We start from the raw sequence: 144179 nt of genomic DNA, 5'->3' as shown, positions 1-144179 counted from the left end.
AACAGGACGGCTGCAACAAACTGCGCAGTAGAATTTATTTCGAGAGCGGCGCACCCACACATACACACATACAGAGAATATCTACTCATACTCTGGCTGCCCCGGACCTGTGGGCAGAGGAGAATGAGAAAGACGGCGACCATCATGGAAATAAAACTCAACGAATACTCCCCCCCCTCCCCTCCCCTGAAAAGAGGAAAGCGATCAAAAAGGGAGGATCAAAAACAACAGATAAATCGCCTCTCTGGCTGCCTCGGACCAGAAGGCAGAAGGGAGACGAAAAAAACGAAAGAAACAAAGAAAAATATAGTAAATAATATTAATTTACTATTTATGAATGCAGGCCGCTAAAAGCAGCCAAATATACATATACATATATACATTTACATATAATTATCCATATATTTATAATTACATATATACATTTCTATATAAACATATAATTATATATATACATATAATTACATACATACATGCATATGCATAGTGCATATACACATATATGAATACATATACATAAATACATATATTCACATATATTTACATATATATATACCCCTCCCCCCTCTATGGATAGCGGACGGCTGCCACTGAGGGAAACAAAACAAAACACAAACAAACGCTTCTTTTCTGGCTGCCTCGGACCAGTAGGTAGAGGAAAAGGGAGCAATGACCTAATTATAATGTACCCTATATGAAAACCTAGTAATATGACAATATTTGAATTCCCTAGTGCCTTAATATGGCCAACATTGAAAAATGTATATATAAATTCAGGCTTTTGGCTACTTTGAGCCTCCCACTTCTCTTCCCCCACCCTCAGCCAACATATGGTTGCTGGGAAAGGGAATATTTACATTTTTTCACTGCGCCAGCAGAACTGCCGGCAGAGAAGATTTCATGCTGTTCAAAAGTAGTTTTGTTTGCCGCCTACCACTGTTAATTAACAGTAGGTAGACGGTAGTACATGTAATGTTAAGTTACAGCCCCAATAGATTGTATAAATATGCTATGTAGAGTATAAGTACAATAAAGATTTGTTACGTAGAAAGTGGGCTGCCTCCCCTGAACCTGCTGGTTCAGGCCAAGGTCGGAGATGGCTTGCGCTACGTAATGTTAGTTACGTATAGCCTCCGCGCATACGACACATCAACAAAAAAACAATTAATAAGTGAAAATTATAAAAAAAAAAAAAAAAATTACACAAGTGTATTTACACTGTGTAAAGATTTCCTTTTAATTATTTCGGGCAACACATTGTGTTGTACCGAATTGGTGATTCAAAAACTCAACCTAACCAAAGTGCCCCAAAGAAAAAACGTGGGGTGGCTGCAGCCGCTGCTGCCAATCCCCAACTGCCCCTGAGGGAAGAAATATTTGAAATGGGACGTAAACCGGGCCCTAAATCCAAAACTACGAAGAAAAAAGCAGAGAATGCAACCTCAAGTGCACCCACAACGGACAATGAAGGTACTGAATACCACAAATCAGATTCCTGCCCTTCCCCTAGCTTCCTCATGCCCGCAGAACCTTCTGACCTGCCGACTCAAAATTATTCTAAGGACCCACTAGAAGACTCTTCTTGCGTTTTGAGAAGATCAGCCTCGATGGCCGAACTAATGAGGGACATTGACATGACCGCTGCCAGCAAAAGTGGTTAGCAATGTCATGATCACTGCTGCATCAGTTGCTCCCTCTGGGCCTGCTGTCCCTGCAGCTACTACTAGCACCCAGAATAAAATCTCTGTTGGTGCTGCCTCTAATGCCCCTTCTGGTATCCGAGCTGCTGCTCCAAATGCTGTCCATGCTGCCCGTATTAATGACCCATGCTCTTCCTCTGCTATCACCCGTACCGTCGCTGCTTCAACCAATTCGCTGAGGCAGCAGACCCTCATCGAGCTCCTCAAGGATCAGCAGGCAAAAATGGCAGCTGAAAACAAGTTAAGCGCTAAGCTGAGGGCAGAGTCTGATGCCCGTAACAGGAAAAGGGCAGCTACTTTAGGCTCGCCAATCGCCAAGCCTTCAGCCAAAAAGGCAGCAACAGCAATGACAAAACGGACAAGGACAAGACCCCGCAACATCACAAACTATTTTGAGATTTTGTCTGACGATGACGACTACATGGCCGTGGATGCTGACTGCAGCGAGGGAGAAATGGACATGGACATGCAGCAGCCTGTACCCACAATCAGGCCCCCAGCAGCCCCAGTACTCCCCTGCCTGCCCCTACTCCAGCGCATGCTCTTGCTGCTGCTGCTACTGCTGACGCTCCTACCGAGCGGCCAGCCCCTATTTACATACCTAATGTCAGGGAGATCATCCCACTGATACAGTGTATTGACGCCGCCATTGGCGCTGGTACATATGACACAAAGCCAACTGGCAATGGATGCCTAAAGGTTATGTGTCACACAATTACAGGGCATAGGACCTTAGTGGCTATGCTTAATAATAAGGATTCCGAGGGTCATGGCGTGGAGTATCACACGTTTCGCCTAAGGAGTGACAGGGGTATAAAGGTGGTTATCAGACACCTACATCGTTCCACACCCACAGATTGGGTGCGTGAACAGCTCGGCAAGCTTGGACATAAAGTTAGACATATTGCTGTAATACTAAAGCGATTTACAAAAGAGCCGCTGGACTTATTTGAGGTTGAATTGGAGCCTCAGTCTAATAACAACACCATCTTTGATCTTACTGCAATCTGTAGCCAAAAAATTACAGTTGAGAAGTCAATCCGGTCTCCTGGAGTGCCTCAGTGCCATAAGTGCCAGCAATTTGGGCACACCAAAAATTATTGTAGCCGGGCAATCATCTGCCTCAAATGCGGGGAGAAGCACGACCCCAAAGACTGCCTCAAGAAGCGGGAAGACGTGCCAAAGTGCGCCAATTGCGGGGGCCCACATGTCTCGAACTACCGAGGTTGTCCCAAGTATAAAGAGTACTGCAAAAGAAGAGACAATGGATTAGATAAGACCAACAAAATGTTAAATAGTTTGAGGATGCCTACCTTACCAGCAGCACAAGGCTTGCGTCGTCCCCAGCGGCCACCCGTAATGAGCCAGCAGGGTTTTCCTGATATGCCTCAGCCTAGCCGCCGTGGTGTGCGGTCTGGTGCCAAAACTGCAGGTCCTCCAGCTCAGATGAGCAGCTATGCCAGCGTGCTCAGTACTGGACTCGCTCAGTCGCACTCTCAGCTTGCCCCTCAGAGGCAGGAGTGGAGTCCAGCGCGGGTGACAGCGGCAGCCAGAACTGAGCAGCATATGAGTGTAGGCAATCAGAGGGTCCATAGCGATGAACTTAGTCAAAAGCTGGATTTTCTCATCACATTGCTAACCCAGGAGCGAACTCAGCAAGCGGCCGCCGCTGCTGAATCTACTCAGAGACTGGAAACAAGAATGGATGAATTAATAGTTCAAATGACTCGACTAACAGAGTGTTTATATGCCAGCATGCAGGCCAATAATGTAGGCAGAAATGTCTAATGCTACATATAATAATATTCGTACAGCTAATAATACTAATAGTAATAGTAATAGTCGTAATTATGAACTCGGCCATGGCCAGAGCCCCAAAATGCTTAAAATAGTTTTTTGGAATGCCTCGGGACTCCGAGGAAAGTCAGCCGAGCTAGCGGCGTTCATGGACAGACACAAAGTTGACGTTATGATGGTCTCTGAGTCTCACTTTAAAAACTCAGAGACCATCAGCGTCCACGGATACTGCGCCTACTTTGCCAGCCACCCATCTGGCTCCAGCAGAGGAGGATCCATTCTGCTTGTCAAAAGCTCCTTATCCCACAACGCGCTGCCGAGTATCTGCACCGATAAAGTGCAATGCGCTTCTGCAGCTTTGACCATGCACAATGGCTCCCGGATCCATCTGGCATCTATTTACTGCCCTCCACAACAGGACTGGTTAGAGGAAGATTTTATTGCATTGTTCGGGGAACTTGGGCCAAGATTCATCGCAGCTGGCGACTGGAATGCTAAAAACTCGTGGTGGGGCAATGCTCGTGCATGTAAGAGAGGCGGCACTCTACTTAGATCAGTGCAGAAAAGCAGCTGTAACATTCTGGCTACTGGGTCGCCTACACACTTCCCCTATAACACTCTGCAAACACCGTCGGCTATTGATCTTGCCATATATAAAGGCATACGTGATGAGCTGATGAGTATAAGGGACATGAATGACCTATCTTCTGACCACTTGCCTCTGTTCATCGACCTGCTAGATTCTCCAGCGGAGAATCAGGTGAGAAGGCGCCTCATGCCCTTAGGAGCTAACATAGCTGTTTTCCAAAACAGGCTGGATTCCCATATCCACCTGAATACTGAGCTGAGGTCAGCTGCCGATGTCGATGATGCCGCTGTGATACTGGAACGTAACATTGTGGAGGCAGCAGAGCACGCCGCTAGTGGGATGGACAGGCCCGTCCGACCTGGAGGTAATAGCGATTACCAAATCAGCAAACGGATCCAGCTGATGATTGACACTAAGAGGCGCTTGCGTAGGATTCTGAGGCGTTATCATGACCCTGCAGCGCAACAGCTGCATACCAGACTGGGGAACATGATACACAAGGAGCTTGAAGCTGGCAAGGCCAGAAAAATGGATAGACTTCTGCGACAAATTGACACTGCAGACCGCTACAGTATGCAAAAGCTGTGGAGACTCACTAACGGCCTGAAGAGGCAGCCCCCAGCCAACCTGCCCGTGAGGAAATTTGTCGCGGAAGGGATGCAGGAAGACAGTAATCCCTGGTGTAAGTCCACTGAGGAGAAGGCAGAGTCGTTTGCCCTGCACCTGGAGCAGAGGTTCAAGCCACTGCTTGACAATACGGAAGCGGAGAGACAGGACATTGAGGATGAGCTTAATGAGCAGGTTAGGCCTTCTGAGACAAGCCCCATGTTTCGCCCTGTCACCTTGGCCGAGATACAGGCACTGGTGAAGGAGCTGAAGCTCAAAAAATCCCCTGGAATTGATCGGATAGATAATCGGATGATTAAGTTGCTTCCCAAGACAGCCCTTCTATACTTTGCCCTCATCTGCAACAGCGCGCTTCGCTTCGGTTGCTTTCCCAGCAACTGGAAGCATGCCAAGGTCAGCATGATCCTAAAACCTGGGAAAAAGAGTGACAAACTGGGCTCTTATCGACCCATAAGCCTGCTATCGGGTCTCTCGAAGATGTTTGAAAAGCTGCTTCTAGCTAGGATGACAGAAACTGAGGGATTAGTAGCGTCCATACCTAATCATCAGTTTGGGTTTAGACACGAACATGCTGCCGAACAGCAATTGGGAAGGGTCACAAAATTCATATTAACAGCATATGAACGCTTCATGTACTGCTCGGCCACGTATATGGACATCCAGGAGGCTTTCGATCGGGTCTGGCACTTGGGTTTGAAATACAAGATGAAGCGGCTACTTCCAGCGTCGCTATATTCGGTTCTGGCCAGCTATTTGGATGGGAGGACCTTCGTTGTTGACTGCGCTGGCGGCACAAAATCCAGTATTCGGCCTATATCAGCTGGTGTTCCACAGGGCAGCGTCCTTGGCCCAATACTGTACAACTTGTACACGGCGGATTTGCCGACGCCCATTGAGAAAAGTATAATGTTGGCCACATACGCTGACGACACAGCTATAATGTCCAGTGGCTGCACCCAGCGGGTTGCCATTCTCCAGCTAAACAGGTTCCTAGGGAGGATCACAGTATGGGCAAAGAAATGGGGCATTACGATAAATGCACTCAAGACAGTGCATATCGTACATACTCTTCGTACTGTCCAACAGATGGATGGCGAGTTGCAGGTGGAAATAGCCGGGAGTAGGATTGAAGACGCGACAGTGCATCCGTATCTGGGAGTAAGGCTCGACACCAAACTTCAATTTCATCATCATATCACTTCCCTAATAACCAAAACAAAGGCCAGGGTGAAAAAACTACACTGGTTGCTCAACAGCAATAGCCGGCTAACTCTAGATGCCAGAGTTCTGCTATATAAGCAGCTAATTGCGCCAATATGGCAATATACACTCCCTGTATGGGGCCCCCTTGCTTCGAATTGCGAGATTGGCAGACTGCAGGTAGAGCAAAACAAGGTTCTCCGGATCATCACTGGCGCCCAGTGGTACACTCGAAATGACACTATACACAGGGACTTGGGTGTAGAAACTGTGGAGGCAGTGTATGAGAAGGCCTGCAAGCGGTATGTGGACCGACTTAGGAGCCACCCTAACAAGGAAGCAGAGAAAGTCGTCACGGACCCATACGTGCCACTCAGGCTGGTCAGGCCTCGGTATTCCGAGTATCTACAAAAACACTTACCCAAGGAATTGGCGAAGCAGGAGTGGGATCGAGTAGAAGTGGTTCCAAATCAGCGGCCATACACTGAGAGCGAACAAATATTTTCGGACAGGGTAGATGATTCGAATCGGAGAGCTTTATTACACTTGGGCTATAATTTAGAGCCAGCACCTTACAATTATTACACCGATGTAATTCTGCCAAGAAATAGGCAGCGAGAGGGCATGGTCGAGCCAACGGTCACAATTGACCTGACGCGAGGCAGCAGGCAGCGACGCCTTGCAATGCTAGGTCTTACAATTTCATCAGCGCAAAACACTAACACTATTGACCTGACGCTTGACCCATACACGGAGCAAGGCATAGCCAGCCACACTAACACTAGCGAAACAATGGCTCAGGCAACTACAAGAATGAGGAATGAAAACCAGAATCAGCCACCACTAAATGACCACAATTATGCTCGCCCTGCCCCTTTAGATGTACCATCTATGGCTGCCACGCCAAAACATACACACACATACACACACACACACATAGGCACGGACAGGACGCCGATCGCGAGAGGCCCACTTTAAATGCGATGATTAAGTTCCCTTAGTTAAAGGAACTAATAGTTGGATCACAGATTTGATGCACTATTTGCTTACCCTTTGACACGAAATGATTTTTACCGACGGAACCGAATTAAAACTGGCTAGAATAGCCTTGCACATGATTTGCGACAAACGCGTCTGAATTTGATGCTGGTGAAAAATGAACTGACTGTAGCATTTCGGCTGCTTCTGTTTGTCTGTCTTTCTTTTTTTGTTCTCCTTTAGGTGTGGAGCGAGTCGACACGAATTTATCTGCTGAGATAAAACAGGACGGCTGCAACAAACTGCGCAGTAGAATTTATTTCGAGAGCGGCGCACCCACACATACACACATACAGAGAATATCTACTCATACTCTGGCTGCCCCGGACCTGTGGGCAGAGGAGAATGAGAAAGACGGCGACCATCATGGAAATAAAACTCAACGAATACTAGCCCCCCCTCCCCTCCCCTGAAAAGAGGAAAGCGATCAAAAAGGGAGGATCAAAAACAACAGATAAATCGCCTCTCTGGCTGCCTCGGACCAGAAGGCAGAAGGGAGACGAAAAAAACGAAAGAAACAAAGAAAAATATAGTAAATAATATTAATTTACTATTTATGAATGCAGGCCGCTAAAAGCAGCCAAATATACATATACATATATACATTTACATATAATTATCCATATATTTATAATTACATATATACATTTCTATATAAACATATAATTATATATATACATATAATTACATACATACATGCATATGCATAGTGCATATATACATATATGAATACATATACATAAATACATATATTCACATATATTTACATATATATATACCCCTCCCCCCTCTATGGATAGCGGACGGCTGCCACTGAGGGAAACAAAACAAAACACAAACAAACGCTTCTTTTCTGGCTGACTCGGACCAGTAGGTAGAGGAAAAGGGAGCAATGACCTAATTATAATGTACCCTATATGAAAACCTAGTAATATGACAATATTTGAATTCCCTAGTGCCTTAATATGGCCAACATTGAAAAATGTATATATAAATTCAGGCTTTTGGCTACTTTGAGCCTCCCACTTCTCTTCCCCACCCTCAGCCAACATATGGTTGCTGGGAAAGGGAATATTTACATTTTTTCACTGCGCCAGCAGAACTGCCGGCAGAGAAGATTTCATGCTGTTCAAAAGTAGTTTTGTTTGCCGCCTACCACTGTTAATTAACAGTAGGTAGACAGTAGTACATGTAATGTTAAGTTACAGCCCCAATAGATTGTATAAATATGCTATGTAGAGTATAAGTACAATAAAGATTTGTTACGTAGAAAGTGGGCTGCCTCCCCTGAACCTGCTGGTTCAGGCCAAGGTCGGAGATGGCTTGCGCTACGTAATGTTAGTTACGTATAGCCTCCGCGCATACGACACATCAACAAAAAAACAATTAATAAGTGAAAATTATAAAAAAAAAAAAAAATTACACAAGTGTATTTACACTGTGTAAAGATTTCCTTTTAATTATTTCGGGCAACACATTGTGTTGTACCGAATTGGTGATTCAAAAACTCAACCTAACCAAAGTGCCCCAAAGAAAAAACGTGGGGTGGCTGCAGCCGCTGCTGCCAATCCCCAACTGCCCCTGAGGGAAGAAATATTTGAAATGGGACGTAAACCGGGCCCTAAATCCAAAACTACGAAGAAAAAAGCAGAGAATGCAACCTCAAGTGCACCCACAACGGACAATGAAGGTACTGAATACCACAAATCAGATTCCTGCCCTTCCCCTAGCTTCCTCATGCCCGCAGAACCTTCTGACCTGCCGACTCAAAATTATTCTAAGGACCCACTAGAAGACTCTTCTTGCGTTTTGAGAAGATCAGTTGCTTCCCAAGACAGCCCTTCTATACTTTGCCCTCATCTGCAACAGCGCGCTTCGCTTCGGTTGCTTTCCCAGCAACTGGAAGCATGCCAAGGTCAGCATGATCCTAAAACCTGGGAAAAAGAGTGACAAACTGGGCTCTTATCGACCCATAAGCCTGCTATCGGGTCTCTCGAAGATGTTTGAAAAGCTGCTTCTAGCTAGGATGACAGAAACTGAGGGATTTGTAGCGTCCATACCTAATCATCAGTTTGGGTTTAGACATGAACATGCTGCCGAACAGCAGTTGGGAAGGGTCACAAAATTCATATTAACAGCATATGAACGCTTCATGTACTGCTCGGCCACGTATATGGACATCCAGGAGGCTTTCGATCGGGTCTGGCACTTGGGTTTGAAGTACAAGATGAAGCGACTACTTCCAGCGTCGCTATATTCGGTTTTGGCCAGCTACTTGGATGGGAGGACCTTCGTTGTTGACTGCGCTGGCGGCACAAAATCCAGTATTCGGCCTATATCAGCTGGTGTTCCACAGGGCAGCGTCCTTGGCCCAATACTGTACAACTTGTACACGGCGGATTTGCCGACGCCCATTGAGAAAAGTATAATGTTGGCCACATACGCTGACGACACAGCTATAATGTCCAGTGGCTGCACCCAGCGGGTTGCCATTCTCCAGCTAAACAGGTTCCTAGGGAGGATCACAGTATGGGCAAAGAAATGGGGCATTACGATAAATGCACTCAAGACAGTGCATATCGTACATACTCTTCGTACTGTCCAACAGATGGATGGCGAGTTGCAGGTGGAAATAGCCGGGAGTAGGATTGAAGACGCGACAGTGCATCCGTATCTGGGAGTAAGGCTCGACACCAAACTTCAATTTCATCATCATATCACTTCCCTAATAACCAAAACAAAGGCCAGGGTGAAAAAACTACACTGGTTGCTCAACAGCAATAGCCGGCTAACTCTAGATGCCAGAGTTCTGCTATATAAGCAGCTAATTGCGCCAATATGGCAATATACACTCCCTGTATGGGGCCCCCTTGCTTCGAATTGCGAGATTGGCAGACTGCAGGTAGAGCAAAACAAGGTTCTCCGGATCATCACTGGCGCCCAGTGGTACACTCGAAATGACACTATACACAGGGACTTGGGTGTAGAAACTGTGGAGGCAGTGTATGAGAAGGCCTGCAAGCGGTATGTGGACCGACTTAGGAGCCACCCTAACAAGGAAGCAGAGAAAGTCGTCACGGACCCATACGTGCCACTCAGGCTGGTCAGGCCTCGGTATTCCGATTATCTACAAAAACACTTACCCAAGAAATTGGCGAAGCAGGAGTGGGATCGAGTAGAAGTGGTTCCAAATCAGCGGCCATACACTGAGAGCGAACAAATATTTTCGGACAGGGTAGATGATTCGAATCGGAGAGCTTTATTACACTTGGGCTATAATTTAGAGCCAGCACCTTACAATTATTACACCGATGTAATTCTGCCAAGAAATAGGCAGCGAGAGGGCATGGTCGAGCCAACGGTCACAATTGACCTGACGCGAGGCAGCAGGCAGCGACGCCTTGCAATGCTAGGTCTTACAATTTCATCAGCGCAAAACACTAACACTATTGACCTGACGCTTGACCCATACACGGAGCAAGGCATAGCCAGCCACACTAACACTAGCGAAACAATGGCTCAGGCAACTACAAGAATGAGGAATGAAAACCAGAATCAGCCACCACTAAATGACCACAATTATGCTCGCCCTGCCCCTTTAGATGTACCATCTATGGCTGCCACGCCAAAACATACACACACATACACACACACACACACATAGGCACGGACAGGACGCCGATCGCGAGAGGCCCACTTTAAATGCGATGATTAAGTTCCCTTAGTTAAAGGAACTAATAGTTGGATCACAGATTTGATGCACTATTTGCTTACCCTTTGACACGAAATGATTTTTACCGACGGAACCGAATTAAAACTGGCTAGAATAGCCTTGCACATGATTTGCGACAAACGCGTCTGAATTTGATGCTGGTGAAAAATGAACTGACTGTAGCATTTCGGCTGCTTCTGTTTGTCTGTCTTTCTTTTTTTGTTCTCCTTTAGGTGTGGAGCGAGTCGACACGAATTTATCTGCTGAGATAAAACAGGACGGCTGCAACAAACTGCGCAGTAGAATTTATTTCGAGAGCGGCGCACCCACACATACACACATACAGAGAATATCTACTCATACTCTGGCTGCCCCGGACCTGTGGGCAGAGGAGAATGAGAAAGACGGCGACCATCATGGAAATAAAACTCAACGAATACTCCCCCCCCCCCCCCCCCCCCACCACACCACTGAAAAGAGGAAAGCGATCAAAAAGGGAGGATCAAAAACAACAGATAAATCGCCTCTCTGGCTGCCTCGGACCAGAAGGACCGAAAGAAACAAAGAAAAATATAGTAAATAATATTAATTTACTATTTATGAATGCAGGCCGCTAAAAGCAGCCAAATATACATATACATATATACATTTACATATAATTATCCAAATATTTATAATTACATATATACATTTCTATATAAACATATAATTATATATATACATATAATTACATACATACATGCATATGCATAGTGCATATATACATATATGAATACATATACATAAATACATATATTCACATATATTTACATATATATATACCCCTCCCCCCTCTATGGATAGCGGACGGCTGCCACTGAGGGAAACAAAACAAAACACAAACAAACGCTTCTTTTCTGGCTGCCTCGGACCAGTAGGTAGAGGAAAAGGGAGCAATGACCTAATTATAATGTACCCTATATGAAAACCTAGTAATATGACAATATTTGAATTCCCTAGTGCCTTAATATGGCCAACATTGAAAAATGTATATATAAATTCAGGCTTTTGGCTACTTTGAGCCTCCCACTTCTCTTCCCCCACCCTCAGCCAACATATGGTTGCTGGGAAAGGGAATATTTACATTTTTTCACTGCGCCAGCAGAACTGCCGGCAGAGAAGATTTCATGCTGTTCAAAAGTAGTTTTGTTTGCCGCCTACCACTGTTAATTAACAGTAGGTAGACGGTAGTACATGTAATGTTAAGTTACAGCCCCAATAGATTGTATAAATATGCTATGTAGAGTATAAGTACAATAAAGATTTGTTACGTAGAAAGTGGGCTGCCTCCCCTGAACCTGCTGGTTCAGGCCAAGGTCGGAGATGGCTTGCGCTACGTAATGTTAGTTACGTATAGCCTCCGCGCATACGACACATCAACAAAAAAACAATTAATAAGTGAAAATTATAAAAAAAAAAAAAATTACACAAGTGTATTTACACTGTGTAAAGATTTCCTTTTAATTATTTCGGGCAACACATTGTGTTGTACCGAATTGGTGATTCAAAAACTCAACCTAACCAAAGTGCCCCAAAGAAAAAACGTGGGGTGGCTGCAGCCGCTGCTGCCAATCCCCAACTGCCCCTGAGGGAAGAAATATTTGAAATGGGACGTAAACCGGGCCCTAAATCCAAAACTACGAAGAAAAAAGCAGAGAATGCAACCTCAAGTGCACCCACAACGGACAATGAAGGTACTGAATACCACAAATCAGATTCCTGCCCTTCCCCTAGCTTCCTCATGCCCGCAGAACCTTCTGACCTGCCGACTCAAAATTATTCTAAGGACCCACTAGAAGACTCTTCTTGCGTTTTGAGAAGATCAGCCTCGATGGCCGAACTAATGAGGGACATTGACATGACCGCTGCCAGCAAAAGTGGTTAGCAATGTCATGATCACTGCTGCATCAGTTGCTCCCTCTGGGCCTGCTGTCCCTGCAGCTACTACTAGCACCCAGAATAAAATCTCTGTTGGTGCTGCCTCTAATGCCCCTTCTGGTATCCGAGCTGCTGCTCCAAATGCTGTCCATGCTGCCCGTATTAATGACCCATGCTCTTCCTCTGCTATCACCCGTACCGTCGCTGCTTCAACCAATTCGCTGAGGCAGCAGACCCTCATCGAGCTCCTCAAGGATCAGCAGGCAAAAATGGCAGCTGAAAACAAGTTAAGCGCTAAGCTGAGGGCAGAGTCTGATGCCCGTAACAGGAAAAGGGCAGCTACTTTAGGCTCGCCAATCGCCAAGCCTTCAGCCAAAAAGGCAGCAACAGCAATGACAAAACGGACAAGGACAAGACCCCGCAACATCACAAACTATTTTGAGATTTTGTCTGACGATGACGACTACATGGCCGTGGATGCTGACTGCAGCGAGGGAGAAATGGACATGGACATGCAGCAGCCTGTACCCACAATCAGGCCCCCAGCAGCCACCAGTACTCCCCTGCCTGCCCCTACTCCAGCGCATGCTCTTGCTGCTGCTGCTACTGCTGACGCTCCTACCGAGCGGCCAGCCCCTATTTACATACCTAATGTCAGGGAGATCATCCCACTGATACAGTGTATTGACGCCGCCATTGGCGCTGGTACATATGACACAAAGCCAACTGGCAATGGATGCCTAAAGGTTATGTGTCACACAATTACAGGGCATAGGACCTTAGTGGCTATGCTTAATAATAAGGATTCCGAGGGTCATGGCGTGGAGTATCACACGTTTCGCCTAAGGAGTGACAGGGGTATAAAGGTGGTTATCAGACACCTACATCGTTCCACACCCACAGATTGGGTGCGTGAACAGCTCGGCAAGCTTGGACATAAAGTTAGACATATTGCTGTAATACTAAAGCGATTTACAAAAGAGCCGCTGGACTTATTTGAGGTTGAATTGGAGCCTCAGTCTAATAACAACACCATCTTTGATCTTACTGCAATCTGTAGCCAAAAAATTACAGTTGAGAAGCCAATCCGGTCTCCTGGAGTGCCTCAGTGCCATAAGTGCCAGCAATTTGGGCACACCAAAAATTATTGTAGCCGGGCAATCATCTGCCTCAAATGCGGGGAGAAGCACGACCCCAAAGACTGCCTCAAGAAGCGGGAAGACGTGCCAAAGTGCGCCAATTGCGGGGGCCCACATGTCTCGAACTACCGAGGTTGTCCCAAGTATAAAGAGTACTGCAAAAGAAGAGACAATGGATTAGATAAGACCAACAAAATGTTAAATAGTTTGAGGATGCCTACCTTACCAGCAGCACAAGGCTTGCGTCGTCCCCAGCGGCCACCCGTAATGAGCCAGCAGGGTTTTCCTGATATGCCTCAGCCTAGCCGCCGTGGTGTGCGGTCTGGTGCCAAAACTGCAGGTCCTCCAGCTCAGATGAGCAGCTATGCCAGCGTGCTCAGTACTGGACTCGCTCAGTCGCACTCTCAGCTTGCCCCTCAGAGGCAGGAGTGGAGTCCAGCGCGGGTGACAGCGGCAGCCAGAACTGAGCAGCATATGAGTGTAGGCAATCAGAGGGTCCATAGCGATGAACTTAGTCAAAAGCTGGATTTTCTCATCACATTGCTAACCCAGGAGCGAACTCAGCAAGCGGCCGCCGCTGCTGAATCTACTCAGAGACTGGAAACAAGAATGGATGAATTAATAGTTCAAATGACTCGACTAACAGAGTGTTTATATGCCAGCATGCAGGCCAATAATGTAGGCAGAAATGTCTAATGCTACATATAATAATATTCGTACAGCTAATAATACTAATAGTAATAGTAATAGTCGTAATTATGAACTCGGCCATGGCCAGAGCCCCAAAATGCTTAAAATAGTTTTTTGGAATGCCTCGGGACTCCGAGGAAAGTCAGCCGAGCTAGCGGCGTTCATGGACAGACACAAAGTTGACGTTATGATGGTCTCTGAGTCTCACTTTAAAAACTCAGAGACCATCAGCGTCCACGGATACTGCGCCTACTTTGCCAGCCACCCATCTGGCTCCAGCAGAGGAGGATCCATTCTACTTGTCAAAAGCTCCTTATCCCACAACGCGCTGCCGAGTATCTGCACCGATAAAGTGCAATGCGCTTCTGCAGCTTTGACCATGCACAATGGCTCCCGGATCCATCTGGCATCTATTTACTGCCCTCCACAACAGGACTGGTTAGAGGAAGATTTTATTGCATTGTTCGGGGAACTTGGGCCAAGATTCATCGCAGCTGGCGACTGGAATGCTAAAAACTCGTGGTGGGGCAATGCTCGTGCATGTAAGAGAGGCGGCACTCTACTTAGATCAGTGCAGAAAAGCAGCTGTAACATTCTGGCTACTGGGTCGCCTACACACTTCCCCTATAACACTCTGCAAACACCGTCGGCTATTGATCTTGCCATATATAAGGGCATACGTGATGAGCTGATGAGTATAAGGGACATGAATGACCTATCTTCTGACCACTTGCCTCTGTTCATCGACCTGCTAGATTCTCCAGCGGAGAATCAGGTGAGAAGGCGCCTCATGCCCTTAGGAGCTAACATAGCTGTTTTCCAAAACAGGCTGGATTCCCATATCCACCTGAATACTGAGCTGAGGTCAGCTGCCGATGTCGATGATGCCGCTGTGATACTGGAACGTAACATTGTGGAGGCAGCAGAGCACGCCGCTAGTGGGATGGACAGGCCCGTCCGACCTGGAGGTAATAGCGATTACCAAATCAGCAAACGGATCCAGCTGATGATTGACACTAAGAGGCGCTTGCGTAGGATTCTGAGGCGTTATCATGACCCTGCAGCGCAACAGCTGCATACCAGACTGGGGAACATGATACACAAGGAGCTTGAAGCTGGCAAGGCCAGAAAAATGGATAGACTTCTGCGACAAATTGACCCTGCAGACCGCTACAGTATGCAAAAGCTGTGGAGACTCACTAACGGCCTGAAGAGGCAGCCCCCAGCCAACCTGCCCGTGAGGAAATTTGTCGCGGAAGGGATGCAGGAAGACAGTAATCCCTGGTGTACGTCCACTGAGGAGAAGGCAGAGTCGTTTGCCCTGCACCTGGAGCAGAGGTTCAAGCCACTGCTTGACAATACGGAAGCGGAGAGACAGGACATTGAGGATGAGCTTAATGAGCAGGTTAGGCCTTCTGAGACAAGCCCCATGTTTCGCCCTGTCACCTTGGCCGAGATACAGGCACTGGTGAAGGAGCTGAAGCTCAAAAAATCCCCTGGAATTGATCGGATAGATAATCGGATGATTAAGTTGCTTCCCAAGACAGCCCTTCTATACTTTGCCCTCATCTGCAACAGCGCGCTTCGCTTCGGTTGCTTTCCCAGCAACTGGAAGCATGCCAAGGTCAGCATGATCCTAAAACCTGGGAAAAAGAGTGACAAACTGGGCTCTTATCGACCCATAAGCCTGCTATCGGGTCTCTCGAAGATGTTTGAAAAGCTGCTTCTAGCTAGGATGACAGAAACTGAGGGATTTGTAGCGTCCATACCTAATCATCAGTTTGGGTTTAGACATGAACATGCTGCCGAACAGCAGTTGGGAAGGGTCACAAAATTCATATTAACAGCATATGAACGCTTCATGTACTGCTCGGCCACGTATATGGACATCCAGGAGGCTTTCGATCGGGTCTGGCACTTGGGTTTGAAGTACAAGATGAAGCGACTACTTCCAGCGTCGCTATATTCGGTTTTGGCCAGCTACTTGGATGGGAGGACCTTCGTTGTTGACTGCGCTGGCGGCACAAAATCCAGTATTCGGCCTATATCAGCTGGTGTTCCACAGGGCAGCGTCCTTGGCCCAATACTGTACAACTTGTACACGGCGGATTTGCCGACGCCCATTGAGAAAAGTATAATGTTGGCCACATACGCTGACGACACAGCTATAATGTCCAGTGGCTGCACCCAGCGGGTTGCCATTCTCCAGCTAAACAGGTTCCTAGGGAGGATCACAGTATGGGCAAAGAAATGGGGCATTACGATAAATGCACTCAAGACAGTGCATATCGTACATACTCTTCGTACTGTCCAACAGATGGATGGCGAGTTGCAGGTGGAAATAGCCGGGAGTAGGATTGAAGACGCGACAGTGCATCCGTATCTGGGAGTAAGGCTCGACACCAAACTTCAATTTCATCATCATATCACTTCCCTAATAACCAAAACAAAGGCCAGGGTGAAAAAACTACACTGGTTGCTCAACAGCAATAGCCGGCTAACTCTAGATGCCAGAGTTCTGCTATATAAGCAGCTAATTGCGCCAATATGGCAATATACACTCCCTGTATGGGGCCCCCTTGCTTCGAATTGCGAGATTGACAGACTGCAGGTAGAGCAAAACAAGGTTCTCCGGATCATCACTGGCGCCCAGTGGTACACTCGAAATGACACTATACACAGGGACTTGGGTGTAGAAACTGTGGAGGCAGTGTATGAGAAGGCCTGCAAGCGGTATGTGGACCGACTTAGGAGCCACCCTAACAAGGAAGCAGAGAAAGTCGTCACGGACCCATACGTGCCACTCAGGCTGGTCAGGCCTCGGTATTCCGAGTATCTACAAAAACACTTACCCAAGGAATTGGCGAAGCAGGAGTGGGATCGAGTAGAAGTGGTTCCAAATCAGCGGCCATACACTGAGAGCGAACAAATGTTTTCGGACAGGGTAGATGATTCGAATCGGAGAGCTTTATTACACTTGGGCTATAATTTAGAGCCAGCACCTTACAATTATTACACCGATGTAATTCTGCCAAGAAATAGGCAGCGAGAGGGCATGGTCGAGCCAACGGTCACAATTGACCTGACGCGAGGCAGCAGGCAGCGACGCCTTGCAATGCTAGGTCTTACAATTTCATCAGCGCAAAACACTAACACTATTGACCTGACGCTTGACCCATACACGGAGCAAGGCATAGCCAGCCACACTAACACTAGCGAAACAATGGCTCAGGCAACTACAAGAATGAGGAATGAAAACCAGAATCAGCCACCACTAAATGACCACAATTATGCTCCCCCTTCCCCTTTAGATGTACCATCTATGGCTGCCACGCCAAAACATACACACACATACACACACACACACACATAGGCACGGACAGGACGCCGATCGCGAGAGGCCCACTTTAAATGCGATGATTAAGTTCCCTTAGTTAAAGGAACTAATAGTTGGATCACAGATTTGATGCACTATTTGCTTACCCTTTGACACGAAATGATTTTTACCGACGGAACCGAATTAAAACTGGCTAGAATAGCCTTGCACATGATTTGCGACAAACGCGTCTGAATTTGATGCTGGTGAAAAATGAACTGACTGTAGCATTTCGGCTGCTTCTGTTTGTCTGTCTTTCTTTTTTTGTTCTCCTTTAGGTGTGGAGCGAGTCGACACGAATTTATCTGCTGAGATAAAACAGGACGGCTGCAACAAACTGCGCAGTAGAATTTATTTCGAGAGCGGCGCACCCACACATACACACATGCAGAGAATATCTACTCATACTCTGGCTGCCCCGGACCTGTGGGCAGAGGAGAATGAGAAAGACGGCGACCATCATGGAAATAAAACTCAACAAATACTCCCCCCCCCCCCCCCTGAAAAGAGGAAAGCGATCAAAAAGGGAGGATCAAAAACAACAGATAAATCGCCTCTCTGGCTGCCTCGGACCAGAAGGCAGAAGGGAGACGAAAAAAACGAAAGAAACAAAGAAAAATATAGTAAATAATATTAATTTACTATTTATGAATGCAGGCCGCTAAAAGCAGCCAAATATACATATACATATATACATTTACATATAATTATCCATATATTTATAATTACATATATACATTTCTATATAAACATATAATTACATACATACATGCATATGCATAGTGCATATATACATATATGAATACATATACATAAATACATATATTCACATATATTTACATATATATATACCCCTCCCCCCTCTATGGATAGCGGACGGCTGCCACTGAGGAAACAAAACAAAACACAAACAAACGCTTCTTTTCTGGCTGCCTCGGACCAGTAGGTAGAGGAAAAGGGAGCAATGACCTAATTATAATGTACCCTATATGAAAACCTAGTAATATGACAATATTTGAATTCCCTAGTGCCTTAATATGGCCAACATTGAAAAATGTATATATAAATTCAGGCTTTTGGCTACTTTGAGCCTCCCACTTCTCTTCCCCCACCCTCAGCCAACATATGGTTGCTGGGAAAGGGAATATTTACATTTGTTCACTGCGCCAGCAGAACTGCCGGCAGAGAAGATTTCATGCTGTTCAAAAGTAGTTTTGTTTGCCGCCTACCACTGTTAATTAACAGTAGGTAGACGGTAGTACATGTAATGTTAAGTTACAGCCCCAATAGATTGTATAAATATGCTATGTAGAGTATAAGTACAATAAAGATTTGTTACGTAGAAAGTGGGCTGCCTCCCCTGAACCTGCTGGTTCAGGCCAAGGTCGGAGATGGCTTGCGCTACGTAATGTTAGTTACGTATAGCCTCCGCGCATACGACACATCAACAAGAAACATATAATAATCTCACAAGAAACTATTATGAAAGGCTGCTCCAACATGACAACTACCTGGCAAGGAGACTTGTCATCAACCCCTGCATCCTGCAAAGACTCTCCAGACCACGATACAGCGAGGCGATTGCTAATCATCTGCCCAGGATGATGCGCTTACAGCCGGCCCAACAGACAGGCGAATATGCCTCAGCGAGCGATCTGCTGCAACGACCTACAGCAACAGCACGCCATCCAGACGACGTTGATGACCAGCTCCAGCAGGCCAACCTCCAAGAACTCCAGAATAGCGTCCTCCAGGCATTACACAACTCCAGGCGAAGTCATCCTTTCACCACCGGGAACAGCAGCAATGTCCCAGCGGCACCTGTAAGAGATAATTTTCCACAAGCTTATTCTCTTCCACAGACAACAAATGAAGTAAACTTATCTGAAGCTGAGCGACAGTAGATGGCAGCACGAAAAATCTCCAATCCGACAGCGTCCTCAAACTGCGCAGTCCAACAGTCTTATTGTCACAATTTCCACATACGAGACGCAGCCTGACGCCCTCGCAATAACCTCCGCGAAGCAACTGGATCCTAGGACCTGAAAGAAAAAGAAAATTACTCACATACCTGAAGCCCAGCGACGGGAATGTCAACAGCACGCAACTCCAACAAGAACTCCAAACAGCGGCACAAGCATCGGCACTCTTTCGACAATTATGTTGTCCAAAGTTGTGCGATGCAAGCAAACTGCAGCAGCTGGATGGAGCCCACCACTGCCGCACAGCTGTATTTAGGCAGCAAGGCTATATTTAAGCATCGAGTCCACTGAAATGAAAAGATTATTATTATTAATTAATGTAAACAAAAGAACATCTCACTGCAATGGAGACGCAGAATGTTCGATAACTTTTTTCGATACTATCGTATATTAGTATTATCACTCTTGTATATAATTACCTATGTCCCACTGATCCGTAGTAAGCAACTTTGTAAGCTGTAACGTTAATTAATTTATAAGATGTGCTGTATAAAGTACAAATAAATAGAACGTCAGGTGATGGTATCCTTACTCTCTACTCCAGCCCTGTTGGAGTATCAGAGTTTAGTGTCATACCATTCTGACGCCATACTAGGTTCCGATCTGGAGCTAGAAAGAAAAACAGTAATCCCTGGTGTAAGTCCACTGAGGAGAAGGCAGAGTCGTTTGCCCTGCACCTGGAGCAGAGGTTCAAGCCACTGCTTGACAATACGGAAGCGGAGAGACAGGACATTGAGGATGAGCTTAATGAGCAGGTTAGGCCTTCTGAGACAAGCCCCATGTTTCGCCCTGTCACCTTGGCCGAGATACAGGCACTGGTGGAAGGAGCTGAAGCTCAAAAAATCCCCTGGAATTGATCGGATAGATAATCGGATGATTAAGTTGCTTCCCAAGACAGCCCTTCTATACTTTGCCCTCATCTGCAACAGCGCGCTTCGCTTCGGTTGCTTTCCCAGCAACTGGAAGCATGCCAAGGTCAGCATGATCCTAAAACCTGGGAAAAGAGAGTGACAAACTGGGCTCTTATCGACCCATAAGCCTGCTATCGGGTCTCTCGAAGATGTTTGAAAAGCTGCTTCTAGCTAGGATGACAGAAACTGAGGGATTTGTAGCGTCCATACCTAATCATCAGTTTGGGTTTAGACATGAACATGCTGCCGAACAGCAGTTGGGAAGGGTCACAAAATTCATATTAACAGCATATGAACGCTTCATGTACTGCTCGGCCACGTATATGGACATCCAGGAGGCTTTCGATCGGGTCTGGCACTTGGGTTTGAAGTACAAGATGAAGCGACTACTTCCAGCGTCGCTATATTCGGTTTTGGCCAGCTACTTGGATGGGAGGACCTTCGTTGTTGACTGCGCTGGCGGCACAAAATCCAGTATTCGGCCTATATCAGCTGGTGTTCCACAGGGCAGCGTCCTTGGCCCAATACTGTACAACTTGTACACGGCGGATTTGCCGACGCCCATTGAGAAAAGTATAATGTTGGCCACATACGCTGACGACACAGCTATAATGTCCAGTGGCTGCACCCAGCGGGTTGCCATTCTCCAGCTAAACAGGTTCCTAGGAGGATCACAGTATGGGCAAAGAAATGGGGCATTACGATAAATGCACTCAAGACAGTGCATATCGTACATACTCTTCGTACTGTCCAACAGATGGATGGCGAGTTGCAGGTGGAAATAGCCGGGAGTAGGATTGAAGACGCGACAGTGCATCCGTATCTGGGAGTAAGGCTCGACACCAAACTTCAATTTCATCATCATATCACTTCCCTAATAACCAAAACAAAGGCCAGGGTGAAAAAACTACACTGGTTGCTCAACAGCAATAGCCGGCTAACTCTAGATGCCAGAGTTCTGCTATATAAGCAGCTAATTGCGCCAATATGGCAATATACACTCCCTGTATGGGGCCCCCTTGCTTCGAATTGCGAGATTGGCAGACTGCAGGTAGAGCAAAACAAGGTTCTCCGGATCATCACTGGCGCCCAGTGGTACACTCGAAATGACACTATACACAGGGACTTGGGTGTAGAAACTGTGGAGGCAGTGTATGAGAAGGCCTGCAAGCGGTATGTGGACCGACTTAGGAGCCACCCTAACAAGGAAGCAGAGAAAGTCGTCACGGACCCATACGTGCCACTCAGGCTGGTCAGGCCTCGGTATTCCGAGTATACAAAAACACTTACCCAAGGAATTGGCGAAGCAGGAGTGGGATCGAGTAGAAGTGGTTCCAAATCAGCGGCCATACACTGAGAGCGAACAAATGTTTTCGGACAGGGTAGATGATTCGAATCGGAGAGCTTTATTACACTTGGGCTATAATTTAGAGCCAGCACCTTACAATTATTACACCGATGTAATTCTGCCAAGAAATAGGCAGCGAGAGGGCATGGTCGAGCCAACGGTCACAATTGACCTGACGCGAGGCAGCAGGCAGCGACGCCTTGCAATGCCAGGTCTTACAATTTCATCAGCGCAAAACACTAACACTATTGACCTGACGCTTGACCCATACACGGAGCAAGGCATAGCCAGCCACACTAACACTAGCGAAACAATGGCTCAGGCAACTACAAGAATGAGGAATGAAAACCAGAATCAGCCACCACTAAATGACCACAATTATGCTCGCCCTGCCCCTTTAGATGTACCATCTATGGCTGCCACGCCAAAACATACACACACATACACACACACACACAATAGGCACGGACAGGACGCCGATCGCGAGAGGCCCACTTTAAATGCGATGATTAAGTTCCCTTAGTTAAAGGAACTAATAGTTGGATCACAGATTTGATGCACTATTTGCTTACCCTTTGACACGAAATGATTTTTACCGACGGAACCGAATTAAAACTGGCTAGAATAGCCTTGCACATGATTTGCGACAAACGCGTCTGAATTTGATGCTGGTGAAAAATGAACTGACTGTAGCATTTCGGCTGCTTCTGTTTGTCTGTCTTTCTTTTTTTTTTCTCCTTTAGGTGTGGAGCGAGTCGACACGAATTTATCTGCTGAGATAAAACAGGACGGCTGCAACAAACTGCGCAGTAGAATTTATTTCGAGAGCGGCGCACCCACACATACACACATACAGAGAATATCTACTCATACTCTGGCTGCCCCGGACCTGTGGGCAGAGGAGAATGAGAAAGACGGCGACCATCATGGAAATCAAACTCAACGAATACTCCCCCCCCCCTCCCATCCCCTGAAAAGAGGAAAGCGATCAAAAAGGGAGGATCAAATCGCCTCTCTGGCTGCCTCGGACCAGAAGGCAGAAGGGAGACGAAAAAAACGAAAGAAACAAAGAAAAATATAGTAAATAATATTAATTTACTATTTATGAATGCAGGCCGCTAAAAGCAGCCAAATATACATATACATATATACATTTACATATAATTATCCATATATTTATAATTACATATATACATTTCTATATAAACATATAATTATATATATACATATAATTACATACATACATGCATATGCATAGTGCATATATACATATATGAATACATATACATAAATACATATATTCACATATATTTACATATATATATACCCCTCCCCCCTCTATGGATAGCGGACGGCTGCCACTGAGGGAAACAAAACAAAACACAAACAAACGCTTCTTTTCTGGCTGCCTCGGACCAGTAGGTAGAGGAAAAGGGAGCAATGACCTAATTATAATGTACCCTATATGAAAACCTAGTAATATGACAATATTTGAATTCCCTAGTGCCTTAATATGGCCAACATTGAAAAATGTATATATAAATTCAGGCTTTTGGCTACTTTGAGCCTCCCACTTCTCTTCCCCCACCCTCAGCCAACATATGGTTGCTGGGAAAGGGAATATTTAAATTTTTTCACTGCGCCAGCAGAACTGCCAGGCAGAGAAGATTTCATGCTGTTCAAAAGTAGTTTTGTTTGCCGCCTACCACTGTTAATTAACAGTAGGTAGGCGGTAGTACATGTAATGTTAAGTTACAGCCCCAATAGATTGTATAAATATGCTATGTAGAGTATAAGTACAATAAAGATTTGTACGTAGAAAGTGGGCTGCCTCCCCTGAACCTGCTGGTTCAGGCCAAGGTCGGAGATGGCTTGCGCTACGTAATGTTAGTTACGTATAGCCTCCGCGCATACGACACATCAACAAGAAACATATAATAATCTCACAAGAAACTATTATGAAAGGCTGCTCCAACATGACAACTACCTGGCAAGGAGACTTGTCATCAACCCCTGCATCCTGCAAAGACTCTCCAGACCACGATACAGCGAGGCGATTGCTAATCATCTGCCCAGGATGATGCGCTTACAGCCGGCCCAACAGACAGGCGAATATGCCTCAGCGAGCGATCTGCTGCAACGACCTACAGCAACAGCACGCCATCCAGACGACGTTGATGACCAGCTCCAGCAGGCCAACCTCCAAGAACTCCAGAATAGCGTCCTCCAGGCATTACACAACTCCAGGCGAAGTCATCCTTTCACCACCGGGAACAGCAGCAATGTCCCAGCGGCACCTGTAAGAGATAATTTTCCACAAGCTTATTCTCTTCCACAGACAACAAATGAAGTAAACTTATCTGAAGCTGAGCGACAGTAGATGGCAGCACGAAAAATCTCCAATCCGACAGCGTCCTCAAACTGCGCAGTCCAACAGTCTTATTGTCACAATTTCCACATACGAGACGCAGCCTGACGCCCTCGCAATAACCTCCGCGAAGCAACTGGATCCTAGGACCTGAAAGAAAAAGAAAATTACTCACATACCTGAAGCCCAGCGACGGGAATGTCAACAGCACGCAACTCCAACAAGAACTCCAAACAGCGGCACAAGCATCGGCACTCTTTCGACAATTATGTTGTCCAAAGTTGTGCGATGCAAGCAAACTGCAGCAGCTGGATGGAGCCCACCACTGCCGCACAGCTGTATTTAGGCAGCAAGGCTATATTTAAGCATCGAGTCCACTGAAATGAAAAGATTATTATTATTAATTAATGTAAACAAAAGAACATCTCACTGCAATGGAGACGCAGAATGTTCGATAACTTTTTTCGATACTATCGTATATTAGTATTATCACTCTTGTATATAATTACCTATGTCCCACTGATCCGTAGTAAGCAACTTTGTAAGCTGTAACGTTAATTAATTTATAAGATGTGCTGTATAAAGTACAAATAAATATAACGTCAGGTGATGGTATCCTTACTCTCTACTCCAGCCCTGTTGGAGTATCAGAGTTTAGTGTCATACCATTCTGACGCCATACTAGGTTCCGATCTGGAGCTAGAAAGAAACATATTTATCTGCGACAGCGTCTGATGCAACAGCAGATTTATCACCAACAACAACAGAAGCTGCAGCAACAGCAGAAACAACAACATCAAATGCGGCAATCGACGTCACTGCCTCCCATTATCCTGCCAGTGGTGTCAAATGTCAACTTGATCATCAATAGGCTGCGCATTCATCCTCGTGTTGGCAACTTTACCAGCAAGTCCATCGGCTGTAGCGGTATCAGTATCATTACCTTTGATACTGCCACTCGTAGATCGATCCTCTCCATACTGAATGAAGACCACTGGGAGGAGGTGGACAGTGACGAGGATCTCAACGAAGCTGAATATGACCATGAACGCGAGTGTGGTTACATCTTGCATCATTTTCACTATTACACGCACCAAGTGCCAGAAGAATGCGGCCTGCGTGTCCTCCTGCATTGTTCCGAACCAGCCAATCCCATAAACAACAGCAGCAGCAATAAAACCTACTCCATACATGAGATCAAACAGGAGCTGAACAATAGAGGATACAATGTGGCCTTTAGGAGGCTGACCAATGGGCTGAAAAGGCAGCCCCCTGCTAATCTGCCTGTGAGGCGGTTTGTTGAGGACGGAGAGGAGGAGGATGTCGATGACCCGTGGTGTAAGACCACTGAGGAGAAGGCAGAGTCTTTTGCCCTACACCTTGAGCAGAGGTTCAAGCCGCTGCTCAATAACACGGAAGCGGAGAGACAGGACATTGAGGATGAGCTTAATGAGCAGGTTAGGCCCTCTGAGATGAGCCCCATGTTTCGCCCTGTCACCTTGGCCGAGATACAGGCCCTGGTGAAGGAGCTGAAGCCAAAAAAATCTCCTGGCATTGACCGGATTGACAATCGGACAATTAAGATGCTTCCCAACTCAGCACATCTCTATTTTGCCCTTATTTGCAACAGCGCGCTTCAATTCGGTTGTTTCCCTAGCCTGTGGAAGTGTACAGTAGTCTCAATGATCCCTAAGCCTGGCAAGCCAGTGGATAAATTGGCCGCATCAGCTTGCTGTCTGGGCTGTCAAAGCTGTTTGAGCGGCTTCTGCTGACCAGGATGATGGAAGCGGACGGATTTGAGGAGGCGATTCCCAACCACCAGTTTGGGTTCAGGCATGAGCATGCAGCCGAGCAGCAAATTGGAAGGTTGACCAAGTTTACACTGGAGACGTATGAGAAGTATATGTACTGTTCAGCAGTCTATATGGACATTCAGGAGGCATTCGACAGGGTCTGGCACACAGGCCTGAAGCACAAGATGAGACAGTTGCTTCCGACGGCACTATACAGATGCCTCAGCAGCTACCTCGATGGACGAGAATTTATGGTTGTGTGCCCAGGTGGTGTTAGATCTGGGGAGAAACAGGTGATGGCTGGAGTCCCTCAAGGCAGCGTACTGGGGCCTGTTCTATACAACTTGTGTACGGCTGATATGCCCATCCCACGCGACCCGAATATGTTGCTGGCGACGTATGCTGACGACAGAGCCATTTTATCCAGAGGTTGTACCCAGCGGGTAGCCATCTCGAGTCTGAATTTGTTTCTGTACAGAGTCTCTGACTGGGCCATAAAATGGGGCATCACCATCAACGCCACCACATAACGGCAACTGTCTCTAAAATCAAGGCTAGAGTAAAGAAGCTTCACTGGCTGCTAAACAGCAACAGTAAGCTATGCCTAAATGCAAAGATTATTCTTTATAAGCAGGTCATCGCACCCTGTTTGGGGTCCCCTTGCCTCTAGTCTTGAGTTTTGTCGCCTACAAACTGAGCAAAACAAAGCGCTACGGACTATCACAAATGCCCCATGGTATGTTCGCAACGATACCATCCATCGGGACCTGGGCCTTGAGAAGGTGGATGAGGCTTATGCGAAGGTTTGTAAGAGGTATGTTGACCGAATGAGGACGCACCCTAATCGGGAAGCAGCAGCAGTCATCAATGACCCATATGTGCCCCGGAGATTGGCCAGACCTCGGTATTCCGAGTACTTGAGCACTTATTTGCATAGGGAAGTTGAGAGACAGGACTGGAATCGCAGGGTAGTTATACCCTACCAGCGGCCTGAAATGGATCAGCTTGCGAGCGACAGAATAGATGCGTCGAATAGGAGAATGATGCGAGCCATGGGCTATAGAGGGTATGAGGAGCCCGTACCCACCCCTCAGCAAGCGCCACGAAAAGAACTCGAGGCCTGAAACGCGTCTGTACTTGATGCTGCTGAAAATGAAACTGATCTGAGATGAGCGGCAGCTCACAAACGAAACCGCAAGAGACGCGGGGCCGCAGTTGTAAAAAAGAGACGGCAACAGCAACAACGCCAAATTATCTCATTGAGATAATTGCGCACTCTCCCCCACACACATGCCCATACATACATTCACACATACACACACGATATTCCGTACATACATTTCTCGCTGCCTCGGACCAGAAGGCAGAGAGAATGTAAACAAAGAGCGCAAAAAGCGCAAGAAGGAAGACAAAATATGGAATGACAAAATATGAAAATGGCAAACAACAAATTACTTCTAAATATGCTAATACTTTAAAAATAATTCTTTTCGCTGCTTGGCAGCCAATATTTCTACTTAAATTTAATCAAACTATCTACATATACTACTATTATTAATTCCTATTATTAAGACCTATATTACCCACATATATATATTTCTAAAGTTTTTGAGCCACTTATACTTGATAATGCCCTACTCCCCTCCCCCGATTAGTGGACTGCTGACGGGGCTGAGGGTTTGTTTACACTTGGAATGAATGAGCCGGCTGAGACGCTGGCAGAGGAGATTCCCGCTGCCGAAAGTGGAGTATGCGCTGACTATGGCTGCCAAACTGTGGTCAGCAGGCAGCTGCATACAATAGAGTTAAGTAGAATAGGAGCCCCAATAAATTGTTCATAATGCTGAGCATAGTATTGTATAACAATAAAATCCTTCTTAACGTGACGTAGACTGTCCGCCTCTTTTCGTCTATTGCTATTTGTCATTGTCTTTGTCTTTGTCATTGTATCGTGTCACTCTCTCCCTCCCTCCCTCACGCTTTCTATTTAAATTGATTGTCTCTGCCTGTGCCTTCTTTCTCGCTCTCTGAAGTCAATTCCATAGCCAGCATGGCGCTCCCGCTCTCTCGCTCTCGCTTCGCTCGTGCTCGCTCCCTCCCTCTCGGAGAGAGTGGGCCTATCGTGGCGTCAGAGTGTGGAGTGTGGTGAGTGAAATGTGGAGAGGAACTCCTGGGCCATGGAGCAGAAATTATTATCATCAACAACAACAACAATCAAAAAGCTAATTCAATATGCGAGTGCTAACGCACTCGCAACAAAAACACAAATAATAATTAACCAAATACACCATCAATAACAACTACATTAGGTTATTTGGGAGAAAAGCATAAAGAGGGAGTGTAGTTCAGAGTAGAGTAGGGATTATAGCTATGCATTTAGTGAGATGTAGATATGTAATGGTTTTGACATGATTTGGATATGATTGGCCCCCTTGATCGGAGTTGATTTTCAGCCGTTGCCGTGACTATAGGTGTTTAGCCGGTCGTGTCTGGGCCGTGTGTGTCTGTGTGTGGGCGTGTGTGGGTGTGTGTGTGTGTGTGTGTGTGTGTGTGTGTGTGGTGTGCCGTTTTGCGGAACGGCATCCGCTCGAGGCAGAAGGAATCATCATCATCATCAATCACCACCACCCCCGGTTGGCCCCATGTACATGCCACATGTACATGTGTGAATGTATATTTATATACATACTGAACTCTATAATTGAGGTCTTTGTTTTTGCTCGAGCGCCCGATCGGACGACGATGACGACAGGATGGTGGTGCATTTATTACAGGATGGGGCCAGGGTTGACAGAGCCGTTTTGCCGTTGGTCGGCCCACATCGATCGATCGATCGATCGTTGCTGCCGCCGCCGCCGCCATGCTTTTTTCCCCCTTCACCATTCCATTCCATCCATCCATCCATCGTTTTGATGCGCTGTAAAATGTAAATTCAAAAAGAAAGAAGCACACATGTGTCTAATAAAGGGAGAGCAAAACCAATCCACCACTCAAAAGACAATTATTTCAAACAAATAACATGTAAAACCCTCAATTCGACAAAGAAAAGAGAAGGAAAGAAAGAGCTCATCACAAAATCCAACATCACCACTACGAGACGAATGAAGGAGAAACACGAGAGTCTGCCAACGACTCAGTCAATCTGCGTAAGTACTTTGAGTTGACCGAACCACTTCATTTTCTGTGCGGGTGGGAACAAATTTCCGAACCTGAAAAGAAAAGTAAAATGGAGACGCCAGTATCAGCCCCAGGCCGATCCCGAGCTCCAACTCCAGATCCAGCAGGGGAAACGACGACACCACCTCCAGATGAAAATTCACCGTTGCATCGAGCCCCCATTTTATGGGCCAACCTGCCGACTCAGCATCAGCAGCGGGAGAAGAAAATGCATCAACAGCTCCAACAACTACAGGAGGAGAAACAACAAAAACAGCTACTCCACCAATTTCATCATCAACGGGTACAGTCCCAGCCACATTTACAGGTACAGAGCACTGACGCTGTGTCGCTGACCACAGCTATAGCGGCAGATGCCGCCATTGCCGACGCTTCTATTCCAAACGCTGATGACGCTGATGAGGCCGCCATCATTAATTCCATTCTCGCTCCTCCTCCACCTCCGCAAATTATCGCCCTCTCTTCGGTCCCGTACAGTCGAGAGAGCGGGAGCGAGTTTGAGTCTGAGTCAGAGTTTGAGCGTAAGTACGAGTATGAGAGTGAGAGCGAGGGAGTGAAGGAGAGCCGCTCAGAGAGAGAGTGGCATGGTGAAGAGAGCGATCATGACTCTGACTCTAACATTGAGTCGAATCGGCTTCCCCAACTTTGTCTTCACCTCTACAATGACCACTGCCCGTCCCATCACCGCTGCTGGCAGCTGCGCCAGCGTCGGCAGCAGCAGCAACGGCAGCAGAGTCAGAAATCTCAGCAGCAGCAGCAGCAGCAACATCTTGATGATCATTCTGGCAGAGGTGGGGATGTTCGTGTTCATACAATCATTCCATCGAACACTGTGCAACCAGGTTTGATTGCAACCTCTGCCCCCAATCCAACATCATCATCATCGCCATTGGCTGCAACTGCAGCCTCTACTCCACTTTTAACGTTGACTGCAATTCCAACCAAAATTTCAACTATGGCGCTGCCATTAACGGAGACTTTAGCGATTGCGGCCATGCCGCCGCCTTCACTGTTGTTTTTACCATCATCTTCATCAGTTACAATCGCCACTGATTATTGTATTGGAAATTGCGGAAAAAGCGCCGCCACCGCTACTACCACTACTAATAACGATACTGATGCCATAGCCGCCATTGACCGCTCTCTTGCCGCCACCACCACTACTGCTTTCGCCACTTCTCCTGTCCACACTGTTGCTGAGGACCCAGGAACTGGCATTGATACTGGCAGAGGAAATACCCACGGCGGCATCAGAGACGCTGACTCAGGCATCAGTGCCCCCAATGATGATGCTGCCGTTAAAGTTACTACTACCGTACTAACGACATATTTATCTGCGACAGCGTCTGATGCAACAGCAGATTTATCACCAACAACAACAGAAGCTGCAGCAACAGCAGAAACAACAACATCAAATGCGGCAATCGACGTCACTGCCTCCCATTATCCTGCCAGTGGTGTCAAATGTCAACTTGATCATCAATAGGCTGCGCATTGATCCTCGTGTTGGCAACTTTACCAGCAAGTCCATCGGCTGTAGCGGTATCAGAGGAAGATTTATCACCAACAACAACAGAAGCTGCAGCAACAGCAGAAACAACAACATCAAATGCGGCAATCGACGTCACTGCCTCCCATTATCCTGCCAGTGGTGTCAAATGTCAACTTGATCATCAATAGGCTGCGCATTCATCCTCGTGTTGGCAACTTTACCAGCAAGTCCATCGGCTGTAGCGGTATCAGTATCATTACCTTTGATACTGCCACTCGTAGATCGATCCTCTCCATACTGAATGAAGACCACTGGGAGGAGGTGGACAGTGACGAGGATCTCAACGAAGCTGAATATGACCATGAACGCGAGTGTGGTTCCATCTTGCATCATTTTCACTATTACACGCACCAAGTGCCAGAAGAATGCGGCCTGCGTGTCCTCCTGCATTGTTCCGAACCAGCCAATCCCATAAACAACAGCAGCAGCAATAAAACCTACTCCATACATGAGATCAGGCAGGAGCTGAACAATAGAGGATACAATGTGGCCTTTAGGAGGCTGACCAATGGGCTGAAAAGGCAGCCCCCTGCTAATCTGCCTGTGAGGCGGTTTGTTGAGGACGGAGAGGAGGAGGATGTCGATGACCCGTGGTGTAAGACCACTGAGGAGAAGGCAGAGTCTTTTGCCCTACACCTTGAGCAGAGGTTCAAGCCGCTGCTCAATAACACGGAAGCGGAGAGACAGGACATTGAGGATGAGCTTAATGAGCAGGTTAGGGCCTCTGAGATGAGCCCCATGTTTCGCCCTGTACAGTAGTCTCAATGATCCCTAAGCCTGGCAAGCCAGTGGATAAATTGGCCGCATCAGCTTGCTGTCTGGGCTGTCAAAGCTGTTTGAGCGGCTTCTGCTGACCAGGATGATGGAAGCGGACGGATTTGAGGAGGCGATTCCCAACCACCAGTTTGGGTTCAGGCATGAGCATGCAGCCGAGCAGCAAATTGGAAGGTTGACCAAGTTTACACTGGAGACGTATGAGAAGTATATGTACTGTTCAGCAGTCTATATGGACATTCAGGAGGCATTCGACAGGGTCTGGCACACAGGCCTGAAGCACAAGATGAGACAGTTGCTTCCGACGGCACTATACAGATGCCTCAGCAGCTACCTCGATGGACGAGAATTTATGGTTGTGTGCCCAGGTGGTGTTAGATCTGGAGAGAAACAGGTGATGGCTGGAGTCCCTCAAGGCAGCGTACTGGGGCCTGTTCTATACAACTTGTGTACGGCTGATATGCCCATCCCACGCGACCCGAATATGTTGCTGGCGACGTATGCTGACGACACAGCCATTTTATCCAGAGGTTGTACCCAGCGGGTAGCCATCTCGAGTCTGAATTTGTTTCTGTACAGAGTCTCTGACTGGGCCATAAAATGGGGCATCACCATCAACGCCACCACATAACGGCAACTGTCTCTAAAATCAAGGCTAGAGTAAAGAAGCTTCACTGGCTGCTAAACAGCAACAGTAAGCTATGCCTAAATGCAAAGATTATTCTTTATAAGCAGGTCATCGCACCCTGTTTGGGGTCCCCTTGCCTCTAGTCTTGAGTTTTGTCGCCTACAAACTGAGCAAAACAAAGCGCTACGGACTATCACAAATGCCCCATGGTATGTTCGCAACGATACCATCCATCGGGACCTGGGCCTTGAGAAGGTGGATGAGGCTTATGCGAAGGTTTGTAAGAGGTATGTTGACCGAATGAGGACGCACCCTAATCGGGAAGCAGCAGCAGTCATCAATGACCCATATGTGCCCCGGAGATTGGCCAGACCTCGGTATTCCGAGTACTTGAGCACTTATTTGCATAGGGAAGTTGAGAGACAGGACTGGAATCGCAGGGTAGTTATACCCTACCAGCGGCCTGAAATGGATCAGCTTGCGAGCGACAGAATAGATGCGTCGAATAGGAGAATGATGCGATCCATGGGCTATAGAGGGTATGAGGAGCCCGTACCCACCCCTCAGCAAGCGCCACGAAAAGAACTCGAGGCCTGAAACGCGTCTGTACTTGATGCTGCTGAAAATGAAACTGATCTGAGATGAGCGGCAGCTCACAAACGAAACCGCAAGAGACGCGGGGCCGCAGTTGTAAAAAAGAGACGGCAACAGCAACAACGCCAAATTATCTCATTGAGATAATTGCGCACTCTCCCCCACACACATGCCCATACATACATTCACACATACACACACGATATTCCGTACATACATTTCTCGCTGCCTCGGACCAGAAGGCAGAGAGAATGTAAACAAGAAGGAAGACAAAATATGGAATGACAAAATATGAAAATGGCAAACAACAAATTACTTCTAAATATGCTAATACTTTAAAAATAATTCTTTTCGCTGCTTGGCAGCCAATATTTCTACTTAAATTTAATCAAACTATCTACATATACTACTATTATTAATTCCTATTATTAAGACCTATATTACCCACATATATATATTTCTAAAGTTTTTGAGCCACTTATACTTGATAATGCCCTACTCCCCTCCCCCGATTAGTGGACTGCTGACGGGGCTGAGGGTTTGTTTACACTTGGAATGAATGAGCCGGCTGAGACGCTGGCAGAGGAGATTCCCGCTGCCGAAAGTGGAGTATGCGCTGACTATGGCTGCCAAACTGTGGTCAGCAGGCAGCTGCATACAATAGAGTTAAGTAGAATAGGAGCCCCAATAAATTGTTCATAATGCTGAGCATAGTATTGTATAACAATAAAATCCTTCTTAACGTGACGTAGACTGTCCGCCTCTTTTCGTCTATTGCTATTTGTCATTGTCTTTGTCTTTGTCATTGTATCGTGTCACTCTCTCCCTCCCTCCCTCACGCTTTCTATTTAAATTGATTGTCTCTGCCTGTGCCTTCTTTCTCGCTCTCTGAAGTCAATTCCATAGCCAGCATGGCGCTCCCGCTCTCTCGCTCTCGCTTCGCTCGTGCTCGCTCCCTCCCTCTCGGAGAGAGTGGGCCTATCGTGGCGTCAGAGTGTGGAGTGTGGTGAGTGAAATGTGGAGAGGAACTCCTGGGCCATGGAGCAGAAATTATTATCATCAACAACAACAACAATCAAAAAGCTAATTCAATATGCGAGTGCTAACGCACTCGCAACAAAAACACAAATAATAATTAACCAAATACACCATCAATAACAACTACAGTAGGTTATTTGGGAGAAAGCATAAAGAGGGAGTGTAGTTCAGAGTAGAGTAGGGATTATAGGACAGCGATCAAAAACAACAGATAAATCGCCTCTCTGGCTGCCTCGGACCAGAAGGCAGAAGGGAGACGAGAAAACTAAAGAAACGGAGAGAAAATATAGTAAATAAAATTAATTTACTAGTTATGAATGTAGGCCGCCAAAAGCAGCCAAATATGCATATAATTACATATACATATACTTATAGTTACATATATAATTACATAAATAAATATGCATAATTGCATATGAACATATATGTATACATATATACATATACATAATTACATATATTTACATATATCTATACCCCTCCCCCCCTCTATGGATAACGGACGGCTGACACTGAGGGAAACAAAACAAAACACAAACAAACGCTTCTTTTCTGGCTGCCTCGGACCAGTAGGTAGAGGAAAAGGGAGCAATGACCTAATTATAATGTACCCTATATGAAAACCTAGTAATATGACAATATTTGAATTCCCTAGTGCCTTAATATGGCTAACATTGAAAATTTATAAAAATTCAGGCTTTTGGCTACTTTGAGCCTCCCACTTCTCTTCCCCCACCCTCAGCCAACATATGGTTGCTGGGAAAGGGAATATTTACATTTTTTCACTGCGCCAGCAGAACTGCCGGCAGAGAAGATTTCATGCTGTTCAAAAGTAGTTTTGTTTGCCGCCTACCACTGTTAATTAACAGTAGGTAGACGGTAGTACATGTAATGTTAAGTTACAGCCCCAATAAATTGTATAAATATGCTATGTAGAGTATAAGTACAATAAAGTTATGTTACGTAGAAAGTGGGCTGCCTCCCCTGAACCTGCTGGTTCAGGCCAAGGTCGGAGATGGCTTGCGCTACGTAATGTTAGTTACGTATAGCCTCCGCGCATACGACACATCAAACAACTTGTATACGGCTGATATGCCCATCCCACGCGACCCGAATATGTTGCTGGCGACGTATGCTGACGACACAGCCATTTTAGCCAGAGGATGTACCCAGCGGGTAGCCATCTCGAGTCTGAACTTGTTCCTGTGCAGAGTCTCTGACTGGGCAAAAAAATGGAGCATCACCATCAATGCCTCTAAAACTGTGCATGTTTTCCATACACTCCGAAATACCCTGGAGCCTGGGGTATATTTGTGCCTAACATCGCTGGACAGATACTGGAGACTCCCCTTTCATCCCTATCTTGGAGTTCGCCTTGACTGTAAATTGCAATGTCATCACCACATCACGGCAACTGTCTCTAAAATCAAGGCCAGAGTAAAGAAGCTTCACTGGCTGCTAAACAGCAACAGTAAGCTATGCCTAAATGCAAAGGTTATTCTTTATAAGCAGGTCATCGCACCCATTTGGCAATACACACTGCCTGTTTGGGGTCCCCTTGCCTCTAGTCTTGAGTTTGATCGCCTGCAAGTTGAGCAAAACAAAGCATTGAGGATAATCACTAATGCCCGATGGTATGTTCGCAACGATACCATCCATCGGGACCTGGGCCTTGAGAAGGTGGATGAGGCTTATGCGAAGGTTTGTAAGAGGTATGTTGACCGAATGAGGACGCACCCTAATCGGGAAGCAGCAGCAGTCATCAATGACCCATATGTGCCCCGGAGATTGGCCAGACCTCGGTATTCCGAGTACTTGAGCACTTATTTGCATAGGGAAGTTGAGAGACAGGACTGGAATCGCAGGGTAGTTATACCCTACCAGCGGCCTGAAATGGATCAGCTTGCGAGCGACAGAATAGATGCGTCGAATAGGAGAATGATGCGAGCCATGGGCTATAGAGGGTATGAGGAGCCCGTACCCACCCCTCAGCAAGCGCCACGAAAAGAACTCGAGGCCTGAAACGCGTCTGTACTTGATGCTGCTGAAAATGAAACTGATCTGAGATGAGCGGCAGCTCACAAACGAAACCGCAAGAGACGCGGGGCCGCAGTTGTAAAAAAAAAGACGGCAACAGCAACAACGCCAAATTATCTCATTGAGATAATTGCGCACTCTCCCCCCACACATGCCCATACATACATTCACACATACACACACGATATTCCGTACATACATTTCTCGCTGCCTCGGACCAGAAGGCAGAGAGAATGTAAACAAAGAGCGCAAAAAGCGCAAGAAGGAAGACAAAATATGGAATGACAAAATATGAAAATGGCAAACAACAAATTACTTCTAAATATGCTAATACTTTAAAAATAATTCTTTTCGCTGCTTGGCAGCCAATATTTCTACTTAAATTTAATCAAACTATCTACATATACTACTATTATTAATTCCTATTATTAAGACCTATATTACCCACATATATATATTTCTAAAGTTTTTGAGCCACTTATACTTGATAATGCCCTACTCCCCTCCCCCGATTAGTGGACTGCTGACGGGGCTGAGGGTTTGTTTACACTTGGAATGAATGAGCCGGCTGAGACGCTGGCAGAGGAGATTCCCGCTGCCGAAAGTGGAGTATGCGCTGACTATGGCTGCCAAACTGTGGTCAGCAGGCAGCTGCATACAATAGAGTTAAGTAGAATAGGAGCCCCAATAAATTGTTCATAATGCTGAGCATAGTATTGTATAACAATAAAATCCTTCTTAACGTGACGTAGACTGTCCGCCTCTTTTCGTCTATTGCTATTTGTCATTGTCTTTGTCTTTGTCATTGTATCGTGTCACTCTCTCCCTCCCTCCCTCACGCTTTCTATTTAAATTGATTGTCTCTGCCTGTGCCTTCTTTCTCGCTCTCTGAAGTCAATTCCATAGCCAGCATGGCGCTCCCGCTCTCTCGCTCTCGCTTCGCTCGTGCTCGCTCCCTCCCTCTCGGAGAGAGTGGGCCTATCGTGGCGTCAGAGTGTGGAGTGTGGTGAGTGAAATGTGGAGAGGAACTCCTGGGCCATGGAGCAGAAATTATTATCATCAACAACAACAACAATCAAAAAGCTAATTCAATATGCGAGTGCTAACGCACTCGCAACAAAAACACAAATAATAATTAACCAAATACACCATCAATAACAACTACAGTAGGTTATTTGGGAGAAAGCATAAAGAGGGAGTGTAGTTCAGAGTAGAGTAGGGATTATAGCTATGCATTTAGTGAGATGTAGATATGTAATGGTTTTGACATGATTTGGATATGATTGGCCCCCTTGATCGGAGTTGATTTTCAGCCGTTGCCGTGACTATAGGTGTTTAGCCGGTCGTGTCTGGGCCGTGTGTGTCTGTGTGTGGGCGTGTGTGGGTGTGTGTGTGTGTGTGTGTGTGTGTGTGTGTGTGGTGTGCCGTTTTGCGGAACGGCATCCGCTCGAGGCAGAAGGAATCATCATCATCATCAATCACCACCACCCCCGGTTGGCCCCATGTACATGCCACATGTACATGTGTGAATGTATATTTATATACATACTGAACTCTATAATTGAGGTCTTTGTTTTTGCTCGAGCGCCCGATCGGACGACGATGACGACAGGATGGTGGTGCATTTATTGCAGGATGGGGCCAGGGTTGACAGAGCCGTTTTGCCGTTGGTCGGCCCACATCGATCGATCGATCGATCGTTGCTGCCGCCGCCGCCGCCATGCTTTTTTCCCCTTCACCATTCCATTCCATCCATCCATCCATCGTTTTGATGCGCTGTAAAATGTAAATTCAAAAAGAAAGAAGCACACATGTGTCTAATAAAGGGAGAGCAAAACCAATCCACCACTCAAAAGACAATTATTTCAAACAAATAACATGTAAAACCCTCAATTCGACAAAGAAAAGAGAAGGAAAGAAAGAGCTCATCACAAAATCCAACATCACCACTACGAGACGAATGAAGGAGAAACACGAGAGTCTGCCAACGACTCAGTCAATCTGCGTAAGTACTTTGAGTTGACCGAACCACTTCATTTTCTGTGCGGGTGGGAACAAATTTCCGAACCTGAAAAGAAAAGTAAAATGGAGACGCCAGTATCAGCCCCAGGCCGATCCCGAGCTCCAACTCCAGATCCAGCAGGGGAAACGACGACACCACCTCCAGATGAAAATTCACCGTTGCATCGAGCCCCCATTTTATGGGCCAACCTGCCGACTCAGCATCAGCAGCGGGAGAAGAAAATGCATCAACAGCTCCAACAACTACAGGAGGAGAAACAACAAAAACAGCTACTCCACCAATTTCATCATCAACGGGTACAGTCCCAGCCACATTTACAGGTACAGAGCACTGACGCTGTGTCGCTGACCACAGCTATAGCGGCAGATGCCGCCATTGCCGACGCTTCTATTCCAAACGCTGATGACGCTGATGAGGCCGCCATCATTAATTCCATTCTCGCTCCTCCTCCACCTCCGCAAATTATCGCCCTCTCTTCGGTCCCGTACAGTCGAGAGAGCGGGAGCGAGTTTGAGTCTGAGTCAGAGTTTGAGCGTAAGTACGAGTATGAGAGTGAGAGCGAGGGAGTGAAGGAGAGCCGCTCAGAGAGAGAGTGGCATGGTGAAGAGAGCGATCATGACTCTGACTCTAACATTGAGTCGAATCGGCTTCCCCAACTTTGTCTTCACCTCTACAATGACCACTGCCCGTCCCATCACCGCTGCTGGCAGCTGCGCCAGCGTCGGCAGCAGCAGCAACGGCAGCAGAGTCAGAAATCTCAGCAGCAGCAGCAGCAGCAACATCTTGATGATCATTCTGGCAGAGGTGGGGATGTTCGTGTTCATACAATCATTCCATCGAACACTGTGCAACCAGGTTTGATTGCAACCTCTGCCCCCAATCCAACATCATCATCATCGCCATTGGCTGCAACTGCAGCCTCTACTCCACTTTTAACGTTGACTGCAATTCCAACCAAAATTTCAACTATGGCGCTGCCATTAACGGAGACTTTAGCGATTGCGGCCATGCCGCCGCCTTCACTGTTGTTTTTACCATCATCTTCATCAGTTACAATCGCCACTGATTATTGTATTGGAAATTGCGGAAAAAGCGCCGCCACCGCTACTACCACTACTAATAACGATACTGATGCCATAGCCGCCATTGACCGCTCTCTTGCCGCCACCACCACTACTGCTTTCGCCACTTCTCCTGTCCACACTGTTGCTGAGGACCCAGGAACTGGCATTGATACTGGCAGAGGAAATACCCACGGCGGCATCAGAGACGCTGACTCAGGCATCAGTGCCCCCAATGATGATGCTGCCGTTAAAGTTACTACTACCGTACTAACGACATATTTATCTGCGACAGCGTCTGATGCAACAGCAGATTTATCACCAACAACAACAGAAGCTGCAGCAACAGCAGAAACAACAACATCAAATGCGGCAATCGACGTCACTGCCTCCCATTATCCTGCCAGTGGTGTCAAATGTCAACTTGATCATCAATAGGCTGCGCATTGATCCTCGTGTTGGCAACTTTACCAGCAAGTCCATCGGCTGTAGCGGTATCAGAGGAAGATTTATCACCAACAACAACAGAAGCTGCAGCAACAGCAGAAACAACAACATCAAATGCGGCAATCGACGTCACTGCCTCCCATTATCCTGCCAGTGGTGTCAAATGTCAACTTGATCATCAATAGGCTGCGCATTCATCCTCGTGTTGGCAACTTTACCAGCAAGTCCATCGGCTGTAGCGGTATCAGTATCATTACCTTTGATACTGCCACTCGTAGATCGATCCTCTCCATACTGAATGAAGACCACTGGGAGGAGGTGGACAGTGACGAGGATCTCAACGAAGCTGAATATGACCATGAACGCGAGTGTGGTTCCATCTTGCATCATTTTCACTATTACACGCACCAAGTGCCAGAAGAATGCGGCCTGCGTGTCCTCCTGCATTGTTCCGAACCAGCCAATCCCATAAACAACAGCAGCAGCAATAAAACCTACTCCATACATGAGATCAGGCAGGAGCTGAACAATAGAGGATACAATGTGGCCTTTAGGAGGCTGACCAATGGGCTGAAAAGGCAGCCCCCTGCTAATCTGCCTGTGAGGCGGTTTGTTGAGGACGGAGAGGAGGAGGATGTCGATGACCCGTGGTGTAAGACCACTGAGGAGAAGGCAGAGTCTTTTGCCCTACACCTTGAGCAGAGGTTCAAGCCGCTGCTCAATAACACGGAAGCGGAGAGACAGGACATTGAGGATGAGCTTAATGAGCAGGTTAGGGCCTCTGAGATGAGCCCCATGTTTCGCCCTGTACAGTAGTCTCAATGATCCCTAAGCCTGGCAAGCCAGTGGATAAATTGGCCGCATCAGCTTGCTGTCTGGGCTGTCAAAGCTGTTTGAGCGGCTTCTGCTGACCAGGATGATGGAAGCGGACGGATTTGAGGAGGCGATTCCCAACCACCAGTTTGGGTTCAGGCATGAGCATGCAGCCGAGCAGCAAATTGGAAGGTTGACCAAGTTTACACTGGAGACGTATGAGAAGTATATGTACTGTTCAGCAGTCTATATGGACATTCAGGAGGCATTCGACAGGGTCTGGCACACAGGCCTGAAGCACAAGATGAGACAGTTGCTTCCGACGGCACTATACAGATGCCTCAGCAGCTACCTCGATGGACGAGAATTTATGGTTGTGTGCCCAGGTGGTGTTAGATCTGGAGAGAAACAGGTGATGGCTGGAGTCCCTCAAGGCAGCGTACTGGGGCCTGTTCTATACAACTTGTGTACGGCTGATATGCCCATCCCACGCGACCCGAATATGTTGCTGGCGACGTATGCTGACGACACAGCCATTTTATCCAGAGGTTGTACCCAGCGGGTAGCCATCTCGAGTCTGAATTTGTTTCTGTACAGAGTCTCTGACTGGGCCATAAAATGGGGCATCACCATCAACGCCACCACATAACGGCAACTGTCTCTAAAATCAAGGCTAGAGTAAAGAAGCTTCACTGGCTGCTAAACAGCAACAGTAAGCTATGCCTAAATGCAAAGATTATTCTTTATAAGCAGGTCATCGCACCCTGTTTGGGGTCCCCTTGCCTCTAGTCTTGAGTTTTGTCGCCTACAAACTGAGCAAAACAAAGCGCTACGGACTATCACAAATGCCCCATGGTATGTTCGCAACGATACCATCCATCGGGACCTGGGCCTTGAGAAGGTGGATGAGGCTTATGCGAAGGTTTGTAAGAGGTATGTTGACCGAATGAGGACGCACCCTAATCGGGAAGCAGCAGCAGTCATCAAACCCATATGTGCCCCGGAGATTGGCCAGACCTCGGTATTCCGAGTACTTGAGCACTTATTTGCATAGGGAAGTTGAGAGACAGGAATGGAATCGTAGGATAGTTATACCCTACCAGCGGCCATACACTGAAATGGAGCAGCTTGTGAGCGACAGAATAGATGCGTCGAATAGGAGGGTGATGCGAGCCATGGGCTATAGAGGGTATGAGGAGCCCGTACCCACCCCTCAGCAAGCGCCACGAAAAGAACTCGAGGCCTGAAACGCGTCTGTACTTGATGCTGCTGAAAATGAAACTGATCTGAGATGAGCGGCAGCTACTTGCTTGCGGCTGTTTTTCTTTTTTCTCTTCCTACAGGCACACACAAACGAAACCGCAAGAGACGCGGGGCCGCAGTTGTAAAAAAGAGACGGCAACAGCAACAACGCCAAATTATCTCATTGAGATAATTGCGCACTCTCCCCCACACACATGCCCATACATACATTCACACATACACACACGATATTCCGTACATACATTTCTCGCTGCCTCGGACCAGAAGGCAGAGAGAATGTAACAAAGAGCGCAAAAAGCGCAAGAAGGAAGACAAAATATGGAATGACAAAATATGAAAATGGGAAACAACAAACTACTTCTAAATATGCTAATACTTTAAAAATAATTCTTTTCGCTGCTTGGCAGCCAATATTTCTACTTAAATTTAATCAAACTATCTACATATACTACTATTATTAATTCCTATTATTAAGACCTATATTACCCACATATATATATTTCTAAAGTTTTTGAGCCACTTATACTTGATAATGCCCTACTCCCCTCCCCCGATTAGTGGAATGCTGACGGGGCTGAGGGTTTGTTTATACTTGGAATGAATGAGCCGGCTGAGTATGCGCTGACTATGGCTGCCAAACTGTGGTCAGCAGGCAGCTGCATACAATAGAGTTAAGTAGAATTGCAGCCCCAATAAATTGTTTATAATGCTAAGTACAGTATTACATAACAATAAAATCTTCCTTACCGTGACGTAAACTGACTCCCCTGAACCTGCTGGTTCAGGCCAAGGTCGGAGATGGCTTGCGCTACGTGATGTAAGTTACGTATAGCCACCGCACCGTATAGACACACAAAAAAAATATCGGTCAGCTTTTGTCAGCGAGCAATTGGAATTTTTCGTTTCATATCGGTCGTTTCATTTGGTATTTGTTGGTATTTTTGGTATTTTATAAAAATGTTTTTGGTATTTTTTAGTACACGTGACATGGCTACACTGTTTTTACCCGCCAATTTCAAATTCAAAGTGGCCAGCCCAATGTATACGGCAATTTCTCAAACTAACCTAACTTAGTGCCAGCAGTGGCCGTAGGTTGTCAAGCGGGCGCCCCAGTGCAACCAAATTAAATTGTTTCCACACTGACACCTTCAATACCACCGAAGGGCTTTGCTGGAACTAAAGTATGGTAGTTCCAGAAATCGTCTTTTATACATGGGGGCGTCACTGTGCAAATACAAATGTTTGCATTTCATATCGGTCAGCTTTTTTCAGCCAGCAATTAGAAATTTTCGTTTCATATTCATTGCAGATCCTGAAGAGAGGAGAGAAGTTGAAGAGAAGCTGCTATTGCCCAACATTTCAAGCCAAGATCAACTCAGACCACTCTCTACTAGTGAAGTCCAAGCAGAAATCAAAAAGCTGGAAAATAATAAGGCACCTGATCTTGATCTTGACTGCAATAGGACAATAAAGGCGTTACCAACATCGGCCATTACATACCTTACGATAATCTTCAATTCCTCCCTCCAATTTGCACACTTTCCATCTCCATGGAAATGCGCCAGGTCACGATGATTCCAAAACAAAGAAAGCCTTTTGAACAATTGGAATCCTATCGGTCAAATAGCTTACTCGCAGGATTCTCCAAGCTGCTAGAGCGCCTCATCCTCAGACGACTTTTTGAAGTGGACGCATTTGAAAAAGCAATGCCAAACCATCAATTTGGTTTCAGGAGCGAGCACTTTGCTGAGCAGCAAATTGGACGTGTTACGCAATTCATCCTGGAGAGTCACGAACGCCAGCTGCAAGTGTCAGCGGTGTACATGGACATCCAAGAGGCCTTTGACAGAGTTTGGCATCAGGGTCTCCTCTACAAGCTCAAAAACTTGGTCCCTACACCCCTCTTCCTCTTACTCTCCAGCTACCTCTCAAACAGATCATTCAGAGTGGTCTGCTCTGGAGGCATTTCTTCGGGCGAGAAGAATATCGCTGCCGGAGTCCCGCAGGGCAGTGTCCTGGGCCCTGTGCTGTACAACCTGTACACCTCTGACATACCGCAGCCCCGAGCCAATACCACCAACACCCAGATGATAGCAACATATGCCGATTATGCTGTTTATATGGTTGCTGCTCGTACCCTGTACCAAGCCAAAACTAACATGGAACAGCTCCTAGTTCGCACCCTAGAGTGGTCCAAAAAATGGGGCATAACTACTAACATCAAAAAGACGATTCACGGTACTCCATACGCTCTCTCCACTCCAGAGCGGGACCACTGACATCGTCCTCACAGATGGCTAAGATCCAGGTCATTCAGAACAAGTCGCTGTGCGGCAAAGTTAACGCCCCATGGTATGTTCGCAACAGCGTTATCCACGCAGATCTCCAGATTCCCACTGTGGAAGAAACTTACAATAAACTCTGCGGAAGCTACTACACAAGACTGTCGAGGCATAGCAACCACCTTGCCAGGAACAAGGCACTCCTACCATACGCACCAAGGAGGCTATCCCTGTCTAGGCAAAGATACTCTTCGATGATGGCACGGCACAACGCCAACGACCTCAACAATCTGGCTAGAGTTCAGGCTACAGCGCTGCAAGCTCGCCGTGACAGCTACCTGGCCAATCCATTCCCCACATAAGTTGCGCTTAGCAACACCAACACCACAGCGACGATGATCAGCAGCACCAATCCAGAGATTCCAGCTGCGTCGGCTCCAGCTACTAATCAAAATTTTCCAATTTAATTTTTCAATTCACAGATGGTCGAAGTGTGATCTACGCCAAAACCTACTCCAGCCAGTGGTGCAACGGGCTGTGGACAAATTTCCATACAATTGGAACTGTCTAGCAGCTGCGTAATGTACCAACAGGTGTATGGACTCATTGCTGCAAGCAAGCGTACTATGGCGCCACACTGATGTCTGAGCTGAATGGCAGCGATATGCTGCGAGATCTCTGCAGGGTACTGCCACTAACCATACAGTATATAGATGTGCCAGTTCATACAACGAAAGGGGCGCAGTTGAGTTCGCAGCGTACGTTCCCAGATCTTCGGCTTTGGGAATGGCCGCGTTCGGCTCTGGGAATGGCCGCGTTCGGCTCATGACGTCACACGAGCCGACTGGCAGCAAGCATGCATGTGTTGTGTAATTGTTCACTCCAAAATATATGATTGTATGCATAGAATAATTTTTAGCTGCCGAAACCGACTTTGTTCGAGATTTCAGTTTACGTAAACGTGTGTGTGCCATGTATTCACACATACTGTGTTTGTGTGTGGGCTCTACAATTTTTGGACGCTTGAATTGGTTTTTCGTTTTGTTTTGAGGGCTGATGTGATGTAGCGACCTATTCAGGGCCGGATCAACCCTCAACCGGGCCCTGGGCAACCATCAATCTGGGGGGCCTCCTTTATTTTGTATTTTTCTCAGTGGCTATCATTTTTATATTTTATATATTTTTATTCATTATTTGGAGTTTTGTTTTTTCAACAAAATTTTTCTGTTATCTCTAGGGGGGACCTAGGCAACTGCTAATCCGGCCCTGGACCTATTCCCGTCGTCAGACTTCATATTTTCTTGGTGTATTCTGTCGCTCGACTCGACGCGGGTCCGAAGCCGAAAGCAGAGGCAAAGGCTAACCTAAAAGAGAATGGAAGAAATACCCCCGCGACCGTCGCAGCATCAGCTTTTCAAAACAAAACGAAAAAATATTTTATGAACGCTTTGAATAAAATAAATGTACACATCTAGTAGAACATTTTCCAGAGCTTTAGCGAATCTAATTTTCAAGATAATTTTAGTTTAGGAGATATGAGCAGAGATAACATCCTTTATTTTTATATATTGTATTTATTTCCCACCCCCACCCTCACCCCCACCCACTCTGCACATTCCTCAATTATGTTGCGGCAGGTCAGCTCAGGTCGCTACATCAGCCCTCAAAAGCTTTGAGTCAAAACAAAACGAAAAACCAATTCAAGCGGCCAAAAATTGTAGAACCCACACAAGCACAGAATGTCAGAATACATGGCACACACACATTTACGTAAACTAAAATCTCGAACAAAGTCGGTTTCGGCAGCTAAAAATTATTCTATGCATACAATCATATATTTTGGAGTGAACAAGTACACAACACATGCATGCTTGCTGCCAGTCGGCTCGTGTGACGTCATGAGCCGAACGCGGCCATTCCCAGAGCCGAAAGCGGCCATTCCCAAAGCCCCTTTCTTTTTATGAACTGGCACATCTATATACTGTATGGTTAGTGGTACTGCACAAGCTAATATCAATTAATATTTAAATAATTTAGTATATTGTCACGATTGTTATCGATAATCTTTATTTATTAAGGTATTTAATGTTACCATGTCATTGCTCTGCCCTAACTGCACTATGTAAAGTGCAGTGGCGCCATCTTTTTTGGAAAATATGCAAATGTAAAATGTATAAAACAAAATAAAAAAGCTCTGAAGCTCGAGCTTCCACCAATGCCCAGCGAAAGCGTGGTGTTTTGCTTCGAATTTTTCGAACTTCATTCTGCCATTGAATGTTCCTCTGAAAGGAACCAAATCAAATCGATTTTCGAAAGTTTTAACCGCTAAACTGTAACGCTTGGATCAGTACAATGGAAAAGTCGTAGCGCCACTAGCGGTCATAGTGGTGGAGAGCTACCGCAATAAAAATACCCCGATCTCCGTTAATGTAATAGTATTAATAAGGTGATTATTGTAAAAACGAACTTCCAAATGCAGTCTTGGTCAAAATACCCCGATCCCCGTTAATGTAATAGTATTAATTTAATACCTATAATAAATCCGTATTCGTTTCAGTATATCAGTGTTATGTTTCCAGACTCGTATGATATTACACCGTTACATGTGTATCTAAAAACGTTGCCACGCCCCCTCCACCTTCAAAAGGACGAAAATCTGAACAAAACGTATATATTTAAGTATCATATTCGTAAATCAATATCAATAATAACAAATATACTTCTCAACAAGGTGTCCTAATGTGGGCGTGGTCGGATTGACCTGAAATTTTTCTCACTTACTTTAAGTGCTAATATGATCAATTCCACTAAAAAGCAGCTCTCTAGCTTTATTATTATGCCAAAGAAAAGGGAATCTGCAGATGGCGTCTCGTGGGTTGAGGGATCATTGCGGCTCAGATCTTTCTTCATGATATTGTAGTGGGTAACATCGATTGCCCTGAGCTGCTTAGTAAGATTGGCTTCAGTAAGCCTGCCAGGAGCCTGAGAGCATATGCCCCCTTTATGGTTGATTTTCACCGGAGCAACTCTGGCAATACTGAATAACACTCTTCGCCAGTATAATGCGTGTAAGTTGGGATGATACAGGCGATAACTTATAATCCAGTTCAAAATTTAACCCACCTTAAGCAACTTACTAGATATGATCATTCGGTTGCTCAAGTGCTTTATGGACTATTGAAAGTGGGATTATACGAAATTTAAGATGGTTTATCTATTCAACATTGTTTTGTTTTATTAAGGTGTACTTTTTAATCTAATTTGCATACATACAGTAAACACTAATTTTTATTATATTTACTTAAACGTACAATTCTTATTTATTTATATATATATATATGTTAATTTTTTTTTAACTTAGGAATATTTATAACATTTTTTTATGTATAGATTGTTAGCCCGTACCACTATCTAGACCCCAGGAATGATATATGATAACCAATAATCGAATAAAAATATGAGGAAACATCAAACCTAGGCTGAGATTAACATATGTCCACGCTATTTTTTAAATTATATTTTCAGTTTAAAGAAGTTAATTTTAAAATAAAATGCTTTCAAATGATTTTAAAAGAAGTGAAATGTACAGGGACTATGCCAATACACTAATAAAAGCTTTAACAAATTTAATAAAACATAACTCGTAGTGTTATACACACATATACCAAATATACAATAAAATAGTAAAATGTCTATTGTTTTGCATACAAATCAGAATTAAATTTCAATAAGTTGTCGGTTCTAATTTTGTAAATATTTGTTAAGTCAAAATTGAATGCACATGATCCATACATTTCTGATTGTTTCTTCCTGGTTTTACATTTGTATAAAAAAGAAAGAGTGGTTGTAGAACTAGATATGGTAATTTATCACTATATTCTTAACAGTACCGACTCGAATAAAAACGATATTTAACGCGTAAACTAACAGAAATATACATAGTAACGATATTTTAAAATTATATTAAATAATTAAACTTTAAATATTGCAATATTGTTTCAATGTGGTTACAGTTGTACAAAAAGCAACTCAAAGCAAAACACAGAATATTGGAAGCATTGGATAGAATCAATTTTAATTAGAATTACTTTTAAAATTAACTAAATATCAGTTTATCTGCATCATTCAAAAAAGTATGCCATTACAAATGTATGTAATATACACGATTGCAACTATACAGTGTAAAATAGAAAAATTCTTCCAATGTTATTATAATATATATATATTAGTGTATAAAATATATATAGTATATATATAATATACAACTGTATGTTATGCTTACATTTCTGAAAATGTGAAAAAAACAAAATGTTACAGTTTTGCTCTGCTTGACAAAGTTTTTGTGTTTGGTTCCTTCCAGAGGAACATCAATGACAGTCTAAAGTTCGAAAAATTCCAACCGGAACACCAAGCTTTCGCTGGGCGGTGGTGGAAGTTCGAGCTTCAGAGCTTTTATTTTGCTTTATACATTTACATTTGCATATTTTACAAAATTACATGGCGCCACTGTACTTTACATAGTGCAGTATGGGCAGAGCAATGACATGGTAACATTAAATACCTTAATAGCAAAAGACTATCGATAACAATCGTGGCAGTATACTTAATTATTTATAGGTTAATTGGTATTGGGTTTTTTATATTTTAAGAGATCAGCTGTTCAGAAACTTCAGGAAACAGTTTACGTGAGGGTTTAGCATTCGCGTGTGCAGTTTCGACGATGCAACACCCAGCAGAGGTCATGCAGCATTTCACTGCAATTCAGCTCAGGCATCAGTGTGGCGCCGTCAGCGCGCGCGTTTGCAGAAGTGGGTCCAAACACCTATGGCACATTCCGCGGTTGTATGACAGTTCCAATTAAGTTGGAATATGTCCACAGCCCGTTGCGTCACTGGCTGGGGTAGATTTGGGAATAGTCACTCTTCTCTCATCTGTGAAATGAGATTAAGATTGAGAAAAAGTGGTTAGTAGCCGGAACCGATGCCACTGGAAGACGCCGCAAACATACAGCCAATAATAATCGCCTTCTGGAATGCGGCAGGTCTGAGAAACAGGCTTGCTGAACTTGAGGTGTTCCTGACAAGGCACAACGTAGACATTATACAGATCTCAGAAACTCACCTATCAGACAGAACAAATATACAGTTAGAAGGTTACCACATCTACAACTCAAACCATCCGACAAATATCGCTCGAGGAGGAGCAGCGGTTGCCATAAAGCGTTCCATTCCACACACATCCCTGCCCCCAGTCAGAGAAAGTCACATACAGATGGCCGCAATTGCGGTCTCGCTACCCACTGGTCTACCGGTTGAAATTGCAGCGATCTACTGCCCCACAACCCGGACTCAGTCCTGGACCAAGGGCCAATTCAAGGCAATGTTCGACGGAATGGGCAGTAGAAGCATTGTAGCGGGCGACTGGAACGCTAAGAGTCAATGGTGGGGCAACTCACGATCGTGTGGCAGAGGAAATGAACTGCTAAAATGCGTCCAGGAAGGTGAGCTAAATATTTTAGCCACTGGATCTCCCACCCACTACCCAGCAGCTCGCATGAGCAGACCTTCAGCCATAGACTTCGCTGTATACAAAGGAATACAGCATAATCTCATCTCCATTGAGTCATTTCATGACCTTAACTCGGATCACACCATCCAGACCATACGACTACTAGCCCATCCACTACCAAAAGCGAGGGAAGCTATCCTAACACACACCACCAACATCCGCACTTTCTAAGCTCACCTTGAACAAAATATCCCTCTGGATACGGAACTCAGTAGTAGTGAAGACATCGATGATGCTGTTGCCATCCTAGCTCGCAATATTCTCAATGCAGCTGAAGCCGCCACGCCGTCGATTCAATCCCAGAACACACCGTTTACTCAGAACCGTCTACACCTAGACCGGCATACGCTAATTGCCATAAAAGCGAAGAAGATCCTGAGCAAACTAATCCACAAAAGAGAGTATTATAGCCCGATCCTTAAACTCACATTAAACATGCTGACAAACCGGAAAATGTGAAAAAAAACAAAATGTTACAGTTTTTCTCTGCTTGACAAAGTACATAATATATACGCTTGTTCTGTATGTTATTAAGTTTACATTTCTGAAAATGTGAAAAAAACAAAATGTTACAGTTTTGCTGAGTACATTTTTCCCATTGTCAGAAGTTACAGAATAAATTTGCTGCTTCGAAACTGAAAACTCTTCCAACGAATTTTCAATTTCTATGCTTAAATTGTGTCCAGAGTGCGATTTGTGTAGCTCAATTAGACCGAGCGTCTTAATTTCAATACGCTGATTTCGATAATACTGAGCATTTACTCCCAAAACGCCTTTGTTATGCCTTAAAGCAATATCAATCTTAAGCGATATAATATTAATTTAACACATATTTCTAACTTGGACGACATAAATGCACCTTCGCGAAATTTACTGGATTTCTAAAAAAATCCATTTTATATACTATCTGATATGTTTTATTTCAATATTTCATATTAGTATTTCATATATTCTTTTGTCTTTTAGCGATAATATATTGCCTCTATAATTTGATTTTAGCCGTTTTATCACAATATAAGAACTAAATTTGAATGCGTTTCTATTATTTTTTCCCAAGACAAAAACCATCCTGAAACTAGTGTGACCAAAGTGAAAAGTATTTTTTTTTTTTGTATAAAAAAAACGGTGCTGCAATGACAAAGCGAAATAGGATTTGACAAGTGCTTTTTTTGGTGCAACGGGAACAAGTGTGTCGATTTTGTTTTTCTGAATTTTTCAGAAATTTTCTGAAATATGAAGCATATATACATTCATACGGAGGCGGAGGACGATGAGGGCATGATAATACATGTCATGCCCTCATCGGTGCCCAAGAAGAGGGTGAACCGTATTCTAAGCTTCGAAGTCTACCCTGGATGTAAGACCAAAACTTCCTCAGACATCAAAATTTTCAAGTTCTTCTTGGAAAGGTATGTACCCTTGTATCCAAATTGAACAAATAGACTGGACTGTTAGAATTAGAACCGAGGACCCGAGGACCAACCAACACCACCACCATCTAAATATGTGGTTGTCCAGCAGGAGGCTTGCGTCGACGAGGAGTTAAAAGCACCCACACCACCACCACCGCCGGCCAAGGCTCGTGTGGCACCGGTAAAGCGTGGACCCGAGGACCAACCAACACCACCAGCATCCAAATATGTGGTTGTCCAGCAGGAGGCTTGCGTCGACGAGGAGTTAAAAGCACCCACACCACCACCACCGCCGGCCAAGGCTCGTGTGGCACCGGTAAAGCTTGGACCCGAGGACCAACCAACACCACCAGCATCCAAATATGTGGTTGTCCAGTAGGAGGCTTGCGTCGACGAGGAGTTAAAAGCACCCACACCACCACCACCGCCGGCCAAGGCTCCTGTGGCACCGGTAAAGCGTGGCAGGAAAAATAAGCCAGCTACCATTGCTGCGGAGGCAGCGGCTGCGGTATACAAAGAGCAGCAGCAGCAACAACAACTGCAGCAACAACAACTTCAGCAACAACAACTTCAGCAACAACAAATTCAGCAACAACAACAGACGCGTACAGTGGTAATGACAACTGGTAGGTAGCGATTAAGTTATACAGTTATTTTGTAGATCTAACATCCTTTTGTTGCTTCTCTTCAGCACCTGACGGTCATTTACAGCAGGTGGTTGTCAGTGACGCAAAACAGCCGCAGGTGCTTTGCCTCAGTAAAACAAATTTATGGGCAGTTGAACTCGCAACCTTCCAAAAGGTATTTTTTGTTCCTTTTTTTCCATTAACGAATTTTAGCTCCAAAGTCTCTCCATAGACTTCAATGAGCGATACCTTAAACGACGCCAAATTAATGCACCTATACACAAAAAAATAGAGGACACAGGATATCATTTTTTTTCGACTTTTCCTGAGTTTTTAAAGTCAAAATTTCGTAAAAAATACCGCACAAAAATCATCATTTTTTCATTTCAATGCTTTATATTTCCCGGACGGTAAGCTGTAATCACAAAGTGTTTGAGCTTCTAGCTGTTTTAATTATCTTTTCAAAATAGCAAAGTTCTTTACAACCAGACGTAAGATACTAGAGCTATGTGAAAAAAACAAGCGCTACCTCTGAAAAAAGCTTAAAAAAATACCAGACTTCAAAAATTCTTCAAAAAAAAGTTCTGCCATAGAAAAAAAACCATAATTCTTTAAAAAATTTTAAATCCCCATATCTATCAGAAAAAGTCGGTTTGGATCCTTGAGGAAAAAAAAAGTTCGATTTTGTCGAGTAGTGCAATTTGTGTATCTATAAATATAAATTAATATATTATGAATTTATTTTTCAGGCGGGTTGGATTTGACGGTGGAGCAGTGGATTAGGCCTCTTGGGGACACCAAGATAAATCAAAATAAAATGATATACTTCGTTTCAATTTCATTGTGAAAATATTAGAGTTTTTATCTAATAAGGGATAAAGGGCAGCAATTTCATAAAGTCTGCAGAGACGCAGACGGCTGGTTTTTTGTTGCATGGTGTTGAGCCGATACATCATAAAACTGATCCAATGACCAAATTCAGGTATAACGAGAAGGAACGTATGAGTCGCTTCTGGGGACGCGACTCTACTTACACCCGTACTCAGACAGCATATACATTTTTCAGCATATAATTATTTAATATTAAAAAAAAAAAATTTTACATTTTAAATTTTTTTTTGCTACATCTGTTATCTACATCTACATATACTATGTATATTGTACATCTAACATGTATATTCTACATGTACCATTTAGATTCTACATCTCCTCCGCTAGGGGTTGCTCGCGCACTGAACGCGACAGAGTGTGCGAGCGAGAAGGAAAATGAGTTGCGTTGTCGTTGGATGGAGGGGCAGGGGAAGCAACTGAAAATTAATTTCTTCATTCTGGCTATAATTATGATCCGATCTGATTCAGATTCGGCAGTCTGGTAGATATGGTCATTCTCTACGATACTGCGTTTTTAGTTTTATCGTATCTTTAAAAATGTGCCTGCCACAGATTTTCGTCCTTTGTGGGGGCGGAAGGGGGCGGGGCGAAATTTTGAAATACACTTGTAGCAGTATGATATCACATGAGTCTGAAAACCAAATTTGGTTGCTCTAGCTCTTATAGTCTCTGAGATCTAGGCGCTCAACAAGACGGACAGACAGACAGACAGACGGACAGACAGACAAGGCTATATCGACTCGGCTATTGATGCTGATCAAGAATATATATACTTTATGGGGTCGGAAACGTTTCCTTCTCTGCGTTACACACATCCACTTTTACCACAAATCTAATATACCCCTTAACTCTTTTTTGAGTACGGGTATAAAAACATTGATTGACATCATGCAACCATTTGCTACAGAAAATATGATAGTCTCCCTCGCTTTGCTCCACGTTGCATCTGATGTTTGTCAAACACAAATTTAAGTGCTGGTTAAAATCATCAGAGTAGGACCTGACATATGCATGTGACATATAGTTGAAAAAATATTTTAGAATTTCACTTCCATTCCAAACATTCAACAATGAATACCTTGTCAGTGCAAATTTTTAACAAGCAAGAGGACCAGCTCTTTACAAATGCCAAAAATTCATGCCCGCATGTTTTTGAGGCCGCTTTGTCCCACATAGAGCGGCAGAAGCATTTGGCTAGCCTTTGCCTCTGCTTTCGGCTTCGTCAATGCTTCGGCCCGCGTCGAGTCGAGCGACAGAATACACCAACAAAATATGAAGTCTGACGACGGGAATAGGTCCAGGGCCGGATTAGCAGTTGCCTAAGGCCCCCCTAGGGCTAAAAGGAAAATTTGTTGAAAAAACAAAACTCCAAGTAATGAATAAAAAATATAATAGCCACTGATAAACATACAAATTCATCAAACAAACATAAAATTTATAAGTTTTTATTTCAAATGAAAAAAAAACGAGAAGGAACGTGTGAGTCGCTTCTGGGGACGCGACTCTACTTATACCCGTACTCAGTCAGTATATACATTTTTGAGCTTATGATTTTTAAAAATTTTAGAAAAAAAAAAAGTTTTACATTTTACATTTTTTTGCTACATATGCTATCTACATCTACATATACAATGTATATTCTACATCTAACATGTAGATTGTACATGTTCCAATTAGATTCTACATCTCCTCCGCTAGGGGTTGCTCGCGCACTGAACGCGGCAGAGTGTGCGAGCGAGAAGGAAAATGAGTTGTGTTGTTGTGTCAGGAGGGGGCAGGGGAAGTAACAGAAAATTAATTTCTTCATTCTGGCTATAATTATGATCCGATCTGATTCAGATTTGGCAATCTGGTAGATATGGTCATTCTCTACGATACTGCGTTTTTAGTTTTATCGTATCTTTAAAAATGTGACTGCCACAGGTTTTCGTCCTTTGTGGGGGCGGAAAGAGGCGGGGCGAAATTTTGAAATACACTTGTAGCAGTGTGATATCATATGAGTCTGGAAACCAAATTTGGTTACCCTAACTCTTATAGTCTCTGAGATCCAGGCGCTCAACAAGACGGACGGACGGACGGACGGACAGACAGACATGGCTATATCGACTCGGCTATTGATGCTGATCAAGAATATATATACTTTATGGGGTCGGAAAATTTTCCTTCTCTGCGTTACACACATCCACTTTTACCACAAATCTAATATACCCCTTAACTCTTTTTTGAGTACGGGTATAAAAAAGGAAGCTAGCGAGAAAAAATGGAGGGCCCGGTTGAGGGTTGATCTGGCCCTGAATAGGTCGATTTTGGTTTTAAACTTTAAAATTTAAAGTTGTTATTTGTTTATACTGTGTGTATTTACAGTGGGAAAAAGTGGCAGTGGCAAAATTAAAAAATATTTTATGAACGCTTTGAATAAAATAAAAGTATACATCTACTAGAACATTTTCCAGAGCTTTAACGAATCTAATTTTCAAGATAATTTTAGTTTAGAAGATATGAGCAGAGATAAAATCCTTTATTTTTATATATTGTATTTATTTCCCACCCCCACCCACTCTGCCCATTCCTCATTTATGCTGCGGCAGGTCAGCTCAGATCGCTATCATCAGCCCATCAAAACAAAACGAACGAGAAGGAACGTGTGAGTCGCTTCTGGGGACGCGACTCTACTTATACCCGTACCACTAACCATACAGTATATAGATGTGCCAGTTCAAACACCGAACGTGTCGCAACTGAGTTTTCTGTTCCAGCACCACCAGGCCTTCGGCTGGGGCGAGATACGAAAGCAAGCCGAGAATTGCAAATGTATGTGTGTACACACAGGCACGACAAAATATTTATCAATTCTTATTTTCCAAAAGCGTTTTAAGTTTCGTTTCCAGGTTACACATACTGTGCTTGTGTGTGGGCTCTACAATTTTTTGCCGCTTGAACTGAATTTCGGTTTTTATACCCGTACTCAAAAAAGATTTAAGGGGTATATTAGATTTTTGGTAAAAGTGGATGTGTGCAACGCAGAGAAGGAAACGTTTCCGACCCCATAAAGTATATATATATTCTTCATCATCATCAATAGCCGAGTCGATATAGCTATGTCCGTCTGTCCGTCTCGATGAGCGCCGGGATCTCAGAGACCATAAGAGCTAGAGAAACCAAATTTGGTTTCCAGACTCATTGCTGCAAGCAAGCGTACTATGGCGCCACACTGATGTCTGAGCTGAATGGCGGCGATATGCTGCGAGACCTCTGCAGGGTACTGCACAAGCTAATATCAATTAATATTTAAATAATTTAGTATATTGTCACGATTGTTATCGATAATCTTTATTTATTAAGGTATTTAATGTTACCATGTCATTGCTCTGCCCTAACTGCACTATGTAAAGTGCAGTGGCGCCATCTTTTTTGGAAAATATGCAAATGTAAAATGTATTAAACAAAATAAAAAAGCTCTGAAGCTCGAGCTTCCACCAATGCCCAGCGAAAGCGTGGTGTTTTGCTTCGAATTTTTCGAACTTCATTCTACCATTGAATGTTCCTCTGAAAGGAACCAAATCAAATCGATTTTCGAAAGTTTTAACCGCTAAACTGTAACGCTTGGATCAGTACAATGGAAAAGCCGTAGCGCCACTAGCGGTCATAGTGGTGGAGAGCTACCGCAAATAAAGCGCCATCTAAGTCTTATGGCTGGGGGGAAAAAGAGTGCGTCCTTCTCCAATCCTGTACATCGCCCCTAAGCTGTTACAAAACAATTGCTTGCAAGTCTTAATCTTCTAGCATCCTCCCCCTCGACTCACAGAAGAGTTGCCAACTGTTTACCGCTAAGAAGTATCGTTTGAAAAATATCAAAGAGATAAGAAGCTGTGTCGCTGCGCTGTTTCAATCCCCTGGATGATCAATTTTCGATTGCTTTACATATATTTTTTTTTTATTTCAGTAATCATATTTTGAAAACATCTAAGAGTCATTTTCGAGTCGTTTTCCAATTTTTTTTGAGTCACGCATAAAAATAATATTTTTTCAATCATTTCAACGACTTGAAAAAGATTCGTCAAGGTGATTATATTAAAAACGAACTTCCAAATGCAATCTTGGTCAAAATACCCCGATCTCCGTTAATGTAATAGTATTAATTTAATACCTATAATAAATCCGTATTCGTTTCAGTATATCAGTGTTATGTTTCCAGACTCGTATGATATTACACCGTTACATGTGTATCTAAAAACGTTGCCACGCCCCCTCCACCTTCAAAAGGACGAAAATCTGAACAAAACGTATATATTTAAGTATCATATTCGTAAATCAATATCAATAATAACAAATATACTTCTCAACAAGGTGTCCTAATGTGGGCGTGGTCGGATTGACCTGAAATTTTTCTCACTTACTTTAAGTGCTAATATGATCAATTCCACTAAAAAGCCGCTCTCTAGCTTTATTAAATCTGCAGATGGCGCCTCGTGGGTTGAGGGATCATTGCGGCTCAGATCTTTCTTCATGATATTGTAGTGGGTAACATCGATTGCCCTGAGCTGCTTGGTAAGATTGGCTTCAGTACGCCTGCCAGGAGCCTGAGAGCATATGCCCCCTTTATGGTTGATTTTTACCGGAGCAACTCTGGCAATAAGGAATAACACTCTTCGCCAGTATAATGCATTGCAAGTTGGGATGATACAGGCGATAAATTATAATCCAGTTCAAAATTTAACCCACCTTAAGCAACTTACTAGATATGATCATTCGGTTGCTCAAGTGCTTTATGGGCTATTGAAAGTGGGATTATACGAAATTTAAGACGGTTTATCTGTTCAACATTGCTTTGTTTTATTAAGGTGTACTTTTTAATCTAATTGCATACATACAGTAAACACTAATTTTTATTATATTTACTTAAACGTACAATTCTTATTTATTTATATATATATATATGTTAATTTTTTTTAACTTAGGAATATTTATAACATTTTTTTATGTATACATTGTTAGCCCGTACCACTATCTAGACCCCAGAAATGATATATGATAACCAATAATCGAATAAAAATATGAGGAAACATCAAACCTAGGCTGAGATTAACATATGTCCACGCTATTTTTTAAATTATATTTTCAGTTTAAAGAAGTTAATTTTAAAATAAAATGCTCTCAAATTATTTTAAAAGAAGTGAAATGTACAGAGACTATGCCAACACACTAATAAAAGCTTTAAAAAATTTAATAAAATATAACTCGTAGTGTTATACACACATACACATATACCAAATATACAATAAAATAGTAAAATGTCTATTGTTTTGCATACAAATCAGAATTAAATTTCAATAAGTTGTCGGTTCTAATTTTGTAAATATTTGTTAAGTCAAAATTGAATGCACATGATCCACACATTTGTGATTGTTTCTTCCTGGTTTTACATTTGTATAAAAAAGAAAGAGTGGTTGTAGAACTAGATATGGTAATTTATCACTATATTCTTAACAGTACTGACTCGAATAAAAACGATATTTAACGCGTAAATTTAAACTAACAGAAATATACATAGTAACGATATTTTAAAATTATATTAAATAATTAAACTTTAAATATTGCAATATTGTTTCAATGTGGTTACAGTTGTACAAAAAGCAACTCAAAGTAAAACACAGAATATTGGAAGCATTGGATAGAATCAATTTTGATTAGAATTACTTTTAAAATTAACTAAATATCAGTTTATCTGCATCATTCAAAAAAGTATGCCATTACAAATGTATGTAATATACACGATTGCAACTATACTCGCAAATATAGAAACTGGCTCCTCTGTTTATTTAATATAACTTATTTTACATTTTATCATATATAAATTAAGGACTAACATAGTTCGTTTCAAATCGATTTTTCCCATTTCCCTCTTACTCGCATACAAAAGAATGTATGCATAGTCAAACATATATAATATGTGTTAAACAGTCTTTTTTAATTGGCAATGGCTATACACATTGTTTCGATTAGATAAATAATACCTTATCAAATATATATTTATATGAATATATATATATGCACACATATATGTACATATACAGTAATATAATGGGCACTTTCTGTATTTAAATGCACCTTCACACTATGCTTATACAGAAGCTATACTTTCATCAATTTCGGCATGAATATTTGGATTTGTATTGCCTTTTTTAATATTTTAAATTTGCCCACACACATACATACATATGTATCAATTAGTATTTTAGAGCCACACATGCTTAAATCTTCAGTTTTATTTATCACAGCTCTGTATGTATTTATACTCATAAAATTTGCTGTCCTCCAAATGATATGTTGAGGATAATTTTATACATACAGTGGCCGAACAAAAACAACAACTAATAGTTATATGTGAGGAAAATATGATCTTAGTATAAAACTTTAGTTGAACAACTCTTAAACCATTATTTTAAACAGTACAAATTTTCAAGAAAACGTTTAAATGTTATAATACATAAATAATATTTGTTTGGTAAGTAGTTCCTCAGTTGAACCTTTTTGTCATCTTGCCCAGCATTTCTCAAAGCGGATAATTATATAATATAGCAAAAATAGAAAATAACGGTCGAAAAGCAAGACTTTATGTGGAAAACATTTTCGTTTATAAAGAAATTAATTGAATTCTTCAAAAACTCTAGTTTCCGTACATTAAGAGTCAATTAACATAGCCCAATGGCTTTTTTGATAAATTGTTTGGTTCATACCAGTCAATGGTGGAGTTCGATGGATTTATGTCTACTTTGGATTTATGCAAGGCTCTAGTATGAATATCATACATATGTAGGTATGTTTGTGTGTTTGTTAATATCCATTTGCAACACTGTCGATTGGGACAACAAATATCTTATAGCTACACAAGTGTATGTATGTATGGGAACATAAACAAAATTTGAAAATACTAATAATTGAATTGATATAATAGGCTTCTCTACATCGATATTTGACTATTAAGTACATACAAATATTTATACATACATATGTAGGTTTGTATTTATCAGGGCTCGTAACTTTTACAGCAAATCTCATTAAGTTATCGACACAAATGCTGAACTGATCCAACCTAATACCTAATTGCGTACTGTGAGAAACGATTATTATTGGCACATTGTATAAAATATTAATTTATTAATCACATAAGGTATATATTTATGTATGTCGGTCATTCATGTGCTAAGCACTATTACTAATATATCTATGTATGTAAATGTATGCACTTGGATGTATAAATTACGAGCCCGTTTTTACGTACTTCATAATACAAATTATGTACGTACATACATACATATGCATGTAATCGGAAGATAAGAGTTTGAACTGAATGAAGACTAGTATATATATACTCGTATGTATGTTTAATAACTTGCCAATATGCATTTTTAAATACATGTATATATATATACAGGTAAATGGTATTTATTTCGCCGGCATTTACTCTTTATGGAATAGTAGCTATCAGGTCTTATGGTCAATAAATTCGTAAACATTGTCAGTATTTTTATGTAAGCAATTTAGATATGTACAAACTTGTTCTGTTTTTTCATCTTCTACAAATTTGAGATAAATACATATAAATAAAGAAATGTGGTATTTACCAATAAAAAAAACCCGGTATATGTATATACTGAGTGTATGTTTTATGTTTTTTACATAAACTCATATACTACCAATTGTTGTTGTCAAACTCCAATTTTAATTTAACATTTTAAAGTGCATTTCTCCATAGGTATTTATCTTATGTACATAAACCAAAAACTCCGGGATACTACATTAAAATTTCATCAAATCAATATGTTTTTTTATTCAGCTAATAAATTTTTAATGTTAGTAAAATTTATGTGGTTAACATAATAAATATATAGGGACGATATTTGCATAAACGTTTATGTACACACACACATAGGTGTATATATTGAAACAAAATTACTCACTTGTCGTGCCTTTCATTGAGTCACAAAAAGTTATTTAACAAAAATTATTTTTAAATATAAGCTGTTGTAGTTAAAAAGTAATATGTTAAAACAAATGTGGAGTTTGACAACACTCAAAACATTGAAATTAATTACACGTCAATACTAAAAAAAATCCTCGCCAAAAAAATTTAGAACGTTGTATATTATATTTTAAATGTACATGCCCGTATAAATATTTACATATTTATTTATACGTATGTATATATTAGTTGAATTCAACTTTCTGCGGATGGTAGATGTAACATAAGTAAGTAGCGTAAGATAAGTAAGTATGTACATACATATGTATAAATATACATCCTTACGTACATAAGCACGTTCACTTAATCTATTTGGCGTCCCCTAGCATGAGTTTTGATCCATTTGTGTTGTCTTTAGAGAAATATTTCTGTTTGTCCTCTTCTATTATTAATAGAAAATGACAATATATCAATGATAGCAGATTGTAGTTTCAATTATTACAAATATTCAAATATACATATTTTTATGTACATATGTATATATGAATTATTTAAATTTTGGCACTTGTCTATTTATGGCCACATGTTTCTAAAGATGGCGAATGGCATGGCGATAATAATAGGTATTGCACGTACATTAATTTAAGCTGCTTCTCACACAACACTGAATATTGAGAGAATTGAGAGAAAGCCGGCGATAAATATTTTAATAGACTAGCAGTTTGCTATGATACGCTAATGGCTCCAGTTTCGGAAGCGCCAGCACTTGACGTGGGATTGTTTGCGTTTGTTGGCGGATCTGAAGGAGTATGATGCTTTCCGTTGTTTACGGAATGGGTATCTCCGGACAATAGTGTTGACTCGCTATTGTTGGCTGCCGCTAAATGGTGGGTCAACTGTTGGTGGAAATGTTGGCTGAAACTGCTATTAAAAAGCGAGTGGTGGGGGTGATAGCCCTGTGGAGTTGCATGGTGAACAATGGACGTAGGGGCCAAAGCGGTAATTGCCGGAGAATCAGAGGGTTCAATGGAGCAAACATTTTGATCTTCACGCCGCTTAGTTAACTGATTGATGCTCAGCGGATTATTTATATCGCGTGGATTAGCACCAATGGGGTTTCGGGTTATGTTTGCTGGCGCCGGCGCCTTAGACGGTACAACGGAAACGCTAAAACCATTAAAGCCATTTGCTGAACTCTTATTTTTACTGACTGTAGGATGTGGCTGAAATAACGCATCAGGTTTGCTGCTAACGGAACTACCTATTGGATGACTCAGGCCCATTCCTAGGTGACTGAAACGATTTCCAAGCATCATAGCGCGCTCATGAGCTGAAATTGAAGATGGACCCGTCGTACCTGTTACAGGCGAGACAGTATTTGAGGTATTCGGCGTAGTGCTTATACTACATGTTGACCCACTACTCGATCCTGATGCAGAAATAGATTCCGATCTTGCTTGACTGGCTCCTTGTTCTGAGTGGACAACCATAAGCACATTAGAGCTGACAGCTAATAGAGACGGTGTTGCTGGATTAATATTCATATTAAGTGGGCTCGCCAAGCTTGTTGTTGTAGACGGGCTTTGCAAGCTAGACAAACCACTTAGACAGCCTGGGCTGGATATTGACTGATTCAGAGACTCTGTATCATCATCCGGAATTTTATTACTTTCATCACCGCTGCCACAGCTATCACCTAATTGATCATCATCATCATCATCGTCATCGTCATCACTAAGCTGGCTTCCAATGCCGCTTCCATCTTCAATCGCGCCGGTTCCGTTCATAGCCTCCATGTAGCGAATGCATTTTTTTTTGCGTCTACATGAAAAAAAAAATAATTTTAAATAATATAAGTTACATATTTTAAATATTAGTAATATTTTAGGTGCACATTTGAAATCATTCCAAACAAAATGTACATAACCATTTTAGGATTCATGCAGCAACGGAACCCTATAATTGAAAGCTTAATATAAAATGATGATCTTAATATTACAGCGTGCAAATCGCGTCTCTTGCAAAGTTGGTCGCAAATCAGAAGAAAAAGGTTAGATATTAAAAATGGCAAGTTTAGACTACATTTTTAACATAAATCAGTATATTTTTATACATATTTCTTTCCAATATATTATTGCTCCTAAAAATCCATTGCATTTACAGGAAAAGTGAATCATAATAAAAAAAAAAAAAAACAGTAGCAAAACGCCTTTTTGATTCGCAGTATATTTTTACAGTAACTAAACGTCAATATGTCAATACAACACATGCAAACAAAAATTTTACATAAAAAAATATAGTCGGCGGTTCCGACGATAACTGGAACTACCAAATATTAATCAGAACGTAAATATGTCAATGAGCGAATACATTTAAAATGAATGAGAGTGTTGAAATTCGCATCCAATAATTGTTCATTTGATTGTTCATTTCAATTTCAAGGCACGAATATCAAAGTGAATAGTTTCACTTCTGGACGAAGAACATAAAAAAAATTATATAAGGTAAAAAACCAATTTTCAACTATTTCTGGTCGAAAAATAAATATTTTGAATGAAAAATGTTTTTTTTTTAAATCGTTAAAGACCTAGTTCAGTTAGTTTGTTTGCAATAAAATTTTTATAACATAATAGGGGCAACCCCGGGTTCGCTCGCTTACACAATCCACACAATTCTTCTTCAACTTTGCGTTGATACTGAAATGGATGATAAAATACAAACTGCTTAGGCAACAACAAATTCATACAATTGATGTCATTGATACTGTCATCCGTTTAATGTTATTAGAAGTAGTAGTTATTAGAACAGAAGAACACCCGATATTTTATTTTCTGTGCCTCTTCTTCTTTCTCTAACACACACAAAAGTTTGCTGCTGCGTTGCCGCTCATGTATTGTATTACAGTGGTTGGCGCCAATACAGTGTTCCGTTTTGCATACTGTATACGCACACAAAAACACTGCAAAAATGTGAATGTGTGCGTGCCGACCACAGTAATAGAGAGATGTATGCATGTACCATATAAACAATATCTTCTAAGTTATTTAAAGTTTCAGAAAATAAAATATCGGACGGCGACCCAAAAAAACCAAAGCACAGAAAATAAAATAACGGGCGGTTTTAAAGTTTCGGACCCGAAGCTGGAAAAGAATTTCTTGGATTTATTTGGCTGTCATTATCTGATCATCTCGTGCATACAGAAGTTACATACATAAATACGTTAATTGCAAAAAATTGGGTTGGAAAAATAAGCCAGAAAAATGCTTTAAATCTTTAAATTTAAATCAAATTATTTATAAGCACAAAATCTAGGTTTTTTCTGGATCCTGTGCTTAGTATCTAAGATCCCGGTGCTTAAAAGCTAGACGGACTAATCTGTTGATATTTCCCGAATATCGCCTAGTATCACATAAAAAAAAGAAAAACTGACCTTAGAAGAAACTAAAAATTTAGTTTATATTTTTACAAATATACTTTTGAAACGGAATCCAATCCAAGTAAAGATATTGTTTTTCTTCATTATTGCTGTAATAACCATCCGTACGCGACGATATGGTGGATCGGATAGATAACGTCATATAGATATAATTATAGATTATAGTCTATTAGCCATGATCCGGTTTTCTCAATCTTTTACGATTACCATTTAAACAATTTTCGTACGAATCCGTACCCTCCATTTTTTGCAACTGTTTACTATTGATATTGTTGTATTCCCAAATTGTTTTCAGATATTTATAGGACAAACAAAATCTACAAACAAAAAACAAAAAAAAAAATGTATGACTCTTACGATTTGCGAGAACTCGAGCACGAAATTTTGCAATATGCGATGACCGATGCACGGCACTATATTTACACGCAATTGGCAACTGTGCGAGTTTCACATCTTTAAACTAGTTGGAAACACAGATTTTCAGACTTAAAAACTTAAAAAGAACAGAAAATATTGACGGAAATTTTTCACGAATACATATACCAAACTAGGGTCTTAACTTTAAAGCCTATCAGTACATTTCACAATCACTTTAGTAATGAATCCATATAAGCTGGGAGGCTTGATCATCAAACATGTAATGTAAACCATTCACAGGTGTTGGACTTTTTGTACGACGATATGACAAAGGGAGAGTGACGGTGTTCTGCGAGAAAAATCTAACAGTGAACACCTGCGTATGCCAAAATTTTTATTATTATTATAATTTATATTATATATTATTAATCAAAAACACGTTGGTAAAAATTTACTTGTGGCAAGTAGTTGGTATAACCACCAAAAATTATTATTGAACTTTCGTTCTTCCTTACTAAACGGTGGACGGATGGACGGAGAAGGCCGACTGCAGGCATATTTACAATTAATATTTTCGTTTTCATAATTTCATATCAACTAGTACGCAAAATTAGGCAAAAAAAGCTATTGTGTAAAATTGAGCGTGGTGCACACAAAAATATGAATAATTAAAAGTTTAATCATTTCGATGTTTATGTTTTCATTTTAGCGAGGTATAACGTTTTTTAATAAATATTTTGATAGAGCGAAGAGCGAAAAAATAATAAACACAAAATTAACTTGAAAACTTCACAGAAACAGAATAAATATATCAATATTAAATATCGCTAACAAACAGAAAAACTCAACTTTAACACATAAATAAGTTTAACAACATACAAAATTGTATCATAGGCATATTATAAACATCGAATCGAACGAACAACAAGATACACCTAAAACAAAACGCATATCAGGGTTTGACAAATCCATATCATTTGACATATTAACACATCTAACATGGATATAAAATATAAAATCAATTAAATAATGTAGTTTAGGAACATGTAAATACATACTAATAATGTTACCAATTAAGTAAGAAGAATAAGTCTGATTTGGTAAGCTATCTGACATCAAATTGAACATTAACTTAGCTTGGCTGATTGGTTTTACTATACGACATACACTGACGAGCCAAACTGTAACACAATTTGAGTACTATAAAATTCACGGTCTGTATCTTGTCATCTATTTTATGCATTCTAAAGATTTTAGTCTTGTTTTGTTGGTGAAACCAAAATGTAAAAAAAATTCAAATGTTACAGTTTTGCCCTGCGGTTATATTTTAAAAAAATATTTTTATAAATAATTTTTAAATGTTTCCTTCCATAACCCATTTAGATTTGTTAGTTCTCCTGTAATTTTGTGGGTGTAGCGTTGCACCATTGCAGGATGAATAGCGTACCATACATCCTTTTCCTCTTTCACAACTCCATCATTGCACTTGGAAAGACCGCATATTTCACCAGCTGCGATTTTAGAGGGCTTTATACATTTTTAAATAACATTCATAGATGGAATAGTGTGAAAGGAGCAATATTGAAGCATTATGCAACAGAATCTTCCAGTATATGGGTCTTGCTGCTAAAAAATTCATTTTTAAGCAAGACAATGACCAAAAACACTCGTCCTTTTTGGACGATCATGTCTCCCGATATGAATTTTATTTAAAATCTATGGAGCCATCTAAAATCGCAGCTAGTGAAATATGCGGTCCCTCCAAGTGCAATGATGGAGTTGTGGGATAGGAAGAGGATGTATGTATGGTACGCTTTCCCCATACACCTACAAAATGCCAAATCGCATAGAAGAACTAAAAAAATTAAATGGGCTGTGGAAGGAAACATTATTTATAAAAATATTTGTTTAAAATATATGCGCAGTGAAAAACTGTAACATTTGACTTTTTTACATTTTGGTTTGGCATATTTCGTCCGGCTTATCAAATGGCTTAAAATTTTCAAACACACATAGTTAAATGATTCACCAACAAAACAAGACTAGGATCATTAGCATTCATAAAGACCGATGAAGTGAGACTTCTGAATTCGTGTTACAGTTTTGTTTAGTTTTGTTTTCTTTTGTGTAGTTATCAAATTTCAATCGATATTTGATTATTATTTAAAAACGTATTATTATTTTGATGGCCGAATTATGTTTTTTGACTCGAAGCGACTGACATAAAAGATGCATTCTTTGGAGAATACAAATATATACATTCATTCGATAAAATAAAAAAACTTTCTTAATGACATGCATTTTAGTAAGTATTTAGGAAAATTAAATATGCAAAACACTTACAAATATGCGAACCACTCCCTAGTGATAACATTTACTTCAAACACTCTATCTAATTCGCAAACCCTGATATACATTTGTTTAAAATATTTTCTGTTTTTTTTTATTTACTGGTCTGCGCAGATGTGATTTTATGGTGGCTCATCTGCTGTAAAGGTAAATGTTATCCTGGATTCACTGATGTTTTCAATTCGTCTCAGCATTCAAGTGTGCACTTCTACAAATTAACATATGTTGGTGGTGCCTGCGGGGACAGCTGCTGCGAACCAGCGCTAGTCGCGCCACCCCCACTTCCGGCGCTGGCTGTTATACCATTTAAAGGTGCTAATCCATTTCCATTACTGTTAGCCATCATTTGTGCATGTGTATGAGAAGACGAGGTGGATGATGATGAGGAGGACGAAGATGACGAATTGGGCAGCATTACAGTACCCCCTATGCCACTTACAATTGGTGCCAGCATGCCAACACTTATGCTGCTGACTGCTGCACCACTGCCGATGCCAACGCTGCCGCCACTGTTGCTTACAGTTGGAATGACACCCAAACTGGGACTGAATTATCGGTAAAGTCGAGGTCAATTAAATGTCCAAAATTGATATGAATAACCGTCAGCATTAAGAAGAGAAAAGGGGTAATCAAAAACATCAAAATCATTTTATCATCTGTTATATTTCATTTTATCAGTGTGTATGTGTTGTGTATTTTTTTTCAGATAAAACAACAAAAACGTAAAAACAAAAAGATAAATAAACCGACAAAGCAATTTTCAAAGACTAAAACTTTTATTTTATTTAACAGTTTTTTTTTTAAAAATGTTTTAGTCGATTGAAAAAAATGATTGAACCTAAACGTTGTACCTTTACGGAAAATGAAGTCTTATAACTTAAAATTAATTTTCTTTAGTCTGCGATCAATGCATAAATAAATGAAACAAAATAAAAATAATATTTCATTATTAAATAAATATTTTTAGATTTCCCCAACATAAACGAATATAAATATATTGATCTCAATTGGCCCATCCGTACATAATTTATGTATAAATGAAAGATGAACTCAAGGTCTTGTTAGAGGTGCAGACGAGGGTGGTGTAAGTTTATAGGGGGCGTTCCATGCAATTACATTTGATCTACTGATCGTGTAGGCTTTTTGTTATTAATATTAATAGTGACAGGTGTTATAGTTTTGTGTACCTATTTATTTCATGATTATGGCAGTTTTTAGGAACACTAAATTTAGCATATACATAATGGAATGTGCATTGCTTGTATCTGTTTTCTTTTACATATTCCAACCTATTAAGTCATTATGTGTAAAATTAATATAGATAAAGTATTATCTATTAAATTTACAAAACTTACAAAACTCACGCAAGATTTAAATTTCTCATAAGATTTCTGGTTGTCTTTTACATTTTTGTTAATATATAACCTCTAAATACTGATAAACAAAAATGTATAATATTTTTGTATTTTTGATACAAAAATTTTCTGATTTTTTCCCCCTACTCATATGATATATTTTCTCAAAGACTTCAAAAGAGGACACCTTTTTTTTATTGATTCACTTTACATTCAAACCTAGTCTTTTGATTGATGCATTTGTACTTCTTCTTTGATGATGTCTCTCTTCTTTGCGCATTGGCCAGGTTTAAGCAAGATAGCACATTCAAAAAAGCTTTTCAGCTTTTCGATCGCTTAATGTTATTCCATCGATTTTATCGACTTTTTTTGGCGGTAGTCAAGATCTTGCAGATCGTTCAGCCACGTTTAAATTCATAAACCACTACCACTTCAAGGCCAGTATGTGAATAGTCAAAACAGTCATACATAAAAATCAATTTGAGCTAGTGTTGAAAGCACTAGTCAACGTTATTTTTATACCCGTACTCGAAGAGTTAAGGGTGTATTGCATTTGTGGTAAACGTGGGTGTGTGTAACGCAGAGAAGGAAACGTTTCCGACCCCATAAAGTTAATATATTCTTGATCAGCATCAATAGTCGAGTCGATATAGCCATGTCTGTCTGTCCGTCCTCTGTCTGTTCGTTTTGTTTGACGCCTAGTTCTCAGACACTATAAGAGCTAGGGCATCCAAATTTGGTTTCCAGACTCATGTGATATCACACTGCTACAAGTGTATTTCAAAACAGACAGACGGACAGACAGACATGGCTATATCGACTCGACTATTGATGCTGATCAAGAATATACTTTATGGGGTCGGAAACGTTTCCTTCTCTGCGTTACACACATCCACTTTTACCACAAATCTAATATACCCCTTAACTCTTTTTTGAGTACGGGTATAAAAAAAATAAAAATATTTTAAAATTCTACATAAATCATAAGCTCACATATTTATATACTGACTTGTTACGGGTATAAAAGTAGAATCGCGTCCACAGAAGCGACTCACACGTTCCTTCCCGTTTATATTTAAAATCTAAGAAATGTAATCCTCCTTTGTGAAGTGAAACTTTTTACAGAGCTTTAGATCAAGTTACTTAATTCAGTATGTTGTGTTATTAATCAACTTTTTTTCTTTTGTCGCTTTTTGAGAAAAAAATCAAACACTAGCACGAAATCCCTAAATATACAGCATGGGTGTAACACCTATAAATTTTACTCAAAATTGTGATTCTACAAATATTAATTGTCTTAATTCAGAAAATATCCAAAAATGTCATTTCAAAGAAATAACACCAACCAACACAACACCTTTCCACCTTGTTATCGAAAAATATCCAAAAATATCATTATATCCTTGGGCAGGCAACTTATCTGCATTACATAAGCTTGAAGAAAAGTGTCCAACGCAGCACACAACGGAAATAATACTATTTATCTCAGCAAGGACTATACAATAAATACCAAGATGTTGCATGAGCGATCAAAAATCTGTTCTATGGCGGGGTTTTTTATTATGCCTTACATACAGAGGGAGTGCGCAGGTTTTCAGTCCTCTTTTAGCATATGCCATTCAGAGCATAAAAGAGAATTAAAGAAATAGCACCGCGTGCCCGTACCCTGAAGCGTCAAACCAAAATTGAAAGGCATTTGTTCCTTCTGCAATGTCATTGTAATATGTCATATGTCTTTGATATTTCTAATCGGATTATTTGAACCAAAGAGTTCATATGTATATGACTACAAAACCAGGAGTACTGTATACTTTTTAACCGGTAAGAAAGCTAAATTAAATGAAATATTTAGAATTAAAACTCTTGCGTGAATCTTGAAATGTCTTTTATATACACTTTATATGTCAGTGTTTACCGGAAACAAAAGTAACATTAAACGTACCTGCACGGCTTGCACCATTGATTTTGCTGGTCCAGTCCAAATCGAGCTCGGCACTTTTTCATGTTATTACCTAAGAAAACCATGAAATATTTTTAGATGGACTTCAACAGAAGAATTTTGGATTATTTAATAGAAATAGATGATTTGTTAGTGAGCCATTTATTAGTTTTTAGGTTTAATGAATTATCAAACATATAAAAGAGGATGATTTCAAGGGTCAAAAATTAAAAAAGAAGTAAAGAATAATGAAAGCACGCGGTTGATAGTGAAATTTTTTGAGCATTTGTTTGCCGTTCTAATATAGATCTATAAACACTTACTGATATAAAACATACAATAGATTAAGAATATGTAGCCATTTTAAAGGATTTATAAATACATAACAATCGTATTACATGCATGAATACCTACTATAATACTTGAAATAACAATAAATAAAACTTATGATATGAAAACATAAAATGCATTTCTGTTTTAGACATGCTCAAAGTATAATTATACCTTCATTATACACAAAAGATGAGTATGAAAGCACATTTTGATAATTTTATACAAAAACAACATTAGATACAATACAAGTTTTATAATTGTATTCGTATCTTCAACGACACAATTATGTTCGATTTGTACCGGTAAATATACATATGCATTTGCTGTTGAAATATAAAACCCGGTTTAGATTTAGAACCAGATTTTTATTAAATTTTGGCGTATATTACCACTGCTTGTAGCCAAGACTAAATTTAGTTTCCTGAACATATTTGATTTAAAAGGTTTATTAAAATAGAATCCAATTGCAAAACCTGGCTCTTAATAAAAAAAAAAAAACATGTTAGCATACATATATGTACAAGTAATATTTACATGTACATATACTGTTATTACTAAAGTCATTTTTATTTTTGAACGCATATAAAACTAAAGATTTACATCTAATAGATGTGCTTTCTTTAAGTTGATCTGATCTGGATTTGGTTAAACTGATTTGATATGATGTATATTCGTACAATAGTTTAAGAAAATTTGTCTAACCTCCGTCGTGGGCATCTTGCTTCCGCTTCCGTTTCTTGCCGCGCGAGGCATTCGTACGAGAGCTCCAATCGGGATACATTTGCATGTGCAGTTGACGCTCACGCCGTGCCAACTCGTAATACTTCGCCTGCTCCTCACGCCCCAAGGCATGCCACTGGGTGTGGGATTAAAGCGTTGTTTCACGAAAATAATATTATGTAATAGTTGTATGCAAAAGGTATCGGGATAAGTACTTTTTATGCAATATGTTTAAACCAGTTAATCAATTTACTTCACTTTTCATTATGAGACATACATATACATATATATCAGAATATACATATAGTTTTCGTATGTATAAAATATAAAATATATAAATGGTTATCTTCATCTATATGATAGGTATGTATATGTACTGCAATATGTTTAAACTAATTAATCAATCTTCTTTATATTAAATTATGATATATATATATATGTATACATATGTATTTATATTACTCGCGATTTCCTAACGCAAGAACAACGCCCCATTAATTCACGAAGCAAGGACATGCCCAATACCATATATATGTTATTTTAATATACGATTCGTAGCGCCAGAAATTTAAAAGCTTCGACGGATCGATCTTCAAGACGGTTTCGGGTGCATGCATTCGCCAATTCTGGTCGAGACGTTCAGTTTTTAAGTTCATATGCATGATTCTTATACTAAAGAATCAATAGAAATGAAAGCTTTAAACGAAATGGAATGTTTTTATTGTTCTCTTTTCTCATAATTTTGAATACTTTGCCAATTTATTTGTTTAACTTATGGAGTTTGTGTGTTGTACATGTGTTGCTATGCTAATTTAAAACTTCATCAGAATAACCTGCCCTTTATAAATAAAGTGGTTATTAAATGTATTATATCATTATTTAAATATTCAATAAAATCTAATAAGACAAGAGACAAAGTATTTTTTCTATTGTAGCCATTGTTACAAACATTAAATTCTATAGCTTGACCAATAGAGATTTAATATTGAGCCGATTGGGCACTGCTTAACTAAAACTTGGCTCCACTAAACTGAGTGTAAATAGTGACTCAAATATATTTTTATAAAAAGGATACTTTTGAAAAAAAATGTATTAGCGGTTCTTTAATTTATTGTTTCGATTTTGCAAGGTTAAAACATGTACTATAATTTTTTGTTATCTCTACTAAAAATGGCACTCAGTTTCCATTATCTGTGAAATTCCATTAACAAATGTTTTGTTGTATTGTTCAGGTTTATTTTAACTAACTATACTTGATCTAGGCTCGTCTAAAATTACCTTCAAAGCTACAAAAGCAATGTTGTACATTTGCCAAGTGTTGATTTTTGTTATCATTCTTTACATACTGGTAAGTTACGGAACTTTACGAACGTTAAATATAATCTAAGTATTTACACAAATTACATAGATATAGGTAAATTTTTAAGTTACTGTTATTTCTAATTTGGGTGGGTTAGTTGTTGATGTTAGATGTGTGCTTGAGGTTTTGTGTGAGTGTAAGTGATTTAATGAAATCGAAAAACATAAAAGTGGAATGCAGTTAGAAGGAAACGAGTGTAACAATTTGACAATTTTGTGCAATACCTCCCGAATCCGTTGTCGATCTGTCTTTTTTACGCTTTTTCTTTTTTGACACGTAACCGTAGTTATCTCGTGCGCTCCACCCCGGATACAATTCCATATGTAATTGACGCTCTTGCCGAGCCTTTTCGTAATATTTGCTTTGTTCTTCACGGGAAAGTTCGTGCCACTACAAATGCATTATTAAGGAGGAATCCGTTAGAAATAATTTGTACAAACAGGAATGTTTTTTCGCAAAAATAATAAAAGTAATATAAATTTTAGGTAAAGTTTCATATTTTTCACGAAGATCCGGCGCTTATTTGTGTTAAAAAAATATTTTACGTCAGTGTGTCCCCTGTCAAACATCCCCTTAAAAATTTCAAAGATATATAATTCCTGCGCTGTTGTCAATGGGATCAATTCTTTGGAAAACTATAACTGCATATAAATACGATATGTTTAAAATAGAATGGTGTTAAGTGGCTTACCCGTCGCCCTAAAATTTGATTGATTGCAGCTGATTCTTTCAGCGTACATTCGGCGACTACTTTGGCTCGCATCTCCTTCATGTAAAGCATGAACGCATTCAACGGTTTCTTGATATGTGGTTTCTTTTTATCATTTGAGCTATCTTTACAGTCAATAGATTGCGTATTCGATGAGTTTTTTGAATCCAAGTTTCTGAAAGTCAAACCATGATATTTATTACAAACACTTAAAAAGTGTATAGAGTGTAAAGTAAAATAAGTGTAAAATGTAGATTAGAATAAAGAGTCACATAAGAGTTATTAACGAGTCATTAACGTCTCAAATTGGCTGTTACGTTACACAAATTAGGAAGTAGGTTTTCAAGTTGCGCAACACTTTCGAAAAAGTCTGCAGTTCTGGTTGACTATTTTTAACGAGTACTAAAACATTTTGTAGCTTAAGGATGGAAGTAATAAATTAAACTTTAGTTAGGCCAAAAACTACTTTTTTTTTTTCGTTTTTGACAAGCAACAAGGTGCGGACTGTTGCCTTACATAAAAATACTGTTACGTTACATGTGCGAATTTCGTTTATTAAACTTTACGAAAAATTATTTTTAAACTGAAAAACAAATAAAATTATAGATTTTATGCGTGTTTTGAAGTATTAAAACTCCATTATAAACTTGAAATTGACACTTTTCGCGCTATTAACATCGCAGGTGTGTTCAAAATTTAGTTTATATCAGAATAATCACAATCTGTAACCTCTTCGATGGGGATTTTCGATTCTGAACGATCCTTTTAATAGTTGCGCCAATACCATCGATACAACTTTCCCGTTGGAGGTCGCAAAAAAGTTTCAGTCGATTTTTATAAGTTTTTTTTTCTTTTGAGGATTGTTTATTTTTATTTAAACATGAGAAGTATGTTTGAGTTTAATAAATAAATATAATATCAAAATATTTGATTAATGATGAAAAAGACTGTTACGTTACATATAGAACTCGTCTCAGAACAAAGACAGAAATGAATATAACGCTGATTTAATGTTTTATTGCAAAAGTAGTCTAATAATGCTTAAAAAGTAAGTTTTTTTTTTGTTAATATAATCGATTTTTCATAAAAAAACTATTCATAATCTGTGACTGTTGGGTTACACTAAAAATTGCGGTAGAAATTTTGTTCATTACAAAGGCAGCCAACATTTTTTCTGTCAAATATTTCATTAAGTTAATTTCTAAATAAGCGATTTTGACCATATGCAAAAAAGTTAATTTCATGTGCTCGCTCACACACTCTGCCTTGTGCAGTGTGCGCCCTCTGAGGAGAAGGAGAAGAACTAGCTGGAACGTCTTGGTATGAGAAGAGAAAGGCCGATGTAGCGGAATACAAAAAAATAGCCGAAAAATGGAAACAGATGAAATATTCTTAAATCTGAATGACAGTGTATCCGCGCGTGCCATAAGAATAAGCGCTAAAAAATGTATGAATGATGATGATAAAAATTCCTACTTAAAGGCCTATCTCCAGCACCTCGGAAAATTGCGGCAAGGAATTTTCTAGTTGTAACAGGGTTGATGAATCAGCTGTGTTTTGTAAAGCCTAGTACTCAGATCGAAAAAAACACCTCTCGAACAGAATCAGGGTTGATATTCGTATGAAACCGATAAGAAATGTTTTACGGCAAAAACTGTTTTCTAGGCTCTGTACGGAAGGCAGTACTCAGATCAAAAAACAAAAAGGTCTGTATATACTGGAAAAGTATCCGAAGTATATGCTTGTTTTTTTGGTATGTTTAGACCCACCTCGAAAAAGATATCAATTTGATATAATTTGCCAGCAAACACGATGCAAACATTGCAATAAGAGCGGCCCCAGCCGAAGAAGTGCATTTTATTAACTTTAAACAAAACCAAGCAGCTGTCTGAGCAGAGTAACCGTTCGGAATGCAGTGCACACCTCTGGTCACACACTGGCTGCTCGAAGAATATATGACATTCGTTTGATGGCAAACAGTTTTCGATCTGAGTACTAGGCTTAAACAGAGGCAACTGTAAAATTCTGTTAAAATTAAAAAAGGAACAAAATGCACTCTGATGATGAAGTGATTGTGTTGGTGACGGCATACAGTGGGGAGCAAAAGTGAGTACATACTCATAACCACTGACTTTCGCCTCCCATAACAGCTAAACGAATAAAGCAAAGTAAACCAAATATTTTTCATATATCAATTAATTTATTCTTAGAAAATAGGTAATAACAACAGAAACAGATGGGAAGCTTTCTTAGAGAAAAAAATAGAAAACCAAAACAACTCGCATGTACTCAGTTTTGACCTTTTTACAAACATCTAAGATTAAATTAAAATCAATTAAACTTAATATTTTGTCCATAGACCCTTGTGAGAAATGACATTATTAATACGCTTTGGCATACTCTCTACCAAGTTCTCAATAATGTCTTTCGGAATACGATTCCATTCCATCTGTACACGGACCCAGAGGTCGCCTAAGTTAGATGGGGCTGATTCGTACTTCCCTAGCCGTCGTTTCACGATTGACCATAGGTTTTCAATCGGATTGAGGTCAGGACTTTGAGCCCCAAACCATGATATTGCCGCCACCATGTTTCACGGTTTGCTTAACATGATGTCTTTGCAGTTTTTCTCCGGGCCTACGCCAACAATACTGCTTCCCATCCGATTGATAACGGTTGAATTTTGACTCATCAGACCAGATTACGCGTTTCCAGTCATCCTTCGTCCAATTTTTATGCTCCCTTGCAAATTTCAACCTTGCTTTGACATTTTTTTCCGACAATGCTGGTTTTTTTTTCTTAGCGGCTGCAATGTACCCAATGTTGTGAAGCGCTCTTCTGGCTGTCGAGCGGCTAACATTTTTGTTTATTGCCATAGAAGCATCTTTTGGTGTTAGTAACTTATTTTTCCTCATTTCCGAAATCATAAGTCTAGCTTCTGAGTCTGTTAACTTCTTAGGGCGGCCTTGGACTTGCTGTTTGGGGACAACATTACGCCTCTTTTGCACTCTGATCACCACCGATTGACTAATTCCATGCTTTTTAGCAATAGTACGTGTCGAACACCCACTTTTAGTAAGGCACACAACACTTATTTCAATTTCAAGAGATAGTTTTCTCATTTTCAGGTACAAAGTATAAACAATTTAGTAAATTCAATAAATCTGCACCGACTTGTAAGAAGCACGTCTTAAATTAAAGTATGTTTGACAAGAACACAAAAAGAAGAGATTTAACTCTAAATCTTCAAGCTTTTTGCTGATAAGAAACTTGAGAGCGCGAAAAAAAGTGCAATAGACGAAAAGTTCAAAGCTGAGTACATGCGAGTTGTTTTGGTTTTCTATTTTTCTCTCTATGAAAGCTTCCCATCTGTTTCTGTTGTTATTACCTATTTTCTAAGAAGAAATTAATTGATATATGAAAAATATTTGGATTACTTTGCTTTATTCGTTTAGCTGTTATGGGAGGCGAAATTCAGTGGTTATGAGTATGTACTCACTCACTTTTGCTCCCCACTGTATATTGTTGCAAAACAAAAAAGAATAATTTTCATGTTTCTTTTTGGTTTTGCAGACAGTTTTTGCCTACATCTTGCACACTGAATACACACTCCAGGAATACGTAAACGAAACATTCCTGTCACAGTTTTTTTTATATGGAGTTTGACAGGAATTTTTCAATTCAATTTATGCTTAAAATAAGATTTTTGTCAAATTCGGACACCTATATACATATGTACATATTGGCATTTCTCTGAAGTCGAACGGGACAGTCGTACACATTGCAAGTCGTAGAAAGTTCAAAATAAGACGGATTTTCAAAATGGTTTGTTTTTTGTTTTAGAACATTTTATCTGTTTCCAATTTTTCGGCCCTATGAGTGGTGCTAAGGTCGATTTTGGGCAACTATTCGCTTTTGCGATTTTTTTAAAAAAAACAAAGCCATTCGCAAGGGGAAAAATATGGAAGTGGTTTTCGCGGAGATCAATTCAAACTCAGATTTCAGCGAAAGTTGTGCATTGATATCTCTTTTAAATGGTTCCAATTATACGCAAATATGATTTGTAGGTTTTATACCCGTACTCAAAAAGAGTTAAGGGGTGTATTGTATTTGTGTTAAAAGTGGATGTTTGAAACGCAGAGAAGGAAACGTTTCCGACTCCATAAAGTATGTATATTCTTGATCAGCATCAATAGTCGAGTCGATATAGCCATGTCCGTTTGTCCGTCCGTCTAGATGAGCGCCTAGATCTCAGAAAGTATATGAGCTAGAGCAACCAAATTTTGTTTCCAGACTCATGTGATATCACACTGCTACAAGTGTATTTCAAAATTTCGCCCCGCCCCCTTCCGCCCACACAAAGGACGAAATTCTCTGCCAGGCACAACTTTAAAGATACGATAAAACAAAAAACGCTGTATCATATAGAATGACCATATCTACCAGATTGTTGAATCTGAATCAGATCTGATCATAATTATAGCCAGAATGAAGAAATTTTCGGTTGCTTCTCCCGCCTCCTTCAGCAAGAGACCCGCTACTCGTTCTCTTTCTCGCTCACACACTCTGCCTCGTTATGTACGCGAGCGCCCTCTAGCGGAGATGTAGAATCTACATGTTCGATTTATAATATACATAGTAGATATAGATAACAGATGTAGCAAAAAAAAAATGTAAATGTAAAAAATGTATATGTCAATTGGGTAAATTAGTTGTCGTTCATAAAATTGAGACTGTAATATCGCAACAGAATTATATGGAAATGCGTTTTTATAGACATTTAATTTTTTGGTCACGGTAAGCCTCGTTAGAGAAATGCCCATATGGAAGCATTGGTCGAGTATATAAAACTTCGGCGCGCCGAAACTAGGCTCATTACTGGTTAAATATTCTTTGTCTTTGAAAATAATTTAAAGCTTCGTAGTTCACAGATTAAATTCAAAAACTAATAAAGTTTCATGCTTAAATATTGTTTATCTACATATTGTCTTCAAAGATTTTTAAATTACATGTTTTTAAGCTTGGTTCCAATGCTAAGATCATACGGAGCATCTGGTACGGGTTCACCTTCGCACTTGTCGCTGGTAGTGCATCCACCTCCGTTGTCGATAACTGCAGCTGCTGTCAAAGCGCTCAGTCGTGCTTTGAACATACTAGTTAGGGCACGTTCCTGCAGAGCGGTTACGGCGGCAATAGCCGAAGATGCACCTTGAACAATTGGAGGAGATGGTGTAGATGTCGCTCCTGTTATTGCGGTTGTAATTGATGGTGGTGTGGGTAAGGTTCTATCTATGACGTTATAAATAGTTCCCGTTTGGTGACTGCGAGAATATTCCTTATTGCACCTGCCTTTTAATAAAGTTGTTTTAGGAGAAGACGTTGGCGGAGTTTCGATGCGGCGTGCGTATCGAGATTTTCTTCGACTGTTATTCAACGGACATGAAACAGGAATATTTCCAGTCGAGCAGCTACTATTACTGCTTGTCGGTGGAGTAGAAGGTGCTGCAGGAAACTGGATGTCGGCAAAATAGCCAGATTCGTTGACATTTGGAACAGCTAAACCGTCGCTGCTATTTTTAAGTGGACTCATATTCAATGCACGGTAGCTGTCAACAGAATCTAAAATATTTGCCCGAGCTTTGGCGCCAGCAGTAGTGAAATTATCAGGGATTTGTAGAGCATTTGTTTTAGACGCGTACTCCAAAATAATTTCAGCCGCAGTGCTACAATTTTCGACTTCTTCCTTAAATCGAGTGTCTCGATTTTTCGGATGCCATATGCACGTGGGCGATGGTATTGATTTTTCGCCTTCGCTATTATCACTATCACTGCAACCATTGAGTGTGCTACTGGACAGACTCCCCTGATGTTCAAGAACGGTTGAGGCCTTTTGTAGGATTATGTTCTCTATTTCATGCAGCGTTCTGGGTTTTTCTTTAGTTAATAAAAATTCAGACTCACTTGTGTTCACTTGATGCTTTAAGTCGCTTAAGTCAATTTGAGCATCGTTTTTTTTAAGTTTAAGCTCACTTTCTACGGACAACGCAATCGCAGCCAAAGCCATTATAGTATGTGTTGGCGTAGGACTAAAACCATTACCATCCTCTGAACTGAGTCCCAAACGTTGCAAGCTGCGCAGGTAATAGAGTTCTGCACTGTTCCATTGATGATGAAGTCGCTTTATTTGATCCAAAATGTCTTCAATTGTCTTGCAGTTTCCATTTAATTGGCGTCGTACAGTGGCTTCTAGGGACGAATCGGTAGATTTAGTCGCATTTTGGCGGTGACGTACACTGACGTTATCCCGAAATTGACCAGAAAGTAAGGTGAGTTGTTCTAAGCTTCTTTTCACATCGGCAAGCAGGATTTTATGCTCCCGAAATAAATAACAGGTGGATTTCAGGTGATCCTTTGTGTTTTCACCACGCTTCGAGTAATGTTCTGTGTTATTTGATTTGAAAGTATCTTCTAGTTCTTCAATTTGCTGTCCCAGATTGCTGTGACTTTGTTGAAACTGGGGAAAATCTAATAAGAGTTCTTCTCCAAATCTTAATCCGTTTTCTACGTCATTCAGCATCTCATTGTTGTTGTTATTATCCTGCGAAGATGGGGTTGGTGGCAGATCCTCTTGTCGAATACTTAATTTCTTTGATACCGAAAAATCAATCATATGCGTAGTGCGTTCGGAGACTCTCTCTGATTCTGTTTCCCGTTCCGTTAATTTAGGCTGTACAAATTCAGCAAAATGTCGAGTTAAAAATGGATTTTGGGAGAATTTCTGGTGAGTCAGCAGGTTATTATTGTATACGTAGGATAAGAGTTCTCGATTGCGATTGAACTCTTGCTCGAGCTCTTGATTGCTCCCTGTCTCATCCACTTTTTGCATATTTTGGGTAACGACGTTCGGCTGTCTTAAAAGAACTTCCGCTACAGCCGATGTAGGCGACATTCCAGAATCCAACGTGCTTGTTGGAGCACAAAAAAGATGTTGCAGAAGGTTGAGGCTTGGTTTTTTAACAGTGTTGGAAGTTAATGAACCATATTCGCCATATGTGTTTCGAAAAGTGTCCAAGTAGCTTTTTTTCATAATTTCATTAATATCAGTTATACTTGAATTCGATATCTCTGTTGTTGAGGACGTGGCGGAAGCTGTTTCGATTGATGTGTTTTTCAGATTTGAATATATTTTATTATTTGCATCATAGACCCTGTTAATTTTTTTGTCATTATTATTGTGCAGTGCTCCCTCAGATATATGGTTCATTTTATTGATTGGCTCCGCCAGCTCAGATGACTCAGCTTCAATGGATACTCCAAAATGTGGCACTATATGTATTCGCATAGAGCTACTGTATTGATCCGATGGATTTGGGTGTGCATTGCTTCCGAGCCGGTACGACTGCGGATTTAGAATTTCTGCCACATTTGTTTGCGGCGGATTTGGTACTATAAAGTCTACTTCTGAATTTAAATTTGTTCTAAATTTTGTAGTCAATTTGGAATCAACATCCACGTTCATATGCTTTGTTAACTGATGTGATTGCGATTTTGCCTCAAATGACATTTGAACATTTATAGTTTAGCACACTTTGTTAAATTTAACCAATGATTTATTGCTTTTCAAAGATATGAACTTATATATAATTGTTGTTGACAATCGGTTTTATCCATATTTTTTATTGATCAAAAATGTCAATTTGTTGTTTTAATAAATAAAACAGGATATTCGCTAACTAAAAATCGGACGAAATGTAACATTTTTTTACATTTTTTTTAATAAAATTTTACATGTAGTATTATAATTAATTCAATTGTTTACTTGCACTGATATAAACTCATTCAATTTCTGTGATGTATCTAGAAAGCTCTCACTGTTCTCTTGCACTTGGTAATCGACAGGCGCAATGACCGTAACAAATTAACCAGGTTTCCGCCTGTTGCAAATTCGAATGAAATACACGACGCATATTTGTATATAATTCTACACTACATTTTATTCTGGTACGATTGTTCATAAAATAATCTTTTTTTTTAAACTATGCCCGCAAGCTTTTATGAACTATTCAATTTAAAGATACTATCGTTTCACTTGCACGTATGTATGTATGTTTTTTTAGACTTAGCTCAGGCAGAGATTAATATAGTTTCCATTTGCTCTTGCTTCCGAATGTATTGCTGACATATGGTGGTGTGTGTATGTAATATTTAAACCCGATTATCGCCCGTAAAAATGTATATTGATTTTATCATACGATTTTGTGAAGATTTATAAAGTTTATATGAAAACCGAAAATTTCATTTCGAAAATATGTATTTTATAATATGCACTTTTTGAGGATGTTAACTAATATACAAAGATATATTTGTCAAATATTACACTTTAAAAACTACAAAATTTGTTAAATTTCGCACAAAACTATACAACGGAGGATGTTTAATTATTAAATATTTCTGATAACAGGCCACTGTTATATTGTGTATACAACAGAGATTTAACTTTGTCCTTCTTTCGTCTATGCTACCATTTTTTAATAAGAGTCCAACACAAGCAATCGTTTTTGTGATTCACGATTTCTTATTTAATTGTGGTATAATTCGTCTTTGAGTTTGTTTAAATTAAATTCGGGTGTTTTGTGGTGAAAGGTTTTAAATGCCCTATAGTCTTTTGTTATAAGGATGTTCGAAAATGTGTATATACTGCCAAAACATTTTGACGAATTACACTCGCCTTAAAATTATAAGTTTACGATGACTGCGAACGTCGTTTTATATCGACTCTCCACGTTGGAGAGGCCGAGGCCGATGGGTACATGTGCCATGATAGAAAATGCGCAAGGAATTGTGCGCAGAAGTTTAATGTAAAATTTCTCTGAGAATTTTTATAAGATACATTTTCTCTCTCAGCAAATGAGTATCTATCTATTCGTAAAATAAATATAAAATTTAAGACTCCTTCATCCTTTTCGTATTTTGTTATTTTAAAAAATAAAAGTAGGTTTGGGAGGCAAAACACACTCTAATAAACCTCGATGCCCAAATACTTATAAATGTGTTTATATTTTTGTTTACTAATAAAACAAAAGTCTATCCACAAAAGAGAAATCTTCGTTCGCTTATGGGAACTGTTGAGTAACTGTTGGTATCGGTATCGACATAATGCCGTCGATACCAACACTTGTTGCACGGCGTATTTTATAATGGATGGCTATGAATAGGCACGATAGGTGTGCGTGTATGTGTGTGCTATCGGCGTGAAAATTATATCGACAGTGATACCGATAACGATGCAGTGAAATGTTGGAGCTCTTCCAAATAAAAGAGCACGTATAAAATGACACATTAATATATATATTTATATTAAAATTAAATGTGTACACTACGGTACTAAATGCGTCATAAAAAAAAAAATGAGCTTATGACATGATTATCTTTAAAATTATGGTATGTTTTATTTTACAAAAAGGTTTTAGGGATTAGTATTATTTTTATGCAAATTCGATCGAGTTTAGACGTTGGTATAAAGGTTAGAATTAGCTTTGAATTTAAACGGATTATGGTACCCCTCAAAAGTGTAAAATATTCTTATATACATATATATAATTAGATTGTGCCAAGGCCTTTATCCTTTTCTGAGGAAGTTCGTCAGTACGGTTTTATTATACAAATTATAAGAAAAATTCTGAAATTAGTATAATTTTTTTGCCAACAATGTAGGACAAAATACATATTTTTAATAAAAAACGAGAAAGAACGCGTGAATTGCTTCTGTAGACGCGACTCTACATTTATACCCGTACTCAGTCAGTATATTAATTTAATAGCTTATGATTTATGTAGAATTTTAAAATATGTTACATTTTACATTTTTTTGTTACATTTGTTATCTACATCTACAATGTCGATTAAACATCTAAAATGTAGATTATATATCTACAATGTAGATTCTACAAATTCTCCGTAAAGGTCGCGCATTGCACAGGGCAGAGCAGAGTGTGTGCGAGCGAGAAAGAGAATGAGTAGCGTGGTCTCGTGTTGGAGGAGGTAGGGGAAGCAACAGAAAATTAATTTCTTCATTCTTGCTATAATTATGATCCGATCAGTACCAGACTTGGCAATCTGATAGATATGGTGATTTTCTATGATACTGCGCTTTTTTGTATCTTTAAAATTGTGGCTGCCACAGATTTTCGTCCTTTTTTGGGGGGGAAGGGGGCTTGGTTGCTCTAGCTCGTATAGTCTCCGAGAACTAGGCGCTCATCAGGACGGACGGACGGACAGACAGAAATGGCTATATCGACTCGGCTATTGATGATGATCAAGAATATATATTCTTTATGTGGTCGGAAACATTTCCTTCTCTGCGTTGCACACATCCACTTTTACTACAAATTTAATATACCCCTCTTTTTGAGTACGGGTATAAAAAGTTGTATCACACATGTATAATAATTTCTGACATACTAGAGACATAAGTGAAGGAAACCCCAAAAAGTAAATTCTATATCTGACCAAATAGGGTCGGTTAAAGAATAGTCGTGCTCCAATTATTCTTGAGAAATTTATAGAAGATCTTAATACGAAAAACGCTTCTTAAACATTTTTTTTGCATATTTTTACATACACTCCTCGCCACTTGTATAGGACACCCCATCAGGTCAGTTTTCTATCATCGCCTGCTCCCAAACCAAGCACGTTAGAGACTTAATTTCTGTTTTAACGTTTATTTTATTGTTGTAATATGATAAAAAAAAAGCTTTTTTTATTAAGCTGCAAGTATTTAAAACATTATAAACATTAAATTTAATAGTTTTTTAGCCACCTTTCTTTTCCAAAACTAGACACATCATGTTGGGAAGAGAATAGGGCGCCCAGCTTTATAGCTTCACGTTTTGGCTCTAAATAAAAGCTTTAACAATCCAGGCTGCATGGATAGGCGCATTATCACGTTGATAAGCCAATGAAAGGTTTCTAAAAAGGTTTTCGAAGTGTGGACAAGCCGCTTTCAAAAAGCAAGTGTAAGACAGCGTTTCATTGTGGTTGGCAAAAATTTCATTTTGAAGGTGTCACAATGCGAAATGGCCCCCACACCATCTCACCGCCAACTCTGCTATGGATTCTATCCAAATGATGGGTTTCTTTCCGAAGATCAGGAAAATAATAACTTTATCCAACAGGGCCTTCCAAATGGAATTTTTTTCGTCTGAGAAGACCACGCGTGACACTGCGAAGTCCAACTAACATGTGCGCGGCGATAACTTTGTCTTTTCGAACGGGGCTAAGAGGTGGCTTCTTCTTTATTTTAAGATTTTTTAGATGTTAAGCTTTCAAAATAACGCGCTGCATTGTTGTTAGACTGGCCTTAACACCACATTTTTCTCTAATTTTCTCCAAAGAAACGTGTGAATTTTACGCTTTCCTAAATATAAGTCGCATCTCTGCTGCTGTAGAACTCTGTGTGTGCGACCTTTATTTTTTTTTCCCATATTATGACTCATTAGTTAAAAACTGGAGTACAACATGTCAGCTTCTATCGATATTTATTTTAATATTTTAGCAACAGATAGTCCAGCTACCTTGTATGATTTGATATGTCCTTTTTCCACATCGGTTGACCGCTTTACGCTTTATTAAATTAATAAGTCAAACGTTATCACAAAGTTAAATCAACTAAGTATAGGTGTTCATCTTGCAAAGCTAACGATCAAACTAAACGCATGTCCTATTCAAGTGGCGCAAATTTAAGACCCCGGAATTCACTGTTTTTTTTGATATATTGTTTTTTAAATACTTACAGCTTAATAACTAAATCTTTCTTTTAATCATATTAAAACAATAAAATGCACTTTAATTTAAAATAGAAATTAAGTCTCTAACGTGCTTGGTTTGGGAGCAGGCGATGATAGAAAACTGACCTGATGGGGTGTCATATTCATGTGACGAGCAGTGTATTTTGTTTGCCATATAAATATGTAAATTATTGTAATGTTCAGTTTTCTATAAAAAAAGGACTCCCTTTTAAGTCACATTAATACAAATTATGCATTAAATTTTCAATATTTTCGGTTCGTGAATTCTGAGAAATTGCAAAGAACAAAAAATTTTCAAGCTTGATGCAAAAGGAAGTAGCAGACAAAACTAAACTTAACACGGGAGTATACTTATTAGCGAAATCTTAAAGTCTACATAGTAAGGCTCACAAACGTTTTAGACATCTGCTTTAAAAACCTTGTACATGTGGCACATTTAGGGGATGGAGTCGTATGCGCAGACGCTATATCAATGAGAGGGCCAATGAGAGAGTTCATATATTCAGGATGTCTGTCCATTTGTCTATTTGTATGTGTGTGTGTGTGTCCACTCTATAGTAAGCTATGGCTAAATTAAAGATGGCGTCTGTAAATCGCCCACCCACGCGCAGAAAAAATGTCAATGGCGTGTTGGAAGCATTGATGAACAAATACAAAATACACTAAAAATACAGGGCAATACTAAAAATATTCAACATAGTAATCAAACTTATTTCAGATCGGATAGAAGAATAAATATTTAAAAGTGCTTGCTTGGGCTGTTCTGTTATTGACATATATACTATAAATTTTTAGAAAACAAAATGTGTGCAAGGGTGGCTATCTCCGCAACGCGTGCACCAAATTGCATGCGGTAAATGATAGCCAAAGTATTTGACATTATTTAAAAAAAAATGTTTATTTTCCATAAATAGGTTCCTTAAAAAAAAAATATATTTTGTTTTTATAACTTTTTCTGTGAAAAATTGATTTCTGAACAAATTTCAATTTGTGTAAATATATACATATGTTGCTTTTGATTATCATTGTTTAATTTCGATGAATACCTAAAAATTAAATTAATTTAGTAAGCAGCGAAGCGCGCGGGTCTGCTAGTCCAGTATATGTATACGTATATATACAAATTATATTCATAGATAAATACACACATGTTTTTTTTTACATACATTTGTATGTAAAAATATGTATGTACACATAAAGTTAATAAAAGCTTTTTTAATAGTATATCACAATTGGTTAGTCTATGTCTTACCTTGGATAACGATTATTCGTTGTTGGGTCCGTAGAACCACAGTCTTGTTTGGAACTGGCCCCCACAATGGCAGGATGGGAATTTAAAACATGATGGGATGTAGCGTGTACTGAAGGCAGCAGGCTCGGTGAGAATCGGAATGGAAAATCGCTAAAACATAATTGTATTTGTATTAACCAGTATTATAACAATGTTTATTCTATTCTATTTCACCTTGAAAGCGTAGTGTTAATTGGTATTGATGTGGGATATGGGGTTCTAAAACTAGATGCAGAGTACACAGATGGCGTGTGCCTGTAAAAATAAATACAAAATAAGATATCATAAATCGATTAAATATTACCAAAATGCTATGAAATGCTACCAAATTTAACATTTTCCCATCTGTCGGTTATATTTATTTTGTTTTCTGGTGTATGAACTCCTAAATAAATGGAGACCCATATCCTAGTTACAGACTTGTACATGCGTATGTGTTAATCCTGCGTTACGGACGTCACGAACATTTTTTTGTTAAAATTGACAACTGGTGTTTAAGTTTGTATATTTTCAAGAAATTTTTTCAAAATTCAGTTACTTTGCAGTACTTTTAAACTTATTTTGAAACAAAAGGTTAACTATTTTTGAAAAAAGTTAGGCATGGTTCCGTTGCGGACGTTATAAAAAGGTCAACTTTGAGGCTCATGTGCAGTTTCTCATTTTGTTAAAGTAAATTTTGCATAATGAACAAAAAAGTCTATATAAAAAAAATTAAGTAGAATATATGACCATAAAAATTCATCTTTTAATACAATATTAAGTAGTCCCTTTATACAGAGCATTGCAGACGTGTTTTATTTTTATCTTAAATAAATTAAAATAAAACATTATTTTTAACTTTTCTATGCGCTAAATACTTAAAATACTGGTTTTTTTTTACAAGAATAAATTTCTTCCTTTGGTTTAAAAATTATCGTATATCCCATACGCATGTAACAAAAGACAATTTGATCATGATCATATCGGAGATCAGCATCAGTGACGATGGCAATAAGAATATATAAAATCACTTACATATGTATAGGGCTAATTAAAATTTTGTTTTCAATTTTAGAAACTGATGTTGTTCTTCATAAAGCCAGAAGTCATTTGCTTTAATCGAATTACTGCATCATCAATACAATATACATACAGCTGCGGTCAAAATAATAGTAGTGACAATATGACTTTTCATATATCCTACCTTAATTGCAGATTGTAATAATATAAAACAACTTAAAATAAACCTTCAAAATTTTCAGAAAAACATTAAAATGTTGAAGAACCTCAAAAACGGGGACGCTAAAAATAATTGTCTTGCATTTTTTCTAAGGTCTAAAAAAATTTTCTGAGAGTGTTTATATCTTATATAATAACTGTTTTAAGCGAGTTTTAAAATTTAGTTGGCAGCGAACCACTTTTTGGCAACTTTGCAGGTGTCTTTCGGATCGTCCTCCTGGTATCCGGCGATTTTTTAATTTTGTTGGTCTGTAGTCAGCAAACGCGGCGCCCAGTGGCAGGATAGCTTTTTCATATGCACTCAGTAGTCATCCTTGGGGCATCTGCTAGCTCGCGCCCTACACTTTGCGATCAGTCAACACCATTTCATGTATTTTTTTTTAATTTTCCTGAGTAACCTTTTAGGAGGGCCTGCCACTTCATCGATAGTGGAGTTTCGGCCAAAATTAAATTTTTGAAAGCAATATTTCTCGGTGTGATCTGAAGAAAGCATTAGCCCCATAATATTTATCCAAATTTTCTTTTGTTTCGCCGTTCTGCCTCTTAAATAATAATAAACGAATCACTGTATGGCGCTGAAATTTGAGATGTCTGCCTAAATAAGAATGGACTATAAAGCAACAACAATTTTGTTGCGACAGCAGAGCATTTGGTCAAGGAGGTTACTTTTTACCGCACCATTTTGACCGCAACTGTATGTACTTTTGCACATAGGAATATTGAGCTCCAATCTAACCATCCTTACTTGCTTTTAAATTACATTCATCATTTGAACAACAAGAAAAAATATATTTTTTCTGGCCGAAAAAATTAGCTGCAAACATAGATCAGTGCTCCGCCAACTTTTGTGTTTAAGGTACACCCATAAAATCAATCAAATTTAGAGGTTCACCAAAGTAAAAAGCAATGTTTATTTATAACTAAAATCAATGTACCAATAATAATAATTATCTTCACAAAACCTTGACTGTTTGCCGTGGCACACCAACTGATCACCACGGTACACCAGTGTGCCGCGGCGGTGCTATGAAAGGAATCAAAAGGAATTATATAAAATACATACCAGGAAGCAACCTGAGTCATATCAGGACTAAGCATTGGGTAAGGGTATTGACCTGCTGCAAACGGATATAAAGCGGGACGTGTTAACCCTGAAAATAGAATTAGGGAGATGTCGCAAAAATAAGTTCTATGTACAATTTTTTACCATTTTGCAAAAAATAATATAAATAACATTTTAAATCTTATATTCAATATTTCTCAAAAGATGCGAAAGAAACAACAAGAATATGTGTATGCACATGTACTATACATGTACTATACATGTACTATACATGTACATATATGTACATATGTACATTAATTGAATTTATGCCGCAACGTTTCAGAAGAGTTTCTTATTGTACATATATACATACATAATCCACCAAAATGTTGTATCTTTTTTAATCCGTTAATTTCATTAATTTGTGGTTTAGTTTGTAAGTCCAAACGACGTTTTGGGTCGTGTTAATAAAACCAATCTTCAATCGGATATTTATTGGTCCTCATTCAATATTTTAGAACCTGTGCTTGACGATTTCTTTTAGTTTTTCGCTTCCCTTGCCCTTACCCTTACTTAAGTGTGTGCAGCAGCTACAATAGTCCAATAGAAAACGAGAGGGAACGTTGGAAGTCGTAGTGGCCGCGACTCTACTTTTATACCCGTACTCAGTCAGTATACACTGCCGATCAATGGAACTGACTCAGGAATTTTTTACATGAAATTTCATTTGTTATATTATAACAAAACCATTTGACCGAGAACTCTAATTTTTAATTTTCTTAATAAAGAATAAAGTCCTGAATAATGAAAAAATTAATATTTTCCATATTAATTCGTACTTTTATTTAAAAAATGAAATTTCATAAAGAAAATTCCTTACTCTATTCCATTGATCGTCATTGTATATTAATTTTTATCTGTTTCCATTTTTTTTTGCTACATCTGTTAACTACAATATAGACGTAGCTTTTGAAATACACTTTTAACAGTGAGTCTGAACAAAATTTAGTTGCTCTAGCTCTTATAGTCTCTGAGAGCTAGGTGATAAACGAGACGAACAGGCGGACGGACGGACAGACAGACATGGCTATATCGACTCAGATACACTTTTACAACAAATTTAATATACCACTTATCTCTTCGAGTACGGGTATAAACGAGTCCGGTAGCGGTAGCCGGGCGCAAAGTTTGGCAGTTGAATCTAAACATATTTACATACATATATACATATGTATACATACATACATATATGAAAAAATAAGTATAATAATTATTATGTTTATAATCAACACATATGTTGACATTTGTCTATCTTTAAAATCGTTCGCGTTTCCGAAAGAATATGCTTTAAATGGCTCTAGTCTACACAAATTACATCGTCACATTTAAAAGGTTCTAATGCATTTCAATTGATTACCCCCAAGAAAACCATAAAAATGTACATTGTGTGTACATGTGTATTTATACATACTATATCTATGTAAGGGCGGGAAATGAATTTGCTCGCTTATCGGCAGTAAAGTAGATGTGTAAATATAGGATTATTTAGCATTTTCATTTCTACTTTCAAGCCGTTTTTTTTTTAATTGAAATTTTGTTGTCCTTTCTATTTCATGTCCCGCTGATGTCATTCTTCTTTTAGCCCTTACATTTTATGCCATTGTTGTCATTTTCAAGTTTTTATTGTTATACGATGCGGCAGCATAACAAACTGCCAGAAGGGTGACGGGACCGGGGCGGTCGCTGCAATCACCCGCGGGCGGTAACGTGTGCCGAAGGGGACGAGACATGCCTTTCCAGAATTGAATTGAACTAGCGACAAAAAGATGTCATTATTATGTGGTTGTGCAACATGTTTTTATTCATTAGGTACTCTCTGCCAGATATTCCATCCCATCCCGTTGAATGGGTTGGCTCATATCATATTAGTAATATCTTCCCCCGGCTATTTGTTCCCGTCTGTTGCGCTACCCTTAAACTCGATGCGATTGCTCTGTGAACTACTATCAATTTCAAATAAGGGTAGAACCCATTAAACGATGTGAAGTATTACCGTTGTCCCATAGCGACTACTATTGTGACATCATTAGGTGCATTCAACCTACAACTTGGTTTAAACATTTTTTTTTTAATTTTAAATAAAAAAAATTGCTACGCGTGGTATTGCACAAACATAAATTTGCATAAATCAAGCAATATTATACATATAGGTGTGTATGAATGCATATCTGTATCCATATGATTTTGCACTACAGATAGGGGCGATGGTCGTTCGAGAGTCGAGGGAAAACTAAAAGTATTTTCGATCTCATCAAATTACCAATGATCTAATCTCCGATGTGCCTACTTATGTTGGGCATATCATTACTGGGAGATCTAGAGAGCCATGTGCTGACAGCGATTGCAAACGTGACAAACCACCCGATTTAAAGTTCGAGCTTGAGTGTTGTACCAAGAAAGGACGACGGGGGTTGTTGCCAGCCACAGCCAAAGCCAACACAACACTGCACTGCAGGTCATGAACGACGTTCTTTTAACCACGCCGCGCAGAGGGCGGTCCTCTTTATATCCTTGAAATGGAAAACGCCCCTCTTCATGTTTTACTAATAGTTCAGCAATTAGTCCTTTATACAACATTGAAACTGAAGTTAGTCCAAATATGATTGTAGTTTTAAATTGAAAATATGTATGTACGCGCTATTCGAAATTTTCTTTCTGCTGCCGTTGGTTGCACTTTCTGACGCGTGCAAAGATGTTTCTATGCTTTTATACCAAGCCGTAAAAACATCTTACTAAAATAAAAATGTCGTGCTTTCTGTGTTTTGTACTGTGTTTCTACATGCATACATATGTATGTTGTATATGCATATATGTATGTATTGCCATACTTCCAGGATTATTTGAAGATTTATTTTAAAACTACAAAAGTAATAATATTCACTCGAATTCATAATTATTCAGGGCAAAATAAAATGCGGAGATTACTGTACCCAGACCCTGTCCCACTCGTAACCGCATATCACCCCTGTAGCTTTCCTCTCTTGAAGCTGGTTGAGATTTTATTGTGTTATTCAATTATTAGTACGCCATTGTAAACGTTCATAAAACCGTGTAATCCATTGGACCTCTTAAGTGCATGCCTTTTATTTACGCCGCTGGTACCCATTAGATCGGCAGCCCGTGCTCGATTTCAACCCACCACGAACCCCATAGAAAACAAGCAAACAACGAGGGAAATTTGGCAGAATGGATGGATCAATGCCATATTATAGCATGTATACAAATAAAATCGCATCATGTGCAATTATTATTTCATAATTTGTTTGAATTTCGTCTTTGAGGCCGAGGGTGAGAAAGTCAATAGCTCGCGGTTGGGTTACCCGGTTGCCCCGTACCGAACGAGAGAGAGTATAAGGGTGTACAAGTAGTAGTATAGCCAAACCACAACGATGGTACTTAAATACATATATCAATTGAAAATTATTCTTCTCACATCGTGTTCATATGTATTTACGTATATATGTACACATGTACAATATCCCGATATTGAGTCATCGATTAATACATACTATGTACTATGTACAATGTATATATACATGATGCATACATATGAGATTAATAATCTTATTGATAACCATAAAGAGGGATCAAGCTGCTCATTAAACGTTCGGTTTTTAGTTGATGCCCGACTGATATTTTTGCATTGTACATTTTTAGAACTTTTAATTGAATTCAATTTCAACTACATATAAGTTAATAGTTCATGAAATGAGAATGGAACGCCATGTAACAATATGACATTTGTTTGATCATCTATGATCAACACATGGACATACTGTATCTGTACATCCATACACAGTGTAGTGCGCAACCAAGTATATAATATAGAAAACTGCATTTTAACAAAATCGGATGGTTCCAGATAGTTTTATAAGAGTAATTTTATTTTAAATAATAGGTGTGAAAACATTTGTCCAAAAAATAATGAACAAATACAAATTCTCAAAGAGGTTCTTACCCATAGCCTTGGGATCCAATTGATATGGAGGAATACCACAGTGCGCAGGAGGTGGTGTTGTCAGTGGGTCAGCATTATGGCAGAAGAACGGAGGTAGTCCCATTTTATTCGCCTGAAAATAAAAGTTATAGTACAATATTTGATTAATAAACTAACCAATTTATATATGAAAAAAATATATGAAATTACATATTGCATCACATTCTAACAGTAAGACGTATGTATGTACATATTGGTATGTCGTGATTACTGAAATCAGAATATGCATGCAGGGGCATATGCTTGCTACATTAAAACATACTCCTACGTTTCTGAATAACTGTAAATCCGTATGTCAATGTCTACTTGCAAAAAAATATTTACATAGTATACTTGTATGTATGATATGTACATATATGTATGTTCAATTTATCACTGATGTTGTCGTCATACTTGTTGTGGCTTGATGAATAAAACAGAAAAAAACACCAACACACAAACAGAAATAATAACAAGCGGCAGTTGGCTACAACGGCAAACGAGTCAGCGAAACTGAAAATATGCCTTTGATGTAGCCGCCGCTAAACGAATATAAAACGTGCCGCCAACGCTGCTCTCCCACTGCTTACATATATGTATGTATGTACATATATACCGGTTGCTCCCGACACGACAACACTACAACCCCTTTCGGCTTAGAAGATGTTGCCGGTGTGCCTGTGCGAGTATGTTCAGTTGTATTCATCCTTAGCTCATATTCACAAGATATGTACATATATGTACATATGTACTCATATGCATGTGTATTCATTCTATACGAAACTAATTTTTTTTTAATACATTTTAATACTCATTTTCCGAATATAACGGATATAGTAATTTATATTTTCAGGACTTGTAGACAGAATACAATTGGAATAAAAAAATTCCGTGATGCTGACGTGAAGCTTCAAAGATAGTTAATAATACTCTCAAATGTTAGCTATTTCCGAATGAAGCATTTTAGCATAGCATTGTTTATTTTAGACAAATTCTAAACTTGAGGCTAGACTAGTGTTCAGTGTTCGAAATTTTTAATTTTTATATCCTATTCTCGCAGAGTTTAAGGATATATGTATGTATTAGTTTAGTGGTGGAAGTAGATATGTGTATCAGCCAGAAAGAAGACTTTCCGACCCCAAAAAGTAAATATATTCTTGATCAGCATCAATAGCCGAGTCGATATAACCGCCTGTGCGACTGTTTGTTGCCTGTTTCTGTGTATTTTTCTCAGACACTATAAGAGCTATCGGAACCACATTTTGTGTGTAGACTCCTGTGATATCACATTGAATTAAGTTTGTTTTTATAAAATGTTGCCAAAATTTGTCGAAAATCCACAATTTTTAAGATACTCAAAAACTGAAAACGCAGTATCATTAAAAATTACAATATCTACTAGATTGCTAATTCCTTTTTGAAATAATAACCCGTGCGTTGCCATCGGTTACAAGACTCTTACGACCCCCAAAAGGTTTTTATTACCACAGATAATGTATAGCTCTATTGTGTTAGGCATTAATTTTAAACAGCTGGTTTTTATTCTGTACTGTGCATGTCGTAAGTATCACCAAAAAAAATCCAAAACGATATAACCATATCACGAATTTATCAATTTTATATCTCAATAACTTTTAGCACATACAGGAAGTCCTGTTTTTCACTTTCGCTGTTGAACAATACACAAACAAATGTTTTTATACTACATTTAAAAAAACTGGGGGTACAAGTCCCCTGCGCACTCGTTTGGCTCTAGCGCCAACCCCCACAGACCCATTGTTCTGATCACTGATTATTAACACATCAATATTTTTATACCCGTACTCAAAAAAGAGTTAAGGGGTATATTAGATTTGTGGTAAAAGTGGATGTGTGTAACGCAGAGAAGGAAAATTTTCCGACCCCATAAAGTATATATATTCTTGATCAGCATCAATAGCCGAGTCGATATAGCTATGTCTGTCTGTCCGTCTGTCTGTCTGTCTGTCTGTCTGTCTGTCTGTCTGTCTCGATGAGCGCCTAGATCTCAAGAGACTATAAGAGCTAGGGCAACCAAATTTGGTTTCCAGACTCATGTGATATCCCACTGCTACAAGTGTATTTCAAAATTTCGCCCCGCCCCCTTCCGCCCCCACAAAGAACGAAAATCTGTGGCAGGCACATTTTTAAAGATACGATAAAACTAAAAACGCAGTATCATAGAGAATGACCATATCTACCAGACTGCCGAATCTGAATCAGATCGGATCATAATTATAGCCAGAATGAAGAAATTAATTTTCAGTTGGGAGGGGTCCCCCTCCCGCCCACGACAACGCAACTCATTTTCCTTCTCGCTCGCACACTCTGCCGCGTTCAGTGCGCGAGCAACCCCTAGCGGAGGAGATGTAGAATATGAATGGAACATGTACAATCTACATGTTAGATGTCGAATAGACATTGTATATGTAGATAGCAGATGTAGCAAAAAAAAGTGAAATGTAAAATTTTTTTTTTTCTAAAATTCTAAAAAATCATAAGCTCAATAATGTATATACTGACTGAGTACGGGTATAAGTAGAGTCGTGTCCCCAGAAACGACTCACACGTTCCTTCTCGTTTTTATTGATATTGAAGTGGATGACACAATACAAAAATATTTTTTTAATTTTACATTTTCTTGCTACATCTTTTATCTACATCTACAATGTATATTCTACATCTAACATGTAGATTATACATGTACCATTTAGATTCTACATCTACTCCGGTAGAGAGCGCTCGCGTACATAACGCGGCAGAGTGTTCGAGCGAGAAAGAGAATGAGTATCAAGTCTCTGGCAGGACGAGGAGGGGGAAGCAACTGAAAATTAATTTCTTCATTCTGGCTATAATTATGATCCGATCTGATTCAGATTCGGCAATCTGGTAGATATGAATCATTCTCTACGATACTGCGGTTTTAGTTTTATCGTATCTTTAAAAGTGTGCCTGCCACAGATTTTCGTCCTTTGTGGTGGCGGAAGGGGGCGGGGCGAAATTTTGAAATGCACTTGTAGCAGTGTGATATCACATGAGTCTGGAAACCAAATTTGGTTGCCCTAGCTCTTGTAGTCTCTGAGATCCAGGCGTCGAACAAGACGGTCAGACGGACAGACATACATGGCTCTATCGACTCGGCTATTGATGCTGATCAAGAATATATATATGCTTTATGGGGTCGGAAACGTTTCCTTCTCTGCGTTACACACATCCACTTTTACCACAAATCTAATATACCCCTTAACTCTTTTTTGAGTACGGGTAAAAAAAATGTATTTTCCTACGAATTAAGGTTGAAAAGCAATTTAAAAGAACTTTTCAAAGTACTTTGACCTTTCAAGCACGCTATTTTCTTATTTTCCTGAAATAAAATTTATTTGAAAGAAAAATCTTCAATCTTAGTCTGCATGTGTGCATGATGCTACTGGTGCTACATGGTGCTTATTTACTCGAATAAAATCCCCAATTGTATTTCTTTGCCAATTTTTTTTTTACCTTGGACAGCGCCGTTATGTTTTAATTTTTGGAATCTCTGAATTTCCAAAGCGCTGATAAAAAAGGAGATGTGTTTACTGAACCCTAAAAAAGGATCTGAATTATTCGTATAGTGCACAGTGCACTATTAAAACTTTACCGAGTTTACACAGAGATTATCAGTATGTTCTTTAGATGGTAAATATCGAAACTTGACGCCATTGTCTGAAATAATAATCGTGAACTGATTTTGGGGTTGCATTCAGTTTCGTTTCGTAAAAACTCGCTAATACTCGTCAGTTTCGGGGGGTGGTTTTTATTTTACTTAGTTGTTTCAATCGGCTGGGCTGGGCTTTTAGATTGCTTCCTACATTCGAAACTGCCACGAGTGCAAGAATGGTGCTTTTGTATGTATGTATATATGCATGTATATATGTATGTATGTGCGCCGACTACATTGACATCAGTGCGTGCGTAAGAAAGTGCGAGCGGGAGAGAGAGAGAGAAACAAAAAGAACCCATAGAAGCTGGAAAATCCGAGAAAGGACGACAGAGAGAGACTACCGAAACCGACAATGGGGGTGGAGCAAAAAAGTTGTATGTGTGAGTGTGTATATATGTGTGGTATGGTGTTGGTATACGCCGATGATTTAAGAAATTAAATTCTTAGAGACACACGACAAATTCAGAAAATAAGAAGAGATTAAAAGAATGCATATTCATCACAACATTAAATAAAATTATTCTCGTGATAATGAACTTTAAATAAGTCAATTGTTTCAATTTCTATAATTATTATATTAATTTAATTGATAAGGAGTACAAAAAAAAAAATCACAATTCGATAATCAAGATCACAAAGTTTTTTTTGTCATTTTATAATACACTAAGCAATGCTTTTTTTTACGTTTTTAAATTATAAATGTTGCAAAATTTGAATTACATTTCAAGTAAATTAACATTGTTTATTTGGTTAGCTTCTTATAAATACAAAACAAAAACGCATAAACAAATTCCATATACATTTTTTAAATAACAAAAGTTTTGTATGATTCACATAGAAAATTCTTATATCAGCAAAACATATTTTTCATCGAAAAACCAGGGAAAAAGTATTTAGAAAAATGAGCTCTGTTAATAATTATTGGAGTTGCCTGATGCTCCTGAAGTTTCTTCAGCCTAGGGGGCATTGACCCTGCCAAGTTTTTTTGAGTTGATAATCTAATCTTGACCCATTCTGCAACGATAGCTTTTTTTTAAATCTTTCTTTGTACAGGCATAAACTTTTGCTGCAAGGATGTCCCACAGATCCTCAATGGGATTTAAGTCCGGACTCATTGCCGGCCACTTCATCAATGGTATATTGTAGGTCTCGAAAAAACCCATTGTAGCCCGGGCAACATAAATCGGTGCATTATCCTGCTGAAATGTTAATGCTCAGAAAATGGAACAAGGTCACTTTTTTAATCTATACTATAAATTTGTAGAAACAAATTTGTGTGTAAGCGGCTATCTCCGCAACGCGTGCACCAAATTGCATGGTGTTTTTTTATGGATAGCCAGAGAATGGGGCATGGTTTGCACAAACAAATTTGTACATTTCTATAAATAGCCCTCAAGAATTAAAAATTAATGAAAAAAAATCTTCAATTTTGGTCCAATAGTGTGTGTTTGAAGGCATATTTCATTTCATTTCTCCGCAGCGCGTGCACCAAATTGCGTGTGGTTTTTTTAAAATGATAGCCAGAGTATGTGGAGTTGTTTCTATAGAAAAGTTTTTACCTTTCTATAAATAGGTTCCTCGAAAATTAAAAATTAATAAACTAAAAAATCTCAAATTTAGCACTAAAGCAGCCCATAACAATACAAAGAAGTATTTTTTGAATCGTCTATGTTAAAATAAATGGACTTTAATTTATTAGATTTTATAGTTAAAATGTCAGTTTTGAGAATCACGATTTTCGCGATATGACGTGAGGAAAACCCTTTGAAGCGACTTGAATGCATGTACATATATACTCCATTAATTAATAAAAACAAGATAAGCGAAGAAGATTGTTAGCAATTTAAAAAAAAACTATGTAATTTTACCTCTAAGGTTGCCGATAAACCTACTCAACAAAATTTAACTTTTTTCTTTCCGCTGTGGACCAAAATTACTTTTTCGGATAGATTTCGGGATTTAAAAATTTGTTTAGTACTTTATTTTTTTTTTTAGTTTTAAATTTTTGTTTAAAGAGCTTTTTAAATCTGGAATTTTTTCATGGTTTTTTCAGAGATAGTGCTTCTATTTTTCACATAACTTAAGTATCTTATATCTGGTTGCATAGAACTTTGCAGTTCTGAAATGCTGACTAATGCAGCTATAAGACACTTTGTATCTGCAGCTTAACGGCTGGAAGATATTAAGCTTTCAAATTTCATAATTTTTTGCGGTATTTTTTTTTTTTTAATTTTGACTTTTAAAACTAGGGAAAAGTCGAAAAAAAATCTTGGCCAACATTTTTAGTTTTAGATAGACGCATTAATTAAGCGTCGTTTAAGGTATTGTTCATTAAAATCTATGAATAAACGGTGGAGCTAAAATTCGTTAACCAAACCTCAAAAATGAAAAAATTTCAAGCCAGTTTCCTTTTGTACGGACTATTTCTAAACAGCCTACCAGACTGCCTCAGGCTTTTCTAGGTTATTTTCACGTTTATGTTGTATTTTTTGTTTAAGAGGTATATTTGCACTTAACCTTTCATTGTTATCATAGTCCGAAGTAAGTCGTAAGTCTTGCAAAACGAGCCACGTAGATAAAGCTATCGTTTGAAAGCAGTAAGTAACGTGGGGTGAAACCGGTGAGCCAAGAGACAGGTAAACAAGAGGAGGGAGCAGTAGTCTGCTCCTGCAGTCTTTGTAGTATATATGTATGTACATGTACATAACCCCGAATGAAAAGCCCAGGCCCTATGGTCAGATTTTTCTTTGCTATTCCGTGTCCGTTTCCTGTATGGCAACTTCCCAGGGCAAATACAAACCCTGTGGGTGAAGACCGATAAATTGAATTAACGCCACTCACAGAGTCGATTTTGTTTGGGGTCAAATATATCCGTTCCGTTTTCAATTCTCAAGGTATTGTCGAATGAATGTGTTTGTAATTTTTGTAACCATGAACACATGGTTAAATCAAATTATTTACGCCTAATGTCCAACAAGAAGCAATAGAATGGGTATGGGTGTGGAAAAAGTTAATGCATAGTGTTGGATTACGCAGCCCGATATTAGCCTTTAATCCATATGTACATATCAAAATCTACAGTTGGCCCAATCTCAGTTGGTTTACTACAAAAAATAACGAGACACAAGCGTAAGAAGGCACGCAACATCGGTGAAATTCGACAACATCCTTGATCGAAAATAAAACGAGAAGGAACGTGTGAGTCGCTTCTGGGGACGCGACTCTACTTATACCCGTACTCAGTCAGTATATACATTTTTGAGCTTATGATTTTTAAGAATTTTAGAAAAAAAAAAAATTTTACATTTTACATTTTTTTTGCTACATATGATATCTACATCTACATATACAATGTATATTCTACATCTAACATGTAGATTTTACATGTTCCAATTAGATTCTACATCTCCTCCGCTAGGGGTTGCTCGCGCACTGAACGCGGCAGAATGTGCGAGCGAGAAGAAAAATGAGATGCGTTGTCGGCGGCGGGAGGGGGAGGGGAAGCAACTGAAAATTAATTTCTTCATTCTGGCTATAATTATGATCCGATCTGATTCAGATTCGGCACTCTGGTAGATATGGGCATTTTCTACGATACTGCGTTTTTAGTTTTATCGTATCTTTAGTCTCTGAGATCCAGGCGCTCATCAAGACGGACGGACGGACGGACGGACGGACGGACGGACAGACGGACAGACGGACGGACAGACGGACATGGCTATATAGACTCGGCTATTGATGCTGATCAAGAATATATATACTTTATGGGGTCGGAAACGTTTCCTTCTCTGCGTTGCACACATCCACTTTTACCACAAATCTAATATACCCCTTAACTCTTTTTTGAGTACGGGTATAAAAAGTCCCTTTCTCTCGTTTGAAGATGTAAACGAGAAGGAACGTGTGAGTAACCGTACTCAGTCAGTATATACATTTTTGACCTAATGTCTTTTTAGAATTAAAAAAAAAATTTAATTTTAAATTTTTTTGCTACTTCTGTTATCTACATCTAAAATGTATATTCTACATCTAACATGTATATTCTACATCTAACATGTATATTATACATGTACCATTTATATTCTAAATCTCCTCCGCTAGAGGGCGCTCGCGTACATAACGAGGCAGAGTGTGCGAGCGAGAAAGAGTGGCGTGGTCTAGTGCAGGAGGAGGCGGGGGAAGCAACTGAAAATTCTTCATTCTGGCTATAATTATGATACGATCTGATTCAGATTCGTCAGTCTGGTAGATACGGTCATTCTCTACGATACTTTTTAGTTTTATTGTATCTTTAAAATTGTGCCTGTCACAGATTTTAATCCTTTGTGGAATATATATGTATACTTTAGGGGTCGGAAACGTTTCCTTCTCTGCGCTGCACACATCCACTTTTACCACAAATACAATATACCCCTTAACTCTTTTTTGAGTACGAGTATAAAAAATGATCTAAATCCACCAGTTAGTGGTCGTACTAAAGGAAATAGTCTGATTATACTATACTATATTAAACTCAATAATCATATTCTTATTATTATTATTAAAACGCTCAGTAGCTCATCACATATTCAAAATTAAATATAAGTCAAAAATAACCCAAAAAATGTACGAATTATTATGTTATTGGATATGTGTGTTAACAGAGACAGAGTGAAGATTTTTCATAAATTGAGTCAGACAAGTATGTGGAACGTATATTTAGGTCTTGGCAAACAGTTTTTGGTATGTTAAATTTTTCAAAATTTGCGCCGTATGATTGTGACATCATCATATGTCCAACAATAGCTTTTAAGGTATGATTGCGTAATTACATCGGGCTTGGCCAGGTTTGGGGTTTTCGGGTTTGCGCCAAGAGCTGTGAAATTGCACTCGATTTCAATTTTAACAACTGCTTCTGACAGAAATAAGCTCAATAGAAATTTTGAAAAATATTGATCTTTGAAAGAGAGAGATGCAAAAAAACAAAGTGTTCGCCACCATACCCTACACTCCCCCATATAATTATCTAGAATTTTATTTGTTTGCTTTTATTGGTCTAAAAATTTGTAATTGGTCTACCAATTTGTTTCATTTGAATTGACGCGATAATGTGAGAAACCTCCCCTTGAACCCTTCAAACTCAGTCGTTTAAGCCTAATTATAGCTATTGGGAATTGCACCCTTTTACACGCAACTACTGTTTTCACCCCACCGTACATACATATGTATGTACATCTTGTTGTGAATGTCTATCATTGTAATGTATACCTTTAAGTCTGTAGTTTATTATAAAAGTAATTATCGAAGATAAATTGTATATAATTTTATTCTGCATCTTACACAAAATGGATTTTTATGACGGAAATAAAACAGAACAATAAACATATTTACATATATGTACATATATACATATACATATGTACATACATGACACAAAAATCTGTTTTAGAAGTCTTCTAATAAGGATAAGACTTCTTAAAACATTTGACGTAAGAAATTTCATTCAAATGCATCCGATATTTCTTTACTAATATATACAAACAAAAATAGCTTCAACAAACGTTTAAATTGGGGCGTAACCATAGATTCAACGCATTTGTATTATTTTAAATATTATTATGGAGACCAGGCTTAGCTCTGGATGATTCAAACACTTAAAAGTTGTCTATTCTTACCATCGTCACTGGTAATCCGCTGGGAGTACCGTTTCCATATGGATACGGCGATACCAAGTATCCCATATTGAAGCTTGGTGTGTGGGGTTCTAGTTTATCTGGAACAAAATAAATATAAATAAATGTACTTTTATTGTTATCACCATTACTATCAAATATGTACATACATATGTACAGCCACCCTTGAAGAGAGATTAATACAAATTTTCCCGAAATCCCGAAATCCGAAATCCCGAATCCCGAAATCCCTCCCTTCCACCCAGAAACAATGCCGTGTCCGTCAGTATCCCCAAGGTAAATAGATTTATGATTTTTCATATGACTTTTGATAAACTGTAGTTACATTTGTAGTTATAGTATTAAGATATTTTTCGATTTCTGAAACCGGAAAGAAACATGGTTTAGGTTCATCTAAACATACAGTTAATGCGAACAAGCACACCTACCTATGGCTGTATTTACAAATGAGTAATACTTATAATTCTCAGTCTCGCAGGAAATAAAAGTGTTGAAGAATTATTGTGTCGCTATTGCCATTAAATAATTAACAGCTATTTAAAAAAGGAGGCAGAGAAAATGCAGTCAACATATGTAGATAAATTCATAAGTAACGTAACGAATAAATATAATGCGACCCAAACTCAAAACAACCTAAATCAAAATGCTAAGGAGAAGGGCAGAAAACGCTAAATGAGGAAACTACACAGCACAACAGCCAAGAAGGTAGACAAGACAACGTCAGAAAAAGCGAAAATTTGTATCATCAGAATAAAGGCCAGCCAGCCACCAACAATTCTTGCGCCGCTGAGTAGCGCTCAACGAAGCGGCCGATTCCACGAAAACTCATTAATTTCCAAGGATACACTGAAAACATACTTTGGAGTCTGAGTTTAGAAACATATGAAGATATGTACATATATAGGATACCTCAAAACTTGACAACACGACGCCCTGGCACATTCAGAATGTAACGCTCCTTGTCGTTGAACATTGTTCTGTGTTCTGAAGAATCAATATGCTTGCCATGCCGAAGAAAAGCTCGTTAACTGTTTTCTTATGGATTTAAAAAGTGTGGTTGGAGACGTAATGACAAGGAATGGAGCTTACCCTCGCACATCAGCATACACATATATATGTACAAAAATATGTATATATGTATGTACAAAGTATTTCGAGAATACTATCGACTTGCAATCGTACATATTGTGCATATGAATTGTGCATATTGTGCATTGCACATATGAATTAGATCAAAGTATGGATATTCTACATACATTCATGTAAATATGTATTTATGTATATATGTATGCAACAAATACTGCGTTTTATTTATTTTACATTAACTTAACTTGTTCTTTATATGTTCCCAATAACATCAGCACGTGCATATATATGCATGTATGTTTAAGTGTGTATGTTTGTTGTACATACAATTATGTACAAACAGAAGACCAAAATAAAACAAAATATATCAACACTGAAAACAAGAAGTGAAGTAGCGTGTCGGCGAACGATCACCTTGTTAGCACCATGGAATGGCACGGCACGGCGGATGCCAGCATTACAGTCAGCGCCAGCCGGTTATTTATCCGACGCACCCCCTTGCCATACCCCCTACCATCCAGCCTTCCATCTCTCTCTCTCTCTCTCTCTCTCTCTCTCTCTTCTCTCACTCACGCCCTCTTGCTGCGTCTTAATGCTCTCCTCAGCTTCATCTTCGAAGCTCGATGCCCGACCGTTTGCATAGCAGACTGTGTGAAAACAATACAAGGAAAGCACTCACACTCTTGAAAAACACATTGGTATATACTTTTATTTATATGCATGTATTCTTTTCTGAACCGTTGGCTGGTTAAACTCAGTCAGATTAGACCAGATCACTATATCAGTTATGTACAGATTTTTATACATATGTATGTACGCTCTATGCATGTACGTATAGTTGGAACGATGAACTCAACGTAAAAGATAGAAATTGTTTCATTATCTCGACTAATCCATGGTCTAAATGGAGGATTTAAATTGGGCGGTACAACATTTTTGAGCTAAATATTTGATATTTTTAGCTGAGTACAATTATAATTAATAGTTTTACATGCTACAGCAAACAAAAAGTGTTCCCCGAGTCAAGTCAAGTACCAAATGTTAGCAACGCATAAAACGAAGCATCTTACAATCCCGGTGCATAAATAGATATGAACATAAATATTCTTGATGATCATAACCCTGATGAGCTATATCCGTTTATCTTTTTCAACGGAAATCCTTAGTTTAGTCAGATCAGATCACTACATTTGCTAGGTACATCCATACTATAAATTTGTAGAAAAAAATGTGTGTGTAAGGAGCTATTTCCCCAACGCGCGCACCAAATGGCATGCGGTTTTTAAATGATAACACTAGTCAACACGATTTTTCCTCAAGGAACAAAACAAACTTTTTATTAAAGATTTGGGGCTTAGGAATGGTTTGATGATATTTTTTTTTTTATGGCAGAACTTTTTTTTGAAAAATTTTTGAAAACTGGTATTTTTTTTAAAGCTTTTTTCAGAGGTAGCGATAGTTTTTTCACATAACTTTAGTATCTTACGTCTGGTTGTAAAGAACTTTGCTATTTTGAAAGGTAATTAAAACAGCTAGAAGTTAAGCCCAAACACTTTGTGATTACAGCTTACCGTCTGGGAAATATAAAGCATTGAAATGCATAATTATGATTTTTGTGCGGTATTTTTACGAATTTTGACTTTAAAAACTCAGAAAAGTCGAAAAAAATTATATCTTGTGTCCTCTATTTTTTTGTGTATAGGTGCGTTAATTTGGCGTCGTTTAAGGTATCGCTCATTAAAATCTATGGGGAGCTAAATTGTTAACCAAACCTAAAAATGGAAAAAATGAACAAAAATACCTTTTTGAATGCGGCGGGCCCAACTGCCAATTGGGAACAAAGCAAACGAACAAGGGTTGTACATTTGGTACCTGATCGCGCTCCTTTGTTCCCAATGGGCAGTTGGGCTCGCAACCTTCAAAAAGGTATTTTTTGTTCATTTTTTCCATTTTTTAGGTTTGGTTAACGAATTTTAGCTCCAAAGTCTCTCCATAGATTTTAATGAGCGATACCTTAAACGACGCCAAATTAACGCACCTATACACAAAATGGGACACAAGATATAATTTTTTTTCGACTTTTCCTGAGTTTTTAAAGTCAAAATTTCGTAAATACCGCACAAAAATCATAATTTATGCATTTCAATGCTTTATATTTCCCAGACGGTAAGCTGTAATCACAAAGTGTTTGGGCTTAACTTCTAGCTGTTTTAATTACCTTTTCAAAATAGCAAAGTTCTTTATAACCAGACGTAAGATACTAAAGTTATGTGAAAAAAACTATCGCTACCTCTGAAAAAGCTTTAAAAAAAATACCAGACTTCAAAAATTCTTCAAAAAAAGTTCTGCCATAGAAAAAAAACCATAATTCTTTAAAAAATTTTAAATCCCCATATCTATCAGAAAAAGTCGGTTTGGATCCTTGAGGAAAAAAAGTTCGATTTTGTCGAGTAGTGTAATCAGAGTATGTGGCATGGATTTTAAAAAATATTTTATTTTCTATAAACAGGGTCCTTAAAAAATGTGTGTTTGAACTGTTGGAAATATGTTTGAGATGTCTGTTTCATTTTGTGCCATTCTGTAGTACGTAACATTTTATGATAGATTTTGTTTTTATACCTTTAAGTGTGAATAATTGTTTTCTAAAAAAATTGCAATTTGTGTAATTATATTTTTTTGCTTTTGATTCATTTAGAATGCAGCGAAGCGCGCGGGTCTGCTAGTATTTATATAAAAATATAGTTACTAAGCATGTATCTCCCAAAAGATCGGGCGATCGAAAAACAAGACTCTGAAGGGCAACTTTAGGCTTTCTGGCGGAAACAGAGCCAGGAACCTTTTTCAGCAACCATATACCCATTTTTTATACCCGTACTCAAAAAAGAGTTAAGGGGTATATTAGATTTGTGGTAAAAGTGGTTGTGTGCAACGCAGAGAAGGAAACGTTTCCGACCGCATGAAATATATATATTCTTGATCAGCATCAATAGCCGAGTCGATATAGCCATGTCTGTCTGTCCGTCTGTCCGTCTTGTTTGACGCCTGGATCTCAGAGACTATAAAAGCTAGAGGAACCAAATTTTGTTTCTTGACTCATGTGATATCACACTGCTACAAGTGTATTTCAAAATTTCGCCCCGCCCCCTTCCGCCCCCATAAAGGACGAAAATCTGTGGCAGCCGCAATTTTAAAGATACGATAAAACTAAAAACGCAGTATCGTAGAGAATGACCATATCTACCAGATTGCCGAATCTGAATCAGATCGGATCATAATTATAGCCAGAATGAAGAAATTCATTTTCAGTTGCTTCCCCTTCCCCCTCCTGCCAACGACAACACAACTCATTCTCCTTCTCGCTCGCACACTCTGCCGCGTTCAGTGCGCGAGCAACCCCTAGCGGAGAAGATGTAGAATATGAATGGTACATCTATAATCTACATGTTAGATGTAAAATATACATTGTAGATGTAGATAACCGATGTAGCAAAAAAATGTAAAATGTAAAATTTTTTTTTTTTTTTAATTCTAAAAAATCATAAGCTCAAAAATGTATAACTGACTGAGTACGGGTATAAGTAGAGTCGCGTCCCCAGAAGCGACTCACACGTTCCTTCTCGTTTTTTTTGTTTAGGTGCAATAATTTGGCGTCGTTTAAGGTATCGCTCATTAAAATCTATGGAGAGACTTTGGAGCTAAAATTCGTTAACCAAACCTAAAAAATTAAAAAATTTAACAAAAAATACCTTTTGGAAGGTTGCAGGCCCAACTGCCAATTGCGAACAAAGCAAACGAAAAGGGTTGTACATTTGGTACCTGATGGCGATCCCAATTTCCATTTAACATTTAACCGCTTACATATTTTCGCAACATCTGCCATTAGATGGCATCTACATCACTTCTTACACAGTTCTAGCTCATTCTCCGCCAGAGATAGCACACTTCACGGGGCAGAGGTTCTTAGCGAGAGAGAGAATTAGTAGCGCTGCAGCGATGGAAGCGGGTGGTATAGAAACTGAAATTTAATTTCTTTATTCAGGCTATACTAATAATCCGATCAGAACCAGATTCAGCAATCTGGTAGGTATGGTAATTCTCTACGATACTCTTGATTTTCTCGTATCTTCAAAAAGTTGTCTGCCACAGATTTTCGTCCCTTGTGGGGGCGGAAGGAATTAGTGCGAAATTTTGAAATACACTTGTAACAGAGTGAAAGATATTGGACTTGCAAGCATTACATGTCAGATTGATTCTATTATATTTTACTGTTTTTCTTATTGATTAACAGTATTTTGCTATTCAGAAATATAAATAAACCTTTCGTAACCAATATTATTATGTTTATTTAATTCAATTCACTGAAATTTTGTTTTCCTCAAAATAAGAGGCATTTTTATGCCCGTACTCAAAAAAGAGTTAAGGAGTATATTAGATTTGTGGTAAAAGTGGATGTGTGCAACGCAGAGAAGGAAGCTTTTCCGACCCCATAAAGTATATATGTTCTTGATCAGCATCAATAGCCGAGTCGATATAGCCATGTCCGTCTGTCCGTCCGTCCGTCTACATGTTAGATGTAAAATATACATTTTAGATGTAGATAACATTTTTTTTTAAATTCTAAAATTCTAAAAAATAATAAGTTCAAAAACGTATATACTGACTGAGTAAGGGTATAAGTAGAGTCGCGTCCCCAGAAGCGACTCATACTTTCCTTCTCGTTTTCCATCGTCTGGGTATCATTCAAGTTAGAGATGTTCGATTAAACTATTGTGACTAAAAGAAAGGTAGTTAATCATACTACAACATCCCTCTTGAACATTAAAAAGTAGACCAAAATACCCCTACCTCCCCTACGAGAAAAATAGTTCAATCTCGGCTAAAGGTATATTTTTAACTGTTATTAACCTAGGAATTTTTGTCCCGTGCGAATATGGTCTAATTCAGTTTTTAAAAAACTACAAATCATATTTGCGTACAATTATAACCATTTTAAAGAGTCATCAATGGACAACCTGTATACAAATTCTCATCAAATTACAGTTTTGTATTAAAATAAAGTTACGCTACTATTTTTAATGTGGTTTTATAATTTCCTGTCCAAAAATTATAAGTTTTCAGATATTAGAAATTTCTGTAAATACATACATACATACGTACATATTTATTTTGTTTTATTAAATATATACTTACTAAAAACAGGACTGTGGTCCGGCCTGACAGCTTTGTTGCCCTTTTCCTAGTTAGAAATATAAATTAATAGGAAAAATATATATGTTAGCTCCTGAATCGCTATGAATTTTGGTATCTGTAAATTTATGAATAGTTTGTTTGTGGGAGCTGCGCTTACCTCACTTTCGGTCAAATCTATTAAGCTAGATTTCTCTTCGACTAAAAGATTTTCAGATGATATTTTCTCATCTTCGCGGTCTCCTTCGTCCTTAAATATCTTGACTTCGTCGGTACTGCATAAATCATCTCCAGATGACCCATGACGGGTATGTGTATGCGGCATGTTTTTCTCCTTCCCAGCTTTTAAGCTTTCCAACGTTTAAGTGGAGTTAGCCTAAATAATACCAGTTACGCTCGCTTCGCATACGCAAATGACTGTCGTCGTCGTCACTTTACTGTACCGCATATGGATGCTCTGGAAATATGATTTATCCATGCTTTTGATGAAATGTGATCTCCGAAGTGGGCTCAATTAACCAAAGCGTCCTAAAATAGTTAAAGTGAATTTTAAATCAAAGTTTAGTTAATATAGTTTATTTACTAAATAACAAAGCGCAATTCGGATGCCATAAAAAGTGTGTATAATAAGTTGAAAGAATAATACAATGAATGGTTCCACAATCATATGTGTGTATGTACATAAAAGTAAGATAACGCATGACTGTTTTTTAGATAAACTTTTTCTTAAATACAGCACACAACACTGGCAGACCGCTTAATTTGAAGACATTCAAGTCCACAGGTTGAAGGTTTAAATGAGTTTAATATATATACAAAAATATACATATGTAATTAGTCTAGTTCATATGGAATTACTTAAAAGGGTATATTTTTGGAGCGTCTGGTAAACTATTAGCTATGAGCTCTTTGAGTTCTTACAGACAGAAAAAGATACAGAGTGTTCTACTGTCGAGGTACCTGTCATTTAGTGTTATTACCCATTTAATCTTATCTCCACCACCACCCTAGAAATTACAGTGAACAAAAGCATGCACATAGAAGACTACCCTACATTTGTATATTTAAATTTAATCATATATTGCAAGGCTAGTTGCTGGGCCCTTGCCGAACCATCGTTTTTATACAGCTAATTGATATATGTATATCCAAGTCATCCAAATTTCCTATGGCATCTACATACACACATATGCATACATATCCATATATACATGTGTATGCTATTGTCGTCGGAAAGACCTTTTTACCATCTTCTGCATAGGTTAACAAACAAGTAAAAAGGATATACAATTGCAGTTTTAAGATAGTTCGAGCTACATACATATGCATTTCAAAATAGAACGTCGATAAATAGAAGCCAGAAAAGATTTTAAAGCTCTTTTAGCTTAAAAAGTATCGAATATATCTTGATAATCGTGTAAATAAGAATTCTCTTTGAATGTCAATTATAACAATTCGATTATTATCATCCCACTTGTACATATTTATAATATGGCGTGGTTATCATTGTAGCTATTTTGAAATATGTACATATAGTACATACATGAGCACAAAATCTATATTTTATATATTTTATTTATATATATATTTATATTTTATTATTAAGCTTCTACACAAGGGAATCGACATTTTTTTTGCGGTATTGAAACTTGTACGTCTAATCGAATACTTATGTTTCAATATGCACCGCATAACATTTCACATATTTTACATAGGAATCAACATTTTTCCGTCTATATATCGTCTGCGTGTGGTTCCCAGTCCCAGTATCAGTCACGGTCAACGTCAAGCCGCACCAAGAACCAAACAACCATTTCTCAGAAAATGTATTCTAAATGCTGCTTAAGAGAATTGTAACAGCGACCTGACCGACCCGCACAGACAATTCTCTCTCAATCCTCTTTCGGGTAAAATACTCTGCTGAGCAGAGAAAACAAGGAAAGAAAAATAATAGCATTGACAATGTTTGGTGCTATCGTATATGTTGTTTGGTTGTTGGATTGTCGGACACTGCTACCTGCCCGGGCCTGCCAGATCGCAGATCACTACGTAGCGATTCCAAACGATTGTGTATATGTACTCGCAGCAGGGAATACTAACTACATATTAGTTCAAGGTAAAACCCTAACCGCCGTCGACCGTCGAAGACAGGGGCAGTAAAAACAACAGCAACAACAACAGCGCACGACGTATACATCGGATCGGCGGCAAGACTAATGACACAACGAGTTTCTATTTAGGGACAAGATTGTGGATTGTGGGATATCAACAGGTAGAGAAGAAACGCAGAACGGAACGACCGAACCGAACCGAAACTGAACCTAAACAAAAATATGCTGAGCGCAGAAGAATACAGAAAATCGTATTTTCAGCAAATAAATAAACAAACCAAACAGAGATGTGATGTGCGTTCCGTTCCACATGCATATGTACATATTCATATGTACATACACAAATCTACATGCTTACGAGTATGTATGAATGTAGATAGTTTCATATGATGTACTTGTCTGTGTGTGGGTGTTGGTTTGGGGCTTGAGGAGGAAGATACATACAGTACAGTATACTATATTGTTTTATTGCACTAAAGATTTACAGAACTAAAATGGTATATTCACTTACTTAATATGTATGTATGTTTTAGTAACCGAATCCGATCGTACTAAGTAGCACTTGCAAGCCGTTTTTTGTTTCGGCTGAAAAATTTTTGTTATGCCTCCGTCGGCCAAGCCAACCGCATGCTTCGCGTTAGATACGCATTATTATGTGAAAAATAACTTTATGAGACTTTTTGAAAACACGCGAAATCGTATTCACAAGAAAATACGTTTATAGTCAAAATCGCAAACATACAACACCATGTGCATATAAATTTTTGTATTTTTGTATATTCATTTGTTTTTTACACACTTAACATACACACTTCTTGTTCCGATCGCACGAACACGCACACACCAATCACTTAGTGTATGCACACATGCATGCACGAGCCACTACACACACAAACGCACACTTGTATCTTTCTTTGCTGATTTACATACATACACACATGCGAACATATGTGTTGGTTATGATTTCATCAAAAGCACAAATCGACGCAACCGACCACACCGACCAAGATCCACCTTTTTTGTACTAAATACAGGCTTTTTTTTATTAAAATATTAACCGTTCGTTTTATACTTTACAATATTTAAAACGTCCATCAACGGAATTTTCTGAAATTATGTTCTTTACCGATTTGAAGTTCAGAAAAAAAATTCGCGTTATTTCTATGTTTCTTAGCTTTTTCAGTTTTTTTAATTTGTTTATCACGCGCCGCGCCACTACCGCTCGGACCAAAATTTTTGAATTTCTTAGGGCTAGAGGTGTCAAACCAAAGCGGGCACTATCGATAGTATCAATATTTTGCTGCTAGCATCTACTATCGATGGTTTTTAGACTATCATGATTGTATCGAGTTACAGTCGTTGCGCTTTTGATATGTTTGGAATTGCTGCTATAAAATATATAAAGAGATTTGTAAACAAATCGACAGGTGGCATCTAATTTTTACAATGGACAACTCTAAAAGGTTTCAATGGTTTTTTAATAATTATTTGAGCCCGATACTATTACGATAGTATCGATTGTTTTATTCAAAACATTTAAAGTTGATATTCCTCGATTTTGATATTCCGTTTAATATTACTAGCTATTTGGCCCTCTCAGCCCTAAACAAATAATTTTATCCGATAGATACATAAATTTTCTACAAGATTGGCAAGTTTTCAGAAGTCCTTTTTGTTGCATTGTTTACATAAAACGGTTCAAGCAAAAACGGCCAAAGCATAAAACGTGAGTGTGTACGAAATGTGACTTCATTGTTGATTGCTATTTTTACTATTATTTTAATCTACTACTTGCTTAAGTTTTACATGTATTTGATATACAACTGTTTGGTTAAAAAATTAGCCGCACCAAGCCCATGTTTTTAGAAAACTTCGTTTTTGTGATAAGAGAAAGATAGGTATTCAAGTGGGATCTTGTTAAATTTGAGAATCGTACATTTATATTTATCTTGGGAGTCAATATACAATTGTTTGGTTAAAAAATTAGCGACACCAAGCCCATGTTTTTAGAAAACTTTATTTTTGTGATAAGAGAAAGATAGGTATTCAAGTGGGATCTTGTTAAATTTGAGAATCGTACATTTATATTTATCTTGGGATTCCGCCAGATTCACTTGGCCATATAAATCCACGCCAAACCCGACTTGGCCTCTACTTAGCCAGACTGCCTATCATCAATAATAAATATTTTATTTTTGCACCCAAAAAATACTTTTCGATATAAAATCCGTTACAAAAGTAACGGTTTACCTTACGCGTTTTCAACATTCAACCAATAAAATCGTTCGAAATTTTCTGTAAACATTTGGGATAGTTTTCTGGGCAAAGTTAAAAAATGTTCGCACGACCATGAAACAACAAAATATTGCCGAATATTTTTCTTCACAAGTCCAGTACCACAAAAATATCCATTGTTGTCCATTGACTCATTGTTGCTACGGTTCCCGTAAGATACATGTGGCGCACACCACGAAAATGAGGGGTAAGTCACCACGAAAACGCTCTCTTCACCAAGGAAAAGAGAGCAAATTTTGAAAAACCACGAATTGAAAGCGAATAATATCGGTAATTTTTGTGCGCTTAATGGAGTTTGACAATCATTTTGAAAGGAACTTTGATATACCATAACAAATAAATTGGAACTTGATTAAGTATAATCAAATTTTTGAAAAACCACCACGGTGTGCCCATGAACGAATAAAGTGACCAAGTCGAAAAATATCATTATATACCAGGAAGTTGTTCAAAAAGATCAGTATATACCACGATAAAATAAACTACTTTTTACTCAATTTTGGCATCAAAAAATTCCATAAAGTATTTAAAATACAATAAACGCTCACGTTGGCCGAGTGTAACCCTCAGAAATATATTGAAATATACCTATCATTTTAAAAATATACAGTAAATATACCGAAGAAAAAGGGACTTAGCCCACTTAAGCCCCCTCTATATAAACAGTAAAAACCTTTCGTTGAAATAGCTTTAAAACAAAGACTGAGTAGTTTCTGCACTAACTGGAGCCTGAGAATATAAACATTACCTCCATTCTCTGCACTGATTCTCTGGCCATAAAAAACATAATAAGCACAGACACATCAATAACAAAAATAAGGGACATCGTAATAGCGAATCCAAACAAAATAAAGATAATGTGGGTACCGGACATACTGGTATAAAGGGAAGTGAGCTTGCAGATGAAGCAGCCACCAAAGCACCATTAATTCTAAGGAACACCACAAATTAAAAGGACATCTCCAAACTCATAAAGCCTCGCACTCAGATCCAAAAACTGTTTGCTCGCAAACAAATGTCGTATAATCTTCTAGCAGCCTGTTTTGTGACCAGAGGTGTGCACTGCATTCCGTACGGTTACACTGCTCAGACAGCTGAGTTTTGTTTTGTTTAAAGTTAATAAAATGCACTTCATCGGCTGGGGTCGCTCTTCCCCAGGCATATCCTGGGCTCCTTAATATTTTATTGGCAAGGTAATGTGTCTGACTATCAGCAGCAGTAGATGGCGACGCCTCCCGTGCCGGACACCGTGAAGAGGAAATGTTTTGAAAACAAAATATGTTTTATATTTATGAAAATTAATTAAAAATAATAAATTATAATATCCATATAATTGTCATTCATATAATGCTGCATTAATTAGATTCTATTTGTCTTCATTATTGAAATATTTCATTTGGTTTTTTGTTCTCATATTGCAATGTTTGCTTCGTGTTTGCTGGCAAAATATATCAAATAGATATAACTTTCGAGGGAGGTCGAAACATACCAGCATATAAGCAAATACTTAGGATACTTTTCCAGTATATACCGACCTTTTTTTTTTTGATCTGAGTACTGCCACTAACCATACAGTATATACATAGATGTGCCAGTTTATACACCGAACGTGTCGCAGCTGAGTTTTCTGTCCCAGGTCCCCAGGTCTTCGGCTGCTGGACCTGAGACGTTCGGCATTTTTTCGACATGTTCGATTCATGACGAGATATGAAAACAAGAATTGCAAATGTATGTGTGCACACAGGCACGACAAAATATTTATCAATTCTTATTTTCCGAAAGCGTTTTGAGTTTCGTTTCCAAGTTACGTAAATGTGTGTGTGCCATGAATTTCGGTTTTTAATACCCGTACTCAAAAAAGAGCTAAGGGGTATATTGTATTTGTGGTAAAAGTGGATGTGTGCAACGCAGAGAAGGAAACGTTTCCGACCCCATAAAGTATATATGTACATATATTCTTGATCAGCATCAATAGCCGAGTCGATATAGCCATGTCCGTCTGTCCGTCTTGATGAGCGCCTAGATCTCAGAGACTATAAAAGCTAGAGAAACCAAATTTGGTTCTATAATTCTATAATTATGATCAGATCTGATTCAGATTCAACAGATTTTAGTTTTAGCGTATCTTTAAAATTGTGGTTGCCACAGATTTTCGAAATACACTTGTAGCAGTGTGATATCACATTAGTCTGGAAACAAAATTTGGTTCCTCTAGCTCTTATAGTCTCTGAGATCCAGGCGTCAAACAAGACGGACAGACAGACAGACAGACATGGCTCTATCGACTCGGCTATTGATGCTGATCAAGAATATGTATACTTTATGGGGTCGGAAACATTTCCATCTCTGCGTTGCACACATCTTTTACCACTTTTACCACAAATACAATATACCCTTTAACTCTTTTTGAGTACGGGTATAATAATTATCTTGTTGATCTTGAATATGTATTAAAATATTTTGATACCGAATAAAATAAAGATATACGGTCCAATCATTATGATAGTATAAATAAAACATAATTTAAGAAAATTACAATTCAAAATGTAATTCCTTTTTTTAGCTTCTCTCTTTTTTTTATGTAATCCAGCTTCATTTAACGCGAAAATATTGGCAGCACTGAAGTGATCTCCGAAATGGATGGTGGATGGTCGTCAATGTGAAAAAGGCTATACAAGTTTTTACCGCCTAGAAGAAACAGGGTGGTTTATTAGCGGTTCCATACTGTTTTTGCAAGATTAGATCTTTATCGGATTTGAGTACTAAGCTTTAAGTACCAGGCCTTTGAGAGGAAGTTGAACGAGTATAAAAATAAAAATACCGTTTAATAGCCTTTTTACACTGCCGTATCATTGTCGAAGGTGCGGAAAAATTACACCAAAGCCGCCACTTTTCTCGCATACTTTTTCAGCTTTGCTGTAATTGTTTGATGCGACAAAAACAGCTGTTTGCTATCGATACCCGTCGATACCCCGAATAATTGAGGTGTTTTATAAAAATACTAGACAGAATACGGCAACATTGGCCAATGATGCCGCATCATTGTCTTCTTTTATCCACAGGGCTCTTATGGTCATCATTGTCGCACATTCCATATAACGGAATAATCCAATGATGTTGCCCAGTGCAAAAAGACTATAAGATACTATATTTGATACTATAAAAAAAACATAAAAATACAATCATACAAATTATTTTCGAGTTACTTTTGAAAACGGAAAGAACGACGCTTCCGCATTTGCAAAACTCAGCCCGATTTTGTTATCGATAAATCTCTGTTACACATAACATAGGCCTTTTTATTTGAGTTGGTACTAACGCGTGCGTATAACAGCAGTACATTTTTCTCTTAACAGTACAGGAGGATGTAAATTAAACTTTTACGAATGTCTGAGCGCCTTGATATAAAAAGAATGACTTTTGGCAGAAAACGTAAAGCGCAAAAGTAATTGAAAGCCCGAAGCCTGCCTGAATAATCATTTAATTACATATATTTGAAATCATTAAGGCTTTTGTTGTGAAATCGTTCAGTGTACTTAAGGCTTAAGTAATTTACGCATTATTCAACACTTTTTCCATCATTTCCGTCTTTTGACAACCGCAATCAAACGTGATTCGGCCTTTTCCGGTTTATTCGTTGAACATGGCAGTCGGCAAAAATAAAGGTCTTTCCAAGGGAGGAAAAAAGGGTGGTAAGAAGAAGGTAGTAGACCCCTTCTCACGCAAGGATTGGTACGATGTCAAAGCACCGAACATGTTTCAAACCCGTCAAATCGGTAAAACGCTTGTCAACCGCACCCAGGGTCAAAGAATCGCTTCCGACTACTTGAAGGGCCGCGTGTTTGAAGTGTCTTTAGCTGATCTGCAGAAAGACATCGATCCTGAGCGTTCGTTTCGTAAGTTCCGTCTTATTGCTGAAGACGTACAGGACCGCAACGTTCTGTGCAACTTCCATGGCATGGATTTGACTACCGATAAGTACAGGTGAGTGAATTAGCATGTCAGTATGAATGCGCCACAAGCATCCTATTCATAAATATGTATGTATGTACATATGTATGTCTGCACACCTTAGCTGAAAAGTTGTTGTCTATATGTAACGTAGCTTGTAGCTAATAGCTTGTAGCGATAATTTACACAAATGTACTTTTTTTTTTTTGGCTAGGTCCATGGTGAAGAAGTGGCAAACACTTATTGAGGCCATAGTTGAGGCAAAAACTGTTGATGGATATCTGTTGCGTGTTTTCTGCATTGGATTTACTGCAAAGGACCAGCAGTCTCAGCGCAAAACTTGCTATGCGCAACAGTCTCAGGTCCGTAAGATTAGGGCTCGTATGACTGACATCATAACTAATGAAGTCAGCGGTGCTGATCTGAAGCAGCTAGTTAACAAATTAGCTCTGGACTCAATTGCGAAAGATATTGAAAAGAGCTGTCAACGTATCTATCCATTACATGATGTTTACATCCGTAAAGTTAAGGTGTTGAAGAAGCCTCGTTTTGACGTATCAAAACTTTTGGAGTTGCATGGCGATGGTGGCGGAAAATCTACAGAAGCCGTCGTGTCTGCTGAAGGCGCCGTGGTCGACCGTCCTGAAGGTTACGAACCCCCCGTACAGGAAGCAGTCTAAGCTGGATATGCATATTGTATATTGTATTGCATTCACAGAGCATATATAATATATAACTCTACGCTTTGTAGAAAATAATTTTTGTGCGTTCTCTTCTTGGGTCCCGGGGTCTATTTCCATTTTAGGAACCATTGAAAATCGACAATTTGGTTATACATATATAGAGTATGTATATAAAGTATGGTATGTAATCTCATGGTGTAAAAAATATAACTTATTATTTTTCTCTCTTAGATTTCATGATACTTGAGGGGCACTAAAATTACACAACTTTTACAGCCGCATTCGCTAACAGGTATATTAAAAATTGCAGATATAAAATTCGTTTTGCAAAATGATGTTTTATTTTTCGTCTCTGTCAGTTTACTGATGAAAATTATTGGCTGATTGCACAAATACAAACAAAGATTACTGAATAACACATTTAATATTTACTTTTTAACTTATCTAAATTTTCTATCTTTGCAGACATTTAAGACTCAAAAATGTTAATACTCACAATGATCAGATCCAAGTGGTCCACTAAATGGTAAATGTAAAACGATCCATACTCGTTTGAATATTACACATTCCATATGTTTCAGGACTTGCTGTGATGATTTTCCTTGGATAGAAGCTAAATTTAAAATAGTGTTATGGTAAGTTAATGCTAAGCCGCTAGATTACTAGCCTTACTTATTGGTGTGGTCATGGTTGCATTTTTTTTATTCATATGTATTACTAGTTTAATAATAGTTTAAAATGCAGTTCCTATGAGAGTCCAGTATTTTTTTTTCCATATCCCCGTGATTTTTGCACCGATTTAAGGCACATTCGGTTCCAAAATGCAAAACAATTGTAAATTTTTGTAAACTAATGCACAATTTTACACAACTACGCACTTGTATATAATTCTAACAAACAACGGAACAATATTGAGTAGTAAAGTTATTGCTAAATTACCTTTATTTATATTAAACTAGGAAAAATGAAAAATGCACATATAAGATTACATCCAGTTAATTTTATTTTCACACCTAGTCGAAATTTGTTATTATTTTTTGCTTGAATTGCGTAACATTGCACTACAAATAAAACTTCGTACTCAAAATTTTGATCAATTTTGTACTTTTCTAATTTAAAAAGAATGTGCTGCATATTATAATATTTTTTATGACGTATGCTTTAACCAATGGCTTTAATATTTTGATTATATTTGTTATCCCATTTAGTGCCTAAATAAGTGTTCCATGCCGAAGTCGTTTACTACCTAAATGTTGGTTTTGTGTTAGGTAAGATAATTATTTTATTTTTATACTCTTAAAACTCTTAAAATATAAGTATATATACGTATGATGAAACAATTACCCAGCTCGCTTCGATATTCCATGAAGAGAACTGTTCCAAATCCAACCAAATTAAACTGCTGATTTAATGCTTTCACAAATGAATTTTTCGTTCAATATTTATTTTGTTTGATTAATAACACAATACTGTTTTGTTTCCAGAAAGATGGTGGACAATAAATAGATGAGTCTACCATATCTTGAGAAAGTCCCTCTGCTCAACTCAGGTGTATTGAATTTAACGGAATTTTAAAGAGGTGTGTATTCTTGAGCATTGTAATATATCTGCTTCTGATTACCCTGGATAAAAAACGTCTGAAAGTTCATTGATAGTATGATGATTTGTTAACGGATTCCCCATCATTTATTTAATAAATGAAAAATTCCATTCACTGAAATTTTAGCAGAATAAATATATTTTTGTTGATTTACTTGATTTATAATATTTAGTTTTATCCGTTTGCAGAAAGATTGAAGATAAGACACATTGTAGTAGTCGTATCATGAACGTATCTCACGGCCGAAGTCATTTACCATTTGCAGTGTGGTATTTTTTTTTTTTGCATGTAAGTTTTTTATTTTCTTTCATACTCCCACAATTTCTAAAATATAAGTATATGATGAAACAATTACCCAGCTCGCTTCGATATTCCATGAAGAGAACTGTTCCAAATCCAACCAAATTAAACTGCTGATTTAAATCTTTCACAAATGAATTTTTCGTTCAATATTTACTTTGTTTGATTAATAACACAATAATGTTTTGTTTCCAGAAAGATGGTGGACAATAATAAATAGATGAGTCTACCATATTTTGAGAAAGTCCCTCTGCTCAACTTTGTATTGAATTCAACGGAATTTTAAAGAGGTGTGTATGCCTGAGCATTCTAATATATCTGCTTCTGATTACCCTGAATAAAAAACGTCTGAAAGTTCATTGATACCACCCCATCATTTATTTAATAAATGAAAAATTCCATTCACTGAAATTTTAGCAGAATAAATATATTTTTGTTGATTTACTTGATTTATAATATTTAGTTTTATCCGTTTGCAGAAAGATTGAAGAATAACAAACATTGCTTGTATTTTACCTGGGATTAAAACTTCACGCGAGTCCTACCGCAGGTGGGTACGCTAGATGATAGCAAAAAATTAAATTTCAGAAATGACGTAGTTTTTTATTTGCTATTCTTGAATAAGATGATGAAAATTTTCACCTAAGTAGCTGATCTGGAATTAAATAAAAAAGAGTTCTCTAACACACTTTAACCAATGGCTTTAATATTTTAATTAAATTTGTTCTCCCATTTAGAACCAAAACAAGTGTCCCATGGCCGAAGTCATTTACCATTTGCAGTGTGGTATTTTTTTTTTTTGCATGTAAGTTTTTTATTTTCTTTCATACTCCCACAATTTCTAAAATATAAGTATATATACGTATGATGAAACAATTACCCAGCTCGCTTCGATATTCCATGAAGAGAACTGTTCCAAATCCAACCAAATTAAACTGCTGATTTAATGCTTTCACAAATGAATTTTTCGTTCAATATTTATTTTGTTTGATTAATAACACAATAATGTTTTGTTTCCAGAAAGATGGTGGACAATAATAAATAGATGAGTCTAGCATATCTTGAGAAAGTCCCTCTGCTCAACTCAGATGTATTGAATTCAACGGAATTTTAAAGAGGTGTGTATTGCTGAGCATTGTAATATATCTGCTTCTGATTACCCTGGATAAAAAACGTCTGAAAGTTCATTGATAGTATGATGATTTGTTAACGGATTCCCCATCATTTATTTAATAAATGAAAAATTCCATTTACTGAAATTTTAGCAGAATAAATATATTTTTGTTGATTTACTTGATTTATAATATTTAGTTTTATCCGTTTGCAGAAAGATTGAAGAATAACAAACATTGCTTGTATTTTACCTGGGATCAAAACTTCACGCGAGTCCTACCGCAGGTGGGTACGCTAGATGATAGCAAAAAATAAAATTTCAGAAATGATGTAGTTTTTTATTTGCTACTCTTGAATAAGATGATGAAAATTTTCACCTAAGTAGCTGATCTGGAATTAAATAAAAAAGAGTTCTCTAACACACTTTAACCAATGGCTTTAATATTTTAATTAAATTTGTTCTCCCATTTAGAACCAAAACAAGTGTCCCATGGCCGAAGTCATTTACCATTTGCAGTGTGGTATTTTTTTTTTGCATGTAAGTTTTTTATTTTCTTTCATACTCCCACAATTTCTAAAATATAAGTATATGATGAAACAATTACCCAGCTCGCTTCGATATTCCATGAAGAGAACTGTTCCAAATCCAACCAAATTAAACTGCTGATTTAAATCTTTTACAAATGAATTTTTCGTTCAATATTTACTTTGTTTGATTAATAACACAATAATGTTTTGTTTCCAGAAAGATGGTGGACAATAATAAATAGATGAGTCTAGCATATCTTGAGAAAGTCCCTCTGCTCAACTCAGATGTATTGAATTCAACGGAATTTTAAAGAGGTGTGTATTGCTGAGCATTGTAATATATCTGCTTCTGATTACCCTGGATAAAAAACGTCTGAAAGTTCATTGATAGTATGATGATTTGTTAACGGATTCCCCATCATTTATTTAATAAATGAAAAATTCCATTTACTGAAATTTTAGCAGAAGAAATATATTTTTGTTGATTTACTTGATTTATAATATTTAGTTTTATCCGTTTGCAGAAAGATTGAAGAATAACAAACATTGCTTGTATTTTACCTGGGATCAAAACTTCACGCGAGTCCTACCGCAGGTGGGTACGCTAGATGATAGCAAAAAATAAAATTTCAGAAATGATGTAGTTTTTTATTTGCTACTCTTGAATAAGATGATGAAAATTTTCACCTAAGTAGCTGATCTGGAATTAAATAAAAAAGAGTTCTCTAACACACTTTAACCAATGGCTTTAATATTTTAATTAAATTTGTTCTCCCATTTAGAACCAAAACAAGTGTCCCATGGCCGAAGTCATTTACCATTTGCAGTGTGGTATTTTTTTTTTGCATGTAAGTTTTTTATTTTCTTTCATACTCCCACAATTTCTAAAATATAAGTATATGATGAAACAATTACCCAGCTCGCTTCGATATTCCATGAAGAGAACTGTTCCAAATCCAACCAAATTAAACTGCTGATTTAAATCTTTTACAAATGAATTTTTCGTTCAATATTTACTTTGTTTGATTAATAACACAATAATGTTTTGTTTCCAGAAAGATGGTGGACAATAATAAATAGATGAGTCTACCATATCTTGAGAAAGTCCCTCTGCTCAACTCAGGTGTATTGAATTTAACGGAATTTTAAAGAGGTGTGTATTCTTGAGCATTGTAATATATCTGCTTCTGATTACCTTGGATAAAAAAAAGTCTGAAAGTTCATTGATAGTATGATGATTTGTTAACGGATTCCCCATCATTTATTTAATAAATGAAAAATTCCATTCACTGAAATTTTAGCAGAATAAATATATTTTTGTTGATTTACTTGATTTATAATATTTAGTTTTATCCGTTTGCAGAAAGATTGAAGATAAGACACATTGTAGTAGTCGTATCATGAACGTATCTCACGGCCGAAGTCATTTACCATTTGCAGTGTGGTATTTTTTTTTTTTGCATGTAAGTTTTTTATTTTCTTTCATACTCCCACAATTTCTAAAATATAAGTATATGATGAAACAATTACCCAGCTCGCTTCGATGTTCCATGAAGAGAACTGTTCCAAATCCAACCAAATTAAACTGCTGATTTAAATCTTTCACAAATGAATTTTTCGTTCAATATTTACTTTGTTTGATTAATAACACAATAATGTTTTGTTTCCAGAAAGATGGTGGACAATAATAAATAGATGAGTCTACCATATTTTGAGAAAGTCCCTCTGCTCAACTTTGTATTGAATTCAACGGAATTTTAAAGAGGTGTGTATGCCTGAGCATTGTAATATATCTGCTTCGGATTACCCTGGATAAAAAACGTCTGAAAGTTCATTGATAGTATGATAATTTGTTAACGGATTCCCCATCATTTATTTAATAAATGAAAAATTCCATTTACTGAAATTTTAGCAGAATAAATATATTTTTGTTGATTTACTTGATTTATAATATTTAGTTTTATCCGTTTGCAGAAAGATTGAAGATAAGACACATTGTAGAAGTCGTATCATGAATGAGTGTCTCACGGCCGAAGTCATTTACCATTTGCAGTGTGGTATTTTTTTGTTTTGCATGTAAGTTTTTTATTTTCTTTCATACTCCCACAATTTCTAAAATATAAGTATATGATGAAACAATTACCCAGCTCGCTTCGATATTCCATGAAGAGAACTGTTCCAAATCCAACCAAATTAAACTGCTGATTTAATGCTTTCACAAATGAATTTTTCGTTCAATATTTACTTTGTTTGATTAATAACACAATAAGGTTTTGTTTCCAGAAAGATGGTGGACAATAATAAATAGATGAGTCTACCATATTTTGAGAAAGTCCCTCTGCTCAACTTTGTATTGAATTCAACGGAATTTTAAAGAGGTGTGTATGCTTGAGCTTTGTAATATATCCGATTTTGATCACCAATAATTTATTTAATAAATGAAAAATTTCATTCACTGAAATTTTAGCAAAATAAATATATATTTTGTTTATTTACTTGATGTATTTTCAGAAAGATGGTGGAAAATAATAAATCTACCATATTTTGAGAATGTCCCTCTTCTCAACTCAGATCTCATGAATTCAACGGAATGTTGAGGTTTGTATGCTATGCGTGTTGTATGATAGCAACCACTTATAACACTACTCGACAAAATTCAACTTTTTTTTCCTCAAGGAGCCAAACCGACTTTTTCTGATAGATTTGGGGTTTAAAATTTTTGTTGGCAGGACTTTTATTTGGTAAAAAAAAATTATATATTTTGTATATGCTTGTTTCAAAGATAGCGCTTATATTTTTCACGTAGTTTAAGTACCTTAAATCTCGTTTTGATGAATTCTTTGTAGCCTTAGGCTTTCATATGCAAAGTTTATAATTTTTGTTTTTTTTTTCTCTCAGATTTTTGACTTAGAACTCTGGACAAGTTTAAAAAAAATTGTATAGTGTGTCTCTTATATATTTTGTGTATAGGTGCATAATTAGCCGTCGCTTTAAGTATTGTTCATACAAAAACGGAGAAATGGCCAAGCTTAAATTTATCGTTTGGAACGTTGATGGCGCAACTTTTTGGGCCTTTTCAAAAGGCACAAGAAAATTGTACCAGCTTTTTGTCACAGGATTTTTGATTCGTGGTGACATAATAGATATATCTGAAGATAAAGCATCTCAAAGTTGAGGTTTTCTAATGTTTCTTCATATTTAGCATTTTTTGTACCCGTACTTGAAGTTAAGAGTTAAGGGCTATATTAGAGTTGTGGTAAAAGTGGATATGTTTAACGCAGAGAAGTAATCGTTACCGACCTCATAAAGTATATATATTCTTGATCAGCATTAATAACCGAGTCCATATAGCCATGTTTTATTTTATTAGTTGATTTGTTTAGTTTAGTTTAGTTTTGATTAGTTGACCAAAAAAAAAAAAACCGAAAAATAATAATAAATTTTGTTCGGTACTTCATTAACTTTGGGCTGTGCGAAATAATAGGGACACAATTTGGTTCGTCGAGGAAATCAAAAGTTATGAATTTTGTATTTTTTACTCTTGAAAATAATAAGGAAAACTTGCACCTTTGTTACTGATATGTAATTAAATTATAAACAATGCGTAATAGTTGCTTACATTGAGCCAATAGCGGAAAAGGCAGATTGTTGAACAAATAAATAAAATTGAAAAAATGTATACATGCCTTATTATTTTTGGTTACATTTGGCCTGCATTTCGTTGAAAAATGATTATTTGGTAACGTGCGGCGTCATATTGTTAAGTTATGATAGTTTGAAAAATAATCTACAATTTACCATGTCAATGGAAATTTTAAAACTGTAGGGATGTTTATCATATTATTAGCATTTATGTAGTACATATTATGTACAATAGTCTGTGCCAAAATCGGACACACCCCTTATTCTGTTCTTAGTTAGCAAATAGCCTAATTTTTTTTTCTTGAAATTTTAGTGTAATTTTTATGGGGCTACCACGGAAAGAAAATTATATTTTTTGTTTTGGTTAAAGCCTAGTACTTAGATTCGAAAATTATATTTTTTGTTTTGGTTAAAGCCTAGTACTTAGATTCGAAAAAACAGCTCGCAAACAGAATCAGGGTTGTTATGTTAATTGTTTTAAACTTTTTTTTTTCGCGAAAAAAACGAGAAGAAACGTGTTAGTCGCTATCGGGGACGCGGTACTCAGTACTCAGCCAGTAAATACATTTTTTAGAATTAAAAAAATTATTAGGAGGTATTAACCCGTATCAGACCAAATAAATCTTTCAACTAATCACGGTTGAAAGTAAATTAATATAAAAAAAGCAAAAAAATTATTTACATTTTACATATCTACATCTATGTATATTCTACATCTAACATGTAGATTATAGATGTACCATGTATATTTATACATCTCCTCCGCAAGAGGGCGCTCGCGTACATAACGAGGCAGAGTGTGCGAGCGAGAAAGAGAATGAGTAGTGGGTCTCTTGCTGTAGGAGGCGGGGGAAGCAACTGAAAATTAATCTCTTCATTCTGGCTATAATTATGATCCGATCGTATAAAAAATCATTAAATTAGCTCAATACTTCAATACTACCTTTTTGTTGTAGTTGCGGTTGGCGAATCTTCTTTTTTTTCTATATATATAATAAATTTTTAAAATTTGTTAGCAATCTTAAAAATTGGTTTAAATAAAAATAAAAAACATAAATATTACTATATAACCCCTAACCCAAGATAAAACAAAATAAAGGGGTGTGCGTTAAAATGGAATAAAAAATTTTAACCTAATGTACCTGTACATATATACATATGTACATAAATGCAGCTAAGTATCAAAAATTTACGTTAAGAAACTATTTTGACCTAAAGTCGTAGGGGAGAGGGGCCGGTTGTTGACATAGTTTTGACCAATTGAATATTATTAAAACATATGTGTACCAATTAAAACCCTGCAGTACGGGTAAGCGATTTGTAAGCAACCACACATCGATGGCAACGTCATGCAGCTCGATGACATAAGCGATGACCTGCCATACGATGGGCTGTTTACTTTAACACAGGGATGTCCTAGGAGCATAATCGATGACATAGTAAGCGAGAATTAGCCGAAAGTCAGGCCTTAATAAGCGATGAATTTCCCTTAAAAAGTAAGGCCCTAATAAGTGATGTATTTAAGTAAAAAATTTTGATATTTTGATGAAAAAGGCATGGGTAAATTCTGTTTTAAAATATTAAATTTCTTTTATTTATTGTTTTCTTATAAAAATGTATGCATATTCACATTTTTGTGCAGTGTGTTCTTTTTTCCACAGAACCTTTTTAGTTTTTTTGATTTGCTCATGTTCGTAAGGCCGTCGTGGTCATTCCGGGCACTTCAACTGAATCGCCTTTAAAATAAGATGGGTTAATTAAAATATATTTCAATATGTTAACAATGCTCTCAGTAGATCAGCAGTGCATTTGCGCCAAAAACAAAACACCCGCTTAGATATGTACCTGTTCGACTCAAGACTCGTTTTTTTTCTGTTTTCGTTGTTGGAAATGAAAAATTTCGTATAAAAAGGGGTTTAATTTCGCAATATCACATTTTCTTCATTTTTTACAACGCACAATAGACTATTTTTAATTAAATGAAACACTGCACTTACCTGAAATAATTTTGCCCAAAATAAACAAAACCTGCGTCTCACTTTACACCGCACAATTCTAACAACGTTGTCGACGCCGACGGCAAAACCGAATTCTGTTACGGCACGAGTCGTAACAGAAAGAAACAAAGAAAAAAAAGAGTTTGGTCTGACCGACGCGTCGATCGCGACGTCGACGTCATATTCTACTCGTCTGTCGCAGCGGCAGAGAAAAAATCCTGAATGACGCGTAGTTGACATTTGTCATCGCTCACTTCTGGTACTGCAGGGAAGCTATAGAGATATTAGATAACTATCAGTGAAGTATCTAAATTGATTCCTTCATACAGAAAAATGCTAACAAGAATTTAGTGAAGTGGTGACCTGTTTTCGAGAAAAATAAGTGGACACTCGTGAAAAAGCCACTTAAAATTAAATAATATAAAAGGAAATCATCACAAACAACACTGCACGGAAAACGAAACAATAACATTTTTGGACAAAATTTACATACATTTTTCAGTCTTGTTTGTCGCCTAGAACTCAGAGACTATAAGAGCTAGGGAAACCAAATTTTGCTTCCAGACTCATGTGATATCACAATGCTACAAGTGTATTTCCAAATTTCGCCCTGCCCCCACAAAGGACGAAAATCTGTGGCAGCCCCAATTTTAAAGATACGATACACTAAAGATACACTAAATACGCAGTATTGTATAGAATGACCATATCTACCAGATTGCCGAATCTTAATCAGATCGGATCATTATTATAGCCAGTCTGGACGTTGATATTCAATGACTGCACCATCAAGTGGCCCATGCGACACCAAGCCGAAGAGCTGTTACGCGCGGAACTTAGGCAGAAACGCAGCCCCTCTTCCCGCCCAAGTGACCAAGGGGCGCTGCTACATGCCGCGCGACGCGTGTTACCGGACCGATCGCGAACATGCAAGAAAGATAGGGGTTAGACTAATATTCGAGGAAAATTAGAGTTAAACACACAACTAAAACATGCAAAGATAGCTATTTAAGAAGGGGAAGGGAATTAGTGGTGGATATTATAAGGTAGAGCTAATTTTAATCCAAGAATAAGACACTAAACGGTTCATGCAAGAAATAATTCAATCTATAATGTGTCAGGAATAAAGTTTCTAGTGGATCTAATGGGAATCGTAAAGTTTATGCGGCTCAACAAGTCAGGGCTACTTACGACACCCTTGATCAGGTTGTGCATAAAAACCACACCAATCATTTTTCTACGACTTACTGAGTTTGGAAGGTTTATTAAAAGCAATCTACGAGGGTAAGATTGCAGTCTCACACCTGCATCCCAGTTAAGGCCACGCCGAGCAAAAAGTTTTTCTGGACTGATTCTATACGAACGAACAAGCGAGATATAGAGAGTCTTCATTATATAGGTGTCGTCAAATTCCTTTGACCACCTCTTTATAAACCCAAGCACGCCCATGGCCTTATTTACCATGGTAGAAATGTGTTCAGAAATCTTTAACTTGGGGTCTAGTTTAACACCAAGATCATCAACCAAGGTAATTCTCTTAAGAAAACCACCGCAAGGCAGTTTAGGAGCCAAAAAGGGGCTGGAGCGATGAAATGTCATTACTTTGCATTTCGAGGCATTTAGGTGTAACATATTTGCACAATACCATGACTGAAAGTTATTGAGATCGGATTGCAAGCGAGAGTGAAATGAAATTTCCTTATACTGGACACAGAGTTTAAAATCATCCGCATACATGAATACTCGAGAGTTTGATAATACTGGCAGGTCATTAATAACGAGTGTGAAAAGTAGGGGGCCTAAATAGATGGCGCCCTGTGGTACTCCAGAAGTAACCTTAACAGGTGAAGAGGAGTTTTTGAAGGGGACTGTTTGAGACCTAGAACGAAGGTAGCTACAAATCTATCTCAAAAGATGAGGCGGAAACCATAAAAGGTCAAGTTTCGTGAATGAAGAAATTAATAATGAAGAATAAAGAAATAAATTTTTAGTTGCCTCCTCTGGCGCTGCTGACGCTACTCATTCCCGCTCGCACATACTCTGTCCTGGGCAGTGCGCGACCATTGCGGGGAAGATGTAGAATCTACATTGTGTATGTATAATCTACATTTTGTATGTAGACGTTAGATATAGATTGATATAGTTTAGATATAGACGTAGATGACAGATGTAGCAAAAAAAATTTAAAATATTTTAAAATTCTACATAAATCATAAGCTCACAATTTATATACTGATTGGTTATGGCTGAGCTATGTATAACTGGCGGTTTTCGTACTACTCCAGCCGAAACTCTGGATACAATGTTGCAAGTGCTTCCTGTAAATCTCATGGGGGAAAAAGGTTGCAACCTTTACATATATCTATCCGTGTACTATCTATCTATCTCACTTAGGGAGGACTGGGAGTGGGGCAAACCTGGACCAGCAAATGCGGTCAAATATAGACTAATGGCTCAAAGTTACGCGGCCGCGTGGGTTTTGGTTTCTCCTTTGATGAGCTTAATATAAATCACTGCTTCAGGACCCGCATCACTGTAGTGTGTTCCAAGTTTTGAGTCGTTTTGGTCAAACGGCTGCAAGTTGACCGTTTATCCATAGATTTTAATGAGAAATACCTTAAACGACGCCTAATTAATGCGTCTATCTAAAACCAAAAATTGTTGGCCAAGAATTTTTTTTTCGACTTTTCCCGAGTTTTTAAAGTTAAAATTTCGAAAAAAATAACGCAAAAAATTATGAAATTTGAATTTGAAAGCTTAATATCTTTCAGGCGTTAAGCTGCAGATACAAAGGGCCTGGGTCGGATTTATAGCTGCATGTGTCAGCTTTTCAGAACTGCAAAGTTCTATGCAACCAGATATAAGATACTTAAGTTCAATCACTAGTGAAATGGGAAACCGCGCAGAGGATTTCCGCTTCAAAATTTCCACCGTGCCACAGAATTCCGAGCGATTTTATATTTCTTAGCATTGTCACAAACCAAATTCGAACTGAGGCTAGGGTTGACACCTTTCAAGATTCAATTCGAATAGGGTTTATTTGCAGTTTTATTGATTTTATCATTTCAAAACAATTGGTTTTTAATTTTTTTCCTTCTATGATATAAAATAATTGATTTTTCAAAGCTGTACTTTTATAATTTCAAAGCAAAAAAAAACATCCCATATCGTGCGAGTCAAACAGAACAATGTACTTGGCAACTCTAGCAGTTGTCTGGCAACTCTCCGTGTATGGCAGCAATCAGCTGTTAAAAAAAAAACACATCTGAATTTTACGGTAAACTTAATTAAAATGCCTTTAACGAGACTGTTGGCCATCGAAGAACTACGGAGGCAACATATTAGAATACAGACCTTGCAGCTCAGGCTTCTCAGATGCGCATCGGACTCGTTTTCACGTTCGGACGATACGTATTTGGTTTTTGTGATTGTCTTCTCAAACTACTGCTAATTTAGTTCATTACAATTACTAATTTTTGGTATTATGATCGCTATGCTTCTATTTGTGCTGCCATGGGTCTGCGCTTAGCCGAACAGGGGTTTTTGACATAAATGCAATGGCAATAATGTGTAGAAATGGTTTGTTAGTTTTGTTTTGGCATTTTGAAGCGATGCCACCTGGTAGAACTACAAATGACTATAATTTTTTTCACAATTTGCACAAAAAGTATGCACACGTTTGACGTAAAGGAAGTTTTACTACAATGAGCTATTAAGCATTACATAATTAAAGAAAAACAGAATGCTTTCAATATAATTCATATTAAATATATTGCTCCGAACTCGACTTAAAAAAGGTGGCATTACTGTATTAACTTCGAAAGTCCGAATCGCCCTAGGTGGCCACCTCGCTCTGCAGCGGATTGAGAGCGGAATCGTTAAGTGAAAATTCAGACAGCGGATTGAATAGTGATTTGCTAAAATGCTTATTTTATTAACTCAACATGTGTAATGTTAAATTATTTGGATGAGGATGAGTTATTCACCAATTGAACAACCTTTATGGGAAAGTAAGATTCGAATCGTTTTAGGTGTGTTTTATGGGTGTATTTAATCAAATCACTGGATAAACTGTGAGCGATTTTGATTCCGCTGAAAAATCGGTGTGTGGCACGGCGGAATGGAACTGTGGCACCCCTGTATGTGAAAAATAGAAGCACTACCTCTGAAAAAACCATGAAAAAAAATACCAGATTTTAAAAAATTCTTTAAGACAAAGGTTAGGTTAGGTTGAAGCGGCTGTCGGGATTGTCAGAGACCCGACACACCTAGGCCGGTTTCGGCCCGTTGTGATACCGCATATTACGTTCCCTTCTCCCTCGTGAGACCCTATGTTATCCATTATCCCATCCGGACGCCCTTACGAAGCCCGCGATCCGTCTGGGACTGATTGTAGACATGTCCGAAATGTCAGTTAGAAAAGGAGCGCCCAAGTATTGCAGTCTCCTTCTACTGAGAGCCGGACAGGAGCAGAACAGGTGTTCCACAGTCTCCTCCTCGTCCTCATCTCTACAGCTTCGACAGAAGTCGTTATATGGGGCGCCCAGCCTGCTTGCATGTGTGCCTATTAGCCAGTGTCCCGTGAGAGAGCGTATGACTGAGCTGCACCTATTCCTACTGAGTTTGCAAAGCTCATCGGTGCGCTTCTTATTGATGTTAGGCCATGTTTGCCGAGTTATGCGACATAGTGACACGGTTTGCCATCTGTCATTTATTAATCGCTTAAAGTGTTCTTTTATTTTGAGCTTGCAGGTGGCCATTGGCATACGAATATCCTCCTTATCATGGAGAAGGGGGATTGTTGTGCCAGCTCTGGCCAGCTCGTCCGCTATGCAGTTGCCTTCAATGTCCTGATGACCCGGGACCCATATTAGGCTGATGACGAACTGATAAGCCATCTCATGAAGAGATTTGCGACAGTTTGCCACGGTGGCCGAGCTTGATGTTATCGCATTCAGCGATTTGATCGCAGCTTGGCTATCACTATAGATATTTATATGAGTTGCCGCAGGGGCTATTTCCTGAAGACAGCTCAAAGCCTCCTTGATCGCTATGACTTCTGCTTGGAAGACACTGCAGTGATCCGGGAGCCTGAAGGACTGTCTTATGTTCAGCTGTTCGGAGTAGATTCCTCCTCCGACCTTGTTGTCCAGCTTTGAGCCATCAGTAAAGATTCGAATGGCTCCCTTTGGACCAGGTGGTCCCTCAAGCCAGATGTTTCTGTGAGGGATGATTGTCTCGAAGGGGGTATCTGTATACTCCCTCGGAACGCAGTAGTCCGTTTTTGTGGGGACGATTTTGTTTCCATTTAGGATGGACGCATGACCGGTGTGATGTGACACCCATTGGTCAGAGTCTCTAAGACGGATTGCTGCCATTTCTGCCTGCTCCTTACCTGCAAGGTCAAGGCTCTGCAAGCATAGGATAGCATTTAGCGCATCCGTTGGTGTTGTGCTGAGAGCTCCACTGATGCATAGGGCTGCAGTGCGCTGCACCTTGCCCAGTTGTTTAGTGATGGTCCCCTTCGATAGGGCTGGCCACCACACTGCGACTCCGTAGAGTAGTATTGGTCTGACTATTGCCAGGTAAATCCATTGGACTATTCTTGGGTTCATGCCCCATCTTAGCCCAATGGCTTTCTTGCAAGTGTAGAGTGCTATCGTAGCCTTCTTCACTCTGTCTTTGATGCTCAGGTTCCAGCTAAGTTTTTTGTCAATTACCAACCCTAAGTAACTGGCACTGTCGCTGAAGGAGAGCCTACATCCGTTTAGTATTGGGGGGTTGAGAGACGGGATTTTGTATTTGGTTGTAAACAATACAAGTTCCGTTTTAGAGGGATTGATTCCCAGTCCACGCGACTCTGTCCATTCTGAGAGTCGCGCGAGCTTTGCGGTCATTAGATCGCAGAGTGTTTGAGGGAATTTTCCCGAGAAAATAATGGCAACGTCGTCCGCGTATGCTACCACCTTGCAGCCCCCCCCCCTTCCAGGTCACACAGTATCTTATTGACTGCTATGTTCCATAGAAGGGGAGACAGGACACCACCTTGCGGGGTGCCTCTGTTGACATACCTAGACTGAGTGGACGATCCCATTGATGATGTCACTGTCCTGCATGTGAGCAATTGATCTATGAGCATCATCAAGTGACGATCCACTCCCAGGTCAGTCAGGGCCTCTGTGATGGCTCCCGGTATGACGTTGTTAAAAGCTCCCTCAATGTCTAGGAAAGCGATTAAGGAGTATTCGTTGACTTGTAGAGATTTCTCTACCGCCGAGATTACTTCATGGAGTGCCGTTTCCGTGGATTTTCCTTTTCGGTAGGCATGTTGAGCGCCTGACAGCCACTGAGGATTTATAGTTGTCCTTAGCTGCAGCCCTACTAGTCTCTCAAAGGTTTTGAGAAGAAAGGACGATAGACTTATTGGTCTGAAGTCTTTTGGGGTTGTGTGTGAGGGTTTCCCTGCTTTGGGGATAAAGACTATTTTAGCCTTTAACCAAGCTCGGGGGATTTTTCCCACTGTCAGTATCTTCCTGAAGATACTTTGCAGCCAGTTGATGGCCATATCCCCGGCTTTTTGCAACTGAGCCGGAATGACTTGGTCCGGGCCAGGCGATTTGTAGGATTTGAAGCTGTTTACTGCCCAGCTAATATTCCGTTTTGTGAGGATGTGCCCCATCGAGGTTTCCGGGCCTTCACTTGGGGTGTCTGCCGGCTCGATGGTCGTACACCCAGGAAAATGAGTATCGAGTAGAATGTGTAGGGAGTCCTCACTAGAGTTAGTCCACGTACCATCCGTTCTCTTGAGGTATCCCACCGAGGGGGATGTTTTTGACAGGATCTTGCGTAGCCTTGAGGCTTCTGACGTGTCCTCAATTTCGGTGCAAAATTTGCGCCAAGAGGCCCTTTTTGCTCTCCTTGTTTCTTTTTTGTATAGGGTTAGCTTACTTTTGTAATTTTCCCAGTGCGCTTCCTCGCTGCTGCTTTTGGCTCTGTTAAAGAGAGTCCTGCAGTCTTTCCGGAGGGTATCTATATGTTTAGACCACCAGGGGGGTTTCTTTTTCCCTCTTGGTTTGGTTGGGGAGCAAGCTGCCATGAAGGCCTTGTTGCAAGCTTCCGTGAAATTGTCCACAAGACGATTGAGATCGTCTTGTGTGTCAGGGCATTTTGGGGCTAGGGGGGGGTAATTCCTCCATTTTGCACTATACATATCCCAGTTGGCTTTCCTTGGGTTAGTATAGCTAGTGGGTATGGTGCTTTCGAGCGATAGGATTGTCTCGATGTACCTGTGGTCGGAGAAGGAGTGGTCCTCTAGGACTCTCCAACTTTTCATTATGTCTGACAGTTTGTGAGACAATAGAGTGAGGTCAATAACCTCTTGACGGTTTTTTATGATAAAAGTGGGGTCATTACCCCGATTACCGATAATTAGGTTGGAGTTCAGGATGAAGCTGAAAAGTGACTCACCCCTTGCATTTGTATCCGAGCTCCCCCATTGGGTGTGATGAGCGTTGGCATCGCAGCCTATTAGTAGGCTTGTATCCGACCTCTCGCTGTCTCTGGCAATCTTGCGAACGAGGTCACTGGGAGGATCGCTTTCCTCGTGAGCCATGTAGGACGACACCAGGTTTAGGCGTGTCCCTTGTAGCTCTAGGCTAGCTGCCGTATTGTCACCATTGCTAAAATTGTGGAGCAGAAAGATATTTAGGTGCTTCCTTGCTAATATGCAGGTTCTAATTTTACCTTCAGTTTGGGCTACAATCAGCTTGTAGTCCTTCGTCGCTAATCCACAGACCCTGCCTCCTACCACCCAGGGCTCTTGGATTAGGACTATATCCCCTCCGCTTGCGACCAAGCGGAGTATCAGGGCAGCGGATGCTGCTTTACAGTGGTGGAGATTTATCTGCAGAAGCCTCAGAGACTTCATTAGAAACGCTCTCCACCACTGTTATGTCGGCGTCAGAGTCGTCGAGTATCTCGTCCCGACACAACGCCTCAAAATCGAGCATCAGCTCCGTCTCCGAGGAGTAGCTCTCCAGGGCCGGCTCCGGCTCCGGGTCTACTTCGGGTGCCTCGATCTCCAAGGCAACGTCCTGCTCAACTGGGTTGTTGACAGAACGCGCCTCGGTCGCTGCGTCCGACTTGTAGACCTTCATGGTCACCGAGCTGAACCCGAAGTTAAGCTCTCCCCTGGCTGCCTCGATCGGGGCTAGCGATTCCTTATTCAGGACTACCACTGCCTGATTTGTGGTGCCCTTTGATGCCTCCACTTTGACCACCCTCCAGTCTGAGGTTGGCAGTGTGGGGTTGCATCTCTGCAACATCGTGAGGATCCGCTCGGGCTCCTTGAAAGTGGCCGGTACCCATATACGGGCCCTTGGCCTACTGGGCACCTCGCTCCAGTCCACAGCGACGAGCTTTGCCCCGGCGTAGACCTCACCGATTTGCGCCACCGCAGCTTTGTATAGCTTTACGGAGCGCTCATCCTCGCAGGCTACTACCTTGATGCTCCCCTGGAACCATCCCATGTCTTTGCAGACTGGGGGTGGCCCGGGATCCTTCTCAAGAAGCTCGAAGCAGCGGTCGGCCAGTGCCGCTTCCACCCACTTCCACTGGCTTCTGGGTATTTTCCCCTCCGCGCTGCCTTTGTCGAGAACGCCTATCAGCGTCCTCTCCTTGGCAATCTGCGCGAAGGATACATTTGGTGCAACCCTGGATCGCTTCGCGACAGGTCCGGGCGTCTCTTGAGAGCGCTGCCTCTTCGGTTGGGCGGCCACCTTCTGTGGCTCCATACTGAAGTTGGGCAACACCACCGAGGCCCATTCCACTTTCTTCAGCCAGTCTGCTGTTGGACTGACTTCTTGGCTTGCGTTCTGCCGACGGAGTATGTGCCCAGCACTCCTCTTTTCGGCATAACTAAATCTTTTGGTTTGGACGCTGGTTGATGGCAAGCCATCACCCGCCGCTTCACCAGAAGGTTGAGCAGCCGCAATATTGCTTAGCTGCCCTACCATGGTATCAGTTTTGGGTGTTGTCTTTCCACCCATCCCAGGTTTGGGATGGGACCCACCCGGATTCATACCCGCGTCCTTCACCGTGCAGGTCTTTCCTGCGTCTGAGCGGATCGGGCCAGGCCTTTGGGCCGCTGCCTTCTCCCGCTTGGGATTTCTCCCTGCAGGCATTTGGGGAGTGCCTCTCTCGTTTTTGTTTTTGTTGTTGTTTATATTTTCGTTTTTATCCATATAGTTCCCACGAGCTGCAGAGAAGGGGAACGGTCCACCCCGGCAGAGCTCTGCGTTACCCGGGTAAGGCATAATTAGAACAGGGGGCTGCCAAGTCCCTGAGCTCTCCGTTCACGACTGGGCTAGTTTTTATACCGGGCCCCCAGCCAGGCTGACTCTTGGCACGGGTCGAGTGACACCTTAGTCCAGCCCGGTGTGAGGTGAGTGTTGGGGCTGGGATGTGGGTAGGTGATGTGTAGGGATGGGATTGTGTGAGCTACTTAATGAGAGGCGGCACCACAAGCGTATCGTCAGTGTTGCTGCGTCGCGAACACCCGCTGGCTGTCCGGGACTGCTTATTTCGGTACTCTCCCTCAGAGCCAACTTAGTTGATACTCTTTAGGATGCCCGCTTATTCGCAGCTGACCCACCCACTAGGGTAGGCCGTTCGCTATCCGCAACCTGCGACCCGTCCGGTGGCCTCAGCTAGGCCCCCTCTGAGCCACCTCAAAGCCCAATAGGATCATCGGATTTAAGACAAAACTACACCATAAAAAAAACCATAATTCGTTGAAAATTTTTAAACCCCGAAATCTATAAGAAAAAGTTTTTTTCGGCCACAGCCTAATTCTAGTGTTGACTAGTGCTATATGCCGATTTTTGTTAGATCTCACATCTCTAGTGTATGAAAAATATGGAATCAGTAGTATATTGGCCTCATTTTTGAGTTGTTTTTCAACTTAAACTTGACTTTACGAAAATATATCCCTAAATCGAATTTTCTGACGCCATCGCACGAAAAAGGTCACGATTTTATATGGGATTTTATACTAGCGACAGATAATTTTTTAAACCATTTTTCGTGCGACGTTACGTCAGAAAAATCGAACTAGATGCCGATTACACATTTTGAATAAAAGTTACACATAACTTAAGTATCTTATATCTGGTTGCATAGAACTTTGCAGTTCTGAAAAGCTGAAAAATACAGCAATAAATCCGACCCAGACCCTTTGTATCTGCAGCTTAACGCCTGAAAGATATTAAGCTTTCAAAGGTATTAAGGTATTGCCCATTAAAATCTATGGATAAAATGTCAACTTGCAGCCGTTTGACCAAAACGACTCAAAACTAATTTTACCTGAAAAATACCGTTGCTGCCAAAAATTCAACCAGATATAAGATACTTAAGTTATGTGAAAAATAGAAGCACTACCTCTGAAAAAAACCATTAAAAAATAAGAGATTTAAAAAAATTCTTTAAAACAAAATGACACCATTAGAAAAATGGTTAAGTACTACAAAAATTTGTAAATCCCGAAATATATCAGAAAAAAGTTATTTTGGTTCACAGCCTAAATAAATAGTTCAATTTGGTCGAGTAGTGTAGTTATTATATAGAAATGTTAAGTTTATTAGATATTTCTTCCAATGTGGATTAATTAAAACAAAAACTTTTTGAATAAGTTTAATTATTAAAAATTATTGTTCTTTTGATATTTTTTAAAATTATATTATATTCAAAATAAAATTTAAAATTATTATGTGTACCGAAAATGACCATTAAACTTTCTTTATCCAAAAAAAAACGAGAAGGAACGTGTGAGTCGTTTCTGGGGACGCGACTCTACTTTTATACCCGTACTCAGTCAGAAAATAAATTTTTGAGCTTATGATTTATGCAGAATTTAAAAAAATTGTACATTTTTTTAAATTTTGTTGCTACATCAGTTATCTACATCTACAATGTATATTCGACATCTAACATGCCTGCCACATTTTTTCGTCCTTTGTGGGGCGGAAGCGGGCGGTCGAAATTTTTAAATACACTTGTAGCACATCACATGATTCTGGAAACAAAATTTGGTTTCTCTAGCTCTTATAGTCTCTGAGATCTAGGCGCTCATCAAGACGTACAATCGACACGGCTATTGATGCTGATCAAGATTATAAATACTTTATGGGGTCGGAAACGTTTCCTTCTCTGCGTTGCACACATCCACTTTTAACACAAATCTAGTATACCCCTTAACTCTTTTTTAGTACAGGTATAAAAAATAAAATTGTAGCTTTTTTGCACCGTAAACAGGCAAATATGAACCAGAATCGAAGTGAAACTTTGACTTTTTATTGTAAAGCTTCTAGATTCGGGCAAAAGTTATTAATTTAGCAATCTGAAACAGGGATCGAGTGGCCACCAAAAAGCTCACCACAAGGGAGTACTGCGCATTGAATAAAGGTCCATGTGGCTTACCGCTGAACTCTGTACGGGTATAGTTTATCATAAAACAGATCTGTAAATACTTTTTTTTTGCTAACAAATTTCCATTAAACTTAAATGATCCGTTACGTAAATAGGTTAAAAATAGGATCTCATCCTATAAAATAAGGCTGCTCAAAATGTAATGTATCAACAGCAGACTATATCAACAATTTATATATAAAAAATATGACAGATACTTAGCATATGTGTATGTTAAATTCACGATTACACGTATGTAATAAAAATGACATACTTGAATATAACATCAAAATCATAAGTAATTACGCATGGATATGTATGAAAAACTATTTGTCGACGTGTATTTACGCTAACTCAAAAGCGGGAAAAGCACAAAGCTGCTCTTTGTTTGTCTCTAACAACTTTCAGTCGCCACGGTACGTTTATTTCCAACATCAGTAAGCCCTAGCCAAAGCTTAAACTCTCGAAACCTCCACATACGCGACATTACTATAAGTAGTGGTGTGAGAGGTCTGCTGGTCTCAATTTGTTTTTAACTTTCGCTGCGAACGGACAGATGTTTTGTTGATTTCCTGTGTTCCTACTTTTAATCCGATTGTTGTTATGGTCGATTTGGTTTTTGGCTGCTAATATCAAAACGCGATTTCAGTTTTAGAAACTTCTCGTTAGTCAGAATGAATGCCCATCTTACACTTATTGTGGCTCTCGCCATAACAACTATTATAGTCCCTTTCAATGCTGAGGCTGACCAAAAAGGGATAGCAGATCAGCCAAATAGTGATGGTGAAATACGAATTTACAAACGCCTTATTCCGGCTGATGTGCTCAGAGGTGAGTCAGCCCATTAACCATAATGCAAGAGGTATTCAATCAAGTTTGGAACACGTTTACTGAAAATGGAAGCTTCAGTTGAATTTTAATGTTAGTTTTTGCTATTATTACCTGCCCTGCCCGGTGTTGATTCATACCCTTGCCGAACAGCTTTTCGACGCTCAAAATCAGACAGCTTTAACTTCGTGCATATGTATGTACATATGCATATGTATGTACATACATAAAAAGCCTGCTTTGCTCTTTAGTGCAAGGTCATTTGTGTGTAAGCCAAAATGTAATATTGCAACTACATATATTACGCAGACTACGGTTGCAAAAACCACTGGTTATGAATACATATGTATATACATTTCATCCATACATACATATGTAGGTGCTTATACTATTGGGATGTGTTTTTGCTCATATGTACATATGTATGTATTTACAGAAAAAAAATTTGTTTCTTAAACAATATAATATAACATAATATAATATAACAATATAAAAAGTCATGCTAATATAAAATAATGTTATGATGAGTATGGATGATATATACTTGCAGTTCGACAGCTCCCTGATCCCGTGTGCGTTAAAACTGCTGTTTAAAGCTTGTTCATTTTCTAATCATATAGTCAAATTATTATATCAGATCTCGAGTTTTTACCTCAGCTTTTTTAATATGTGTGTTTCTCCTAAGAAAGTAATTTCTTATGCTCTGGTATTCGTGTAAAGTAATACAACACCAGTAAAATTTGTTTGCAATAAAATATTAATATTACATATATATATATAAGTATACAAATATTAAATGATAAACCAAGAGTATATTTTGGCTTAAAAACTTTCAGATTTTCCGGGAATGTGCTTTGCTTCCACACGTTGTGCTACCGTGGAGCCTGGAAAATCATGGGACTTGACTCCGTTCTGTGGTCGTTCCACTTGTGTGCAAAATGAAGAGAATAAGACAAAGTAATATTTTGACTCAGTTGTTTTTTAAAGCCGCAACTATATACATTTCGTATTCACAGACTTCTAGAACTTGTTGAGGATTGCGGGCCGCTGCCTTTGGCAAATGACAAGTGTAAATTGGACACATCAAAGACCAACAAAACCGCGCCCTTCCCTTATTGCTGCCCTATCTTTACATGTGAGCCAGGCATTACGTTGGAATACCCTGAGATTGAAAAGGAGGATGCCAAGAAGAGCGATATATGAATTTGGGCTTCCACTATTAACTGAGTTATAGCTGATATACCGAGTATATAAATAGATGTGTTTAGTTTGGGTCAGATAAATCAAAACAATTTCAAGAGCAAGCAATTATTAAATCGATTCTATAAGGAAAGTTTTATAAGAAATAAAGTTAAAGGCCAAATAATAGTGGTCCACTGCAATTGTTTTAAATTAATTGTATTACGAGTACTAAATGAAGTAAAACTAACTTTTTGTTAATTTTCAAATCGTTAACAGAAAAATTGTACGACACAAAAAAAAATTTAGCTAGTGCATCAAAGGTTTAAGACTGGCAATGAGCAATGACATTAAGTAAAAAATAAATAAGCAGAAAATTACACCAAGTCCTGAACATTAAAATGAACATCATAGCAATGCTTCTGACCTGTCTTCCCCCGCAGTCTTGAGTCTGACATTTTTGAATCACCTAAACAACTAGTTTTGAAAAAAACATTTAGAAACTATAAACGATTCTCTATTATATACATTCCCCAATCCGGAGATACAAACAGTAAAAACGTAACAACATCAACACCATACCTACAAACTATAGATCATAATGTGGAACGATTTCAGGCTATCATATAACCTGGATAATCTTCTATCGAACATAAACCGTAGTAGTGCAGCCGTCTGATAACCTCCAACTGGAGGAGGCTAAAGACATCACGATCCAGTTAAAATGTAATGCAGCCTCCGTGATTCTGGCAAACGGGTCGATCCTCACTGTTGATGCAGAATATTTTTCTCCACAAGATGGACTGGTCGAAAGATGCATTTTTGAAGATACTAAAGCAACTTGTGAAAAGATTCATTATTGAAGGAGATTACATTCCCAATAGCTAAAGTTGTGACAATGCCAGAGCATGCAAATTAGTAAGGGACGGGTTCTGGTTGTATACACAGTTTTGTCTTTGCCTCAAAATATTTGACCAAGTGCATATTATAAAATCACATGAGTACCAAATCAAAGCTAAAGGTCTTAGGTAGCTGTTAGTGAAGGAACTAAATTGATTCCTTCATACAGAAAAATATTATCAAAAATATAGTGATGTGATTTTTTTTGGAAAAAAATTTGTACCGTATATTGGACACTTCCTGAAAAATCCGCTTAAAAAATATGAAAGGAAATCACTAAAAAAATGAGAAAAATTAAAGTTTATTTATTTTAAGTTTCTCTCAAAAATGAGAAAAATGAAATTTTATTTATTTTAAGAGCCCTCACTGGCATAAAGAACAAAAAGGTTTAGACATTTTCACATTACTCATCGCAATGGCATGTATCGCAACTAAAAAATAATAAAAATCATGTTTACCACATACTCTAACTATATTTAAAAAACCGTATCCAAATGGGTCACGCGCTGCGGAGATACACACACATTTTTTTTCTACAAATGTATAGTATATGTAGATTAGACTTTTCCATATCGCTGACTATTCACATACTTGCAAATGTATTTGATAGATTCCATTGAGCTGCAGAACTCAACATTAATGTGAATGTTTTTCTAAACAGGAGAATATGGTACTACCTATCGACTCTAAACGGCTACGTTGTTGATTTTTATCATGAATGATTGTACACAACTATCAATATTTCTTCTTGAATATATTGGATATTTACCGACTTTGGTAAAATCTTTTGAAAAACGCTTTGTAAATTTTTCATTTTTTATTAGGGATACATATCTCCGCATGGGCCATGAATCATGTTTGTGGTAATTGTTCGGGCCAGCGGCTATTTAAGCGTGTATCATAATATTAAACGTAGCTGTAACTATTTGTATAAGAGTATCGAACCCTAAACTAATGTATGTTCGGCAGTGCTGCTGCTCTCTTCCTGTTAAAGGGCGCTCTGCACCTGCCGCTTCGGCTCTTGTATTGATAGGCCGTCGTGGCCCAAGTAGTTCTATGCTAATCTCTCGCCGCATAGGTTGCATACCGAACCCCCGCTTGTGCACATTTATCTGGCTGGACAAAAGACCGAGAAATTGGCTTCAGCTAGCCGCCGGTATAAATAAACATTATAACGTTGTAAATCGAAAGTCTTTTAACTGATTTTGGATAGATATAGGTGCCAAAAAAGCTTGGCATCTCAAACATTGGTGACGTGATTTAACTACAATTTTTAATCGCGTTCCGTTTAAAAACTATAAAAATTAAATAAGATATTCGTTGCTCTGCGGTTTAACGACCAACAAATACATTTTTGCAAATAAAAACAGTTAAAGTGCAAGTTCAGTGAGACTGCAGCCGTCTAATATTACGTTGCTTAATCGCCGAATCGCTCTTGCTCTGCGTCGCTGCAGCCGCGGCCCTTGACTTTCCGTGTCTTCTATTCTCGCTCCCGTTCTGTTCGCCGTCGCTTAAGCGGTCTTACATTTTCCATTTTTTCGTTGCATTACCGGTTGGCAAGGACAAAGAGTCGAATACAGGCGCGGGCGGAAATATTGCGATGGAGGAAAAAAGGCTGAGGCTTTACAAGCGTAAAGTTCAGTCTCTGCATGATCGGCTGCACCGTCTTGGCGAGTCATTCTCGGGGAATAAACTCGACAAACTAAGTGCGTCTGAAATAGATGTGCGCCTCGATATGCTGGCGGAAATGCGTGAGGAGTTCAACAAGTCCCATCATGAGTTGGAATCGCTGGATGAAGACGAGATTGGAAGTGAGCTGCGTGAAACCTTCGATACGCTGTTCATTTCTTTGAAAGCCGAGTTGCTGACTGCTCTCGAACTAGGTCATTTACGCGTAGCTGCTCATTCCACTAGCATGCCAAATAGCTCTGTAGGTCATACCATCATCATGGCTCACAAGCAGTGGCTTCCTGAGCTGAAGCTACCTAGCTTCTCCGGTGGCTATGTGGAATATGCGGATTTTATTGCCATGTTCAACTCGGTCACCAAAGGGGATGCAGATCTCAGTGAAATCGAGAAGTTCCAACATCTTCGCTCATGTCTCTCGGATGCTGCCCTGGATTCGGTTCGATCGTTGGAGCTCTCTAGTGCCAATTATCGTGTGGCTCTGGACATACTTAGCAAACGTTTTAATAATAAACGACTTGTTTTCCAGGCACACATCAAGGAGATTCTTGGGCTCAAGAAGGTAGATTCACCGTGCCCTGCAGACATTAGGAAGTGCTGAGGAGATATCGGGATGCATGATAATCCACATGCTGCTGCAAAAACTAGATGCGAAGACCCAAACCAAATGGGAAGAGGCTGCGTCAGCGGACTGGATACCCACAGCTGGGGAGTTCTACGATTTCCTGGAGAAGCGATGCCAGAAGATGGAGAACGTGCAGTACAGCGACACACGCTGGTAGCGCTCAGGTGGGAAAAAGCCAGTCTACACATCTAAAGAAAACTTTTGTTGATTCTAACTCTTCCGCCGACCCGTCTGGATGCCCTTTCTGCCATTCAGCGGGCCACGGAATATACGTGCAGCATCTTTACAAATGTATCTCCTTTTCTGCGACCCAAGGAAGTGAAGAAGCTGTCACTTTGTTTTAACTGCTTAAAATCGGGTCATCGGACTCGTGCATGTACAGGTGGCCAGTGTAGGGTTTGCGGAAGGAGGCATCATACCTTATTGCACTTCGACTCATCCATAGCGCAAAGCTCCCCAGCTGTTTCTCCTCCAGAACGAGCGGTACAACCAGGTTACGCCGGTTCAGGATTCTGCTAGCAGTGTGCCGTCTCATGCGTCTACCTCTCTTGCTGCCAAGGTTTCCACTCCGATGTTGTGCTGTTGGCCACAGCTGTTGTTTTGGTTAAAAATCGATCTGGCGTTTTGGTTCCTTGTCGCGCCATTCTAGATTCAGGATCCCAGCTGCATCTCGTTACATCCAGGTTAGCCCAGCAGCTTCAGCTTAGGAGAACTCAATCGTCTGCCCTTGTTTCTGGCCTGGTCGATACTAGCGTGTCCACTGAGGGATCCACCGTCAGCATTTGCATGCAGTCTCGCACTTCGGACTATTCGACCACACTCACTGCTCTCCTCGCACCCACAATCACAGATAGCCAACCAAGTCTGGCAGTTAATGTAGCCGATTGGAACATTCCCTCCAATATTCAGCTTGCCGATCCTGCATTCTTTAATCCTCAGCGAGTAGATCTCCTCATTGGCGCGAGCATATTCTATGACCTTCTCTGCGTAGGGCAAATCAAGCTCATAGATAGATGGCCTCTTCTGCAGAAGACCCGGCTTGGGTGGATCGTATCTGGTGGTGGACAGAGGGTGTCAAGCTCGTCGCTTTTGGCAACCCAAAATTCTCCGGATTCGGAGGCTAGAATGAATGCATGGTTTGATCGAACTCTTCGTATGTTTTGGGAAGTCGAGAATTGTGTGGAGGCTAGCTTGAGTACAAAGGAAGAAGTAGATTGTGAGGCGCATTTCGTAAGCCACTTTTCACGTTTGCCATCAGGGGAGTACTCCGTTCGACTGCCTTTAAAGCATGATGCTGATCGCTTGGGAGAGTCCTATACTCAGG

The 144179-nt window shown here is 39.3% G+C and overlaps 6 protein-coding genes, 2 long non-coding RNA genes and 2 other non-coding genes across 22 annotated transcripts; 8 read left to right on the top strand and 2 right to left on the bottom strand.

Annotated features, from left to right (window-relative positions):
* The first annotated feature begins 29413 nt into the window (after nt 1-29413).
* Nucleotides 29414-30686, top strand: LOC121404189 (myb-like protein Q). Its single transcript, XM_041593416.1, has 2 exons — nt 29414-30400; nt 30492-30686. The coding sequence occupies exons 1-2, from the start codon at nt 29414-29416 to the stop codon at nt 30684-30686; spliced, it is 1182 nt and encodes a 393-aa protein (XP_041449350.1).
* Nucleotides 30687-38072: 7386 nt separating this feature from the next.
* Nucleotides 38073-39345, top strand: LOC121404188 (myb-like protein Q). The gene is made up of 2 exons (XM_041593415.1): nt 38073-39059; nt 39151-39345. Exons 1-2 carry the CDS (start codon nt 38073-38075, stop codon nt 39343-39345), a joined length of 1182 nt encoding a protein of 393 aa, XP_041449349.1.
* A 17977-nt stretch (nt 39346-57322) lies between these two features.
* On the bottom strand, nt 57323-111304 carry LOC111070862 (protein pangolin, isoforms A/H/I/S). 10 transcript variants are annotated; one of them, XR_002607430.2, is made up of 13 exons: nt 110577-111304; nt 108115-108482; nt 107958-108003; nt 101664-101761; nt 92274-92385; nt 88274-88361; nt 86167-86247; nt 85954-86103; nt 72877-73069; nt 70808-70961; nt 69776-69845; nt 66581-67023; nt 62069-62157 (listed from the first exon to the last, which is right to left on the bottom strand). XR_002607430.2 is itself a non-coding variant. In XM_022361878.2 (12 exons), exons 2-12 carry the CDS (start codon nt 108277-108279, stop codon nt 61062-61064), a joined length of 2265 nt encoding a protein of 754 aa, XP_022217570.1. In that variant the 5' UTR covers nt 108280-108482; nt 110577-111299; the 3' UTR covers nt 57323-61061. The 10 variants fall into 10 exon arrangements, 7 of the variants coding, with proteins under 7 accessions (XP_022217570.1, XP_022217571.1, XP_022217566.2 ...); XM_022361878.2 differs by lacking the exons at nt 66581-67023; nt 70808-70961 and adding an exon at nt 72410-72575 and having other exon boundaries at nt 57323-62157; nt 110577-111299; XM_022361879.2 differs by lacking the exon at nt 66581-67023 and having other exon boundaries at nt 57323-62157; nt 110577-111299.
* Nucleotides 111305-115970: 4666 nt separating this feature from the next.
* Nucleotides 115971-117069, top strand: LOC111070819 (40S ribosomal protein S3a). Its single transcript, XM_022361777.2, has 2 exons — nt 115971-116344; nt 116526-117069. The coding sequence occupies exons 1-2, from the start codon at nt 116004-116006 to the stop codon at nt 116989-116991; spliced, it is 807 nt and encodes a 268-aa protein (XP_022217469.2). The 5' UTR covers nt 115971-116003; the 3' UTR covers nt 116992-117069.
* A 310-nt stretch (nt 117070-117379) lies between these two features.
* LOC111070820 lies at nt 117380-123914 on the top strand. Of its 4 annotated transcripts, none has more exons than XR_005967792.1 (19): nt 117380-117520; nt 118203-118262; nt 118479-118573; nt 118783-118882; nt 119090-119184; nt 119374-119444; nt 119632-119699; nt 119915-120012; nt 120222-120292; nt 120480-120545; nt 120753-120850; nt 121060-121130; nt 121318-121383; nt 121591-121688; nt 121899-121998; nt 122206-122300; nt 122510-122611; nt 122819-122913; nt 123047-123914. It is a non-coding gene; the product is annotated as an uncharacterized LOC111070820 (long non-coding RNA). The 4 variants fall into 4 exon arrangements; XR_005967795.1 differs by lacking the exon at nt 117380-117520 and adding an exon at nt 117619-117629 and having other exon boundaries at nt 118483-118573; XR_005967793.1 differs by lacking the exon at nt 117380-117520 and adding an exon at nt 117619-117629.
* Nucleotides 117975-119196, bottom strand: LOC111070821. The gene is made up of 2 exons (XR_002607417.2): nt 118339-119196; nt 117975-118240 (listed from the first exon to the last, which is right to left on the bottom strand). It is a non-coding gene; the product is annotated as an uncharacterized LOC111070821 (long non-coding RNA).
* LOC121404194 lies at nt 120328-120400 on the top strand. Its single transcript, XR_005967802.1, has one exon. It is a non-coding gene; the product is annotated as a small nucleolar RNA SNORD24 (small nucleolar RNA).
* LOC121404193 lies at nt 121166-121238 on the top strand. The gene has a single exon (XR_005967801.1). It is a non-coding gene; the product is annotated as a small nucleolar RNA SNORD24 (small nucleolar RNA).
* Nucleotides 123915-138159: 14245 nt separating the features above from the next.
* Nucleotides 138160-139847, top strand: LOC111070842. Its single transcript, XM_022361803.2, has 3 exons — nt 138160-138468; nt 139302-139422; nt 139482-139847. Exons 1-3 carry the CDS (start codon nt 138312-138314, stop codon nt 139666-139668), a joined length of 465 nt encoding a protein of 154 aa, XP_022217495.1. The 5' UTR covers nt 138160-138311; the 3' UTR covers nt 139669-139847.
* Nucleotides 139848-142144: 2297 nt separating this feature from the next.
* On the top strand, nt 142145-143012 carry LOC121404187. Its single transcript, XM_041593414.1, has 2 exons — nt 142145-142730; nt 142822-143012. Exons 1-2 carry the CDS (start codon nt 142145-142147, stop codon nt 143010-143012), a joined length of 777 nt encoding a protein of 258 aa, XP_041449348.1.
* Nucleotides 143013-144179: the final 1167 nt, after the last annotated feature.

Source organism: Drosophila obscura, unplaced genomic scaffold (assembly GCF_018151105.1).
Source record: "Drosophila obscura isolate BZ-5 IFL unplaced genomic scaffold, ASM1815110v1 contig_187, whole genome shotgun sequence".
Classification (NCBI taxonomy): domain Eukaryota; kingdom Metazoa; phylum Arthropoda; class Insecta; order Diptera; family Drosophilidae; genus Drosophila; species Drosophila obscura.
The sequence above is the reverse complement of the archived record's forward strand: the minus strand, read 5'-3'. Positions and strand labels throughout refer to the sequence as shown.

What these genes read in the sequence shown, in the direction of transcription:
- LOC121404189 (XM_041593416.1), top strand. Translation starts at nt 29,414, where the DNA reads ATGGAGACGCCAGTATCAGCCCCAGGCCGATCCCGAGCTCCAACTCCA. An exon ending in TTTTACCATCATCTTCATCA is followed by an intron (nt 30,401 to 30,491) that starts GTTACAATCGCC and finishes CTGATGCCATAG; the next exon opens with CCGCCATTGACCGCTCTCTT.
- LOC121404188 (XM_041593415.1), top strand. Translation starts at nt 38,073, where the DNA reads ATGGAGACGCCAGTATCAGCCCCAGGCCGATCCCGAGCTCCAACTCCA. An exon ending in TTTTACCATCATCTTCATCA is followed by an intron (nt 39,060 to 39,150) that starts GTTACAATCGCC and finishes CTGATGCCATAG; the next exon opens with CCGCCATTGACCGCTCTCTT.
- LOC111070862 (XM_022361873.2), bottom strand. Translation starts at nt 80,458, where the DNA reads ATGTCATTTGAGGCAAAATCGCAATCACATCAGTTAACAAAGCATATG. An exon ending in ATCAAATTTTAGGGCGACGG is followed by an intron (nt 72,576 to 72,876) that starts GTAAGCCACTTA and finishes ATGCATTTGTAG; the next exon opens with TGGCACGAACTTTCCCGTGA. An exon ending in CAATGGTGCAAGCCGTGCAG is followed by an intron (nt 62,158 to 69,775) that starts GTACGTTTAATG and finishes TTTTTCATGTAG; the next exon opens with ACGCAAAAAAAAATGCATTC.
- LOC111070819 (XM_022361777.2), top strand. Translation starts at nt 116,004, where the DNA reads ATGGCAGTCGGCAAAAATAAAGGTCTTTCCAAGGGAGGAAAAAAGGGT. An exon ending in TTGACTACCGATAAGTACAG is followed by an intron (nt 116,345 to 116,525) that starts GTGAGTGAATTA and finishes TTTTTTGGCTAG; the next exon opens with GTCCATGGTGAAGAAGTGGC.
- LOC111070842 (XM_022361803.2), top strand. Translation starts at nt 138,312, where the DNA reads ATGAATGCCCATCTTACACTTATTGTGGCTCTCGCCATAACAACTATT. An exon ending in TCCGGCTGATGTGCTCAGAG is followed by an intron (nt 138,469 to 139,301) that starts GTGAGTCAGCCC and finishes AAAAACTTTCAG; the next exon opens with ATTTTCCGGGAATGTGCTTT. An exon ending in AATGAAGAGAATAAGACAAA is followed by an intron (nt 139,423 to 139,481) that starts GTAATATTTTGA and finishes TCGTATTCACAG; the next exon opens with ACTTCTAGAACTTGTTGAGG.
- LOC121404187 (XM_041593414.1), top strand. Translation starts at nt 142,145, where the DNA reads ATGGAGGAAAAAAGGCTGAGGCTTTACAAGCGTAAAGTTCAGTCTCTG. An exon ending in TCTGGACATACTTAGCAAAC is followed by an intron (nt 142,731 to 142,821) that starts GTTTTAATAATA and finishes TGCAGACATTAG; the next exon opens with GAAGTGCTGAGGAGATATCG.